Source organism: Prionailurus bengalensis, chromosome B2 (genome assembly GCF_016509475.1).
Source record: "Prionailurus bengalensis isolate Pbe53 chromosome B2, Fcat_Pben_1.1_paternal_pri, whole genome shotgun sequence".
NCBI lineage: Eukaryota > Metazoa > Chordata > Mammalia > Carnivora > Felidae > Prionailurus > Prionailurus bengalensis.
In genome coordinates, this window is record NC_057349.1 from 118,970,695 (window position 1) to 119,110,199 (window position 139,505).

Consider the following 139,505-nt stretch of genomic DNA (forward strand, 5'->3'; position numbering starts at 1 on the left):
CAATACAATTATTGATTGTAGTTATGGTTACAAACATGAGTGTAGAAGGTGACAAGATGAAGCGAAAATATCTTATGCTACAAAAAGCACATAACACTTTCCAGCTTTACCAAGCTATGAATTATTTTTTCATGTTTAATTTTTTTAACAGACACACTGTATATTTGGGAAATGTGAAGACTTTTTTCCAAATGAAATTGTTTAAGACAAAATCTATGAAATATGAGTCACCTGCCAGACTTCCAAGAAACCAATGTTCCTGAGTTTCCTTAACACATGGTGATTCACTCTTCCAGGATGTTCTAGAAGGTGGGTGGCAAAGGAGAAATTAAGGGCAAACATAAAAATTAAACGCCAGAATGTATCTTATTTTACACATGGTATTTCTTGCCTGAATGCATATTCCTGGTATTTTAACCCATTTTGGGGAACAACTTGATATGTTGGTTTTTCATTTCTACTCTATGATCTATGGTAATTCATTTCAAAATTGGAGCTATTAGAAACCATTGGGACCACTGGAGGGCTGAGTAATGAATTTTTTCATGTGTCTGGATGTTCATCTTAAGAAGCTATATTTAGAAGTACTTAACCTTACTTGAAGGATCACTTTATAAAATGTATCACAACCTTTCCTGCCCCTTTAAACAGGCCATTCTGAACATAACCAAGTATTATCCTACAGGCTCTGTTTATTATACAGCAGTACACTCTGCTTTTTGGTCAGCCGTGTGTGTGTGTGTGTGTGTGTGTGTGTGTGTGTGTATGCACGCGCGTGCACTTGCTTTTCACTGTGTTCTCCTCTGCATCCCATGCCCACCATGTTCCATCCCTTGGTTTCAGGTGACTGTTTATCATTTCTTTCTCTGAAGTTAGGTGGCTGCTTAGATGGGCCTTGTCTTCCACTTCTCTCATTTGCATAATGGAGATTACATTATGGGCTGAATTGTGTTCTCCCCCAAATTTATGTGTTGAAGTTCTAACCCCAATACTTCAGAATGTAATTCTACTTGGAAGTAGAGTCTTTGAAAGTATAATCAAGTTAATATGAAGTCATTAGGGTAAGCCTTAATCCTATATGAGTAGGGTCCTTATAAGAAGAGAAAATTTGAACACAGACACTTATAGAGGGAAGATGATGTGAAGACACAGGGAGGAAATGGCCATTTATAAGCCAAGGAGTAAGTCAGAAACAGATCCCTCCCTCACAGCCCTCAGAAGTAGCCAACCCAGCCAAACTCCTTATTGAGGATTTCTAATTTTCAAAACTATGAGAAAATAAATTTCTGTTGATTAAGCCACCCAGTCTGTGGTACTTTGTTATGGCAATCCCAGCAAACTAATACAGATTGATTTGAAAATCATGTAACCAAATTAATGAATACCATGAAAACTAACTATAAATAGGCTTTGAAATAGTCCAGGAATGTATCTTCTGGGAGTAGCTTTTACGAGCTACATAATATGAATATTGGCTGCTCAAATCCTCGTCATTTTATATTGACTTCTTAGATGTTAGCATTCATTCATCCAATTATCTATGCAGTTAATGAATATTGGTTGGACTGTATTAAACCTTGTGAATATAGTTCCAGACATCATGCCAGACATGGCACAGAGAGGTGTTGGTACAGCCCTCAAGGAACTTACAGTCTCAGAGAGGGAGACAGTTGTGTAAAAAACTCATTACAGTAAGTACAACAGGCACATATGATGTTGGTGAGGTTCAAAGGAAGAAGTGATTTATTTTACCTGGAATCTCTATATAGAGATTCTTGAGCACTCAGAAGGGAAAAGAGGGCAATACACTTGGAACATCCTATGGACTGAACTGTGTGTGCCTCAAACTCAGATATTGTAACCCTCACCCCCAGTGTGATGGTATTTGGACATGGGATCTTTGGGAGATCTTTAGATTTAGATGAGGTCATGAAGGTAAGGCCTTTATGATGGGATTGGTGTCTTTATAAAAAGAGATACCAGAGAGCTTGCTCACTCTGTCTCTCCCTACTATGTGAGAATTCAGTGAGAAGGCAACCATGGAAAAGCCAAAGAGTCCTTATCAGAAGTTGACTATGCTAACACCTTGACCTTGGACTTCTAGCCTCCAGAACTGTGAGAATATAAATGTCTATTGTTTAAACCACCATATTGTGTTATGGCAGCCCAAACTGACAAAGATAGGCTGAAAGCATAAAGTGTAAGCAAGGACTCAGAAGGAACTCATGGGCTTAAATATTCAATCATTTATTCATTCATTCATTACTTTACCTGTTCATTTGTTCTATAAATACCAATTGGATACCACCTATGTGTTAAGAACTGTATTAAGCCTGAGGAGTACAGTGGTGAACAAGTTAAGTCTTTGATCTCATAGGACTTATGTTCTGATGAAAAGATACATAATAAACTGATAGCAAATAAGCAAAATTCTGTCAGATTATGAAAGTGTTATCAAGAAAAGAAACAAGAATGAGACGAAGAGTAACCAGGAACTACTATAGATAGTATGCCCAAAGAAGGTTTCTCTGAAGAAGTAACAGTTCACTAAGTTTGGAGAAATGAGAATCAGTCAGCCATATAAAGATCTGAGGGTCAGTGATCTGGGTAGGTGGGTCTGCAAGTTCTAAGACAGAAAACAGCTCCAGGCATTCCAGGACTAAGGCTAGTGTGGTGGGAACACAGTGAATGAGGGGATAGATATGTGAGGAAAATTGGAGAGGTATAGAGTGGCCAGGTCATGGAAGGTTTTGTGTCCCAGGTGAAGATTTGTCCAAAGACAGTCTTGTGGGCAACGGGGAAACTGGACAACATGAAGCTGGAAACACCATAGTAAAATTTTTTGCTCCCTTTGGTGGCAATATTAAAGGTGTGTTTGTAGGGCTGCCAGATAAATTATAGGTTCCCATCAATATTTGAGGTATATTTCCACTAAAATAATATTGTTTTCCTGAAATTCAAATTTAACTGACAATTCGGTATTTTTATTTCCTAAATTTGGCAACTGTAGTTGGAAAACACAAGAGCAAAGTGACTCTTGTGATTGCTCAAAGAGAGATGACAAAGACCTCAAAAAGTTAAAAAAAAAAGCGGGGGGTGGGAGGACTGAATAGAGGAGAAGGCAGGTGGACCTGAATGGATGTGGTAGTTAATAACTCTGGGATACAGAAAGCCAAGGTCTGATTGAAAGGGAGGGAGGAGTATAGAGTGACTTCAAGTTTTCTGACTTGGGTGGATGACAATAGAAATATAAGACAAAGAGAAAATTGTGGGGAAGGAATGGGTTAAGTTTTAGAAGTGCTGAATTTAAAGGGCCAGTGGCCCATTCAGGTGGAAATAAACAGGAGATAATTGGATATACAGAGCACAAAGTGAGGAAGATTCTGGTCAGAGAATTCTGGGCTCCTGATTGGTGAGTCATCAGCATGCTGTGGTCAGTTATGTCTACAAAAATGATCACCCAGGAAGTACTCATTAGAGCGAGAAGGGTTAAGACAAACCCTGTGATAATTTTGATATTTAAAAGACAAGAGATGGGAAGAGGAGCAAAAAGGGAGAGAAGCAACAGAATGTGGTGACACCAACAAAAAGGAAAGTTTAGAAAAGAAAGTAGTAACGTTCCCATTTCAGGTAGTAAGAAGGATCTGCTAACCAGAAAACATCCTTGCTAAGTAACACTATGTTGGATAAAATATGGCAAACATACTTCAAATGTGTAGCTGAATTTGCAAAAAGTAAGAGATATCCCCAGGGCCCATACACAAAGGAATAACTTCACCCCCAGGCGGTGAGCAGCCTCCAGGGAATGTACCAATATTGGTGCTGAGAGCTCAGTTTCCATGAAGGAGCAGGAGATGGGATCTTGTAATTAAAAAAAAAAATTAGAAATAACCTACATATTCATAAAGAGGTAACAGTATAAACAAATGGTAACATGTACTTACAGAAGCCCACTACTAAAATGCAGTTACAATTAACTGACGACATGTATTGTTGCAGATAAGTTTCAAAAGCAATATTGGAGGAATGAAGAGAGTTTCAGAATGATACTTCAGTGTTCCATTTAAAGGAAATTTTAAGAGTACGAAAGATTAGTGTTAACTAATACATATATAAATAATAAAAGATGTAACCCCCATATGATAAGTCATGTTGGTGGTTACCTTCGGTGAGGAAGAGAAAGAAAAGAGGTCAAGGAGAGGCATATGAGAGCTCCTATGGTATTTATAATGTTGTATTCCTTTAATAAAAGGAAAAATTAGGCAAAATGTTAAAATGTTAAGATTTGTCAAACCTAGGTGATTAGTATGGTCCTTGGGGTATGCTTGAAATAATATAATGTTTAATGACTAAAAGGACAATTTGAGATCATATCTGTAAGCTACTGAAACCAGAGAGATTTCAGGATTGCAGAATGTAGGTGCGTGCATGTATGCATTTGTGTGTGTGTGTTTATGTTGAAAGACACTGAGGATGTTTTTATAAGTTTCGTAGAAGGTTCCAGGGCGGTTTCATGCATATGAGTAAACATATGAATAAATGAATTAAAGATGGGCCTTAACTTTCTCTGTCAACTGCAGAGAGAAAAGAAGCCAGAGGGCTTGGGGTGTGAAATTTAAGAATCAATTCTGTGGTCACCTCACACCTGTCAACACAACAAGCAACAAGTGCTGGTCAGGATGTGAGGAAAAAGGAACCCTTTTGCACTGTTGGTGGGAATGCAAACTGATGCAGCCACTGTGGAAGACAGATTGGAGGTTCCTCAAAACTTAAACATGGAACCACCCTATGATCCAGCAATCACACTACTGGGTATTTACCAAAAATATATAAAGACATTAATTCAAAAGGATACATGCATCCCAATATTTTAGTGCATTTACAATAGCCAAACTATAGAAGTAGCCCAAATGTCCGTTGTCCATTGATAGGTGAACGGATAAAGAAGGTGTGTGTGTGTGTGTGTGTGTGTGTAATGGGATATTATTCAGCCATAAAGAAGAATGAAATCTTGCCATTTGCAACAATGTACTTGGAGCTAGACAGTATTACGCTAAGCAAAATAAGTCAATCAGAGAAAGACAAATACCATATGATCTCACTCATCTGTGGAATTTAAGAAACAAAGCAAACAAACAAAGAGGAAAAATGAAAGAGACAAACCAAGATAGAAACTCTTAACTATAGAGAGCAAACTGATGGTTACCAGAGGAAAAGGTGGGTGGGGGCATGGGTGAAATGGGTGATGGGGCTTAAAGAGTACACTTACCATAATTTTTACCATAATGAAAAAAAAAACCCCACAATCAGTTCTGTGGGATATGCAAGAGATTTGCTGACCAAAGGTGAGCAAATACATACATATTATATATATACATCAATGCATGCATGCATACATAAAATGAATAGGTGATCTTGAGTTCTGGGAGATGAATTCATCAGATGGTTGAGTTCAATATACATGAAATAGCATATGTATGAATCTAGATATTTATTTGTCTATCTAATTACCTATGTCTGTTAATATATCAGCATATTTCAGTACATTTTTGCTTGATTTCATGCCTGTTGTAAGGTTTTGGAGGCCAGGAGATATGACGGAGTGGGGAAGTCGTTGGAAGACATCTTCATGTCCTGCCTCTGTTACCACAAATAAATCGCTTAGCCTTTCTAAGCTTCAGCACTTTCCCAAATAGTTGTTTGGGGGGATTCAATAAGATGAAATATGTCATAGGCCTCAGGGAAATTATGGCCTTAGGTAGTCCAATTATGATTTATTAAAGAAAAAAATGGAACCTTCCCTGGAAAAGAAAAAAATTAAATTAATAAATGACCGTTGAAACCAGGGCTGAATCAGGTACAGAGAACATGTTACTATCTAAAACCATTTTAGTTATTTTAGGTATTATGTGGCTTTTTGTGTCCAAATTTCCATTTTCATTGTTTTTACTTTTCCAATAACAGTTAAATGGTGCTTTCTGCTTGACTGGAAAATTGAATATTTGCTACCCTATATATGTGGGAGCAGTTGTGGATGCCTCGGTCTGATTGAAGATGCTCCCCGATGGGCATCATTTCTGTGTGGTTAGACACACAAACTAAATTCTACTCCTGAAACCAATATTACACTATATTTTAACTAACTAGAATTTAAATAGAAGCTTGAAACATTTAGTAAATTAATTAATTAATTAAAAGCAAAATAACTAAATAAATAGACAATTCTTCATCTCTGAAGCATCAGTTTTGACCACCTGCTGCAGACAGGCCTCTACACCAAATGTTGGCTCTTGCTCTGTTTTCTGAACAACACGGCACCCTATGGCAACGCCTTCTCAGAAGGTCCCTCAGAAGGTCCCGGAGGACTCTTCATTGTTCTGGGATGTTCTGGGATGATAGCGGAAGTCTGCTGCTGTCTCATTTTCCAAGTTTGGGATGGGGGCCACAGAATGACAGTCGTTTGCATTCTCTTAGTGAAGGGTAAGAGCCCCCATGGAGAGGCCTCCTGGCAAAACAGAAATGTGACTCTTCTTCCCTCTTCTGGCATCATTTAGGGGCTCGCTGGTTTGCTACGCTAAGGACTTTGGGGCACTTTCAAACATTGTTAGTGAAATTGTTGTCGGATACCATGTTTCTGGAGGAAAGTGTCTCGGAACTGTGTCCTAACACAGTTAGGACCTAACAACTGCGGTGGTTTCAGCTTGAGCAGTTTATTGTCAGATAATTGGCAAGTGCTCAAAAAATGTGTGAGCGATGTTGTGTTGTTGCTTAAAGTAAGGGTGTAAGTAAGGAGCTACCTAAATGTTGAACTGATTAGTAAATGATGGTGGGCTCATATATAGTGATCTATCCAGCAACACAATAAGAAAAAAAGCAAGTTACTAAACCATGTGTAGGATTTAATCCCCTTTTTTTTAAAGAAGTAATTTGGGGGCGCCTGGGTGGTGCAGTCAGTTAAGCGTCCGACTTCAGCCAGGTCACTATCTCACGGTCCGTGAGTTCGAGCCCCGCGTCAGGCTCTGGGCTGATGGCTTGGAGCCTGGAGCCTGTTTCCGATTCTGTGTCTCCCTCTCTCTCTGCCCCTCCCCCGTTCATGCTCTGTCTCTCTCTGTCCCAAAAATAAATAAACGTTGAAAAAAAATTAAAAAAAAAATAAATAAAGAATAATTTATGTTCATACTTAAATAGAAAAAGTTTGGAAGAATCTGCACAAAGGTATTCATGGTAATTATCTCTGCATAGTGGTATTTTGGGTGGTTTTAATTTACCTATTTTTTGTTTATATTTTCTAAATTTTCATCAATGATTGTATACAGAATGCCTAAGAATGAAAAAGGAGAAAAAATATTTCAAAGAGGCATTTCATCAGTTTGGCTAGTTTTTGTCATCAAGTTACTTGGAAAAATCTTTTCTATGAGTTCCAAGAGGGCTCTCGGCTGGGGGGGGGGGGCAGCTTCCCACCACCCTAGAAGGTTCTGTGGCTGAGCCTAAGAAGTAAACTGACAGAGGTAGGTTAACAGGGGAAAAGCATACAAATTTTATTTAATATTTTTATTGTGTACATGTGAGTCTTCAAAAGGAAAATGGTGACCAGAAGAAGCCATTAGGCCCCAAAGTCTACATATCTTTTAAAATAATGAATGACAGGGGCAATTTTTATTATTTAAAAGAAATATATAATAATTAATGATAAATTTTGGAGATGTGATAAGACAAAAGGGTTTGGGCTCAAGATAGTTAATTGTGTGTTAATTGTGGCAGTTAATTTAGTTTGCTTGTATACTAATTTCTGGTCATAAGAATGTTCTCTTCCTGGTGCAGGGATGGCATATTTCTCATGGCATATTTTATGACATGTTTTTACGTACAAAGGCGGAGGGGGGGGCTTCCTGCATCTGCTGTTTCTCAAGGGCCTTCAACTTAAAATAATCAATATGCCAAAGCAACATATCTTGGGTTGGCTTCTTCTGAACCTTTCAGGGCTGTGGCTGGTCTTAGACATGTTATGTTTTTCTTCTGATTCTACTGGTGAGGGCCACATGCCTGTGGGGAAAGTGAAGGCTGATGGCATAAACTTGAGTGCTGAGAAGTCATACAATGAATGTTGACTTCTTCCCACCTCTTCCCCTTCCTCCCTACATAATTCCCAACGGGAAAGAGAATCTTTATTGCACAAGGTCAGAAGTACTTTACTATCTGAGGTCTCAGGAGGGAAAAAGGAGAAAACAGTCCTTATCTTGACCTAGTAATCAATGGTGAGCTCTCTCAACCACAATGGCTCCCTTTTGGTAAGCTAATTATCTTGGTTGAAAGATTATCTTTGGGCTACTCCCAACAGACATGTCTCAGTGATGAAGAGAAGAGTTTGCAGCTTTTGGCCAACAACTCCTAGGGACACTGCCAACAGTTCTGCTCAGGCTGTTTTCAGGCTTTTCTGGCAGATTTCCAAACCCCACAAATCTTGAAAAGTTAAAATAAAAAAGAACAATAAAGAATTAGAGTCTCTCCTCTGTGCTTACATGGCCAGCCTTGACCTCTTCTTCCAGGCTGAGGCTGTGGCCACGGCTGTGGCTGAACCAGCCAAAATAACTGATCTCACACCCAATGTTCACTGTTGTTTTTGCCAGGGACATCTTTTTGGTTCTAGTGGCCAGAGATTCTATATCCCACCAACTTGTTTTCTACCTGGGATTTTTCTTTTCATTAGAATGCTTCAGATTAAATTTAGGCATTTATAGACCCATCCTACGTGGAAGGAACTTGGCTGAGAAAAGCATTTCAGTGCAGCCGTGAAGAACCAGGGCTCCGAGCCCGCATCCCCACCTACCCTACCAGCCAATTGTTTAAGCAAATTTTTAAGCTTCAGTCTCTGCCTTTGTAAAATGGGAATAAAAATGGTACCCACTTCAAGACGTTACTGTGAAAATTAAATTCAGTTGTGTTCTTTGTCAACCTAAAATTGCCAGAAGGCAATAATTAACTTGGGATTATTTATCCCATTAATTAATAATCCCAAACATTCACTTGGGATCAAAGAATCACAATTCAGGGTAAAAGTGTCCCATACTGGGAAGCAAAGTCAGGGTAGTTTTTAAAGACAAAAAGGGAATACTTGTATACATTGTTTACAAGGAATTTGGATTGGTGCTGGTGACAGAAAACTAAATTTGGTTATACATAATTGGTTGCTACGGCTGTCACTAAGCAGAAATCCATTACTGTAGCAAGTTGCATATGTTCAGAGCAGAGTTCCAACCAGAATATTTGCCATTTGGCTCAGTTCAAAAGTTCAGGGTTCCCACTGGAGAAGACATGCATGAGGCCCAGTGTCTAAATGGTCTCCTGACTCCATTTTAACATCCATTAACATAAGTGACTCTCTTTTATTCACCTTTCACACCTGCACTGCTTGGCATATAATAAGTATTTTAAAAAAGTTAACCTGAGCACAGAACAGTTCAGGGGAGCTAAGGATTGACCTGATCTGAGAGGCAGTGGAAAGACATACTGGACGGAGTTTATAACGAGAATCCACCATGTTGGGGAGGTGACCCTCACCCATGTGGAGTCATCTAGGCTGCTATTTCTTTCTGCTCCTAACCCCCAAAACATAGTATTTAAAAGAGTACTACCATTTTATGAAGGTGATGTTTTGGATGTCTGTTTTCCTGAATAGTTCTTAAATTTATGCTTATAGATGTATGCCCATTAACCATAGTACATCTGCGGTGCAGAAATCTCCTGGGAACATTTACCAGAGAAAAAGAATGCTTCTTCTTATGCTGTCTGTCAATTTGCTTGTTAAGGGCACACAGGAAAGCTCAGAATATTTAGGTTATTTGAGAATAGTAGGAAAAAGTGAACTATTAGATACTAAAAATAAAGAAAAGCCATTGAATCTACTTGAACTGATCCCTGCAGCTGGCAGTAGCTCATTGAAAGTCAGTTTCAAATGTGATAGCTTTCAAAGACCCTTTTCATATATTTTCTGACGTCTCCCTGAAAGGATCCCTTTCTTTGTGAGCAACGCTGGTAAAGATGGCCTCTATAAACCAAAATGGATTTGAAGGTAAGCATGGTTCTTGAAGGAATAGAAGCCAGATTAAGAAATGTTTGTTGAACTGGAGAAATCCAACTGACTTTGCCATCCAGGCATACCAATTTTGCTCATTTTCAAAGTGGACATGACATTCTTTTTTTTTTTTAATACTTTTTTTTTAAGTTTATTTATTTGGAGAGAGAGTGTGTGAGTGGAGGAAGGGAAGAGAGAGAAGGAGAGAGAGAAATAGAGTGAGAAAGAGAGAGAGAGCAGAATCACAAGCAGGCTCCACACTGTCAGCACAGAGCCTGATGCTGGGCTCTAACATACAAACTGCGACATGACCTGGGTGGAACTCAAGAGTTGGACGCTTAACCAACTCAGCCACCCAGATGCCCCTGGACACCACATTCTAAAGGTCCAACAGCCCATTTAGGAAATCAGTGAGCAGCTGTGTCTCACTTTTCTATGGGATTGGGCTGCTGTGGCATTTCATGTTGTGTTCCCTGTGTCCTTTCAGCTTGTACAGTCATTTATGATCCCTGGAGTGGTTTCTCCACTTCCATCTGCCCCTAAAGTCAAATACTTTTTTTCTTTTCTGAATCTTCACTGATGTTAACTGCTTGGAAGTTTTGTTTTGTTTTGTTTTGTTTTGTTTTGTTTTGTGAGAAAGAGTGGGGGGTGGAGAGAATGAGAGAGAGAGAGAGAGAGAGAGAGAGAGAGAGAGTCCTATGCAGGCCCCACACCCAGTGTGGAGCCCAATGCAAGCCTCGATTCCACAACCTTGGGATCATGACCTGAGTCAAAATCAAGAGTTGGACACTTAACTGATTGAGCCACCCAGGTGACCCTAGCTGCTTGGAACTTTTGCAAACAATGGGAATCAATTAATACAAAAGCAACAATTCAGAGCCTGGGAAGATGGGACTGGTCATCCAGAAGGGATGTCTTTCAGTGTTCCTCTTGTTCTTGGGGACAGACATTAGGTGCTTGTGTCCCTCAGGGATCAAGCACATAAAGCTAAACATGAGGGTTAAATGAGATAATGCCCCAGAGGAGTGCCCAACTCCAAGGTGGTCCATACTCCTCAACTCCACCCACCTCGCATCACCCTTTCTAGAAGGGAGGCAGCTGTTATGTATTCTTTGAATCTTTTCTCTCAGGGCAAACACCTGTGTGTTTTGTTTTGTTTTGTTTTGTTTTGTTTTCTTTTCTTTTCTTTTCAGTGTTCCTCATGCAATCAGGCCTGTGCACCTCCTCAACATATTTGTATTGTCCTTGACTTAACACTATTTCTTTTCATTTCAATTGTGATACGCGGTACTGAACTCAGTGCTCCGGGGCAGGCCACCTCCACAGAAGGGAGTGGCCTTCATACCCTCTCTGAACATGATTCCTCTCTCCTATCAGACCAAATTGACTTCTTGGTTCACTCATTGTGCCTCTGGTCCGTAACAAGGTGAAGATCCAGCTGTGCTCTGACTACAGCATGGCCTTCATTGACTGGTTACCAAAAACAAACAAATGAACAAACAAAAAATCCATGGTGTTATTTTCCATGAGGGTGGGAATTTCTTTCATTCAGAAGACATTTACTGATGTCACTGGTAGGCATTGGTTTATTTTTGAATAAATAGATGAATGAATCTGTACTTCATGAATTAATTGGTTCCTGTTACTCCCTTGGACTGGTTTTAACACGTGTTTTAAAGCCAAACTATGGCTTGCGCAATTTACTTTAGGGAATTGTAATGACAGCAGCCCTACTGTCATCTTCTGTCCCTCAGCAAGTATATTTCAGTTCCCTTCTCAGAAGGAACTGTCAATAGCTAAGAAATCTTAAGAGCCAACCACTTTAACTTGTGGGGATGAACTGGTTCCGAGTAGTGTCCCTTTCTCTCACAATCTCACATATTCAGATATTTATGCTTCTGTATCCTCTCATTAATGTTTATTCTATTGTTCTTGGTCTGAAGTGTCTTCTTCGTGAAAGAAAACCAAAAAGCAAAATCGAACACATTTCTATTCCTGCTTTCTTTTGGTCATTGGTCAATATTATACTATTTGCTACAAGAAATGAACCTGTCCCTTCTGGTCTTCTAACTTTGTATAGTATTAATGGGGCCATTGTTTATGACTTAAGAAACCTAGGCTTGGACAATTGTGTCTTTCAGCTACTGATACCTCCCAGTAACTAACTGACCTGCTGAAGTTCTCACAGAGAAAGTCAGAAGAGCTTGTGCTATTGATGAGCTTTTGGGTAGTGTCTAGGGTGCCAAAGTGAGCAAATACTTCTGAGCGCTCAAATCTATTTATGGCTTATAGAAGCTTGTTTGAAAAAATATAGCATTTATATGTTTTGTTCACTATTTCCTATGCAAATATTGTGATGATATCAGTGATAACTACATGTATGTCACAATGGGTGCTTCATGTGTAATGCTCACAATGCTACTCTTCATTTTCTTGCCTTGCTTTTTTGTTTGTTTTGGTTTTTGGTTTTTGGTAAGAATAGTGATAATCTCTGTTCTGCATCCTGGGATTATAAAAGAACTCGAGATCTGGAGTTCCATAAACCCTAGTTTGAATTCCAGTTCTTCCATTTATTAGCCATATGACCATAAGAAGTTGTAACCGCCTCTCTTTACAACCTCAGTTTCCTCATCTATGAAGTGGGTGCACTGACAGCATCCTGCAGAGTTGTCATGAGGATCAAGTGAGATGACGTGTGTACCGTGAGCCTGGTTAGAGGATCCTGTGATATCATGAGAGGAGGCCACGTTGTGACTCCGTGCAAATCAGGTTATTGTCATTAAGTGACTTGGCCAAGATCACATAGGAGGGGATGAACACCAAATAGTGTCCAGAGGTTTCCAAATGTCCCCAGACACGCAGCACTCAGGAGCGAGCCAGCAGCTTCTCTGATGGCTTGGATGGAGGGTGGGGAAGAGAAGGGTGGAAGGTAGAAGGTGGGGCTGGAAATGAGGCCGCGTGTCCATGTCTTGCATGCTGACAACAATGATGTTATGGTTACATTTTCACAGTTGGAGTTGCTGAAGCTTCAGAGTGTGTAGTAACTCACGCAAGCTCACCCAGCTAGAACATGCGGAGTTGTAGTAGAATTCAGGTTTGCATACTTGAAGCCTGCACTTCTTCCACTACATTACCCTGCTAACTAACTTCTATTCTTCTATTTGAAAAATATATATTAAATGCCAGACACTGTTCTAAATGCTTAGGATATGTGAATTAAAAAAGGCAAAGCTTCCTGCCCTTATGAATTTTTTTTTTTCGAGACAGAGAGAGAATGCCGGGCGGGGAGGAGGGGGGGAGCAGAAGGAGAGGGAGAGAGAGAAATTTAAGCAGGCTCCAAGCCCAGCACAGAGCCCAACACATGGGGTTTGCTCTCACAACCTGAGAGATCATGACCTGAGCTGAAATCAAGAGTCAGATGCTTAACAAACTGAGCCATCCAGGTGCCCCAAAATTTTAGACTCCAGCAGGAAAGACAAAGAAACAATATAATTTTATATAAAATTTATATACTTGTTTACAGGGGACAGAGAAAAGGAGAACAGAATTAAAGGAGTCTGGAAAGCAGTGGGGCCCAGGACAGGTTGACTTATGAGATGGATGTCATTTGAAAAAAGACTTGAAGGAAGTGAGGGAGTGAGTGAGCCATGCAGATCTCTGAGGAGAGACATTCCAGGCAGGAGGAATTGGGGGAGGAAAGGCTCTAGAAAGGGAATGGTCCCTGGTTAGTCCAGGGACCAACAAGAGATCAGGAGAGTCGAGTATAGGGAGTGAGAGGCAAAGGAACAGGAGAGGAGGTCAGAGTGGAAATAGGCCCCTGTAGGGCTGTGAATTTAATGGGTAGGTAGTGTGGACTGGAACATTTTGAGCGGTGAAGTGACTTAACCCTCAGTGGGGTCACTACATCACCCACATTGAGAATTAACTGTCAGTAGGGAAAATGTAGAATACGGACCATTTAAGAGGTATTTGTAAAAATCCAGGCAAGATTCGATATCACTTATGTTCTGATAATCCAGATCTCAGTGGGAACAGAGGTGGGAGTGGGAAGTGGTCAGATTCTACATGTATTTTGAAGGTAGAGCCACAGATTTGCTGAAGGAGTGGGTAAAAGAATTGAAAGAGAAAGAAAAGTGAAGATGACACCCAGGTTTTGTCCTAAGCAGCTGACAGAATAAACATGGTGTCAACTCAAACAGAAAGTCTGGGGTGAAGACAAGGAGCTTACTTTTGTTGTATTGTGGTTTAGGTGCTGGTTAGATACTGAAATGCAGTTGGGAGTAACCAGGTGGAAACTTCCCAAACAATTTATGTGCATCCTCATGTAGTTTATTGATAAAATTATTTGTCCTATGAATGGTTTGAATAATTGGTAAGTCCTAAACATCTTGCCTTCATCTTCATTTGCTTATAACCATATTTGTTGGTGTGATTCATTGAGCACCGTCATTAGACTCTAAACTGCATGAGGACAGGGATCACCTTTGTTAGTGCTCATTTCTTCTTTATGTTTCCATCGTCTAGCAAATGTGCCTGTGAGGTGGTAGGTGCTCAAGGCAGGTATCAGCCACTCAATTCGTATTTATTAAGTAAATTGATATTTGTTAAAAGAGTGGAATAAAAAAATAAATAAAAGAGTGGATTTTTTTTTCAAGTTTAGAAGAGGGATACTGATTTGAAAATATTTAGAGACAAGAAAAAATTTTTCAAATTTTTTTCCAGTGTTACTACCATGCTGTTTTGCCACAGGTATCCACCAACTTTAATTCAGAATTTAAAAAATGATTTGATCAGAAATTATAGTCTTCTTAAATATGACATTTCAAAAAGTCTGAGGCATCATGACATGTGACTATTAATGTAGCTCGTGAAAAAATAGATATTTATTAAATATATATAAATATGTAAATTTAAACTGTGTATACAGATGTATAAGTTGTGCTCCTCAAGTGAGATGGAATGTCTGAAATGACAATGTGCCCCAAGGAAAAGCATTAATAAGGTTTATAAACATTGCAAAAAAGTAAGTCAGAACTTTTCTAGAATGCCTCAAACTTGTAAAGAGAGACTCACTTAATATAAATGCTATGGATGGCAGTGGAAGGAGAGCAAGGAAATGGTGGGGTGACAGTGGGTGGAATATCTTGATGCAAAAACCATCAGAAGTTTGGATTTTGAGACACTTGGGACTCTGTGCTCCTGAGTGACCCAACCTCAAGGAAAGTAAACCATCATGTGTCCTTGGATTGATTCATCCGTGTCCTCAGTAAAGAGCTTTTCTTGTCTGATCAGACCTCCTCTGTCTGATGTGGTTAAAAAAAGGAATGACCAAGGCCCTTCATGTACATCCTACTTCATTCATTTCTTGGAGATCTTCTGGATTTCTCATCCCGAGATAAGGAAGGGACACACAGAGAGGAACGTGCTGCATGAGCTCCAGAAGAACTGATGGTGTCTAGTTAGTTGATTTCTATGATTTTCCCAAAACACATAATTCTGACTTCTTCAGTTGAAACTGGACACAGATATGGGAAAAGTGAGATAATGTGTCTATATCTATTTTTACAATGTTTTCAGACCAGTTGGCAAGCCTGTACAATCTGAACAAGCCAAGATTTCCTATGGCTTTCTCAACCTAAAGTAGCTCATTCATCAGAGTGTATATCACTCATTCTTCAGAGAAATCCATCAAAGAATAAACTAGATTAACTATCACAGCCAGAGCCAGTGATATCAGTCTGCTTATTTCTTCTTACGGTTTGAATATATTTTACCAGTTCCTCATACCTCCCTCTGCAGAGTAAATGAAAATATGTGCCTTTGGCAGCCACACAAAGCAACGCTGTGCAAATTTTTCAAACTCTAAGCATCATATTTTTAAATATATAAAATGGTTTACTAAGTGAGTACATCAGAAACTTTTTATGGGCTAATACATGTAGAGTTAACACATGCTTATGATAGCATCTGGTACAGATATCATCTGGTACAGAAGTGTTGTAAATAATCGCTTCGAATACAGACAATTTGTATGAAACATCATTGTGGTTATAAATAAAGTAGGGTGGGGTTAGAATCCAGAGTCAATTCACCTTCATTTGCTGTTGAATGCTTCCTACCCTTGGATTCAATCTTGGGATTTTCTTAAAAGTCTTCTCCTCATTAAAAAATTACAATGGCATCTGGGTACTATGAAACATAATACTAAATAGTTTAAAATAGTTCAAAAGATAGCAAGTCTTAACTCACAACTTATTACTAGCTTGTTGAAAAGCAGGCATTTTGAGGCACCTGGGTGGCTCAGTCAGTCAAGCACCCAACTCTTGGTTTCAGCTCAGGTTATGATCCCAGGATCATGGGATTGAACCCCATGTCAGGCTCTGAGCTGACAGTTCAGAGCTTGCTCAGGATTCTCTCTTCCTGCCTCTCCCCTGTTCACACTCTCAAAATGAATAAATAAACATAAAAAGAAGAAGAAGAAAAGCAGGCATTCATTCAGCAGAAAGAAGGACAATGAACTAGGGGCGCCTGGGTGGCTCAGTCGGTTAAGCGTCCGACTTCGGCTCAGGTCATGATCTCACGGTCCGTGAGTTCAAGCCCCGCGTCAGGCTCTGTGCTGACAGCTCAGAGCCTGGAGCCTGTTTCAGACTCTGTGTCTCCCTCTCTCTGACCCTCCCCCGTTCATGCTCTGTCTCTCTCTGTCTCAAAAATAAATAAACGTTAAAAAAAAAAAAGGACAATGAACTCACCTGGGCAGTAGAGATGGACACACCTTGCAACAGGTGACCAATGTGTCCCCTTCAGAATTCATAACTGCCTCTCCCACCTTCTTCAGGTCATTATCTTATCACCACATTCTTACTGTCACAGCTCAGGAATGCCTACATTCCTGATTGTGAATCCTCCCATATACTTTTTCTGCTCTTGACTTAATTGGAAGAAGTCAACAGCAAAAAAAAAAAAAAAAAAAAAAAGAAATCTTTGCAGATTTAGATCTCTGTAGAAACTGAGAGCAAATACAATTCCAAATGAAAACCTGTCAACATAACTGCCATCGAGGGAACAAGGAAATACGTGAGGATCTTGCCTTAAATTGGCAGAGGCTCCAAACAAAGGGCAGAACATCAAGACAGTAAATCCTCTGGCTGCACTTAGATAAAGGTATGAAGTCCCAGAAGATACTCTCTAGGGGGGCCTCCCATGGTGGTAGTTAGTTCAGTGCTTGTGGGACTTGGGGATGGTCAGCGTTATTTCTTACCTCCAAGGCCCAGCCTCCTCCCCTTTTTCACTTCATCTGCTCTCATCTTCCCTCTCCAACTCTGCTGCAGCAACACTGGACCCCTGGGCATTCCTCAGGAAGGCCAGGCAGGCACCAGCCTCAGAGCTGTGCACCTGCCAGGTCCCTATTCCTGCAACACTCCTTCCCCAGATGCCCTTCCTCACCTCCTTCAGGTCTTAGATGACACCTTCTCACTAAGGCCTTCCCTGGCCACTATGCTTAAAATTGTAACCATCCCTCCCTAACACTCCTCTCCTCCTCCCACTTGTTTTTCTCCATAGAACTTACCATTTTCTGATACACTATGTGTTTTATTTACTTATTTTCCTTGTTATTTGCATCCCCCCAGTAAAACATAAGTGTCAGAAAGGCAGGGATTTGTGTCTCTTTCTTCATTGCTACCTTACCAGTGCCAGCCATGTGTGGGGGATAAGCTTGGGAATCCCCCAGTCTTATTCCAATGGGTTGACAAGGCATAAAGAAATACACAATCATAAAATGCTCACACCCAAGTTTGGGTAAACCAGATTGGCACCCCAAGAATGGGGGGGGTGCAACGGTGCCAGAAATAGGAAGGTGCAAAGGCACCCCAAAATAGAGAAGGGTTGCTGAGCCCCCAAAATAGAGATGGAGAGGCAAAGGCCTGAAATAGAAATGGCACAAAGGTGCCCAATACATAGGTATATGAAATAAACAAGATTAGATGTTCAGGGTGGAAGCACCCCAATTCAGTACTAAAGCAGAAAAGCTGCTTTCACAGGAGGATATGGCCATGTTAGGTAAATTGGTGAATTGGACTATGGATTGCTGCCCTGCAGGCAAAGCAGCCCAGAGTGAGATGGTTAACAAAAGAAAAGGTGCCTTATTAACCCTGAGGTTATCTCCCCTGTCTCATCCCTGAGGCTAGCTAAGATAAACAGAGGTACAGCTTCATGTCCCCTGTAAACAACCTTCCTCCCTACTGCCTGGCTCCCAGATTTGGTTTTGATTAACCCAAACCCCTAACCACAAATATCCCAAGACCCCCTTTTCCTCACGTCCACAAGTTAATATTCACAGATTCATTATGTCTTTATGCACGTCCATCGCCATGTTTGTAAGCCTTCTGATCCTAATAAAAACGGGCAAGGACCCTTATTCGGGGCTCTCATCTTTTCGTGGACATTAGCCATCTCTCACTTTCAATACTGCATCCCTCTCTTTTGCTAGACAAGAGAGAAATTTAGACCCTGAGTCTATGACAGCCATGTAATAGGCTCTCAGTATCTTTCTGTCACACACACAGATGGATGTCCATAAAAAATGGGTGGAAGGGCCTTGATGGTGGTAGCAATGGTGGTAGTGAAGGTTAAAGCAGCTCAAGATAGCAAGGTGGACAGATTGAGGGCTGGAGAGGATTTGATAGGCCCTGCTGAGGTTAAACTTATTAACTTATTTTCTTTCTTTCTTTCTTTCTTTCTTTCTTTCTTTCTTTCTTCTTTCTTTCTTTTGAGATAGAGTGAGCCACCCATGCATGCATGAGCAGGGGAGGGGCAGAGGGAGAGGGAGAAAGAGAATCCATGCTGGGCATGGATCCCAGTGTGGGCCCCGATCTCACAATCATGAGATCATTACCTGAGCTGAAATCAAGTATCAGACACTTAACCAACTGAGCTACCCAGGCACCCCAAACCTATTTCTGACCTGCTAGCTCTACATTAGAAGTAGATTAGACCACTGGTGAGGACTTTCAGGCAACTATGTCATTGATACTGATTAAGAGTACAGTTTTCTGGAAACAGGACTCTGAAGAGAACAACCTAGGAACCCAATGGTCAGCAGGGTGGAGCACATCATAGGCTGTTAGGGAGTGGATGGGACAGACCTAGGATGGTGAGGAGCAGAAAGGACACTAGGAAGCAGCAGAAACCAGGGCAACTGGAATATTTTGGGAATACAGAACATGAATTCATACCAAGGCTATACGTGTTCTTAGAGGTTTTCCACACCTGTTTTCTGGAAACCCTTCTCCAGATGTGCCTAGCCACTTATTGTGGATTTTTAAATTCCCTCTTAGCCAAGGGATGTTCCGTCTTGTTCCACTTGCCTCATTAGGTATGAAATCCTGATTTATCCTATTCACTAGTTTCTCCTTCTTTCTTTTATCCAGATAACCTACACTACCTCAAGTGGGGGAATGCTGTCAGGAGTAAGGTTCAATAAAACAAGGTTAGAAAATGAATAAGCTGATTTCAGTGCCTTTTGTGTGCATTTTTATTGTCATAGTCATTTCAGATGCTCCGTGCCCTCATCCTCTCTCTCTTCCTTCCCTATCAGAACCAGCTCCCGGTTGTCATTAACTTTTCTCCACTGAGCTATAAATGCTAGATAAAACATTCTTATCATCCATCTCAACAATACTTGCATTTTGGTAAATAAAGGGTTAATATAGGTAATAAAGCATTAAGCTAATAAAAGCATTCCCAACATAGTTATTGTGTAATTTCAGCATCTTGTGGTTAATGAGGGAATACTGGAACCTGGAGGTTTTGGGTTCTGAAATGAAAGTCTATGCCCGTGAATGCATGTATGAGATACACCCAGCCATGCCCACCACCTTCAGATTGGTGCTTCCTCTGCCTGGTTATCTTTGTGATCCTAGAGAGACTGATCTATACACAATAAGTACTTCATTTTTTTTAATTTATTAAAAATTTTTTAACGTTTATTTATTTTTGACAGAGAGCATGAGCAGAGGAGGAGCAGAGAGAGAAGAAGACACAAAATCCAAAGTAGGCTCCAGACTCCGAGCTGTCAGCAAAGAGCCTGACACAGTGCTCAAACTCATGAACCCTAAGATCACGGCCTGAGCCAAAGTTGGACGCTTAACTGATGGAGCCATGCAGATGCCCCAGTGCTTCATTTCTGATTTTAGATTGTAGAGACCACAAAAATTTTAGACTTTATTCCTCTGGAGTCATCATTGATCAAGAAGGCTAGTCAATTATCGTTGGTTACTCTGTGTGGTAAGACTTCGATCTTTATTTCTCTATAAGAAATCATCGACACAGCAACATGTAAGTGTTAATATTTCCTGATAATTCCATCATATGTTATTTTAACTTTGCTCGTGGGTTTGAGAACTAGTAGTGCGTTCTCATTAGCAGAGCTCTATTCCAGGAGTTGGAAATTAAGAAGCAATAAATCATGAAAAATACTTTCTGGTTGTAGTAATAAGTCTGGCTGTTTCAGCGTATTTTTCTATGTTTATTTAGCAAAAGGCTTAAGTAAGCCCACACTGAATAAATATGGGTCAGGGTTCCCTTCCCTCTCTTCCATTCTACTTCTCTCCAAGGAAATTGGTGTGGAAGAAAATCGCTCTGTCTGAAATGGTGACCCTCTTTGGAACCGGACTCTCATCCAGATCTCCATCAGCTCACTCTCAAGGCATTTAACTCAAGCTTCATACAGAACCCTTGGGCATTACGTTTATAGTTTCTACAGGAAGGCTTATTGAGAAGGAGAAGAGAGAGGGCAAATATGGAACATCGGTGCCCAGGGAGCTGATGGAGGTTGGAATTCTCTTTCTTGCACCCTGGGAAAGTGGTGGTCTCATTGACACTCACTCTCAGTACAGATCTTGGTTCTGGCATGAGAAGTCGGGCAAATTCCCACAAGAAGAAGAAAGGAGGAAAAGGTATGGACAGGATTCAAAGTTTCAAACTCCCTCTTGGAAAACCAAATTAATAATAAATGATTTGAAATTTTAGAATAAAAATTTTTATTTAGTGTTTTAAATATAAAATTGTATCATAATAGTATTTCCCCCCAAATACACAAGCCTCACTGAAAGTCTAATATACTCCACAGAAGATCTTTGGTCTGAAGTATGGGTATTTCACCAGCGGTCCTGGTCACCCTGGGGTTTGGGGCTTGGGAGTCGGGGTTGGGGTGGGGGCTAGAGAAACACTGTAATTTCTTAGTTCTCCTCCTTATAGGGGGTTTACCTTTCTAAACACTCCTGGTATTTTGGTCATATTAGGAGCATGTGGCATACCACCCAAAGAATGGATTTGGCAGTCATTCTGGTGATTTGATTAAAAAAACCCAGCCAACTGGAATAATTCAATTTGATGAGCATATTTTCTTTCTTCCCTTCTAGTTTGCCTGCTGTTTATAAAGTCATGATTCCCTAATTTTTTTAATGATTCCCAAATTTAAAACTTGTGCACAGACTGGTCCTAATACTGGTGGAAAATTTAGAACCTAGGATTCGATGCAAGCCAAGTAATTATTTTTTATGAGCTTAATTATTTTCCATTGTAAGATTTTTCTCTTTGCAGGAGAATCATTTAAAAGTGCTGTTTCTCAAGAATTGAGAGCCCAGAAATAAACCTACGCACATTTGAGCAATTAATCTACGACAAAGCAGACAAGAATACACAATGGGGAAAAGACAGTCTCTTTAATAACTGATGTTGGGAAAACTGGACAGCTACATTCAAAAGAATGAAACTAGATCATTTCCTTACACCATATCCAAATATTGACACAAAAGGGATAAAATACTTGAATGTAAGACCTGAAAACACAAAACTCCTAGAAGAAAATATAGGCTATAAGCTTCTTGATATTGCTCTTAGCGGTATTTTTTCTACCTGCATCCACAGGCAAGGTCAACAAAAGCAAAAATAAACAAATGGGACTACAGCAAACTAAAAAGCTTTACACAGCAAAGGAAACTTTCAACAAGATGAAAAGGCAACCTACTGAATGGGAGAAACTATTTGCAAATCATCTATCGATAATATCCAAAAAATATGAAGAACTCTTATAATTCAAGAGGAAAAAACAACAAATCTAATTCAGAAGATCTGAACAGATGTTTTTCCAAAGAAGGCATGCAAATGACCAACAGGCACATGAAAAGATGCTTAACATTACTAATCATTGGAAAAATGCAAATCAAAACTGCAACAAGATATCACCCCATACCTGTCAGAATGGCTATTATCAAAAAAGCAACAAACAAACAAACAGAAAAGAAATGATAAGTCTTGGTGAAGATGTAAAGAAAAGGAATTCTCATGTACTATTGGTGGGAATGCAAATTGGGCAGCCACTATGGAAAACAGTATGGAGTTTCCTCAAAAAATTAAAAATAGAATTACCATATAACCCAGCAATTCCACTTTTGGGTATTTATCTGAATAAAAACACTAACTTGGAAAGAGGCATACAGCCCTATCTTCATGGCAGCATTATTTATAATAGTCAAGATATGGAAGCCACATGTGTCCATTAATAGATAAGTGGATAAAAAAATGGTACACACACACACACACACACACACACACACACACACACTGGAATATTACTCAACCATAAAAAGAATGAAACATTACCACTTTTGACAACATGGATGGACCTGGAGGATATTATGCTAAGTGAAATATGTAAGATATAGAAAAAGACAAATATACAATTTCACTTAAATGTGGAATCTACAAAACAAAACAAATGAACAAACAAAATAAAACAAAACCCGACTCAGAGTTACAGAGAACAGACTGATGGTTGCCAGAGGAAAGGGCATTTGGGGGTGGGCAAAATGCATTAAGGGAAATCAAGAGGCACAAATTTTCAGTTACAAAATAAAATCATAGGAATGTAATGTCCAGCACAGGGAATATAGGCAATAATATTGTATTAACTCTGTATTGTGGCAGATGGTAACTAGACTTGTTGTGGTGATCATTTTTGTAGTGTATATATATAAATATTGAATTGCTACGTTGAACACCTAAAACTAATATAATATTGTATGCCAATTATACTTCAATAAAAAAGAAAACAAAACAAAGGGCTGTTTCTTTTAGCAGTATGGTATCTTTCAAATACTTCTTTTTACTATTAGCCAAAGAGTAATTTAAAATCAGCAGAACTATTGTATGATATACAAATTACATTATATGCATCATATGATAATAATACATCTTTGGGGAAAAAAAAACCACATGGGATATTGACGATTGGGCAATAGGATCAAGGAACATCCAGAATCTTCCTTATGAAAGGGTATTTGAATATTGCATTTTACCTGGAGCTGATGACGTCTTGGAATAAGAGGTTCAAAGGGAGTGAAAATAGGCCAGGATCGTGTCAAAAAGAAGTGATATTAAGTGGCAAAGAAGTCTTAAGTGATTTTTTTTAGGAATGAAAGTCATTATAGTCAGGAGAGGGGAAAGGGAGGGCAGGTCTGTTTATCTTATCACAGATCTTATAAAAAAGCACTCTGACTTTTATTTTTAAACTCCCATTTTACCTTGAAACAAAGGGTTAGTTTCTTGCATAGAGTTCTGTGTGTTTAGAAATTTACTTTGGATCCTCAGACAGGTCTGTAAATTTACACAATGATCACCTCAGGATAGAAGGTCCTTTGGAGCAATTAAGAAAAACCAGTTTGCCTCCTTTGTGGTTTTTAACCTGAAAAGTTTTTTTTTCAAGGTAAAAACACGTTTTTTGTGTTCCAGTAGTCGTGGTATGAAATTAAAAATGAGCATTAATTTAAAACATAATGTTAACAAGTTATGTTTGCCAATTCTTCGTTTGAAACAAACAAACAAAAAAAAATCCTAGGAAGTTGAGAGTAAACAAACCACTACTCCAAAGTGGCAGGTTCACTCTTTAGGAATAAATGGTTGGCTTCAATTTGTGCCTGCTCCACAGTGACTATAACAGGAACACCATCACCAATTCTAAGGGTCCCTTAAAATTTACAAAGTGCTTTCAACGTCCAGAATCTTAATTATCTTTCAAACAGCCCTTCGAGATGAGCAGAACAGATAGTATTATATTATCCTTATTTTTATAATGTGGAAACCAGGGATGCCTGGGAGGCTCAGTCGGTTGAGTGTCCGACTTCAGCTCAGGTCATGATCTCGTGGTTCAGGAGTTCAAGCCCCGTCCTGGGCTCTGTGCTGACAGCTCAGAGCCTGGAGCCTGCTTCAGATTCTGTGTCTCCCTCTCTCTCTCTCTCTGCCCCTCCCCCACTTGTGCTCAGTCTCTCGTTCTCTCTCTCTCTCTCTGTCTCAAAAATAAATAAAAACATTAAAAAATAAGTTAAAAAAATGTGGAAACCAAAGCAGAAAGAAGTTAGGTAATTTGGCTAGGTCATTCAACCATGAAATAGAGAAACTAGGACTTCCACAAAGGTATTCTGATTACAAAACCTTTTCTCACCACAAAACGATACTTCTTTAACTACCTTAACACATAGTTGCAGATCCTTCAAAATAGTATATTTGGGTGCAGTCCAGTTGGGATCCATGGATATCAGGCACAACCTAATCATGTGCTTCCCTTCCTGCTCTCACTGTCCCTTCTCTTCAAAGAGAATCTTGGCCCTTCAAAAAAGAATCTCCAAGGAAAATATCTGCAACTAATGGAAAAAGTTGTATGAGTAAATACATTTAGGAGGCAGATTTACCAAACACGTTGGAGGCCTAGAAAGAGTATTTTTATATAGGTTTTTATGACGGCCCTGGGATTCCACACAACAGATGGGCAAGTAAGTACTTAGGATGTTTTTAGTACATCACAGAATTGATGTAATGAAAACAATGAAAAAATATGTGAAATATGGATTTTTATTGAACTTATGCAAATAACTATATTGTCAGAAAAATGTAAAAATATTCAGTGCCAAATTTGGAGGGATCAGGTAGGGGGGAAAAAAGATAGATGTTTTATCTTTGCCCTAAGTCACAGAAAGCTTAAGAAAAAAAGAAAAAGCTTTATTTATATCTAGCAAACCAAACATTACAAAATTAGCAATGTTTCGGGGCACGTGAGCAGCTCAGCTGGTTAAGTGTCCGACTCTTGATTTTGGCTCAGGTCATGATCTCGTGGTTTGTGAGATTGAGCGCCACGTCAAGTGCAGATCACTGTCGCCTGCTTGGAACTTTCTCTCTCCCTCTGTCTGACCCTCCCTCCTTCAAAAATAAATAAATAACCTTAAAAAAGTAGCAACGTTTCAAATAAAAAGTCATAAAAATTATAGGCGTTATTCTCAATTCATTCAGTCCCGTGTAATTACCTCTTGTTGATCTTTTATTATGAAGCCAGCAGTGTCTCCACCAAGGGTTCTATAAATTCTTACTTAGTTGAGTGATATTTGAAAGTTATCAGAAATCTGTACTCCGAAGTCCCCGTTAGATTCATGAATTTCTCTGAAGATGAAACACGTTTTCAGGAAGCTTTTGTAAAAAGATCCAAATAAAACGGTAACCATCTATACATAACAAAAGACTTAAAATAGCCATAGTTAAACATCTGATGAGAGTTCATTATAATGCAAAAAAAAAATTAACAAGATCATTTATTTCTGTGACACGTGACATTTTAAGATAATAATAAATGGAATTATGGTTGATAATAGGACATATCACAATTCTAGGAATGTTATATAATTCTTAGAATGCTTATATTATTAACATTCATTTATATCATACAACCTAAGAAAGTTTACCATGGCTTATTTGACAATGCTTCTATGTAATTTAATATATTAAATAAGCCTAATTTGTGTAATATTTCTTTTATAAAAAGAGAGAATAAATCTTTTGAGATATCCCAGGGACCCTGTTAAGATTCTCAACATTTGTTTGAGGTCAAAAGACTTTATTTAGAATTTGATTTGGGGGAAGTTTGTCAAAAATACTGAAAAGGTTTTAAAACACTTGGTGAAATAGGATCATAGGTCACTGTGAAACAATACTTAGTTATCTATTTAACCAAAGTGATAATTATAGACCTTATAGGCAAACATAGATGGTTACATAGTTCTGAGCAAAACTTAGCTCTTTTAATATCAAGAGGGTTTAATTTAGTAATCAAAGACCTGATAACACAGGAAATTGTATTGGAAAAACATAGAATCCTTGTTTTCTAAGCAGATTTCTTTAAAAACATAAAAAAACTTTATTATCTCTTATGAAAAGCATAAATTTATGTGAGAAGCAGACCAATAGTCCAAGCAAATTTATTTGTTCTTTTAACAGATGAAAGAAAACTAAATTCCATTTTGATATAAGTACACTATTGATACTCAAGCTTATTTTTTTTAATGTTTATTTATTTATTTTTGAAAGAGAGAAAGAAAGAAGGCTTGAGCATGGGGGGTGCAGAGAGAGAGAGAGTGAGAGAGAGAATCTCAAGCAGGCTCCTCACTGTCAGCACAGAGCCCCAATGCAGGGCTTGATCTCATGAACTACAAGATCATGACCTGAGCCAAAACCAAGAGTCGGACATTTAACCCACTGAGCCACTCAGGCATCCCTCAAGCTTATCTTTTCAATACTAATAACAACTCAATTCAATCCCGTCCAGCTAAATCACATAAAAATTCTTTCCCCACCATAAACCCTCTACAACTTTCTATGTCCATTTTAGTTTGTCTCTTGTTATCTTTCCCATTCAGAAATAATCAGCTTTATTTTGGGACAAAATTACTTTTTCTCTCTCAACAAAAATGCATCTTTATTCCACATTCAATTGCTTGCTAAAAACATATATCCTACTGTTTTTGCATACAGAGTTATCTCTCTTATTTCTAGTAGTTTTAATCACATATATTAGTTAGAATTCTTAACTGTTAGAAACTTTAATTTCTAGTGAAAATTAAAAAGTAAGCAATTATGAACTGTTATATCAGGATTACTAGATTGGCAAAATTATTAATACACTTCATAGTTTCTAGAAGTATATATCTCCTTATAGCACAATTTATTTAACATAACACAAGATATGTTTACTCATACACCCAAATCTCTTTAGTTTCTTTATTTAAAAAAAAGGTCAAAAGTAGGTAAACCTAGACTTGCTTAGCAATTAATGTTTTGGTATTTTATCTTATTCGGAAATGATCTAGATATTCAATAAGTTCCCATAATTTAATTTAACTTAACAAAATCCTAAGCGCAGAAGTTCTGCAAGTTACCAAATAGATTTGGAAAACTTTTTAAGTACACCTATCATAATGCAATCATTGCTAAAAAGTTCACCTAAAAACTCTTCTGTTTGAAGAAGATGAGTAAGTACTCATCATCATCATCAACATCATTGTTGTTATTATTTAACTCATTTATTCTTTTTTTTTTATTTAAAAAAATTTTTTTTTCAACATTTATTTATTTTTGGGACAGAGAGAGACAGAGCATGAATGGGGGAGGGGCAGAGAGAGAGGGAGACACAGAATCCGAAACAGGCTCCAGGCTCTGAGCCGTCAGCACAGAGCCCGACGCGGGGCTGGAACTCACGGACCGCGAGATCGTGACCTGGCTGAAGTCGGACGCCCAACCGACTGCGCCACCCAGGCGCCCCTTAACTCATTTATTCTTAACAATCATATTTAGACTACTCATGAGAATTTCTTGAGACATTAAAGCAGTTAGTCATTATCTTAGGTTTTTTTCTTGTGGACAAATTTTGTGACAGAGATAACATGCGCTTATTTTAATTTTAGTAAATCTAGGTGGAATAAAAGTATCATATATAATGCTGAGAACTCTAAAGACATGTCTATATTCATTAAGCCAATAAACTTAAACTTGCTTTAATAACAACTGTTTTCCCAAGGCATGTAATTTTGAAGAGCAATAGAGTTAGTTTCTATTACCCTTTTTTGAGAATTGGAAATACTTAATTTATAAGCACTTAATTTTAACCCAATTAAATAGAGCTCTTTTATGAATTAATTTTGGTGATACTGTTCAGAGGTATAAAAATACCACATTTTAATGTACATATTATAGACATACATAGAGGAGAAACATAAATAGAGACCCTATGGCTTTAATTTTAAAATTTTAGTTATGAATCAGGTATAACAATATAAAACTCACTAGGTTATCAATAACATTCGGAATAAGTGTATCCATTCAGATAGCTAAAGCCTTTTACTATTTGCAAAGAAGATTTTTTTTTTTTAGTTTATTTATTTTGAAAGAGAGAGAGAGAGGCGGGGGTGAGAAAACAGATAGAAAGGGAGAGAGAGGGGACACAGAGCCTGATGCAAGTCTCCATCTCATGAAGTGTGAGATCTTGACCTGGGCCAAAATCAAGTTTAATGCTGAACTGACTGAGTCACCCAGGCACCTCTGTGGAGAAGACTTTAAAGATTTGTATTTGTCACTGGAAGTGATCTTCAGGAAGCTGTGATATGGAGTTTGGGCAAGGGAGCCTTTTTAGTATTTGTATTTTTTAAAAGCCCTCTTTCTCTTTTCCCCCTTAGTATCAAGCCTCAGTGGGTTGTATTTCCATTTCAAAGACACGATAAGATTTACAGCCTCAAGGAATAGAGGAAGAATACAAGTGTTCTCTTCAGAGTTTGGGGGTATATTTGCCTATTACTGGAAGTAAGCCTGAAGTAACTACTATTTAAATTTTCATTCTTTTTCTCAGGTACAGAACAATTTTGTTTTCAGTATCTTGGTTTCTTTATAATATCTGCAAATGTCTGAAGGCAAATAGAAAAGGGTCTGAGTGAATTTTGAGCTGCTTTCAGAATTCTGCTTTTGCGTTTCTCAAGTCATTATAAATTAAGAATCATTGATTTTAACTTCTTTTAAAATCTGAGCTTCCACAAGCTGTCTTAAAGAGTTGGGTAGCCTTTGCCCTTAGAATACTTAGAGGTTGATTTGCCCACTCTACCACTTTATTTTGAATTTGCCTTTTTATATCTATTGGAAAATTCCGAGCTAAGATGGAAATCAAAAGATTTCTATGTTCTGCAGTCTAGGGAAGATGAATTTTTTGGGGAGGGCATTTTGGATACCACAAAGGACCTTGCATAGGAAGACCTGAAGCCGGCAAAGTCTGATTATAGAACCCAGCAAAAGGAGCTTGATTGCTCTTACTGGGTATTTGTGCTAAATTTATTTCTGGCCTTTTTATTTAGCATTTACATGAGTAACTTGCAGACTTTGGGCCTAGAGATTAGGCTGGCGTGCTCTCTGTAAATCTTATAGGGAAAAGGAAGTTAAAACAAGCAGCTGAGTGTTTAAGGGATTTTCTGGGGGAGGGTGGAGGGGTTTGAGGTGTTAAGAAAATTTGGGGAGATGAGACCAGATTTTAAGAAGGGGAATTTATGTTGGATGTGGACTTTAATTTTGTTTAAAGTTTATTCTGTTCTTTCATCTTGTTCATGGAGTCCCTAAGGCTGGCCGTCATATTTTTTGTATTGACTTTTTAATTTGGTCTTTCTATAGGTACCAATAAGACAATTGTTTAGGATGATGGCCGTCTAAAATGTAGAAGTTTTTTTTCAATTCAAAGGATCCATTGTATGACCATTGATGAATAGGATCTTGTACTAATATAACTAGTGATTCAAACCGGCAGGCTTTTTGTTTTTGTTTTGTTTTAATGACTCAACCTGTTGGAAAAATGAATAAAGTACTGCACCAAAGATGGCTGATGGGACTAAAACAAGCTCTTGTCTCTCGCTTAGAGACTTCTCTTCCAGGTCCTTCTTGCCCTGTTTGCCATGCGCAGAAAACCCGCCATGGATATGGAAGCTGACAACTGTAAATTGCCCTTCCCACTTGCACTCGAGGCTCAGATCCTTAGAGAAATGGTCTCCTCTGAGCCCGCCGTTGTTAAATAAATCTCCAATCCACCAAGATCTCCAAGTGCCGCTTGGTTTTTCCGCCAGCATTCCAGCCTGGTTCCGTAACAAACCAAGGATGCAAGAGGCATCCCACAAGAGAGTGCAAGAGCTACAACGCTCATAGATCCAGGCAGCTTAAAAGGATGGTGAAGTGAAAATGGTTTTTCTGGTCTCTCATAGGAACATGAGATGCCTCCAGTTGTAGGCCCACTAATCTGTGACATTGGGCAGGTGCTACTAAATGGAGACTTTTGCAGCATCAATGGACAACAAGGCTGAGATGACAAAGGTCCTTATGGACTGGGACCTGTTTTGACCAATTTCCCTGAGAGCTGCACATCCAGACAAAGAGAATGCTGCTTGTAAGTTGGTATCTTGAAATCCCAGTCCATTCAACTGGCCACCAAAGTGGACACTGGTGAGTGCATCTTCTGGATGGTGGAGACCAGAGAGAATATTCTCGTTGGTCATAAAGTCACACTCTCAGGACATAGAACAGGACAAAAGGTAAAGCCTCATTTAGCTTTCACACAGGGGACCCACAGCAAAGTTTGTTGAAAACTGACACTGGTCTGGTAAGAACTGTGAACTCACCAGTCTGTGAGGCTAGCTTGAACAGCAGGGCTTACAAGGTCTATGCCTGTGTTTTGCCCTGTGATTCTTCCTCCTTATAAATGATATAATAGACAGAAACAAAGAGAAATAGTGGCCATGTTTGGGAGGAAAAGGATCAATACAAACTGAGGGTACTCATACAAAATCTTTACCAGAGACATTATATCCAAGGAACTAGTGGGGCACCTGGGTGGCTCAGTCAGTTAAGCATACGACTTTGGCTCAGATCATGATCTCACAGTTCCTGAGTTCGAGCCTGGCATTGGGCTCTGTGCTGACAGCCCAGACCCTGGAGCCTGCTTCGGATTCTGTGTCTCCTCTATCTTTGCCCCTCCCCCACTCACGCTCTGTCTGTCTCTCTCAAAAATAAATAAACATTAAAAAAAAATTATCCAAGGAACTAGTTCCACAAATATTTTCTCCTGATAATCCAAATTTCATAAAAGAGCAAAAGGATTTTCACCACTTACACTTCTGTTGAATTCTGTAGATAGAGATCTGGGAGGCTGACTGGTAAGAATTCTTACTTACTGCTGGTGCTTATCAGAGGCCCTGGGATCTTCCAGTTGTAGCCCCGGAACACATGGTGTCCAGCCAGTGAAGTATCCTGCCCACTGTGCCAAAACTGTTAGGGAAGAGACAGTTTCCCCAACCCCTCTTGGTTCTTTGGACTGGCCTAATACCTAAATTAACATAGCACAGATTAACAGAAGAAAAATAAATTTAATTTTGTATGTACTGAGCCTCATAAGAAAATGATATCCAAAGAAATGACCAAAGGAGGGAGCTTTTATACCTTTTACACAAAGAAACAATAAATTTGTGAAGAAGTGATAAGACAAGGAAACTTAGATTTGTGTGCTAACTGATGAGGAAACTAAGCAGTTTGTTTACAAAGCTTACTTGACTTTGAATTCCCTATCTTTAGCAATGAGGATGTCTCTATATCCTGGTGCAGGGAGGGTGCCTTTCACATGGGACACTCATTTTCTGCTGTCGGAGAGAAAGAGTCAGAGTGTTCTTTTTGTACTGGCTCTTCTCAAGTAAGTTTAATTCTAGAGATACCATTGGCATTAAGCCTTGGCTCAAAAAAAGCAACTTCATGTTTCAGCTGCTCACCAGATGCGTCTGTCACCAACAGATGTTTTCCAGACAATCTCAAACATGGCTTACTTCTAGTGAGCAGAAGAACATGATTGAGTGAAACCTTAAAGTCCTTCTGCCTCTCCTGGGAATTACTTCACTTGTGTTTACAATTGTCAGCAATTGCTAGAGAGGGGGCCTAGGCCTCCAGGTCACGTGGCAGTCTCACCTCTGAGCTGGGAAGCCGATTTCTTCTTTATGCACAAAGGCCCAACATTGTGACCCATGGAGTCCACGTCCTTCTATCTTGAAAGACACGTAATAATCTACTGAAATAAAATTTTGATACCTTTTACGATTTGTGATTTATAAGGCTCAAACATCTCTATTCTGAACAAAATGTAAAAAAAAAAAACCCAGAATAAATCTTTATGTTACATTTTTTTTCTCAGTCAAGCATTCATTCCTATGAAGTGTCTTTGAAAGTTTAACTTCATATGATTGAGGAGAAAAAGCACAAGACATTCAATTTCCTATGACAACCGCCTCTAGGTCACTTGTTGCAATGCCTCAGGACTCAAATTAATTTAAAACAAAAAATATCTTTACTGATCTCCTTCCTTGATATCATTCTGCGACTTGCTTTTTTTCAATCTCCTTTTTGATGTATAACTTTTCTTATTTATGTGACTCCCCTTATTTTCAAAATGCATATTTGATTCTATTTTCAAATGTATATTTTATCTAATTTACTATTTCTCTTCCTATTTTCAGAATGCATATACCCGAATCCCATTTCAAATGTGTATTATTGTCATCATCTTTTTGAAGTTTCTTTTTTTTTCCACTTGTAAATTCAAGTGCCCCCCTGCTATCTGGATCCGAAAAATATTTCTGTCAATGTTGGGAGTATCTTGAATTGTTCTCAGGTATAAAAGGGAACCCATAAAATTGGCAGATAAGAAACTGATATGTGAATGGTCTCCAGTTTATGACCCATGATTCATTTATCTCATTTCTTCCTCTCTACAGATGTTACACAATCAGCAAAGGTCAGTTTTCAAAATCATTGGGTCTGTGGTCTTATTTTTACTTCCTCTCGTTAAACCCTACTTATCTTTCAAAGTTTGGTCCAAGCATCACTTCCTCAGGGAATCCTTCTTTGACCACATCCTACCACTGGATAGGATTCCATCCTAATCCTATAGAATTATTTTCTCCACAGAATAAACATCCAGTTTTGTGCTGACAAAGAAGGAAGAGACAGGCCAACTGTATGGAGCTGGGAGAGAATTTGGCTCTCTAAATACTTCTTAAACAGACTTTTAACCAATTATCCTGTTTTTAAGTCCAACTCCTATGCCCTCTAACAGAGGTAACAGGTGCAGCCCATTCTACATATAAATCTAGTTGCATCTTGGTTGTTTTGCTTCTGGTTTAGGGTTAAACTTTCTTTGGTCTCCTAAAGCAGTTACCAAGGGTCCATCTGTTTTTCCACCCAAAGTTATATATTCTTGGTCATCTCTTCTCCACTTCTCTTTGCCCTTGTGGATTTATGCCTTAAAAAAAAACCATTCTGTTATTTTAGTTTGGTTTGGGAGAAAGAGAAAGAAAATATATATGCTTTGATCCGTCACCATTTCCCAGAAGTCCCTGTTCATATTACTTCATTGTTCAATTTTTAAAAATCAGCTTCATTGAGGCACTTTTTGTAGACAGTGAAATTCTTTGCTTTTAGGTGTGTTGTTTCATGAGTTTTGACATGTGTGTACATGGAGTCATGAACCACCATGATCATGAAATAGAGCATTTCTATCACTCCCAAAAGCCTCCTTGTGCCCATTTATAGTCAACACTGACATGCTTTCTGGCACTATAGTTTTGCTCTTCTAGAATTTCCCATAAAATTGTGTATAATATTATCCTTTTAATGTTTGGAGGACTCATAGTCTTTGTGTCACCTGTTTCAATACGGGGAATCTCTCTTTTTTTTTTTTTTTTCCTGGTAAGCCTAACTAGAGGTTTATAAATCTTATAAACTTTTCAAAGAAACATTTTCGGTGTCATTGGTTTTCTTCCCTTTTTTCTGTTCTCAATTTCATTAATTTCTATTCTTCTCTTCACTATTTGCTTCCCTCAGCTTATCTAAATTTAATTTGTTCATTTCATTCTAAGTCATTGATTGGAAACTTCTTTGCTGATATCAGTTTAAACATCATAAAAATTTCCAGTGTGTATTGATTTAGCTGCTTATAACAAATTTTGATTCATTATGTTTTCATTTTCATTAAATTAAAATTCTTTCCATTTTCTCCTGTGATTTTTTTTTTTGACCCAAGGGTTATTTACAAGTATGCTATTTAAGGGGCACCTGGGTGGCTCAGTCGGTTAAGTGTCCGACTTTGGCATAGGTCATGATCTCGTGGTCCATGAGTTCCAGCCCCACGTCAGGCTCTGTGCTGACAGCTCAGAGCCTGGATCCTGCTTCGGATTCTGTGTCTCCCTCTCTCTCTGCCTCTCCCCTGCTCACAGTCTGTCTCTGTCTCTTTCCAAAATAGACATGAAAAAATTGTTTTAAAAAAGGAGTATGCTACTTAAGTGCCAAATATTTGGGAATGTTTTTATTTTTAGGTTAAATCTGTTGTGTTCAGAGAACATACTTTGTATGATTTCCATCCTCTTAAAAATATTGTGGCTTATCTTATGATCTATATTTTTTTTTTTGTTCCATAAGCACATGAAAAAAAGGTGTATTTGGCTGTTGGGTGGAGTTTTTTATATATATGCCCGCTATGTCATTTTGGTTGATATTGCTATTTAATTCTTCTGTATCTTTACTGATTTTCTATTTGTTCTATCAATTACTGAGAGAAGTCTTGAAATCTTCAAGTATTATTGTAGATTTATTTTTTCAAGTTTATAAGGTTTTGCATGTATACTCTGATTAAGTGCATTCACATTTAGGATTGTTACATTTTCTTGATAAACTGGCCCCTTTATCATAAGAAAATGTCTGATATCCTTGGTAAGTTCTTTGTTTTTTGTTTGTTTTTAAACTTCTTTGTTGAATACTATTATAACATGCTCACATTTTTAAAATGTTTATTTATTTATTTTTGAGAGAGAGAGAGAGAGAGAGAGAGAGAGAGAGAGAGAGAGAGAGAGAACAAGCAGGGGAGGGGCAGAGAGAGGGAAACACAGAATCCAAAGCAGGCTCCAGGCTCTGAGGTGTCAGCCCAGAGCCTGATGTGGGGCTCAAACTCAAAAACCATGAGATTATGACCTGAGCTGAAGTTGGACACTTAACCTACTGAGCCACTAAGTTGCCCCAACTAGCTTTCTTTTGATTAATGTTGCATGGTATATCTTTTTCCATCCTTTTCGTCTATCCTATCTGTCTTTACATTTAAGGTGAGTATCTTATGCATAACATGAAATCAGGTTTTGCGTTTTTATTCAATATGGAAACTAATTAAGGTAGCTTTAATCCATTTAAAAAAGTTTTTTTTTAATTTTTATTTACTTTTGAGAGAGAGAGAGAGAGAGAGAGCGAGAGAGCACACAAGCAGGGGAGGAACAGAGAGAGAAGGAGACACAGAATCTGAAGCAGGCTTTACGTTCCGAGCTGTCAGCAGAGAGCCTGATGCGGGCTCAAACTCGTGAACTTTGAGATCATGACCCGAGCCAAAGTTGGATGCTTAACTGACTGAGCCACCCAGGAGCCCCAGTTTTAGTCCATTTATTATTATTTTTTTTTCAGGGGTAGAATTTAGTGATTCATTACTTACATATAATACCCTGTGCTCACCCCAACAAGTGCCCTTCTTAGTACCTATCTCCCATTTAGCCCATTCCCCCATCCACTTCCCCTCCAGCAACCCTCAGTTTGTTCTCTGTATTTAGAGTATCTTATGGTTTGCCTCGCTGCCTGTTTTTTATCTTACTTTTCCTTCCCTTCCCATACATTCATCAGTTTTATTTTTTTGAATTCCACATATGAGTGACATTATATGGTATTTGGCTTTCTCTGACTGATGTATTTCACTTAACATAATACACTCTAGTTCCATCCACATCGTTGCAAATGGCAAGATTTCGTTCTTTCTGATGGCTGACTAATATTCCATTGTACCTGGATACCACATCTTCTTTATCCGTTCATCAGTCGATAGACATTTGGGTTCTTTCCATAATTTGGCTATTGTTGATAGTGCTGCTATAAACATTAGGGTGCATGTGCCCCTTGGAAACAGGATTTTTGTAGCCTTTGTATAAATACCAAGTAGTACAATTACTGGTTTGTAAGGAGCTCTATTTTTATTTTTATTTTTTGAGGAAAAAATGGCTCAAAAGTTTTTGCAAATGGCTGCAACAGTTTGCATTCCCACCAACAATACCAAAGTGTTCCCCTTTCTCCACATCCTTGCCAACATCTGTCGTTTCCTGAGTTGTTACTTTTAGCCATTCTGACAGGTGTGAGATGGTATCTCATTGTGGTTTTGATTTGGATTTCCCTGATGATGAGCGATGTTGAGCATCTTTTAGTGTGTCTGTTAGCCATCTGGACGTCTTGTTTTTAAGGCTATTGTCAATATAAGTAGATTTAATCTACCATATTATTTATTTTTTATATTCCCATCTTTTGTTTTTTTCCTGTTTCCTCTTTTCCTATTTTTTGGATTAATTTGAATAATTAACTATGATTCTATTTTATCTCCATTATTGGCATGTTAGCTCTTTGTTTTGTTTTATTTTACAAGTAGTTTACTTAAAGTTTGCATTATACATCTTTGAACATGTCATAACTTATCCTCCAATAATTTTGTAACACTTCACCCATAGGGTATGAACTTTATAATGGTAAGTTTCCATTTCATTCTCCCATGTTCCATGTTATTGTTGCCATGTCTTTGACTTCTATGTATGTTATTATTAATTTTGTGGCAGTGAATTCTACTTTAAAGATATTAAGAGAAAAATCCCTGTATTTATCTAAACATTTACAATTTCCCATACTCTTTATGCCTTTGTATAGATTTAAATTTTGGTCTGATACCATTTTCCTTCTTCTGAAGAACTTCCTTTGATATTTTTTTACAGTACAATTCTGCTGGGGATATATTCTTTCAGCTTAGTTTGTCTGAATATGTTTTTATTTTACCTTTGTTTTTCAAAGATATTTTTCACTGGGTAAAGAAATCTAGTTTGACAAGTGTTTTTTCTCTCTTTCCTTTGAAGATGTCTCTCCATATCTTATTGCTGCAAAAGATTCCAAGTCTGTTGTGATTCTTATCTTCCCTCTAACCCCTTCTGCATACAATACAGCTTTAAAAGACTTTTTAAAAGTGTTTATTTATTTATTTTTCACAGACAGAGAGCGTGAGTGGGAGAGGGTCAGAGACAGAGTGGGAGGTAGAGAATCCCAAGCAGTGTGCACTGTCTGCACAAAGCCTGACAAGGGTCTCAAACTCATGAGCCGTGAGGTCAGAGTCATGGCTCACTTGAGCCAGAATCAAGTGTCAGATGCTTAACCAACTGAACAATCCAGGCGCTCCTAAAATTTTTTTTATGCTAGTTTTCAGCAATCTGACTACGATGTGCCTTGATACAGTTTTGTGTGTGTGTGTGTGTGTGTGTGTGTGTGTGTCTGTTCTGCTTGGCATTTGTTCAAATTCTGAAATCTGTGAGTTGATAGATGCCTTAAAAATTGCAAAATTTTGATCCATTTATTCAATTACTTTGTTCCATTATTTCTTCAAATATTTTTTTCCTAAACTCCCGCCCCCACCTCCACCCCCAAAATCTTTTTCTGAAGTTCTAATTACATTTGTGCTCCTCAAATGTCCTTCAGGTCCCTGATGGTTTGTTCATTACTTTTTAGTCATATTTTTTTCTTTGTGTACTTATTTTGGATAGATTATATTGCTGTGTCTTCAACTCCACTGTTCTTTCTATATACTGTTTTTAATATGCTCTTAAATCTATCCAGTGTATTTTTCTTTATAAATATTGCATTTTTCATCTCAAGAAGTTACATTTTTTTAACATCTTTCATTTCTTTCTTCATCATGCTACTGTTTTGCCTGTAACTTCTTTAATATATAAGAATATTTATAATATGTATATAAATGTAATATGTATATAAGTGTATTATATTTATAATATGCTTTGTTATTTCTCCTAAGTCACTACTAAAAAAAAAAAAAGAATTGGGCTGTTTGTTACATTTTATTAACCCCTTATCTGCAGTTCCATCATCCCTGTCATTTCTGGGTCTCTTTCTATTGATTAATTTTTCTCATAGTAAAAATCATATTTTTCAGCCTCTTTAAATGTCTGGAAAGTTTTGACTGGACACTTGATTGACATGGTGTGTTTTATGTTGTCCATTGCTAAATTTTATTGTATTCCTTTAAATTGTGTTGGATTTTGCTTTAACACATAGTTAGTTGGTTACTTGGAATCAAGGCTACTTTTAAGCTTTTGTATGGTGGATCCAGACCAGCTTTGGCTGGGTCTATTTCAACTTCATCGTCAAGGTAATAATCTTCTGAGGAATCTATAGTGACCTGTGTTTTCTAAGGCTTTTCCACTCTGGCCAGTAAGAACACAAATGATCCCCAAAGTCTTTTTTTTCCCCCTAAATGTCATCTGGACATAATTCTGGCCAGATTTTAAATTTTTTTAATGTTTACTTATTTTTGAGACAGATAGACACAGAGCATGAGAGGGGGAGGGGCAGAGAGAGAGAGGGAGACACAGAATCTGAAACAGGCTCCAGGCTCTGAGCTGTCAGCACAGAGTCTGACACGGGGCTCAAACCTAGGAACTGTGAGATCATGACCAGAGCCGAAGTTGGATCCTTAACCGACTGAGCCATCCAGGTAACCCATGATCCCCAAAATCTTAAGGGCACCTCTACAGATGCTCAGAGTAACCCTCTCCCCACTTTCCCTTCTCTCTCTTTTAGTTATTTCCCATTTGATAATTTTTCCCATAGATCATGGCTGTTTTGACTTCTCTGAATATCAATATTTGACGCTTCGATTTAGTGACACCATAGGGTTTGTTTGGATTTGTCTTCCCTGTGGCCTCAAAGTTGCCTTTCGGTTATAAGCTGATCAAATATAAAGATCACTCTGTTTTACTTATATAAAGGATAGCAGTTCTTACCTGCCTGTACTCAGTATGAAAAAAGCGTTTTTAAATGTTTTGTCTAATTTTATTTCATTGGCAATTCAGCGTTTCTTTGAAAATTCTCCTATTATTAGTGAAGACATTGCTTTCAATGTTTTCTTGGCCATATGCTTTTCTATTTCCATTAAGTGGCTATCTTAAAAAAATTGGGTCATTTATCTTTTTTTCTTAAGTACAAAACTTTTTAAATTGTCATTAACTTTAAATAATTATAAATTTCATTGCCTATTAATAAAAATAATACTTTCTCTCTCATATTCATTTATTCTTTCAAAAAATATTTGTTTGAAAGGTCAAGAACTATGAGGTAATTTTTAAAAAATCATCTACATTTTCTTTATATGCATTTGTGAGTTTCTTTTTGTTTTGTTTGTGTATGTGTATGTTTACATTTTATTTTTTGAAAGTTTATTTTGAAATAAAATGTGATATATCCCTTTTTTATTCTGTTTCTCCAATGTTTTCCTTTCAGGTGGCTTAAGGATAGAGACATACAGAACTTCCCTCTGCCCCACTATTCTCCATATTATAAGAATTAAAAACTCTGTCTTACACTAGGCCAGACCTCAGCCTCTGCTGCCCTGGATAATGTCACCAGCACAGTGAGGAAGAGTACATTCTTATTCTTTGGGACCCACAGCTGCAACGTTCTTACCTTCTCCCAAGACTTCAGACTATCCTACAATTATGGCATCTTTGTAACAAATGTTCTTTTCCATGGGTGAGAAGAAAGACCACGTTGTCCTTTGGGTGGGCCCTTTGGATCCCATGCTCATTCATGACCAGCTTTCATGACCATATGGATAGAAAAAAAGGGATGCCCCAGATTGGTGAATTTTAAAAAAGTCAGACCTTTTATATATGCATATCAAATGTGGTTATATACTTGGAGGCATATAAATGGATAATAATTTTGAAAAGAATAATGAGTTTTCATTTTTCTGCCTTCATTTCTTTCTTTCTCTTTCTTTCCCTTCCCTATTTCTTTCTGTCTGTCTTTCTCTTGTGTGAGTGATCTGATTCCTGATCAACTAGAATTATCCACCTGCCTCAGAGCTGGGTGAGGAAGGTAAGGTAGGGATCCTTAGCTTCATTATTCCAAATATACAAAGATACAAAGATAAAGGAATTGTTATTACAATCTTTCATCTAAAAGATATAATTTGAATACTTAGCAAGGCAGTAGTCTTCAAAGCCAGGTGTTGTCAAGAATGAAAAGGGTTTCTAAATTTCTCAAATTTCCACAAACATTTAAGAGTGAGGCCTGAAAGAGTTGAATATTAATTTTGCTTTAAATCATGGGAATACAGAACTTAGAATGTGTATATAAGTCCCTTTTATGCCAGAATGAGAGAAAGTTGACCTTGATGCTACGAAGTGTGGACAGGAGAAGTGAGAGCATTAATGAAAGCCCTCAGTTAGACACTTTTATGATGACTTTACCTTTTATGAGCTGAAATCCTGGATTGAGGTAAGCATTAGCAGGTTATATAGAAAGCATAAAGTACAGATGCTTTTACTCCACTTCCTGATGAGCCCCCTGGAGGAACCATTGACAGAATGCTCCCCTGACTAATATAGTTAGGCAGAATATGAGTAGCACTCTGAGCTCTCTTTGACTTTCCTGTACAAAGGGAACGATTCACAAGTTCCTGCATGCATTTTGGGGATGTGGAAAGTGCTGAGTTGAGAGCCAATGGAGTTATGACATAAACCTTACAGTTAAAGATGAGGTGACCCTAACTCCGAGAGCATAACATGAAGAGCTTGGACCATGCTTGGATGGAAGAAGTGGCTGTAATGAGAAGTATCTGTAGCCCTACCATGGGTTGAGGTAGAGTTTAATCAAATGTAAAGAGTTTCTGAGCTCTGTTGGAGCCAAGAAAACAAGTCAGACATTTACCAACCGCATTTCAGAAGACACAAGTGAATGTGCCCAGAGGCTAGATCAGACCTGACACTGCCCACATAAGATCAGCAAGAGTCTAAAGACAAACCTCCAAAGAAGCAAGCCAATGCAAGCCTCTTCCACACTACTTAATAAGCGCTCTTTCTGTCCAACCCCTGCCAACAAACACCCTGGGGAGCAGAGGTATGGGAGCAAACAGAAAGAAGGGGCACAATTATCCCCCAAACACTGAGTTACTCCAAAGATACTGAAAGGGACTGAGAGAATATGCACCACGATCACCTCAATCCCTAGTTATCCTGTGAGATGAAGGCTTAGAAGGCAAGATCATTTAATATATGCTGTGCATCTGAATACTAACATATACGTTTGTGTCTTTTCTACACATATTTCCTAACATATCAAGAGGCTTCTAAAGAGCATGCATAATGCCCACAATCTTTTAGTAGCAATTTGTTACCTTGTATGGAACTGCCCATGGAGACCTCACAATGCTTAGAGAGTTCCAATAGTAAATAAAGCTCTGAAGAGGTTGTAGGGGATGTTTGTTGTTTGGCTATCTAGCATCCAATTGTCTTTCTTCTGGAACAACATTATATATTGGGGCATCAGTCCCTTCACACCTTAACTCAGCTCAACAAACATTCAACTTTTTTTTAATGTTTATTTATTCTTGAAGGGGGGGGCAATGAATTGGAGAGGGGCAGAGAGAGAGGGAGACACAGAATCTGAAGCAGGCTCCAGGCCCTGAGCTGTCAGCACAGAGCCTGACATGGGGTTTGAACCTAGGAACTGTGAGATCATGACTCACAGTCAGGTACTCAAGTCAGGTACTCAACCAACTGAGCCACCCAGGCACCCCCACATTGGACTTTTTATATATTACCCCCATCACTGAGCTACCCCAAAGAAATATAAAGGGATTGAGATACTGCGATTTAGTCTCTATGGAGTGGACATGGGCACAGATAGGGAATTCCTAGGCTGGGGTTATAATGAAAACTGAAGGAGAACTTCAATGCTTTCTTTGCAGGCTTACTTGGCATACTCAGGATAGAGTGCAAATTGAGAGCCTACGCATCAACGAATCTTTCAGGTACATTTTGTTGGCTTCCGTGGCATCTTTAAAAATATTGACTCAGTTGCCAATATTTAAAATCTTAAATAAATATCAAAATTTCCAGCATTAATTAAAAAATCTGAAACGGATTTCCAGCTATGTCAGTGTAAAAGGATTTGCATATTCTCTCTACAAAATAGAAGTATAAAAATGGACAGATCTCTCAATAACAATAATTTCAGGGTTCTGTAAGTTGACCGATGGCAGACAAGTGGAGAAATATTTATTCTTGAAAAACTGCTAGGGCTGTGGATAAGAACAGTGAGAATTTGAGGCTTTCAGCCACCAGAGGGGTGGACTTACTTTGGTGGGGTAGTGGTGAGGTATGAAAATGGCAAAGGTAGAAAACAGCAGGACAAATCTGTAGCTATAAGTCCAGGGGAGTATTAAAAAAGGTCAGAAAAAAATAATCAGAATCCAGAGTTGCTACAACACATTACCTGACAGCTCAGTTTTCAACCCAAAATTATAATACATGCACAGAAACAAGAAAAAGTGATTCATATTCAAGGGGGAAAAAATCTGTGTGTGTGTGTGTGTGTGTGTGTGTGTGTGTGTGTGTGTGCATGTACTCTGTTCTCTTAATTTCTCTAAAAATACATAAGGTTTAAAATAATAACACTGCATCATTGGCTTTATAACACATATAGACTAACATTAAGAGCAAAAGAAAAGGATGAGGAAAGGAAGATGTATTACAGAAAAAAAACAAAACACTGTATTTTCCCAGAATTAAGTCCATATTAATCTGAAGCAGGTGGTAAGTTAAAGAGTCATGTTATATAGAGTAACTGCTAAGAAAAACTCCTTTTGTTTTTTAACATTTATTTACTTTTGAGACAAAGAGAGACAGGGCATGAACAGGGGAGGGTCAGAGAGAGAGAGGGAGACACAGAATCTGAAACAGGCTCCAGGCTCTGAGCTGTCAGCACAGAGCCTGACACGGGGCTCGAACTCACAGACCATGAGATCATGACATGAGCCGAAGTCAGACACTTACCCGACTGAGCCACCCAGGCACCCCGAAAAACTCCTTTAAAAAAGCTGAAATATAACAGAGGAATTAGCCCAGTATAATAATAAAAAAAAATAACACAAATGTAAACAAGTGAAGGAAGAGCAGAGGGGGGAAAAAGACATGAGGCACTTAGAAAGCAAATAGCAAAGTGGCAGACGTGAATTCAGATTGTTGGCACCTTGAGGTTTTGCTGGACATGAGGTATGAGAGATGACGGAAGTGGCAGAGATTGCGGCCAACCGGAAAGTGAAGGAGTGGGCTGGACAGCAGCTCCCTCTAGACGGGGTACGTGTTTTCCATCTTTCCACAGTGTCTATTACTCTCAGTTACAGTTTACACTTCACTCAATTTTCTGTCTGCTTGATGACAAACCATGGCTCCTCCACCCCTGAGGGGCAAGCATCCCTTCCGGACCCCACAGGCTCTCCTTTTATAGATGCATTTTCAATGGCAGCTCTCAAACCTTTCCAGGAATTAAGTGTAACTCATGCATTATTTTTTAAACATTTTCAAATGTTTATTCATTTTTGAGAGAGAGAGAGAAAGAGAGAGAGAGTGAATGGGGGAGAGACAGAGAGAGAGGGAAACACAGAATCTGAAGCAGGCTCCAGGATCTGAGCTGTCAGCCCAGAGCCTGACGCAGGGCTGGAACTCAGGGACCGAGAGATCATGACCTGGACTGAGGTCAGACACTTAAGAAACTGAGCCACCCAGGTGCCCCTAAATCATGCATTATTTATGTGAAAATTAAATTGCTTTATTCTGTTAGGGATGTCAGTTGAGTGATTTAAATATGGAAAGGATACACTTATTTTTTTATTATTTTTTATTTTTTTATATTTTGAGACAGCATGAGTGGAGGAGGGGCAAAGAGAGAGTGAGAGAGCGGGGGACAGAGGATCCGAAGCTGGCTCTATGCTGACAGCAGAGAGCCCCATGTAGGGCTCAAACTCATGAACCACGAGATCATGACCTGAACCAAAGTCAGATACTTAACCAACTGAGCCACCCAGGCAGCCCTAAACATGGAAAGAATACATTTAAACTTTTATGCAAGTTGGGGAAATATTAACATTTTGTTGGCATTTGGAAATCATGGTGTAGTTTTATGGTATTATTTGTAATACCAGTTTATAAATGAGGAAGCCAAGACTCAGAGGTCCTGCAATCTACCTGGACAAGGTCACATAGTTATGCAAGCTTCTCCCAGAGAGTGTATTTTTGTGCTTACAAAAAAGAAAGAGAAAGGATGTCATACAAAATCTTAATAATAAGTTAACACTATGGCAAACATTTTTTTCCAAGTCTTACAAAGATGAAAGAGCCATGTAGTTTTCTAGACTGGGCTAGATGTCTTTGGTGTTTCACTGGAGAATTGGAGAAAGCTGGAGAAGGTGTGGGGCAGCTGGTAAAAGAATTACTCTACAGCATATTTCCGTTTCTAAAAGCCAAGAAGAGCTGTTCCTCAATGTTGAGAAGTCACAGTTCAAACATAGATAAGTCAGTTTTATCTGGTGTTTTGGTCTTATCTGTGTCTCAAGTTTCAGGCAGCAAGGGAGAAACATTTACATATGTCTGTAGAGTAAAACTTAAGGAATCTCATAAAATCTTAAACTCTCATCTTTACTGTTATACTAGAGTCTTCAATCATTAAAGCAAAGTGGTTTAGGACCAAAGATGAAACATTCAATACTATTTTTTTAAGTTTATATATTTATTTTGAGAGAGAGAGAGAGAGGGAGAGAGAGAGAGAACGAACCAGCCGGGGAGGGGCAGGGGCAGGGGGCACAGGATCCAAAATGGGCCCAGAGAGCTCCATGCAGGGCTTGAACTCACAAACCGTGAGCTCATGACCTGAGACATTTAATCGACTGAGCCACCTAGGGGCCCCGAGACATTCGTATTAACCTTGCCCTAACCAAGAAAGTTGTGTTGCAGATTTATGTTTCGTGGTTCTGTTGTACTTAGGAGTGTAAAGCCGTCTCTCAGACTATTTGGAATATAAACAAGACTGAGGCAACTCTTCGCTACAGGCATCGTGATGTCTGGAGCTAAATAATCTGAGTGGCATACTTGATCCATTCTTATTCCTTTGATTTCACAATTTCAGTTAGAACTTTTATAGTTACCCATAGATGTTCTGACCGGCACAGGAGAGGCCTGAGCAATGTCAGAGGCCACATCCTGGTGGCCTGTTTGCCGGGCCCACCCTGCAGATGTGTTACATTTTGTTTGGCCTTTCAAGTGTTTAAAGAAATTGTTTTTCTGAGTTTTGTAGACAAAATTTTGCAATCTGGAGAACTCACACAAACATCTAAATTTCCTGTTTCTCTTGAGAAATCTATCTGGCCACAATGGGCACACAATCCTGCTGAGTAAATGCCTCACCCCTATAACAGGGTACACGGTTCACCCACAGTGGGGCTGCCCCTCTTATTTAGGGCATTTGAGTTTGTGACTGCAGACTATGCTGATGGTTCCTATGGGCGAAGCCTTCAAAGTGATGCTACAGTGAAGACACTGATTCCCTGTGTTTTGTTAGGTTCAAAGCCACTTTGGACGTCTCTGTTGAGTTTCTTTCAGATTTGATACTCATTTGACCGGTCTCCGTGGCACAGATCTTTGTCCTTGAATCTGATTTTTGGAAGCAGTTAAAGGAAAATTTGGAGCCAAGTTTGGGGTAAAAAATATGTGTGAGTATGAAATAGTGAAAACCTGTTTCTCTTGGGTGGTTTGTAAAGCTGACTCAAAGGTAATTAAAAAAAAAAAAGAGCTCAATGTTTTGAGGGATGGCTTTTACTTCTTCCAGATGTCAGTTACCTTCCCACTAAACTTTCAAAATATCCTATTTGTGACTCTATGATGCACATATGACTTGGGTTTTATATTATTTTGTTTATTTTCTTTACCTACTTCGACCAGACTGAGAGCTATTTGAGAAATATGTACTTTTATTCATCTTCGATATGGTATATATAGTTGGAGGTGAAAAGATTGAGTTGAAAAATTCATTATTGAATGAATGAATGAATGAATGAGTCTATATAAACAGAAAGCACCCTAAATTGACCATCTTAATGTTTATTTATTTTTGAGAAAGGGAATTTGAGCAGAGGAGGGTCAGAAAGAGAGAGAGAGAGAGAGAGAGGGAGGGAGAGAGAGAGAGAGAGAGAGAGAGAGAGAGAGACAGAATCTGAAGTAGGCTCCAGGCTCTGAGCTGTCAGCACAGAGCCCCAGGGGCCCAACTCAGGAGATCAAGGCCTGAGCTGAAGTCTGACTCAACCCAGGGAGCCACCCAGGCGCCCCCTAAATTGACTACTTTAAAGGGAACAACACATACTTTATATCTATTAAATATCCATGAATTGCCTACATTCGTGTAACCAAAGTGGATTGAAAATGGATTGGTTTTTTACTGTATAACTTTCTTTGGTCACTGAACTCAGTCCCTGGCATTGCAAGGCAGTTGAAAGTCACCGGTTTCACCTTGACAGAGAAGAATCACTTCGCTACACACGTGTGGTTTTTCCAACTGATGAGCCAGGAAATGTAAAAGTTGTAGAATCAAAGGCGAATCAAAACCCATCAAGAATTATAGCCCACCGTTCGTGTCCTGGTTCAAAAATAAGGTTTCAAAGTATTTTAGACTGTGTTAAAATGTTCAATATTGCTAACCAAGCATCAGGGTCAATTTCAGAATAAGGCAGCATGGGCATTTTGAAACCTTCAACACAGAAAGTCTAAAGGAACTAGTAAGTAAATATATTAAAGCCGGATCAGCGATAAAAACCCAGAAACAGCACAACACCGTGAAAAACTAAGTATCCATTATATATGAGCACTTTTGTTAACTAGACATGTTAAGGTTGGCTATTCCTGTCTCAGAGTAGAGTCGTAGTGGGTAGCGGGGCTTTGAGGGAATCCTCGCTCGCTTCTACGCAGGAGAAAAAGGTGGCCCTGTCCCACCCTCGACCCTCCAGCCGATTTGCACGTCCACGTAGAAACACAGGTCGGCCCGACTCCACTCCCCCGGCGTTAAGAAGCGGCACCAGCCCGGGCTGCATCCTTCTCCTCCTCCCGCTCTATTTTGGGGCCCCATGATCTCATGCCCTCTGCAGACCACATTCGGCAATTCCAGTCCAGGGCGATTGCTGCAAGTGTTCGGAGGGTGCCCGGGGCGCGGCGAGGGGAAAGCTCTGGGGGAAGTTAAAGACGCGCCCACGTAAAGGACCCAAAATAACCGACACGCAGAGTGCCCGAAATCAGACAGGAAGCCAAATAATCCGGGGCGTTGAGTTGCTTTCCCCTCACTTCTAGCGCGGGGCGGCGGGCGCGGCGCCAAGGGTCTGGCGGCGAGGGGCGGGCGCGGCGGCGGGCGGGGCGGGGCCGGCGCGGAGCCTATTAAAGGCGCAGCGAGGCGGCGGGGCCGAAGCGCCGGGGGCCACGATGGAGCGCGGCGGCTGCTCGGGGGGCGGGAGCAGCGGCGGCGAGGGCGGCCGCGGTTCCCGGGAGGGCCCGGCGGGGAACGGCCACGACCCGAGCCACGGCCGCGCGGCCCAGGCACCCGGGGAAGGGCAGGCGGCCGCGTCCTTACTGGCCCCCATGGACCTGGGGGAGGAGCCGCTGGAGAAGGCGGCGCACGCCCGCACGGCCAAGGACCCCAACACCTACAAGGTGCTCTCGCTGGTAGGTCCGCGGCCCGGCGCCCGGGAGGGCGGGGAGGGCGGGGAGGGCGGCGCCCGGCTCCTCCGCTCCGTGCGCGGTCAGCACCCGGGGCCCGGAGAGAGGCAGCGTTTCTGCCGCTCCTCTTCGCCTGCACGCGCTCCGCACTGTTCTCCTTACCCCGGGGGAGTAGGTCACGTTCACGTGTGCCACCGATGCTTCTAAGGGCCTGCTTAGGAAATCACAGTGTTCATAGTGTGATCTTTGGAGATACCACCTCGCCCCCCACCCCTCCCCATGAGAGTACGAAGTTTTTAGAAGGGAAAAATGACCAGTCCGCCAGCCCGAAAGTTGTGGGTCTTAGGAAGGACCAACTTTTTTTTTTTTTTTTTTTTTGCGACTGCAGTATTGATGACTTTCTTTGCATTAACTAATTTCACTTGAAAAGATTTAACAGAGCTCTTCAAGTTTTGTCAGGAACTTTAGGAAAAACCTTTTCTTTTGGCTCTGCTCAGGAATTTCCTTGCAGCTGTTCAGAAATTCATCAATATTCATGTTATGCGAACGTGAAGAAACGTTTACCATTCTTTGTCTACTCTTTTAACCGTAGGTTACACGGTTTTTGTTGCTAACAAAAGTAGCCATTATTCCTCTGCTATTTGTTAGGACAGTTGCAAGATCCACAGTCACTTTTATAAAGTGTTGGGGGAGGGGGTGGGAATTCATTCTAGATGGATGGTAGGAAGTGCTGGATGGAGTCAGAGCCTGGGTTCCTGGTTTAGTTAGTAGTTGCTAAGGCCTTGTATAACTCTCCCAAACCTCAGTTTCTTATTTGGTACAATGAGGACATCGTCTTCATTGCCCACTGCATAGAATTATTGTGGGGATCCAATGGGAACAACGTCTGTGGGGAAGTAAATGGAAACTTGCAAGGAGCCATAATTTTTATTGTATCATGTGGAAGTAACATTATCACTTGCTATGATTGAACAATGCTGTGTAGAGAATATCTTTTCTGATATATGAAATCTACTTTCCTTTCATAAGCATTTCCATTTTCGCTATGTTTTAGGTTTCATGGAGAGGTTATAATGCTTTGAGGAACCAACATTCCTAAAAAGATGGTGTCATATGCTTAGTACTTAGAAGTTAAGCCTAAGATTGGAAGGGTTGCAAACCACATAATGTTTGTATCTCAACGTATATTTTTGCATCATATATCACTGTTGGAGTCTAGAACACGTGTTATTGATGAGAACCTAGGTTTTATCTATTGAGTCACCTTTTTTCTTTCTGTTAATGTGAGACTTTTGTTTCTAGAACATGATCACGTAAATGATTTAGTGTCACTATTTTCACGTGTTTAACCCACTACAGGTTATCCAATAATTGTACATTGAATCTGTGCATGAGTCTAATGTGAAATCATTTCTAAATGCCTGTAGTCCTGAAAGGTTGCTAAATTGCCAATTGCTATATTCAGTTTTTAAATCTTTCCTACTCATTTACTTATAGATCCATAAAAGGTATAAGCAAAGTCCTATTTTTGAAACCTGCATTTCAGTCTATGACACGTGCAATCAGCTAAACAGCATTCCATTGTGCTCTGATGGTGCACCTCTAGGGATTGGACATGGAAATGTCTTAGGTCTTCCATAAGTAGTACAATCATGAATGTCACTTACCCCATTAGGCGGGGTCTTTTGCTGTAACACATATTGAATTGGCAGAGAATTCTTACCTCATGACTTTCGATGAAATACTGTGGGACATTAAATATACACCTAAACTCATTGCTGTATTTTTGAAATCTTAATTAGTAACTAAAGTGTATGTGAAACCTTTTACCCATTCTTCTTTCTCTTCCCTACTTCAGTACCCTTCTTTCCCCCCACTCCCTCCTCCCTGAGCTTGCCCAAATGATACACTTCCAAAGGGAAAAGTCTCCAAAAGGATTTTGACAGTTGACATCAAAGAGTTCTGGAACATGTCTTCTAGACAGGAGCTGCACTTATGGGTTCCTTTTTTCCAGTTGAACATCACACTTTTCATAAACTTGGGGAAATGGACTAGTTGCATCTGGTGTTGGGATTACTAGAGGCCAATCACTGATATGGTCCTCAGCCTCATGGTTTTTATCTAGCAGGATAATCACAAGAGCTGCCTTCCAGAGAATAATCAGTGGCAACTCTTGCATTTTTCTGAACATACTTCGGCTAAGCTTAAATGATGCAGTAAAGAAGGAAAGATCCGGGGCGCCTGGGTGGCGCAGTCGGTTAAGCGTCCGACTTCAGCCAGGTCACGATCTCGCGGTCCGGGAGTTCAAGCCCCGCGTCAGGCTCTGGGCTGATGGCTCAGAGCCTGGAGCCTGTTTCCGATTCTGTGTCTCCCTCTCTCTCTGCCCCTCGCCCGTTCATGCTCTGTCTCTCTCTGTCCCAAAAATAAAATAAACGTTGAAAAAAAAAATTAAAAAAAAAAAAGAAGGAAAGATCCTGCTCTACCCTCCCTTCTCTTTAAGTATGGTGTTTGATCCCAGGGAAAGAATTGCAGTCTCTGGTGGCTTTTGGCCCTGGGCCCTGGAAAGGCACTGAGCCAGACTGCGGAAAACTAAGAGGGCAAATACAAGTATTATTCTCTATATGCTTCAGTAGATATGTTAAATACTGAATGCCTTTCCCTGGTTCCAAATTAAATTTTGAACTGAAATTTTGACTTCAACTGAGGTCGACTTGAAGATTTGAAAAAAAATTCTTCTTGTTCCTGGTATTTTAAAGAGCAGAAAACTTTCTTTAAAAAAAAAATTATTTATTGTGAGGGGGGAGGGGCAGGGAGAGATTGGGGAGGAGGGAGAGAGAATCCCAAGCAGGCTCCACACTGTCTGCACAGAGCCTGACACAGGGCTCAATCTCACAAACCATGAGGTCATGACCTGAGCAGAAATCAAGAGCCGATGCTTAACTGACTGAGTCACCGAGGCACCCCAAGGGCAGAAAACTTTCAGCCACAGTGCAGTACATTTTTCCATTCTCCAGTGAGTTCCTCTACAGCATTACTTTGTGTTTGTGACCTTCTGCTGTGCTTATGAATAATACATACACCTGCGTATGTGTACAGGGCTATATGTGTGGGTGGTAGTTATGGGGGACTACTTTCACCTTTCAGTGAAAGAGTTCTTTGTAAGTGGCCGTGGTTGCCCTTGTTTATCAGAAGTTTGGGCATGAAAATTATTACTTTGGTTAGCTTTTCTCCCCTTTTTACAACACATTGTCTTGTCTCTAAAGTACAATGTGGAGAACAATCAAGATGGTTCTCTGCTCTTAATCATATTTGGACTTGGCATTATTCTTTGGTTTGTAAAATTTAACATCCAGCCAGCCATGGTTTTGCATATTTCAATGTGATCAGAGCATCTTAGAGGTCAAAGAAGGCTCCTGTTTGCCTCTTATGGTTTTTGTTTCACACGTTGTGATAAAATGCATCACAGATTTCTAGCAGCCAAGTAAGATGGTTGTGTTTACTACTGGACCTAAGAAGGTGCCTTACACTCAATGTTGGCTTTTGGTTGAATGAGTGAATGCGCTTCATTTTTGCTTAGACCAAGTGACACTTTACCTTGGCAAAGGGCAAGATGGGAAGACAGAATATACAACCACAGACCCACATGACCAATTGAAGGTCAGGAGTCTCAGGAATCTAAATATAGATGCACTAGTAGGTAGGGCGCTTGGGTATAAATTCAGGGATAAGATCAAAACTGGAATATCATTCCATTAGGGCGTTGGGAGATGGAAGAGGCAGTGAATGAGCTATGAACAAGTTTCCAGCCAAGGCCAACCTTAGGACAGGCCAGACAAGGCCTCTGTGATCACTTGCACTCAGACTCAGGATCTCACTACTGGGCATTCTCTCAGGTTCAAATGACCCAAGTGTGGCCATCTGACATGCATAAGGTAGGTCATCCTGCAGGTACAAAAGAAAGTCTACTTCACTTGTATCGAGGCCTCTTCTGTTTTGGTGACTTTGCTATCATACCCCAAATTCAGTCTTTGTGGCTTTTGTGGGGTATTGTTTTCTCCAGCATTGCTTTCTATTACTTCCTTTCTTCTGCTTTGAGTCATATTCTGGTCTCTCTCTGTCACCATTGATACGTCACCTATTTTCACTCCATGGATACACAGCCATCCTTTGAACATTTTCTTTTTTCCCACCTATTCCACTTGTTCAGTTAACTCTGGACACTCAGTGTTGCTGTCCCCCACCCCCATTATTTCCTAATCATGATTCTGAAGACAATCCCTAGTGGCTGTGTTAAGAGACCTTATACATTGTGTATAATACAGAACTGGGGACCATTGGCTCATAATATTTATAGAAATTCTTACCGTCTTCTCATCTTCCTCCAGCTAGCTTTTTTCTCAGATACTAATATTAAAGGTAAATGAAAATGGTTTTATATTTGGTTTGAGTTTGATAAATTCCACTGCAAAGTATCTGTGTGACTTGTAACTCAGAGCAAATGTATTTCATCTGTGTTTATGGGCTTTTTGGACAAGCTAGAGAACTTAATTATGATTCATAATGGGGGGGGTAGGGAGAGAGACATTTCATGTTTCAAACAACTTAGGAACAAATAAGCTTTTGGAATACAACTTGGAATTAGAGAACTACCTTGGTTAAAATAAACATGCCTTTATCTACCATGAAACCTTTTAGCAAACGAGTTCAAGGCAGAGCATAGATTACTCTTTTAAGCCTAACAAGAACTGATATTCAGAACACTGACTCAGAATAAAAATCCTTTGACATCAAATCAAATCTAAGTGATGTATTTACCACGGAAAGAAAATATAATAATATATTTGAAAGGGCTTTTCTAAAGTGACCAGAATGTCCAGCTAAATATTAACTAGAACACTCTGTTTCCTGAGTATTTTAGTTATCTGAGGTTTAATTATAAGAATTAAGATAACATCTATAATAATCTTTATTTTATCCTCGCTCACTTTTAGATGTTAGAATAAGATTTGATGGAAATGTAGGTGGTAAAAGTTTATCATTCACAAAGCACTTTGCAGTTTTAGAAAACATTTTCCCAGATCCTCAACACGTCAGCAACTCTGAAACAGTAAAGTATGGTGACAATTAATCCTACTTGATAGATTAGGAAACTGAGGCTCACAGGCATGCAGTCAGGTTTCTCAAACAGCAGAGTGCTTAGGAAACAGCCCAAAACTGTTAAGGACAACAGATTGCTGGGCTCCAATCCCAGTGGTTATGGTTCAGAAAGCTTGAAATTGTTATGGACTAAATGTCTGTGTCCTTCCCACATTTATATGGTGAAGTCATAAGCCCCCAATATAATGATATTTGGAAGTAGGGTCTTTGGGAGTTGATTAGACTCAGATGAGGTTGTGAGGGTAGGCTGTCATGATGGGATTAGTATCTGTACAGGAAGGGGAAGAGAGAGGAGAGCTGAGCCGGCTCCCTCCCTTCCTTCCTTCCCCCATGCCCATCTGACACTGAGGAAAGGTCCTGTGAAGACACAGTGAAAAAAAGAAGCCAGAAAGAAGAGAGTCTTCACCAGAAAGCAGTTTGGCTAGCATCCTGATCTTGGACTTGCCAGCCTCTAGAACTGTGAGAAATTTCTGTTAAATTACCCAGTCTATGACATTTTGTTACAGCAGTTTGAGTGGCACTAAGATAGGAATGGACCCAAAGAATCTTGCATAATTATGACATGTACCTTAAGTTATTCAGGTGTAGTTGGTGTATTTACTCTATTTCTAGAAAGAGTAGGTTAAATTTATAGGCGAAAGTCATCTGCCATCTGTAAGTAGAAAACTATGCAAGGACTCTTAACTACAGATTTTTATTCTGTATTAATGGCAAATGGCATCCCATTCATATGCCTTTTTATCAGTGTGATGTCAATAGTCACATGTTATTCTGAACTTCCAATGTATACAAATTTTGAGGAAAACGATTTTCATCTTCTTAATTTGAGTTTCCTTATTTATTTATTTATTTATTTATTTATTTTAGTTTATTTGTTTTGGGAGAGAGAGAGCATGAGAGTGGCAGAGAGAGAGAGAGGGAGAGAGGGACAGAGAGAGAGAGAGAGAGAGAGAGAGAGAGAGGGAGAGGGAGAGAAAGAGAGAGAGAAAATCCCAAGCAGGCTCTACACTGTCAGTGTAGAGGGAGATATGGGGCGGGAACTCAAGCCGTGAGCTGAAATCAAGAATCGGATGCTTAACCTACTGAGCCACCCAGGCACCCTTGAGTTTCCTTTTTAATACATTTTTAAATGTACCAGAATAGGAAAATAGAGTCATGATAGAAGGGAGTAAATTTTCACAAGCATGTCTCATTTGTGGATCGATCGTTTTCTCCCCATATCATAGGATTTTACACAGATTTAAGGTGGCAAACATTCTATCACAGGCATGGTCTGAGATCCTCAAAGAGCATTCTAGCTTGGTTTTCAGGAAGTATTTCAGAGAAAGTAGCTTGTTTCTAAAGCTGATTTCTTTCCCTTGAAACGCTTTTTGACATTAGTAAGCGTCTGGGGCCTACGGTCTGTCGTGGAGAGAGAAATGGAAAGCAACTCAAGTAGTTTTTTATGATGCTGTTGTGCAGCAAAAGAAAATGCAGCCGTCGTTATGACATTTTTCCAGATAGAGTCTCTGTTGCTCCAGAGTACCTTTATTTTGAATAGATATGTTTCTAAGCAAAAGACAACACAAGTAGAACAAAGTTTCAAGAGCCCACATCCACATAGTTTAAACCGCAGCCCTCAACCTGCAGTGGGTGGGTCCCAGGGTGGCCAGGGGGCCATGGATTGCAAACGATTTTAGCAACAGTAGTCAGATGTCACCTGCCCTTTGCACTGTGCTGACCTTGACACTGAGGGCATGAAAGCAGTGGCGGGGACCACTGCTGTCGCCTTAGCAGGGATCAAGGCAATGAGTCGCACCAGCAGCTGCCGGTAGCCCTGCACTTGCGACTAAAGCACGAAGAAGTCAGTTTCACTTAAAAGAATGTACTGGATGAGGCGGTAAAAATGTCCTTGATGAAGCAGATTTTATTAAAGCTCAACCATAAACTACCTACCTTTTTAATAGGTGGGAAATTGGAAGTACGCACTGCCGCGTCTGAAGTGCTTTTGTTTTCTGGAGGGGAAACTCTGTGATTGAGTTGTGAGCTGGACTGGTTGCTTTTTTTTTTTTTTTTTTTCCTGGAACACCAGTTTTCATTTTTATTTGAAAGAATGGCTGACACGCACTGGTTATTCGGATTTAGTATTTGGCCCACATTGTCTCAAAATGAATAATGTTAGCTTGTCACTTCAAGGAAAACAAATTAAGGTACCTGTTGCCTATAGTAAAAATCCAGTCTTTTCAGTAAAAATCAGAATTTTGGGCAACTTGTACCTGTTACTGTATGATTGGTAGCTTCCCAACTTTTAAAGACTTTTCTGAAGAAATTGATGGAGATAGTAAGGAGTTCGACTTTTTTTTCCCATAAGGTATGATGACTTGTGTCAACATTTGAAAGAACTACGTAACTCAGTGAACCAGTATTTTCCAAGGGACCAATGGATGATTTACAAAACTAGGAATGGGTGTAAGTTTCATTCAAAGGGCAAGAGAGATTAATGGATTTTAATGTAACAGTATTGAACGTTCGTTAATATTGTTTCAAGTTTGTGTCCTGAATACGTGGTCATTTTTCTTGTGGTTATTGAGAAGCTTTAGTGTGACTGAATTTTTTATTTTTCCTTACTCAGGAGACATTCACATCCTTGCTACTCAAGGTGTGGTCTGCAGACCTCAGCCTCACCTCCTTGGCACCTGTACAAAATGCAGAATTTTGGGCCCCACCCCCCCAGACCTTCCAAACCAGAATCTCTGTTTTTGCAGATCCCCAGGGATTGGTCTACACGTTCAAGTTTGAGGAGCAGCACTCCTTAAGGATCATGAACTGGTAGAGAAGGCACACCAGCCTGAATTTCTTGAGCTGGGGCTGCTAATTAGCCTTTGTTCTTCCACAGACCTCATACATGATGCTACGATTAAAAAAAAAAAAATCCTGACTGTTCCTTAAAGACCTCAACTGTGTTGGCTTTGGGTTGAAATGGCGCTGCTGCTGGTTGCATTTGGCCCCTTTCTTTCCTTGGACCTCAGCGGCGCCTTGCTTAAAGGTGCCCATTCATTGCTCTCGTTGCGTGTACAGGACATGACATACACTGTCTCTTCCCTCCCATCACGTGTGCACTTTCCATGTAGCAGGAGCTGACCTGCGCTCTCATTTGTTTCTTGTGCTTTAACTGCCTTTTCCTCACTCTGTCCTGGCTTGTCCTTTAATTGCTCTTTATTGCTCTCAGCTGTGCCAGCTTCTGCCTTTGCTGTGACCTGATAATATTTGGATGTTCCTTCCAATTCAAACATCCATCTGAATACCCAGCAGGTTTCACTTTTACATCACACCATCAACAGAACTCTTCAGTTCAGACTTTCCACTGCCAGTACCTTCTCAACGATCAACAATATACTTGACACAAAACCAAAACAAAGAAATCTTGGACCAGGGCATTTTCAGGTGGCATTGAGTCAGGTGAAGTGTCCTTGGTGCAGAGTTTATTTCATAATATTTCATCATCCAAACACATAGGCTTCCTATAGAGAGCCATCCAGCATCACTTAGATTAGAATCTCCTGGAAACTAGGAAACAGGTGAATGGAGTCTATTCAGGTGGGAAGGGTGTGGGTTAGGAGCGTTATGAATAGACCATGTTGTTCTTGTCTCTCTTTGAATTAACCAAAGAAATAAGTACAGAACAACTCTACATGTACACTAAAATACCTTACCGATCAGCTCAAAAGAAGTAAATGTGAGGAATGTTGCCATATAAAAGTATTTATACATTTGTCATCTCTTGGAAAGTGTTTTTTGGTAAAAAAAAAAAATGTTTACTTACTTTGAGAGAGAGAGAGAGGTTGTGGGGGAGGGGTGGAGAAAGAGGGTGACGGAGAATCCCAAGCAGGCTCCATGCTGTTAGCACAGAGCCAAATGCAGGGCTCAAACTCAAACCGTGAGATCATGACCTGAGCTGCAGTCAAGAGTCAGACGCCTAACTGACTGAGCCACTCAGGCACCCCAGGTCTGGAAACTTTTAAAGGAAAAGGGGACATTGATTTTTCTGGGATGACTCAAGCAAGTTTTAAGAGACAGGGGTCATGTAAAGAGCCTGAAACTTGGAGTTATAGGAAGTAGTTGCTGTGTGACCTTTGAACATTTGCTCTGCTTCTCTGACTTTCAGTTTCTTTGACCATGATACAAGGGGTTTGGAGTAGGTGGCTTTCTTCTAGGTCTAAAATCTTTGTATAGAGAGCTTATAATTTTCCCCATGTTATAAAAATACTACATGTTACAGGTAATGTAAAGTTCAGAAAATGTGAAAAAGTGCAAGAAAATAAAGATTGCATTCTTTTTATCTGCTATTAATCTTTTTTTTTTAACCTCAGGATTTTTCCATGTGTGCATTTCACTTCCTTTTCTAACAAAAATGAGATCACCTTACAGATACTGCTCCATTTCTTTTCATTTGTATTCTACCACGAGATTTTGTCAGTGCTAGACAGTTTTTCAGCCTTTCAAGAATAGGATTTCAAGACTTTTATTTTACTAGTTCATGGGGTAAACTTTGGAGGCGTCTCTACTCATACCTTAGTCCCCAGTAATCAAAACAAATTTTTTTAGAACACATTTTTTGTTTTATTCGTTCATTCATTCATCCATTCAGATTTTTTTTAGAACACAGTTTTTGTTTTTGTTTTATTCATCGCTCAGCTTTACCTCCACTGCTCAGGCTTCTTTCTTATGGTTCAGTTGTTAGTTTTCCTAAACATAATACACGAGGGGAAGTGTGTGCCCCTAAACTCCTCCTTCTTTTTGCCTGTTTCTCGCTGCTTGAGTACCAGTGTTACCACTTGGGGACTGGGCGTGTCAGCTTCATCCAGTCACAGCGGTCCTGGAGGTCTGTGATGTATATGTGTGGCCATGGGTCAGGCAGTATTTGTCAAGCACTTAAAGTGGACCTTTGTGCATGGTAAGAGCTCTGGAGGTATTTGGCGAATTTACACATGCCTTAATGGAGTTGACTCTTCGTCAAACTCGATGCGAGGCACTTTTTCTCCTTTGATTGGCAAAGTTGTACGATGTAAGAGGCAGCACACGTGATGGCTGGTAAGTCCGGTCTGGGACCCACCTGTTAGGGGGACTCTGTGTCCCTTCTGTAAGATGGGACATGTGTATGTTATATGCCTAATTTGGATTCAGGTGTTTGAAGACTCAGCTTGTTTTCAACTTCTGTTTTTATGCTACTGGGCCAGTTGAGAGAGTCAGACAGGGTCTCAAGATGCCTGCCCCCCGGTGTCCCAGCTCTGCTGAAACATACCTTCTATTATCGTCGGCTCAGATTTGTACTGTTTTCCAAATACACTTTGTGTTAATGATTTCTGTTTTCTACCCCAGGAATGATTTTTTTTTTTCTTTTACGGGAAACATTTTTTGTTTTACGGGAAACATTCCTTAGCTGCTCTTTGTCTCAATATCCCCTGTCCCTGAAGGTCTCAGTTGCTACTTCATCATAGAGAGGTCATGGAGCTTAGTGGTTACGGGCCAGACTGCTGGGATTGAAACCTGTCTTTCCAGTAAGTACTGTGTGCCCTTGGGCAAGTCCTTTAACTTCTCTGTGCCCCAGTTTCCTCATCTGTAAAATGGGGATAATAACAGTAGCTAGCTACCCCAGAGGTTTGTTTTAAGGGTTAAATGAATTAACATATGTACACTAATGAGTAAAGTACCTGAGACAGTATAGATGCTAGATTAGGGTTTATTGTTATTGCTGAGGTTGATAACCTACTAAACAAATATTTAGAGTTCCTACTGTGTGAGCAATCTTGTGTAAGAAGCTGGGGGCTAAATGGAGGCTAGGGGAAGGGAAAGACTTCCTCCCTGTTCTCATGGTCCACCCCCACAGGACCAGAGAGAGTATCAAAGAATCCCACAAGACTGTCTCATGTTGACGCAGTGATATGTGCTGTCTAGAAGCTAGGGGGTGCCCTGAGGGAGAGTCCTGAGGGGGAGGGGACCTAGTCACAGAGGTCGAAGGTGTCCTGGGGGAAGTGACCGGTGAGCCAAGAGGATTCTGCTGTACACAGGCCCTGGGATAGCCAGGAGTAGTGTCCATTCCCGAATTGGAAGGAGACCAGGGTAGGTGGTGTGCACCGGTGTGTGATGGGTGATGAGGCTGGAAAGGGGGTCTAGGGTCAGGTCCAGGCTGGGCCTTGCAGACAGACTATTGGACAGATTTTGCTTTTTAAGAGCAATTGGAAATCACTGAAGTGTTTTCCTGTCTGTTTTTGTTTCTATTTTCATTCTTAATGACAAAATCTGATTTACGTTTTGGAAAGACCATTTTAGTTTCAATGGGAGGAACAAATTAAAAAGGATGGCAGCTGAGGAAAGTTTGCTTTTACTCTCTTTTTACTTGGCTGTTTCATAACTGCTTTCTCTTTTCCTGCTAGATGTAAGTTCCGCATGTAGCTATTTAAGTTAAAATTTATATCAACTAAAGTCCTATGAAATAAAAAGGAACTCAGGTTTTCAGTCACATCAGCCACTTTTCAAGTGCCCAGCGGTGAAGCTACCAAAGGGGGCAATTCAGGCAAATGCCACAGTAGCGTCTTAAAAACTTCTGTGCTAGGACTTGAGGGTTGTAATATTACAGGTTTTGTTGTTGGGTTTTGTTTGTTTGTTTGTTTGTTTTGTTTTTACTTTTATAGTTCTTCCAGCAAGTAATAATGAATATGTATATGGAACAGATGTTCTTTGTTCAAGAAACATTTGTTAGAACAAAATAAATTTCTCAAAAGGCTTAATTTTGTGATTGTTCATACAAATGTAATTTTAAGATTTTTTTTCCCCAAATGAATGAGTGTAATGAAGTTGACTTAAGCCTAAATATACACATTAAAAGGTGACACATTTCTAAAATTATGTTCCCTCCTAAATTATAAGCCCTTGTATTCCCTTATAATTTTTAAGTTCTGTCTTTAAGTCTCCACTGTAATTGTGACCGAGTAACTACTGTGTCTCTACTGAAAATAAGTGGTCGTTTGTTATCTCCCTGTTATCCCGTTTTCTGTCCTTGGGGAGAATTACCAGGAATCCTCTGGATAGTTTTTTTTTTTTTTTTTTTTTTTGCTGTTTATTTCCCTCCGGGCCCATCTTTCAAGAATAAATGATCTTCTGACCATTATGTTCCAAAATTTATTTTGGAAAAAACACAGGAACAAATCACACAAACGTAACTGAGCACAATGTCCTGTCTCCACCTTTTGTGTTTTATCTCTGATCTACCATCTGTGAAGGCAAGATACCTGCCTAGGCAAGAAAAACAGTGTACGTTGGATAAAATCCATAGTTCCTTACCTTTTAGTCCATCTGTTTTGTCCGCAGCCTGAGGGTATGTCTTATACCATAAAGGAGCTGCTTTTCCCTCTTTTTTCTGTCTCATGAGCTTAACAGACTTAAATTTTTTTTGTCCTAAAATCATTTACGAGTACTTTTATTTAATGACTCCTATCTGTCTTGATCATAGCTTCAAAAGAAACACCATTTTCAGGATTCTTTTGGCAGACATTTTTTTTTCTTGAAATCCAACTGAAGCAAGATCTAATTAAAAATATGTATTTTTGTATCTAGGAGATTGAGAATGAAAAACAAATGAATCTTCAAAATGGAAAGTTCTTTGCCCATATTCATTTTAGTTTAGATTATGCCTTTAGATTATGCCTTCGTGTGTGTGTGTGTGTGTGTGTGTGTGTGTGTGTGTGTGTGACAGAGAGAGAGAGAGAGAGAGAGAGAGAGAGAGGGAGAGAGAGAGAGATCACTTGCTCTATTCACCAGGGTCCAATCACAAAAAGGCCATACTTGGTAATTTAATTAAGAGAATTTAGTATAAGAAACAAGTCAGAAAGGTGTTGGGAGGACTGGACTGAAAGCCAGACTGGATAGTGTGGCAATGAGGCGGCCACATGAAGGGGAGCTGGAAGGAACTGCCACCCCCTGGAGGGCAGGAGGGGCAAAGGGAGAAGGTGGTGCAGCCAGAGCCCGGATGATTAACCGCTTGCATTAGTCTGGTGCATTTGTCACAGCTAAAGAACCAATATGGGTATAGCCTTTTGGACTAGAGTCCTTGCTCTATTTGCATCTCCTTAGTTTTTCCCTGATGTCCTTTTCTGTTTGCTGTTCCCCTATCCCATCCAGGAGCACCACGTTACGTTTCGTTGTCTCATCTCTGTAGCTTCCTCGTGGCTGTGTTTCTCAGACTTCCTTGTTTTTGATGCCTCTGACAGTTTTGAGGAGTGCTAGTCATGTATTTTGTGGAATGTCCTGCAATTGCGGTTTGTCCGACGGTTTTCTCATGAGTAGAGTGGGAACGTTCACTTTGGGGAGGCAGACCACTGAGCTAGTGTTTTTCAGCGTTCTTCGCTGTAGAGATAGTCTTTTTTTGTACTTGTCCATCCTGTACTCTTTGAAAGCCCAGCCCACACTTACAGAGTAGAGTATGTTCTACTTCGAAGGTGGTTCATCTACATAAATTATTCAGAATTCTGTACTGGAGATTGGTCTGTTCTTATTTATACAGTCATTTATATCAATTTGAACTCATTGATATTTATTTTATGCTTTATATCCAAAAATATGTTATTTGTACTTTTGCTCAAATTGTTCCAGCTTTGACCATTGGGAGTTGGGGCCTGTGTCCCTTTGACACACCCCCATCACTCTGTGTGTGTGTGTGTGTGTGTGTAACACTTCCTTTACTTTCTGTACTACAAGAGGATTCAGACTTTCAGGCTCATCTTGTCCTATTTTTTCCCCCTAAACATTTACTAATATTCTTAATACTATAAACTAGTGAGTATAACCCAGTCTACTTTTCCACTTGAAAGTTAGAAGTGGACTTGCATAAATGTTTGCGCCTAAATTCTCTGTGCATCTAGCAAAGGGAGTAAAGTACTCATCACATCGCTCACATCCCCGTATCACTGTGTGGAGTATTTTTCAGGCATTTCCCTTCGTCCAGTGAAGTGCTGAGGAACCAGGTCATTACCCTGAATGAAGCTGGCCATTTGTGTATTTAAGCAGAGTCAACTCTTCCATTGCTTCATTGATCATTTTACCTCGGGAATGATTTAGGCACAAAATCTGGGAGACGTGTGTCCTCTCCTATGGTCAGAGAGGCATACTGGTTGGTACTACCAACTTGATTGATAAATTCATCCCTGTCCAGCATCTGGTCATCAGTTGTGCAGATTCAAAACCCTCTTATGGTATTTGATGAATCAGGAATTTGGAAAAAGCTTGGCCGGGCAGGTGCGGCTCAGGGTCTGTCATGTGGTTGCAGTCAGATGGTGGCTGGAGTTGCAGCAGCATGGAGTGGGGCATCTGCTCCACTGGCCAGGCATCCTGCTGGCCAGGCACCCTGCTCCCATGGAGGGACCTCTGCCTGTGGTCTGTATGTATGCATGGGATAGTTTGGACATACGACATGATAGCCTCAGAGTAGACTGCGTACATGGGGGCTGAAGGCTTTAAGAGGAAACACACTGGTGATGGATTTACCTAATTTCAAAATAATTGATCAGTGTTTTCTATTGTTTGGGTCTACCATAATGTATTGTATTTATTTAGTTGTTTATTAACAGAAATTTTAGGTTCTTCGCATATTTTTTTGCTGTTATAAATAATGCTGCAATAAAATATCTCTGTATGCATATCCTTATACGCTTATGTGAAAACTTCTAGCAGATGAATTATTAAATTTGGAATGGCAGGAGTGGCGATTCTGTACATTTTGAATTTAGGTAGATTAATCTAAGTGACCTTTTGGAAAGGAACATATGTTTTTATGAAGATAGTGGGAAAGTGCCTGTCTCTTTTTACATCCTTGCCAACACTTGTAGTTACTAATCTGTTTAATGATTCTCAATTTCATTGGCTAAGAAAGGGACTCTGATTTATAGTTCTTTGATTTTTAATGAAGGTGAATGTCGTATTTTTATTAGCTGTTTCTCTTTTTTGCCTAGACTAGTTTATTACTTTTGGTATTTTAAAACCGTGGGTTGTCTTTTCCTACTTGGTTTTTATGCACTCATTATCTATCATCGACATTAACCTTCTGTTGTGTGTTGAAAATGTTTTATCCTAGTTCCCCCACTCCAGTTTTTCTTGTGGTTGATGTTCTTTTTCTTTGGCATTACAGACATTTCTTATTTTTATGGATCAAATACGTTAACTTCTCCATTCTAATTTTTGGAGTTTGTGCCATCCTTGTGATGGTGTTCACCACCCTAAAATTATAAACATTTTGCCCATGGTTTTCTTCTAGTGATTTCACATTAAACCTTTAAATATTTACTCCATCAGTCATTTTATTTCGTTAGAAGGCAAGAGATAGAAATCCAGTTTACTAAACATGCTCCTGAAGATCTTTTCTCAATTGCTTTTCTTAAGAAACCAAAGTAAGTCAGATTACATAAAGAAAAGCCACAAAAATGTAGTTTGCTAAGTGAAGGTAAACAACAGTTAAATAAGCCATCAGACCAAGAAGAGAGTGTTGATATTTAATAATTCTGTCATCACTGGTGGGCATGATCCTTGTGTGGGTGTAAACAGAAGCCCTCATGGCAGGAAGCTGCATCTGAGGAGTTGCCCTCCAGCCTTTTGAAGAGCAACCCCTGCTTTGTTTTGAGGTGTTTTCTGTTCCTGAAAACCTTGTTCATTAGGTGCTTACCTCTCAAGATTCCGTGAGGGCGTACAGGTCGTGGAGTGAAGGTTGCCATCCGAGCTAAATCTCTATTGAAACCATCACTTTTTACTACTGAAACAGCCACCAAATGCACCAAATGACTGTTTTACCCTTGACCTTTAACTTCAGAGAGAAATGGTCTGTGAGAGCAATTGGTGAGATCTTAGAGAAGTGATTTGCTGGATATTCTTCCCTTTGAAGTGCTTGGTACTTTTTGAAACAAAAATAAACGGACAAGTTTTTCTTTTTATTGTATCTCTGTGAGATGATGGCTTTTAGCCAAACCGTGGTGATCATTTCACAATATATGTCAATCAAACCATCGTCCTGTGTGTCTTAAACGTATACCGTGATGTATGTCAGTTATTTCTCAAACTGAAAAAAAAAATAAATGAACATAGTAGGAAGGGACACTTGAGAATTCAGCTCTCTGGAGGCCTTGCAGCATCCCAGGAAAAATTGTAACTATGGAGGATATGCTCAGGTGAGTTTCTGATCCCCTTTCTGCTTTGCCTGCAGAAGTAAGGCTCCAGGGGTGGTGTTTCCAGTTCTTTTTATGATAACAGGCCTAATAGTTATTCCACTGGCCTGTGTTCAGCCAAGAATTTTTTTTTTCTTTTTCAAATTTTTATTTAAATTCCACTTAGTTAACATACAGTTTAATATTAGTTTCAGGTGTAGAATTTAGTGATTCATCACTTACATATAATACCCAGTGCTCATCACAGGTGCCCTCCTTAATCCCCATCACCCATTTAACCCATCCCCCCCCCACCTCGCTTCCGACAACCCATAGTTTGTTCTTTATAGTTAAGAGCCTGTTTTATGGATTGCCTTTCTTTTTCTTCTATGTTCATCTGTTGGGTTTCTTAAATTCCGTATATGAGTAAAATCATTATGGTATATGTCTTTCTCTGACTTATTTTGCTTAGCATAATACTCTCTAGCTCCATCCAAGTTGTTGCAAACCTTTTTATGGTCGAGTAATATTCTACTGTGTGTGTGTGTATATGTGTGTATGTATATGCTGCTGTAAACATTGGGACCATGTGTCCTTTCAAATCAGTGTTTTTGTATCCTTTTGGTAAATGCCTCGTAGAGCAATTGCTGGATCATAGGGTAGTTCTATTTTTAACTTTTTGAGGAACCTCCATACTATGTTCCAGAGTCAGCCAAGAATCTCTTTTTTTGTTGATGTTTTTTGTTTTAATGTTTGTTCATTCTTTGAGAGAGAGACAGCGTGGATGGTGGAGGGGCAGAGAAAGAGGGAGACACAAAATCTAAAACAGGCTCCAGGCTCCAAGCTGTCAGCACAGAGCCCAATGCGGAGCTTGAACCCATGAACCATGAGATCATGATGTGAGCCGAAGTCGGTTGCTCAACTGACTGAGCCACCTAGGTGGCCCAAGAATTTTAATACATTTACATATACGGAGTAATACTCCTTAAGAGGGGAGGGTATAGGAGATGGGGTCAGGAGTGATCCAAATAAAGGTAGGATCAATTGTCAGAGAGAAGTAGATTCTTAGGTATTTTAGGTTTATCAGGCACCATAGAAAATATTCCATCCCAATGTGGGGACTATAGATGATGTGGCTTCCTTGGTATCACAAAACTCCAAATGTAATGCACATCCTTATTTGAAAATAAAGGCATGAGAGTTATTGCTCTTTTTGTGATTAGGGCCACAATTTTGCCATACTTATATCTTTAATTGAAAACAGTTATGATTTTAATGATTTCCTCATGGTTTATGGCAAAGTACTAACATTGTTTCTGTTTTCTTAAGCAAGCCTTTTAATTTGATATTTTATTTTAATCTGCCCTAAAAAGATTATTTTTCAATGATCATCACCAGCCCTATTGGCTATTAATATGAGCTTTCTTTGAGACTTTTCTAAAAATGCTTGCTTAATGAGGACAGATATGTCATGGAAAATCAGGGAATTGTTGAAATGACTATTTGCTTAAGTATTAAAGATGCCAAAAGCTCTTTTCTGGACTACTAATTCTAGTTAAGGGAAGAATCTCATTGTTTTATCAGCCCAAGAGACTAGTTCAACCAAATGTGAAATTTGTTTATTCAACATAATTGTTTTGAACTGCATATTCTTTTATCAGCAGTGCCCAACATATTTATGTTAGACTGGGGGCATTGTCTTCTCCATCTTTCCTATACATACTATGAGACCTGAATGTTATAAAATATCTATTTGCTATTTTCTTTCTTTCTCACCTAGGAAAATGTTAAATACCCAGAGCCCCGGAGTGACAAATGGTAGCATTTAAGAGAGCCAGTATTTAAAATAGTAATAATTTAAGGATTTCTGTTTTGTGTCCTACTACACTGCTCTACCTCCTTCTGACTTTATTTCTCTCTCTCTCTCTCTCTTTTAAAGATACTAGAAAAAGAACCTAAATCTTCCAAAGAAGAGTGTGTGGTTTTTCATTGTGAATATACTTCCCCTTACTCACAACAAGAATCTACTTTGATAAAGTCTGTTAAACTAAGCCTGCTCTTGATTTCCCCTACTTACTAAATATGAGAAGTGTTTGCCATTTAAAAAAATGTAACAGATTCATAGCACGATTTCTGACAAATTAGAAGCAAGTACTGTTTGAAATGGTGGCATACATTCAGCAATTCTGTTAATCAGTTTTGTAAAAAAATGTGTTGATGATGGAGTTTTAGAAGGTCAAGCAAAATTTCTGTGATATGTCTTCAAAGATTGTTTTTGTGGACTCCTGTCTTAATACCTCTCACTTTATTTATTTTTTTAAACTTTTTTTTTTTTAACGTTTATTTATTTTTGCGACAGAGAGAGACAGAGCATGAACGGGGGAGGGGCAGAGAGAGAGGGAGACACAGAATCGGAAACAGGCTCCAGGCTCTGAGCCATCAGCCCAGAGCCTGACGGGGGCTCGAACTCACGGACCGCGAGATTGTGACCTGGCTGAAGTCGGACGCTTAACCGACTGCGCCACCCAGGCGCCCCTATACCCCTCACTTTAAAATTGATATTTCCCCCTTTATGTTTGTGGAAAGTGCTGTACTGGTATCCATGGAGCAGATTTATTTATTAATTTATTTATATTTATATTTGTTTATATTTATATTTATATTATTTATATTTATATTTATATTTATTTATTTAAATCCACAGTACTAGGAATGTCTCTGAGGGACAGTGCTGTGGCTTATGATCTTAGCTTGCTTGTAATAGAGTGTTCCTAGAAGTGCTTTAGCAGCTGGGTTTGAGCAGGAAGTAGTAACAAGTTGTGCCTCATATGCGGGGATCTTTGTAGATGCAAAGGAACCACAATAGTGTCCCCTCTGTTGGGTTGTCATTAGTCTTCCGATTGGTCCTTCTAGTTACTCTTCGAAGCAGTGGTTTGATAACAATTGGTTTTGTCCACCAAGACCCTAGGGATTTTTTGGGTTTTTGTTGTTGTGTGTGTGTGTGTGGTTCAATAAATTGCTAGTTATTCCTGAAAGCTTCATAAAATGACTGTTCTATTTCTCTTTTGTTCTAGCACCTGCTCCTCATTCTGTCCTTGTAGTCGTGCACCTATACTAGCTATAAGATGATAAATATTACTATAATGATTTCTGCGACTGTTAATTGAGACCTATTAATGAGATAATAAAAATATCACTGTTTCCATAAGTGCCAAAATTGACCTAATTGTGAGGATAAAGGACATTCTACTTAAGACAGTTATCATATTAGATGTCCCCTGATACAGTAAAGGCAAGCATTAATATTTCTTAAACTAATTTGATGAGCTTGACCATTGGTAAGAGAGACAGAAATATAAAAGGTGTATTTCTGGAACATATCATAAATCAGAAATAAAGTTTGGAAGTCATTCTTTAAAGGAGCTGTGCATGCTTATATATCTTATATGCTATGAATTATGTTCTAAATATATTACATTTGTATTATGTTATATGTAGTTAGAACAATCTGTGAAGGACCTAGCTGCTGTGTAATTTATGGTATATTTCCCATAAATAAAGATATATGCAAGTTGATCTCACTTTATCTACCTCAAGTTGTGAAGGTGGTCTCAAACTTGAAGTTTCTCTAATGTTTTTTGGCAGGAGCAAATATAAATTCTATCTGGAGGAAAACACTTTTTTTTTTTTTTTTAATTTTTTTCAATGTTTATTTATTTTTGGGACAGAGAGAGACAGAGCATGAACGGGGGAGGGGCAGAGAGACAGGGAGACACAGAATCGGAAACAGGCTCCAGGCTCTGAGCCATCAGCCCAGAGCCTGACGCGGGGCTCGAACTCACGGACCGCGAGATCGTGACCTGGCTGAAGTCGGACGCTTAACCGACTGCGCCACCCAGGCGCCCCAAAAACACTTTTATCCTAGGCTTTAAAAACTCCTGAAAATCTTTAACGTCAATAAACAGAACACAGTTAAAAACAACCAGGCACACGGAGGAAAATGGCACCGTGAGCAAAAGCCAGCAGGAATACCACACAGCAGAAGCAGACAAGCAGTGACTTCAGATGGTAGTGTTATCAGACACAGGTTATAAAAGCCTTGACTATTTTTGAAGAAAATATGGAAGAAATAATATTGAATTGGAAGAAGGGTAATTTCTTGTCATCTTTCTTTTTGTGATATATATCAGATAATGTCTTCTGGACTGTCTTCCAGCTTACAATTCTGTTTTTCACCGTGTCCCTTTTGATGTGAAGCCTCATCACTGAATTAATTTATTTTTTTATTTCTAGACATTATATAAACATTTTATTTTTTAATGTTTATTCATTTTGAGAGACAGAGAATGAGTGAAAGAAAGAGTGTGAGTGGGGCTGGGGCAGAGAGAGAGAGAGAGACACAGAATCCAAAGCAGACTCTAAGCTCTGACCTGTCAGCACAGAGCCTGATGCAGGGCTTAAACCCATGAACCATGAGATCATGACCTGAGCTAATGTCAGATGCTCAGCCGATGAGCCACCCAGGCGCCCCTATTTCTAGAAATTTTATTTGGTTTTTTAAAGACTTTCTAGGTCACTTTTTGTAGTTTAATATTTTCCTGTTAATATTATCCATTTTTTCCTTTTATTTTGAATACTATCTGAAGAGATGGCAATTTTCTAGAACGGATGAAAGACACCAATCCTCAGATTTAAGTAGCACATTGAATCTTAAGCAGAATAAATTATATATATATATATATATACATACATATATGTATATATATATATATATATAGTCAACAAATGACAGAATAACATTGCAGAATGCAAAAGTAAAAGTAAGCATTTTTAAAGGTATTAAAAAAAGACCTATTTCCTTCAAAAGTACAATAGACTGACAGCTGAATTCTCAATAGCAATGATTAAAAGCATTAGATAGTGTAATGACATCTTCCCTGTGCTGAAAGAAAATAATTGCCAAATTGCAATTATATATCCAGAAAAGAAATGCCTTTCAAGAATGAGAACAAAATAAAGACACGTATAAACTAACAAATACTGAGAGAATCTGCCATCAGGAAAATTCCAAAAGATATATTTTAGGTAGAAGAAAATGGGTTCTAGACGACTCCAGATGAAAGGTGCAAAGGAAAATGCATTAAAATGCATAAGGTCATAAATATTTGGATAAATCTAAATGAACTTATAAAACAACAATGACTTAAGGGGTTTAAAAATGAGAATAAAAGTAATATTAAAAGAGAAAAAAGTCTATAAAGCTATAACCTAAGTGTCTATATCTATAACTTACTAAAAGAAAAACAGAGTAAAATTAAACCTAGGCTACAAAAGGAAAGAAAAAAATAAAGACAAGACCAAAAATCAGTAAAACAAAAAATAAACATATCAAAGAGAAGATTGACAAAGCAAAGAGTAGATTCTTTAAAATAGAGTATTATTTCTGGTGAGCCTAATTAAGCCAAGAAAGAAAGAAGGCACATTATATCAGGGAGGAACGAAGGATCACAAATACAAAATGTACAAACACTGAAAAAATAACAAAGGGCTACTATAAATCACTTTATACTAATGTATTTGAAAATGTAGGTGAAGTAAAAAATTCCAAGAAGAAATACAACTTACCAAAACCGACTCAAGAAAAAAATTAGAGCATCTAGATAATTCTATAAACCCATGAAGGGATTGAACCAGAAATTAATAAGCTTACCACACAGATCTTTCTAGGCCCACAGAGCTTTACCGGTGAGTTCTACTAAACCTCTAAAGAAAAACTAACTCCAATCTTATACATCTTTATTGTTTTGTTTTATTTTGTTTTGTTTTGTTTTTTAAATGAAGTTGGCATAGCTTTTCCTTTAAGGTCTTTTTGTCATTGGTGTTCTGGAATTTGAAAATCATGTAAGTATGAGCCTTCTTTGATATATCATCTTGGATATTTGACATTAGGACTTTTGGATTTGAGGATTTGCACAAATCTTGAATCCCACTGAGAATACTAATTATATGTTTGTTTTTTTTTTTATACAAAAAAAAATGTGCATGCTTATATATCTTATATGCTATGAATGCTTCCTCTCCCTTTTTTTTCCTTTGTGTTGATATTACACTTTTTGTTTATCTTATATTGTAGGCTTACCTCAGATGAGTGGTGAATCATGGCTGTTGACTGATATTTAAGAATGAGGGAGGGGTGCCTGGGTGGCTCAGTTGGTTAAGCATGAGACTTCGGCTCAGGTCATGATTTCACAGTCTGTGAGTTCAAGCCCGGTGTCGGGCTCTGTGCTGTCAGTTCAGAGCCTGGAGCCTGCTTCGGATTCTGTGTCTCCCTGTCTCTCTGCCCCTACCCCACTCACTCTCTGTCTCTCAAAATATAAATAAACATTAAAAAAATTAAAAAAGAAAGAATGAGGGATATTTAAGAATGAGGTTGAATGCAACGCCTGGTGATTCAGTCGGTTAAGCATCTGACTCTTGATTTTAGCTCACGTCATGATCTCCCGGTTCATGGGTTCAAGCCCCACATCAGGCCCTGCGCTGGTGGTGCTGAGCCTGCTTGGGATCTTGGGATTCCTTCCCTTTCTCTCTCTGCCCCTCCTCTGCTAGCTCTCACTGTCTCTTAAAAAAAAAAAAAAAAAAAAAAAAAAAAAGGTTGAATGGAATCAGAATTTGTTGATTGGAGTTTGCTTAGAGTATGTAGGCAGGGAGGAGTTGCCTTTTATGCTGAAAGATCCCTAAAATGCCAAAATGGGAAATCTTTACTCTGGGTCACTAATACCCATCTACTAGCCCCCTTAGTTCTCCTGCATATGGGTTCACTGTGGAAACTTTGGAAAATAAAGGTAAGTACCAAGAAGGAAAAAAAAAAATCACATGAGCCCATCAGGCAGATATAAGACTATTTATAAAAAATATACATGTATAGCAGAAAATTAGGACTAGACTGCCATTTTATTTTATAATTTATAGTTTATAGTCAATAATGTGTCTTTCCCCATGCTATTAAATTTCTTCTATGTCATCATTATTGGCTGTATAGTATTCAATTACATAAGTATTTCATATTTAGCCATTTTCAATTGCTGGAGATTGCGTATGTGTCTATTTTTTTTCTTGTAAGTAATGCTACATGTAAATATTTGCAATACATATTTATAGATAATTTTTTATCTTAAACTGCAAGAAGTGTAATTTTTGAGTCAAACAATATGAATATTTTAAGGTGTTTCAGAATTTTTCTATAGCTTCTTATTCCCACAGCGTTTGAATCAGTCTAAGCATACTTTGTTACATGTGCAAACGTGGATCTGAAGTATTCTTTAATATGCAGATTGGTGTTTATATGGGTCCCTTTTTCTTTTTTATAAAATTTTTTTTTTCAACGTTTATTTATTTTTGGGACAGAGAGAGACAGAGCATGAACGGGCAAGGGGCAGAGAGAGAGGGAGACACAGAATCGGAAACAGGCTCCAGGCTCTAAGCCATCAGCCCAGAGCCTGACGCGGGGCTCGAACTCACGGACCTGTGAGATCGTGACCTGGCTGAAGTCGGACGCTTAACCGACTGCGCCATATATGGGTCCCTTTTTCATTAGCATGGTTTGGAGAGCTGTTGTATAGATATAACTCAAATTACTGCTACCACCATCCCCTACAAAATACTACTTTGCCTTTTTTCTGTTTCGGTTGCATCCTTTGGATAGGGTTCTTTTTAACCACTGCATGGTCTTCAACAACTGTTGAAAACAGATTACTGCAGAATTAGAAACAACAACAAAAAAGAAAGAAGAAGGAGAAGGAGAAGAAGAAGAAGAAGAAGAAGAAGAAGAAGAAGAAGAAGAAGAAAGCGTTAATATAGTAATTTATGGCATTTCTTTTAACAGCATATAAAAAAGAATACCCTGTAGTTTACTTAACCATTGGTTATATTGTGGCTGTGTTAGAATCTATAGGGGGCTCTTAGTGAGTTGTTCCTAGTAGGAACGGTCATTTATTGCGCACCTCTGTGCCCCCGTCACCAATCCGGACACTTTCTGTACATTATGCTCAAAGCTTGTGCCCACTTTGTAAGGTAGGTATTATCACCGTTAGAAATGTTTCTAATGTTTAAAACATTAGAAATGTTTTAAAAATGAGGTTTAGTTCGGATATGAAGCATTCCCTTATCACACGTTTCGTGGTTGTCTAGAAGTCACTGGAATGTAAGCTCTATGTAAGCACTGAAATCATTTTGTTCACTGGTGTATTCCCAGCATTAGTTCAGTCTTGACATGTAGGCTCTCAAGAAATGTTTGTTGAATGCTGACAAAAATGAATTGAGAGAGGTGGGATTTGAACCCTAGCCATTCTGAACCTGAAACTCTACCAGGAAGAAGCCAGCTTCTTCAGAGGTTTAATATTTTACTCAGAGATTGAGTTTGGTTTGCCCCAAAGTGATAGACTTGTTCAGTGCTTGGTGTCTTTTTTCCTCATTTTCATTTGATCATTTATATAAATTACATAAAATATCACTGCCATTTGGGAAAACCTTCAATTAAGTCAAACATAACTAAAATGATAGAGAGGGTATAAGGGCCAAGCAAAAGTGAGAACTCTTTCCTTAAAAAGTTATTTAATCCACTCAAGCAGTTGTTCTAACGTGTACTTTAAACTTTGTAATACTTAAAAGCTCTTCAAGAGTACGGCATTTCCTTTGAACCTCCCTTTGAATCTCCTGTGGAAGTTTCTGAGTATCTAATCCTCATCTTCTGGGGAAAAAAAAGAAATCCCTGCAGACTCAGCACTGTGTCGATCTGAGTTTTTACAGAGTTGTTTTCAGAAGGCACGCAGCTTTGGCCAGAGGCCAGAGGAGTGATAGGCAGTGTGGTCAGCTAATTCATCTTCATCGGATAGGCGTTTATATGACACCTGTCACATTTGAATACCAAATCCAGCAGTATACCGTTTCCTAAAAAAAGGTTTTCATGGCTACGTATTGTAGGCATCCTTTATATAAAGCAGATATGAAGGTACTTAAACTGGCTGACTTTGTGAAGTCATATGAAGAAAAGGGGGAGGATTATGGTTTCCCCCAAATTATGTTTAATGAAGTCACAGTTTGCTGATTTTCAGCTCAACAGTTATTTGTCGAATGTCTGCAATGTGCTAGGCACCATGCTAGACATGGAAAATAGAGAAATAAGTAAATCACCTCCCCTGGAACTCACAGTCTGGTCAGCGACATAGATCTCCTAGAACATGGTGAGGGCCGTAGTGGTTGGGATGAGGAAAGACGGAGGAGGACAGAGCGTCTCCTGAGAAAGGAGAGGCAGGTAAGACCAAGCGCTCATTTCACTCTTGGACTCATACCAGAGCTTTCCATAATGTTGCCAAAGACTCTTTTTAGAATTTGTAAATCCAGGGACACCTGGGTGGCTCAGTCGGTTAAGTGTCCGACTCTTGGTTTCTACTCAGGTCATGATCTCACAGTTGGTAAGTTTGAGCCTTGCATTGAGCTCCGTGCTGATAGCGCAGATTGGGGTTCTCTCTCTCCCCTCCTCTGTTTGCCCCTCCCCCCCGCTCGCTCTCACTGTCTCTCTCTCAAAAGAGAGAAACTTAAAAAAAAAAAAAAGAATTTGTAAATCCAGTCATGTCAGTTTCATATTTTAATGCCCCAGCAGCTCCCTGCTGACTGCTCCCAAGACACAGCCCTCTTTCAGGCACTCCCCTCTCCCCCTATTGCCCCACTGCTTACAGCCTGACTGCCTAAATTCGGATCTTGCCCCTGCCACTGGTCAGCAATCTGCAGCTCCATTTTCTTAAACCGGGTTAATCTCAGTAATCTGTGTCATAATGTGAAGATTAAACGATTTGATGCAAAACTCTGAGAAAAGTGCCTAGCACGTAGTACTGTAGAAGCCATGCTTATTGTTGTTACCACTCTCCTCCTTTCTCCCAGACCGCGGTGGTTTTCTGTACCTCCCTGCCTTTGTACAAAGTGCCATTGCATGGATTGTCACTACCCCGTGATTTAATTCTTAGGCTGCTTCTCACCATTTCCTGTCTTTGTCATTAACAAATTCTAAAGTCATCACCCTGATTGGATGGTAAACTCTGAGATTAGGGATTTCACCACAAATTCTTTTTTTTTTTTGTTTTATTTTTGGACCCCTCCCTCCTCCTCAGAATTTAAGTACAGTGCATATTGCAGACACTCAAACATTTGTTTATTGACTGAAGGGGAAATCCCTTTGTCTCCAAATCTGTCTTTGTGAAGTTCTTTTAATCACCATTCTTTCCTTTTTTTCTCTCCACTGTGCTATTAGCGTGTTAACATTTTTTAAAAATGTTTTATTTATTTCTGAGAGAGACAGACAGAGCGTGAGTGGGGGAGGAGTAGAGAGAGAGGGAGACCTAGAATCTGAAGCAGGCTCCAGACTCTGAGCTGTCAGAACAGAGCCCGACACAGGGCTTGAACTCGTGAACCATGAGATCATGACCTGAGACAAAGTCAGACTCTTAACCTACTGAGCCACCCAGGCCCTCCAGCATGTTAAAATTTTTTTACATATATCTGCTGTAGCTCCATTGTAATCATTAATTTTCATGCCCTCCACCACCCTCCCCCCCCCCCCCCGCCCCCGCCCCCAGCTTCATTTCTCTGTCAGGGTGTGAGTTGCTTTCATTTGTCTCTCTGGCCTTTAGCAAAGGGTCTGTGTAAGTAGGCACTCATATTTAAATGAATGCTCAATAAAGAATAATACATGTTGTATTAATACGTTTTAGGGAATCTGTGAGAAAAAAAAATGGAGTGATTTCTTTATATCTATTTCTTTTGGTTCATTAAATGTCCAAGAAAGGCCAAACGATTTAGGTACTCTAAACAAGCAGGAAACTCCCAAATCAATAGTCTTCTAACGTAGAGGCAAAATATTCTGCCAATTTACTTGTATGTCTGGTGGCTCTATGTGGTCTAAGGTAAAATGTCTCATCTTTAGTTTCTAAGAGAGTATCAAAATATGAAAACTACCTAAATTGTTATAGAGGTAAAAAATGAATAGTGGATTTTGACATTGCTGTTTTAATCTACTTTGAGAAGAAATTAAAATTGAATTAGATTTCACAGCTCTGAAATGTCCTACTAAAAACTATCCTGAGTGGGAGTTGGGTAACACAGTAGTAGGTGATGTAAGTTTCATCTTTTATAGGCGTGATTATAGATGAGAATTGATTGTTCCTCTTGTCATACTTCTGTTTCATTTCCATGCTCTGCATTATCTTATAAAAGTTAAATCTAGGGGCGCCTGGGTGGCTTGGTCGGTTAAGCATCCGACTTCGGCTCAGGTCATGATCTCACGGTCCATGAGTTCGAGCCCCGCGTCGGGCTCTGTGCTGACAGCTCAGAGCCTGGAGCCTGTTTCAGATTCTGTGTCTCCCTCTCTCTCTGCTCCTCCCCTGTTCATGCTCTGTCTCTCTCTGTCTCAAAAATAAAATAAACGTTAAAAAAATTTTAAAAAGAAATAAAATAAAAGTTAAATCTAAGTAACATTTTTTTAGCAATGAAGAGGTAATAAAAAAAAAAATAATCATGCCCCTGTTGCAGTTTAATGAGAGGAGAGACCTATATATACTGGGTGTGTTTTAAACGCATGCTTACGATTTAAAAGACATTTTTTCCCAATGTTTACTTATTTATTTTGAGAGAGAGACACAGAGCATGAGCGGGGGAGGGGCAGAGAGAGAGGGAGACACAGAATCTGAAGCAGGCTCCAGGCCCTGAGCTGTCAGCACAGAGCCCAATGCGGGGCTTGAACTCTCAAACCATGAGATCATGACCTGAGCCAAAGTCGGATGCTTGACCCACTGAGCCACCCAGGGTACCCCCGCGTGCTTATGATTTAAATGCTTGCTTACCACCAAATCTTCCCATAGTTTTCATCAAGGTGAGACTTAATTGTAACAGAACTGTTGGCAAGTTCTTTTTTATATTTGGGAAGGACAGTACAGTTGTGGGTAATACAGCTCCATGACTGAATTTCTTACAGCAGTGAGGGAGTATGTCTTTTAAGGCAATACATTTCTGAATGTAAACAAGTTCTCTCACTGTGATTTGTATTTGTTGGTGTAAACTTAACTCTGATTACTAGTGCAAGTACTTGGACTTTTGGGCCATCTTGCTTCCAAGGAGTGTTTTCTGCCGATTTCAGGTTTCTCCCTTTGGTTTCACCTCCATTCCAAACTGTCCCACTTCAGAGCGCTCAGACTCTGAAATTGCTTTCAGGCTCGTAACTTCCATCCCTCCTCCTTCCTTGCTCCCTCCCTGGTTCCCATTTCCACATGCACCGGATCCCCTGTCTTCTCCCAGTTCTCGAACCTCCACGTGCACATGGTCTCAACCCTGTTCAGCCTTTGCAGCCACCTTTTGACTTTATCAGCTTTTCTGCTCTGTTTCCCCTGCTTCCCATCCCCCATGCCATGTTATCTTTTTGTCCCATCTCCCTATTCCCAGCCCTGGAATTCCAGGCCACTTGGTCCATTATAATCCACGTATTGGGGTTCAGCTGGGCTCCCAGAGCTTGAAGGCCTTTATGCTTTTGTTGACTCTGTCTCCCTTGTTACCACATATTTGCAGCCATCCCCACTTAGGATGTCCTGCACCCCCTCCTTACTACAGAGCCCAAGGTAGACTTCTTCACTCTCTGGAGATATTCTTACTTGCCCAAGGAGATTGAGGGGGTGCCTCCTCAGCTTCTGGCTTCTTCTGACTCTATCTCAGTTTTGTTGCTGTTATCGTTGTCTTTATCTTCCTCTCTGACTTCTGACATGCCTATCTCTGAGGCTGACCTCCTGAGATTGTGTTGATGAAACTGACTTTTTAAGCCAGTTTCTTAACGTGATGAACGTGGGTTATAGTTCTTGTTTTTTTGTTTGTTTTCATGTCTGTTCATTGTGGATACAAGCGGTTTTGAAATGAGCATCTTTGGACAGCTGTATTGCCCACTTGTACGAGTACAGGCAGCCCAGGTTTGCAGGACTCTGGCATGCTCAGTTTCGGTCACCACAGTTTAATTAAATAACACCCGTCCCCAAACAACATGGTTCAAATTTCAGTTCCAAGATTTATTAACTGGGGGGAGTTGCGTAGAGTGCAGCCTTTGCTGCTAGCTTTTTCAGTCCCCAGATCACTGCGTACATAACACATGCGTATGGTGGTCAGTGACCAATGTGGCTCCTTTTAAAGCCTGTCAGTGATTGGTTACTGTCTGCTTCTGTTGCTCAGCAGCTCACAGACAGCAGGGCAAGTGGTGGGTTGCTTCTGTGTCTCCTGGTGGTGAACATACGTGACAGTTTATAAAATGGATAATTGAAAGAGAATTGGCCGATAAAGATGCAAACTAAGTAAAGTGATAATGCCAGAAGTGAAATTCAGTTCAAAAGTAAATGGGGTTATGGAAGGAAAAGCAAACTGCGGGAATGTTCACACTGCCTCTGTTCAGCGGCCTCCAGCTCTGCGGCCAGAGGAACTCGGGGATGGCGAGGTTATCCCCCTGGTGAGGAGTGTGGTTGTGATGAAAAGGATGCAGATGTCCCAGAGGAAATGACACTGGCACAAGAATTCATATTAATCGAACTCCTGCAGATACGTGACGATATTGAAAGTGCAAAGGTTACAACGTGGGGAACTGATCTAAGCTTGCGAAGGAATGTGGTGGTCTGTGAAGGCACGGAAAAGTTTCTCACTATGGAGTGTAAGTAATGTGACGAGAAGAAGAGAAAGACTGTTCAGACTATTCTTGATAAGTTTATTACTAAGAAAACTTTAACCCTCCATGTTTTAAATTACAGTGTAGGAAATACAGATGAGGTTTGCAATTTTTTCATTTCCTTGTATGTTTATAATTGACCGTAAGAGTTCTTAATGTTTTTGATAGAAACGTAAAAATTATCTCTCATGGAGCGCCTGGGTGGCTCAGGTGGTTAAGCCTCTGACTCTTGATATCGGCTCAGATCATGATCTCACAGTTCCTGAGTTTGAGCCCCATGTCCGGCTCTGTGCTGACAGTGCAGGGCCTGCTTGGGATTCTCTGTCTCTCTCTCTCTCTCTCTCTCTCTCTCTCTGCCCCCGCCCCCACTTGCACTCTTGCTCTCTCTCAAAATAAATAAGCATTAATTTTTTTTTAAATTACCTTTCATATGTTTATGTTAGTTTATACCTCAAAAGGTTTAGGAGAACCCCTTAGTGTTCTGGTACTTTGTTCGATTTGTCATTATTTGCATATTTGTTCGAGCTTTTCCTCGGATGACTCTCTATTTGAATGGACGTGTGTACGCTTAGGTTTTTTTTATTTCCTTAAAAAAAGGTTTCACCTAGACCCAGTTGTGTTTGAGACCCACTTCACTCTTGCTTTCCCTTCCCTTACCCCATTTTCTTCTGCAATAAGTTAGACCTGCTGATTCAATTTACTTAGGGTTTACTTTCTCTTTAGTTTTTACAGTCACTTGACATTAGGCACCTTGAGGACAAAGGTCGTGTCTGTTTTTTTACTGAGTATTCAGTACCTAAGCCTGGGGACTGGTATATATGGTCAGTACTTGATATGTTTTATTTGAGGGAGTGAGTTCCTAAAAGCCTGCACCCAACACCCACCCTGCCCCATTCACCCATTTCTCTTGTGGAGCCTTCTCTGATCTCCCTGTCCCCAACCACCCCAACCTTTCTCCTTCTTTAAACAACTGTGTAACTGCAGGTGCCTCCTAGAGCCTGCCAAATATGAGCCATTTATGCTGTTATTTTTACCCTTGCCCACACAAATAGCAGCTCCCTGAGGTATGTCTTTCCTGTGCATAACATAGTCATTACACATAGTTGGTACTGAGTGTGTATTTTGTTGGATTTTCCTGCAAAGTGAGATTCCAGAGAGCTGTCAAGGAAACTCCATCCCACTAAAAAAATTAAGGGTTGTTCTACGAATCTACGTATTCCACCCGCCCTTTCTTTTCTAATTCTCAAACAAAAATTCTGTCTGGTGTATGTACTTATTTTAAAATCAAAGGCCACAAGAGTGGGGAATTGAGAAAGTGGCAAAATGTTAGAGCTGGAAAGATTTTTAGAGATCCATATAGTCTCACCCTTTAATTTTATAGGTGAATAATTTGATGTCTGGAACACTTAAGTGATCTTCCCCAAATCACACAACTAGTTTGTGGTAACATTTGGGGCCACAGTGCAGTTGCCTAACCCTGTCCAGTGCCCGTTCCCATAGACTGCCATGGGGCATACGAGAATATTGTTCAGGTTTGTGTAGTTGACCTGTTCAGAGAGGCAGCTAATATTCTCATATTGCGTTTTGTGGATTAGCAAGTAGGAAATTGAATCTGTAAATTGATTTTCCTCTCTCCATCCCTTAATTATTTCAAGTTCTCTGACTAGATTCATTTGCATTAACTGGGAAATTCTGGAAACATTCGTCCTGGATGGCACAGATTTGTTTGCTGACATGTAAGCAAACTTTTTCTTGAAGTATAACATACATGCTGAAAAGTGCACAAGGCGTAGGCGTGGGGTTTGAATTTTCACAAAGCACGCACATCCACGTGACCTGTACCCACAGCAGGAGACAGAGCGGCCCCAGCACGTTGAGAAACATTTGAAGAACTAGAAGGGTTTTGAAGCTATATAATTTTCTTTTTTCTCCCCGCAGGTATTGTCAGTCTGTGTGTTAACAACAATCCTTGGTTGTATATTTGGGCTGAAACCAAGCTGTGCCAAAGAAGGTAATTACTACAGTATAAATACTGTGTGTGTGTGTGTGTGTGCGTGCACACATGGGTGTGTGTGGCTACTTAGTCCTCTTCAGAATGTGACTGAGAAAAGTGTCCTGTCCTAATCTGTGGGTACTCCATAGTTATTGCAAATGTGATAATGGTTTGAGTCTTCTTAAAACTCTTTTATTATTTTAGCCATGTAATGTTTTATTTAGTTGTAAAACTTCATCCTAAAACAATGAGGAGGGGCTATCACCAAAAAATCAACCAAAGAACAAACCCCCAAAACAACAAAAAATAAATTAAGAGCAGTGAAACATACAAGCCAACATGGCCTAAATGTTTTGGTGCTGCACCCTGGAGCCCTTCTCCCTGGACTCTCTCCAGGAACTCTGAGGACACTTTTTTTTTTTTTTTTTTTCCCAAGGAGTTAGTTGCTGAAGCAGCCTGGAAAGATTACTTGGTAACCAGTTAGCATCGCTGGGCAACCAGAAATTTATCGTTATGTGCCCTAACAGCTTTTAAAATTACGAGCATTTGTGGTTTCAAAGCTATAGTGAAATGACAGTTTTAGGCTTCTACATATTTTTTTTCTTTATATTGAGTGCAGAAATCTATCCAGCATTGATGAGATTACTGTAACTAACAAAACTCTGAATCATAGTACATTGCAGTAGTCCTTATTTTGGCTCTGAGGTAGGTTTCTCCCCCATGTGAAATCACTGATGGTCTTCCTAGGGAATTCAGTTTAAAAAAATTTTTTTTAATGTTTTTATTTCTTTTTGAGCCAGAGAGAGACAAAGCATGAGCAGGGGAGGAGCAGAGAGAGGGGGAGACACAGAATCTGAAGTGGGCTCCAGGCTCTGAGCTGTCAACACAGAGCCTGATGCGAGGCTCGAACTCACGGAGTGTGAGATCATGACCTGAGCTGAAGTTGGATGCTCAACCAACTGAGCCACCCAGGCGCCCCGGGAATTCAGTTTTGAAAATTGAAAAATTATTTTCCTGTTCAACTCTTCTGTGATTGTAATATTGGTCATTTAAACAAGTGTACTGATTTTTAAGTTTTCACTTATTGCTTAAATTAAATGTAGTAATTAAATGTAGTAATTTCATGTGTTTGGTCAGCCGTCTATCCAGAGCAAAAGTGTCTTAAGTTTAACAAGATGAAATAGCTACAGACTTTAATGTTCATCTAGGCATAGGTATGAAGTAGTTTAGTTTGAGTTTAAACTTTGAGTTTAGTTGAACACATAAAAATAAAACTGAAGGTTTAAAAAAAGTAATTTTAATCTAAACCTAACATAGTATGCGCAGTATTTTACAAACTACTAGGTGCTTAATAATGAGCCTCAAGTAGTAGCTATTATTCTAACAGCTTTCCCTGGCCCTGCCCAGGTCAGGAATGTTAGTATTCCTGACCTTAGAAATTACTGTTGTCATTTCATGTCTTTAAAATTGCCAATTTTCCCAGTGTCATGAGGGTTAAATTCTATGGCAGTGTCTTCTTGGGTTAGGAGATCCCTAAAGTCAGGAGCTAGCATTCTTCTTTTTTTTTTTTTTTTTTTCTGTTGGACTTTCATTATTTTACAAGTGGGTTTTTTTTTTTTTCCTCACCATCCTGATGTTTTAGTAATCTGATGAGAACCTAGCTTTTTCCAGGTATATAGTAAATACAACATAAAATTATTGTATTTAATTAAAAGTTTTCCTTCCATATCCGCCATTTATCCATTTAACAAAAACTTACTGGTACCAGCTATAGTCAAGCATCTTGCTGGGCACTAGGGATGCGGTGTGCTGGGTACAATGCAGGTGTGGACTTTGCTCTCAAGAAGTTGGTAGTCCAGGGATGATGCCTGAATGGCTCAGTTGGTTAAGCGTCTGACTCTTGATTTCAGTTTAGGTCATGATCTCACAGTTTGTGGGTTTGAGCCCCACATCTGGCTCTGTGCTGACAGTGCTGAGCCTGCTTGGGGTTCTCTCTCTCTCTCTCTCTCTCTCTCTCTCTGCCCTAACCCTGCTTGCACTCTCTCTCTCTCTCTAAATGAATGAATGAATGAATGAATGAATGAATGGAAGTTGGTAGTTCAGTGTGAGACTGGGATATTAACCAAATATTCTAGTTCAAATGGAATTAGTGACTGAGGGGAAGGACAAGGTTTTACAAAAGCTTAAACAAAGGAAATTGGACCTTGACTGGGGAGTGTAGGAACCAGATCTGAAGGTGAAATGCGTACTTTAGGTGATGGTGGGAGGGACAGTCCTGCAGAATGTCCTGCATAAGCACATTACTTCTTTGATACACCCAGAGTGAGAGTACGGTGGGGCAGGTATTCTTTCTCCTCCTGAAATATTCAGATAATCACTTTTAAAGTCTTTTCTCGCAGTTTGGAATTTTAGAGAATGTTATATAAGCATAAAACTTTCAGAACAAGTCCTCCTTATTCAGAGGGGTGCCTGGGTGGCTCAGTCTGTTAAGCGTCTGACTCGATTTCTGCTCAGGTCATGATCTCATGATTCCTGAGTTTGAGACGTGCATTAAACTCTGCTGACAATGTGGAGCCTGCTTGGGATTCTCTCTCCCTCTCTCTGCCCCTCCTCTGCTCGCTCTCTCGCTCTCATTGTCTCTCAAAATAAATAAATAAACTTAAAAAAAAATAAAAAGAACAAGTCCTTATTCTGACTTTTCTTTACCATGCCATAAGTATTGAAGTCTTATCAGACCTGGTAAGGTTCGTAATAAATTTTAAAACTTCTTTTTTTCCCCCCTATGACAAGAGATAGAATTTTCTTTTTGTGCCACTTTCTATGTGTATTTGTGAAAAGATTCTTGGGTAACTTCATTACCCCATCTGTATTTTCTAAGGTAGGATTTGAATCTAACTTATGTATACTAGTTGATGTTTGCTTCTTGATTCTGTGATTAGAAACTTCTAACTCATTATTCGATATTTTCAGTTAAAAGTTGCAAAGGTCGCTGTTTTGAGAGAACATTTGGAAACTGCCGCTGCGATGTTGCTTGTGTTGACCTTGGAAACTGCTGTCTGGATTACCAGGAGACGTGTATAGAACCAGGTAAATAAAAATACGCAGGGGAAAAGATGATGTCATGGGCACTAGTCAAAGATCAAAAAAAAAAAAAAGTTCTGCATCTTTTAGAAATGTGATTTATTGAACTCACTTGAGGCTTTTTTTTAAAAAATTGGCCTTTGCATTTCCTTAGAGAAGAAATTTCATGTATTTTGCCTTTGTTAAACACTTTATGGATAGCAAAACTGTGCTTGTGTTTAACGTATGCCGAGAGCCTGCGTGATCGAACTTGCACTTACACTTCAAAAAGTCTTCTTGAAGCATACGAGTACTTTCAGTGTGGGCTCGCTAAAGCAAGAGTTCTTAGACATCCACTTCTTTTTACTGAAGTGTAGCTGGCACAGAATGTCACGTTCGTTCCAGGTGTACTTAGAAACCTGCTTAACACTTTGAGATAAAACCGTCAGAATGTGTATATTTTCTGTTCCATTCGGGTTTGTCTACATAGGACATGTTTCCTATTTAAGTGGGAGTAAGCCAGTTTCAGATTAAATGTTGAGAACCCTGAAAATGGCTGGTGGAGAAAGCCAAGATCTGTATGTGAATTGTATAATAACCATGTTTGCCCATGTTTTCAAATGATGAAGTTCTGTTTTCTTTAGTGAAACAATAACAGCTGTTGCTTGCATGCTTTCTGTCTGTTAGTTCAGGTCGACCGCTGTGGTGGCAGATTCTGTGAGTAACTGAGTTATGAAATAGTTCGTTGTCCCTCCTGGATCGTGCTCCAGAAGAGAACAGTTCTGTGTCTACTTCGGATGTGTTAAATTGGGACCATAACACGTCTTTTGTTGTTATTTGTTTCTAGAACACATATGGACTTGCAGCAAGTTCAGGTGTGGTGAGAAAAGATTGCCCAGAAGCCTTTGCTCCTGTTCGGATGACTGCAGGGACAAGGGTGACTGCTGTGTCAACTATAGCTCTGTGTGCCGAGGTCAGGTTCCCATGCACCCATCGGGCTCTGCAGCAGCCCGACATCCTTCTAGGTGTTAGCTGGGTTTTGCACAGGTGTCATTTTTTACATTAGGAGTCATATTTGTTGACCAACTGTCTTAGCTGAAAAAATACTTAAAAAACATCTTATTAGAGTAAAATTCAAATAAAGAAAGTATGTAATAAATCTCGTACTCATCAGTCGTTTAAGAATCACTATTTACACATGGCACATCTTGTTCTGTCTATAGTAGTTCACTCTCCTGCTGCCACCCCTTCATGTTATTTTGATATTAGCTACATTTTTTAAATTTTTTTTTTATTTTTAAAACAAAATTTATTTTAATGTTTATTTATTTTTGAGACAGAGACAGACAGCATGAATGGGGGAAGGTCAGAGAGAGAGGGAGACACAGAATCGAAGCAGGCTCCAGGCTCTGAGTTGTCAGCACAGAGCCTGATGCGGGGCTTGAACCCACAGACCGTGAGATCGTGACCTGAGCTGAAGTCGGACGCTCAACCGACTGAGCCACCCAGGCGCCCCGATATTAGCTACGTTTTTAATGCTGCTTTGTGGAAAGATCACTTTTTGTAGTCCTGGCTATCTTTACGTTCCAGGTTCCCTCGTAATGTAAATGAGGGCAATGTATGCCATGTGTTGAAGGAGTAGATGTGAAATTACTGCCCAAGGTTACATAGGGTATTATGTAAACTGATGCTATTGTGAGGTTTCATCCAGTTGCAGGGTTCTTTGAAACTGATAAGAGGAACTAAGACATCAAGGATTTAATACTAGAAGATGTTAGTGGATAAAAGGAGGGTTGTAAATGTTGGCTGAAAATATGAACAACTTGAAAATGGAAAAGATGCCTTTAAGTTCTCACAGATACAGTCACATGTTTGAGTCTTGCATTTAGTTTTCCGTTCATTGTTTTTCTTCCTGATATCAACTGGCGGTTATTTTGAAACACAAAAACTTACTGTATTTATTGTATTTCCCTAGAACCATGACCCATATTACGTATATATGTGTTAACATGTTTTGTTTTTGGAATCTGTCCTAAGATGTCTCACAGCATCACAGTTATTGTCACTATTCAATATGTTCACTTTGTTTTATTTCTTGAAAATATTTTAGGAGAGAAGAGTTGGGTAGAAGAAACATGTGAGAACATTAATGAGCCAAAGTGTCCAGCAGGGTAAGATGATATTCTGAGATACTATTTTGTTAAGGTACTATTTTTTTTTTCTCTTTCCAAATTGAAAAGATAAAAGTAATAATTAGTCATTGGTTCATTAAATGTTATTTTTAGTCAGGCCCTGTGGTGGGCACTTGTGGCATACGGTTGATTATGGAATGTTCCCCACTCTGGAAGCTAATGGAAAAAAGAGAGGCCACGACTATTTAGTCTTTAGTATTCATGAGGGTCGCTGGAAGTGTGTTGTCTTTCTCCTTAAGAAGAAAGGCCCTTTACTTAGTTTTGAGAATCAAACCTGTAGCAAGTTACTTTACAGCTTCCTTTTTATTTTTTATATTTTGGTTCACTTATAAATTCGGGGGATAAGCAATGTGTCTGTGAGAGAATGTTGCATAAGTTTTATAATTCATCTTTGTTCTTTTTGTCCTTGAAGTATTTTGCCCAGTACCTTGTGTATACTAGGCCATCAAAAAATCTTGTGTGGAATTCAAAGGGGGAGATTTTGTGAAGATGTAACGTAAATTTTCTTTGCTCCACTTGAGAGCTACTATTTCATATAATTTGACTTATTCATCTTCAGAAACATATTTTTACCTTTTTAAAGTAATGAGTTTTTTCCCAAACCATTCAACATTTTAAAGCTGTACGTTAGCTTATTTTGTTTGTGTATATAATTTAGTTTTGCTTTATAAGATGGGCGTTTTTTTTTTCTTTTGGATGAAACAGTACTTTTTTTTTGTTTTGTTTAAAAGAACAGTAATAGCAGCAGCAAAAACTAAACCCAAACCAAAAAATTCCAACAGAAGAGACTTTTTTCAAAGGGTGCTCTCCTGTGCCTTGAGCTGTCTTTTAAGTTCAAGATATCTTGGAAAATTTAGACTTAGTGAATTTTTAATCTTTCTTTTCCTTCTACATATTGATCATTACTTTTCAGTTGTAATGTTGATCCTTGTAGTGGATATGTAACTCTTCCTTTCTTTACAATAAGATCATAAGTTAGAACATGTATTATTCTACTGGAAGTTATACCAGTTTATTTACCTGATGGCACAATAAACTGTTTATGTTTTATGTTGATTGAATACAAATAATTTTATACAGTGATGGACTATTGAGACCCTAGGCATTGGTTCTGGAATCTTCCAACTGAGCTATGATGCAAATACTAGTTAGTGGAAATCACATACCAATATATATATTTTTTTCTTCTTCCTTTTGTGTTTGCATGTGAGAGTAAGCTGAGGAGGAGGTAGAATTGAAAAAGGCAAGAAGAGTTTAGCATTTGCTCTCAAATTTTAAATTACTGAGTAAGCTTTAAGTGGAAAGTTTTTTTACAGTTATCCTGCAGTGTTCAACTCCCTACAGTCTCCCAATTATCATTAGAAGTTCAAAATTTCTGAACCATGCCCATTTTGGTTTGGCCATGTAACAGTTTTCCATAGTTATTCACTTTGACTGAGCACATCATTGTACGTGTTTTTTTTTTTTTTTTGCCTCCTTTGGATTAGTGCACCACATACATCGTGTGTGTGTGTGTGTGTGTGTGCACATGCATGCACACGCACATGCTCTCATTGTTCATTTCTAGCTTTGGATCATTTGTTGTTTATTTATTTAAATGTAGTAAATACATCTCAAACTCCTCAGCTAAATAGTAACATCTTTCAAATACAGTAAACTTAAAAACCAAATGTTATGGGGGCGCCTGGGTGGCTCAGTCGGTTGAGCGTCTGACTTCGGCTCAGGTCGTGATTTCGCTGTCTGTGAGTTTGAGCCCCGCATCGGACTCTGTGCCGACAGCTCAGAGCCTGCAGCCTGTTTCAGATTCTGTGTCTCCCTCTCTCTCTGACCCTCCCCTGTTCATGCTCTGTCTCTCTCTGTCTCAAAAAAAAAAAAAAAAAAGGAATAAACGTTAGAAAAAAAATTTTAAAAACCACAAATATTATGTATAATTTTTGTGATATGGGGTACCATCTATTAGATTCATGTAGACAATATCAAAAGGTGGTTGTTCAGGAAAAATCTTAATGGAAATAAAAACATAATTTAGAAAATGCTGTTGCTAACATTTATTCTCCTGGAGATTGGGAAAATATTATTACATTTTAGTAGCATTTGGTCCAGCTTTTGGAATAGCAGGAACCATGAATGATGTTCTCCATATGGTGGCTCAAAATGGTGTAAATGCTTGAAAATACTATTAGACGATATATGTGTGTATGTATATATATATGTGTGTGTGTGTGTGTGTGTGTGTGTGTGTGTGTGTATGACATATATATATAGTGAAATATAAAAGCATATATATGAATATAAATGTAATATCTCCTTTGTAAGAATGCTTGTTGAACTTGTTAATTTACTTTAGATTACATACTGACCTCAGTGAAAAATTTTCATTTTTCATTTTTCCCTGTGCCAGGGAAAAATCTTCATGGGATGTGTATCCTCCTTCTGCTTCTTTTTTTTTTTTTTTTTTAAAGTTTTTTTTTTAAACATTTATTTATTTTTGAGACAGAGACAAAGCATGAATGGGGGAGGGGCAGAGAGAGAGGGAGACACAGAATCGGAAGCAGCCTCCGGGCTCCGGGCCGTCAGCCCAGAGCCCGACACGGGGCTCGAACTCACGGACCGCGAGATCGTGACCTGAGCTGAAGTTGGACGCTTAACCGACTGAGCCACCCAGGCGCCCCCTCCTTCTGCTTCTTTAAACATTGTTTTTCTTCTTTCTCATTACCCAGGTTTGAAGCGCCTCCTACCCTCTTATTTTCTTTGGATGGCTTCAGGGCAGAATATTTACACACTTGGGGTGGCCTTCTTCCTGTTATTAGCAGACTAAGTAAGTAACTTCGGAGTTCACTGTTGAGGTGTCACAGTTTCAGTGAGATAGACTAGGGAGGCAGTCTTTTTTTGGAAAAATACTGGTAGAATGTGTTTTACCAAACCTCTCTATGGCAAAGTAGTTGAACCTGATGATAAGGAACTAGTCTTCAATATTGCAATTACTTTGAAGCTGCCTTTTAAATACTTCTAAGATAATAGTTATACACACACACACACACACACACACACACACACACGTGCGTACAGCATGTGTATATATACAGTTATATATAAATATATACACACGCATATAAATATGTATGTATTAGAATTTTGGATTCCTTTTGTGGAAAAATCATTTAATAATTATTACATCATAAAATAGGATTTCAAAAACTGAAGGTATTTCTGATATGCTTCTAGTACTGTAGACATTGAATATTTGCTAGTTATCCTATAGTACCATGTAGCATCCTTCCAATTTCTTTGCTTCACTCAAGGCCTTAATTGGATGATTATTCTGTAATCAGAATTGATTACAATTGATGCAATAGTAGAATAGTTTGCAATTATTGATGCAATAGTAGAATAGTATTTTCTTAATATTAATGCCAGAGTTTTAAATCACATTAACCCCCAGTTATATGGGTATTACTTGTATCATCGTTACTGAAAAAGGAAAAAAAAATAGTTTATGGGTATAAAAATTAGAGAACTTTGCTCATTATCAGTGATCAATAATTAAGTAGTTCCAGTGGAACGCTAAACTGAAATGGAAGTAAATACAACTATGTTGGAGTTCTGAATTGTAAAATATTATTTATTACGCTTGAGTGTATGAGATTAGTTTAAACATTAAAATCACTCTCAGTAAATACATGTGCACATTTATTATACTTCTTTTATGACAAACCAAAATAATTTGGGAGTATCTTTTTAAAATTTCAGTTTTTCTAAATGTTTATTTATTTTGAGAGAGAGAGAGAGAGAGAGAGGGAGAGAAAGGAGAGTGTGAGCAGGGGAGGGGCAGAGAGAGAGGGAGACACAGAATCTGAAGCAGGCTCCACGCTCTGAGCTGTCAGCACAGAGCCTGATGCGGGGCTTGAACTCATGGACTGCGAGATCATGACCTGAGCCAAAGTGGGATGCTTAACTGACTGAGCCACCCAGGTGCCCAAAATTTCAGTTTTTAATTTCTACCTAAAAGAAAATCGTTTTTGTAAATAATTATTTGACTTGGAAAAAAAAAGTCTTTAGCAAAAAGCATGCAAGAGCAGGGAAGGCTTTATTCTTACCTGTTAGGCCCATGATGGGCTTTGAAGCTTGAATCTGGCCCTTTGTTGCCATTAAAAGGAAAGTTTGTTTCAGTGGCACCAAACATTGCATCCTGAGTTCAGAATTAAATAGCTGTAGCTACCTGTATGTGACGTTTAAAAGAAATCAGTACACCATTTGCCTAAGCCCCAGCTTTGGATAATTGAGGAACATACTCTGTAATTCTGCACTGTTTGGAAGGCATTGAGATAGACACATGCCAACCTGAGGGGCATTTTTTTGGCAATGACTTATTGAGATGCTAGAATCATTAGGTTTATGTATTTTTTTTTTTTTTAATAGTAGAGGCGGGAGAAAAGGAGCGTGACACCAGGGCTAAATCTGGAACAGTCTGACTTCTGTGCTTTTCTCTAACTTGAAGCCAGAAGATGCCTTTTTGTCTTTAGAGCAGTGTTGAGTATGTCCAGACTGAGCTGATTCTGGATTTTCAGACTGAGACACTGCCACCCCAGCTACTGCTTCACCGTTGTTTTAATTTTGCAGATTTTGCTACTCGTGCAGTTTGTTTTTTCTCTCCTTTATTTTCTAATCAGTGATTCATCACTTACATATGACGCCCAGTGCTCATGCCAACAAGTGCCCTCCCTTCATGTCCATCACCCATTTAGCCCATCCCTTCACCCAACACCCCTCCAACAACCCTCAGTTTGTTCTCTGTATTTAAGAGTTTCTTATGGTTTGCCTCCCTCTCTGTTTTTATTTTATTTTTCCTTCTCTTCCCCTGTGGGCATCTGTTGAGTTTCTCAAATTCCACATATGAGTGAAATCATAGGATGCACTTTGCTTTTTTTAAATTATCTCTTGTAATTTAGGTATGTGACCACCAAATAATATCAGACAAAGATCTAGTAGGCATCATTATTACAAATGGTCTACCCGGAACTTAATGTTTTTGATAAGTATGGGATAATTATTTCATAGACTTAATTATTTTGTTTAATATTTATCTGAGGAAAACTAACTTGGACACTGAATTTGAATCTGCAGTGTTGCTTTATAATTAACCCTAAATTTTCATATGGTTATAAATCCCTCCTGGGTTAGTTTTTTTTAATACTATTTAGACTTACTTCGTACCAAAGCTAGATGAATTAAACAGATTATTGATTGCATTTAACAACAATCTTTGATTTTTTTCCCTTATAGAAAACTGTGGAACATATACCAGAAACATGAGACCAGTATATCCAACAAAAACTTTTCCCAATCACTACAGCATTGTCACTGTAAGCTCCACATTTCAATTTTTATATGTTCACAGAAGTGAGATGTAAATGTTACATTTTTCGAGGGAATAATTAGACATCAGATCAGAAAAGAATAACTTTTTTCCAAAATGTAGTTAAGCAAGGAAACCTAGGTTTTGGTCTTTGCCTCTGCCACCAACTAGGTGTAGTTCGGGGAGGATCCCTTTCATTCTGGTCTCAATTTTTCCATCTTGAAAAGAGGTGACTGAAGACTCTAAGAACTGAGTTCTTGGTTTCCTTTCAGCTTTAAGATTCTCCAATTTTTGTGTCTTGTTTCTTCTTATGGTTTTGTAGCTTGCTTTGTTGGTACAAATCTGTCCTACACTCATGGATTCTCAACCTGTTCCAGTCATCTTGATGTGTGAATTTAAGCAAGCCACTTTGCCTGACTCTAGATAGGATTACAGCCCTGTTTTTGTTTCAAAGTTTGCCAATTTAATTGGAGTCCAAGAGAAAAGTCAAATTCATTAGGTGTTAGGGTTCAAGCCAGAAAATGAATTCTTTAGCTTGTATTAATGCAAGCTCTTCTCAGACTGAACCAAAACATAGTTTGTTCTACAGAAATTCCTTACTCAGCAATGCAGTGGGAAAATAGGGCACTTTTTTAGAAATTGAGGAAGCTGCCTATTAATATAGGCCCTTATCCATAGCATTCCTACTTACTTTCTCCTGTTAAATAAAGTACAAATACTATATAAAATCTTGAGTGGTTGGTTGTATTTTAAAAATCCCAAAGTTTTGTTCTTCCCTCCTTAACTCTGCCGAGTTCCCTGTAGCTTCAGTTACATGTTTCTCTTTGATGATTTTGTTTTGTGATTTTATTTAACATGAAAACAAAAAATACCTCACAACTTGCATAAAACCTGTTTTTATATTTTTTAGGGACTTTATCCAGAATCCCATGGCATAATTGACAATAAAATATATGATCCCAAGATGAATGCTTACTTTGCACTTAAAAGTAAAGAGAAATTTAATCCTGAGTGGTACAAAGGAGAACCAGTGAGTTGTTTGTTTGTTTTGGCTACTAAGATTTTTTTTTTTTAATTCTCTTCTATTTCAATCAGAGTAAACTACCAGATTCTCTGGAGCTTTTAATAACCTACTTCATTTATTGTGTCGTGGCCATCCTTTTGTAAATGGAGACAGATGCTGATCATCCTGAACACAGCTTGTATCATTGCGTAATGAGAGTAGTTTATTTCATAACTGGGTTTGGGTAATTCTGAACCATTTTTCTTTTGTGCTTCATTCCACCTTCTATACACTAGGAGTATATAGAAGTCGTCGGGGCAATCTTTTGATCCACATAACACTAATGGTTTCTGAAGGAGGTAAACTTTGACTTCATTTGCACTGGCTAACACAAAGATTCTTTCTGGCCATGATTTAGATGTGTTTCTTTGTATTTTTCAGAAATTTCCACAAAAATCCCATGGGGTCTTTTTAGATAGTCTTGATATTCTTCTTAGAAGGAAAAAGAGCATGATGGGTAATTTACAGGGTATAAATTCAAATTTTAGTGCTGACACTTAAAGCTATGTGACTTTGGGCAAATTATTCTTTCTCTGCCTCCATTTTCTCATGTTTATACTGTAGATAATACTGTTAACCTTATGGGGTTATTGTGAGGATTATCTAAATTAATAATTGGGATGCTTAGGGGGATGCTATTTAGAACTGAAATTGGCAATAAGTGCTTAATAAATGTTAGTTACATAACAAAAATGTCAGCAAATTAAGCACATGTATATTTGGGGTTTTTTTCTTCTTTCCAGGGGAAACCCCATTAAGTAGGGGTGTGGCTCTGAAAGTTGCAGAGATTTCTGAAAACGGACTGTCTATATTTTTTAGGTTAATTTAAGTTCTAATTATTTCATTTTGCTGCTGTTCAGAGTCATATTAAGTGATTATTTTATAGTCTCACTGCTGGAGCTCATTAACCTCAAACATAGTCTAGCACTTGAGAGAAATACACTGATGTTACATGAGTGTATACTTTGCTAAGAAGTGAACAGTTGTGTAATTTTCTGACTTGCCTTCATTCTCTTCTCCAGATTTGGATCACCGCTAAATATCAAGGCCTGAAAAGTGGTACATTTTTCTGGCCAGGATCAGACGTGGAAATTAATGGAATTTTCCCAGACATCTATAAAATATATAATAAGTAGGTATAGATGCACTTTTTCAGAATTGCTAATTTATTTATTTTTTAATCTCAGCTTCTCCTTTTTATCAAGTTCTAAGTTCTAGCATTTGCATAGTGCGTTAGCTGAAAAATGAGAATGGCCAGAATAAGAACTCTATCTCAGATAGCTTTTAGGTGGAGGGTAGGTGAGTTTTGAAGGGATGGATGGACAGTGAAACTAGACAAAGTTTTTTCTGGAGGTTTTCTAGAAAGTGCTGGTTACATGTTGCAGTTTGCATTCAGATCTTTGGGCAGGAATAAAAAATGAAGTCATAGTGACTGACTCCAACTCTTTAAGAGTCACGAGCAAATGAGTTCTCCATCAGGTACCTTTTGTGAAATGTATGGTGGACACATGGGTTATTCATGTGGTAGCAATTGCTATTCTCAGATACAGGCATAATATCATCAGGTAGATGTCAGAAGCACATTTTTATTTTTTATTTTTTATTTTATTTTATTTTTTTCAACGTTTATTTATTTTTGGGACAGAGAGAGACAGAGCATGAACGGGGGAGGGGCAGAGAGAGAGGGAGACACAGAATCGGAAACAGGCTCCAGGCTCTGAGCCATCAGCCCAGAGCCCGACGCGGGGCTCGAACTCACGGACCGCGAATCGTGACCTGGCTGAAGTCGGACACTTAACCGACTGCGCCACCCAGGCGCCCCCAGAAGCACATTTTTAAACCTAGTTGCAGCTTTCATTGGGATGCTTATGGGGACACCATTTAGAACTGTAATTGGCAATAAATGCTTAATAAATATTAGTTACATAACAAAAATGTCAGCAAATTAAACACTTGCCTTCATTCTCTTCCCCAGATGGAAGCTTCCCCAATGTGAGCCTTAACTTTTGGTCCTTTATTGGGAAAACAAGTTAGAGTTTTCAAATAAAACTTTTACATTGTTTCAAACACAATTAATGCATGTAATTGCTTTAGTCTTTCAGTGTGCTTGTCAATAAGAAACACACTGATATTTTAAACTCAAACGATGTCACAGACTATTTAATTTTGTTTATCCTTAATTTTAGTTCAGTACCATTTGAAGAAAGGATTTTAGCTGTTCTTAAGTGGTTGCAGCTTCCTAAAGATGAAAGGTATGTAGATGACTAATTTGTATGGTAACTACTCCTTTGTTTTATAGATATCACAGAATATTTAAAAATAAGCAGCAAGAAAACTTTGCAGTTGGCTCTGGCATTTTATATCCAAATAAACTCTTTAGGGAGCTCTTATGGCTACCATTTTGAAGAACTCCAAATCTGCAAATTATTTCTCAGAAAGATTAGAAATGTTACCCCAGTGTTGTAGACTTTTTAATCACTATCAATTGTTAAATTATTGTTTCCATTCTGTTCTACAATGTGTTTATAAAATATTACATTTTGATGCTGTTTGATTTAGACCACACTTTTACACTCTGTATTTAGAAGAACCAGATTCTTCAGGTCATTCATATGGACCAGTCAGCAGTGAGGTAAGTACCTTTTTATCAGTGATTACTTCATGAAACCTGGTGTCATGTAACTAAACCTGCTTTGAAGCAGGTTTCTAGACCATTCTAGCAAGATTCCATGATTCTGGGAAGAGTAGTAAGCACAGTTTTAACTAAACCAAAGGATGCACTCTAGTAAAAATAACAGTAGTCTTTTCTATACTTTCCACACTGCTCAGTTGAACTGATGGTAAATTAAATTCCATATTCTCATTTCCAAAGCCTTTATCCACTACATTTATCCCTACATTGGCTTAAAAACTAAGGGTCTTTGGAAGTTTTGTAAATGGGTAAGACTTCAATTTTCTTTTTTTTTTCTTTCTTTCTTTTTTTTTTTTAAATCTTGACTTATTTTATTCTGTGTTTGAGAAACAAGAGTGTGGATAGCAAAGGTTCAGGTAGCCAGGGTTCTGGCCTGTCCATAGACTGGTTTCTTTTTTTTCTTTTTTTTTTTAGTTCTTGTTTTGATGTTTATTTGTTTATTTATTTATTTATTTTGAGAGAGAGAGGCAGAGTACGAACAAGGGAGGGGGGCAGAGAGAGGGAGACACTGAATCCGAAGCAGGCTCCACGCTCTGAGCCGTCAGCACAGAGCCCAACGTGGGGCTTGAACTCACGAACTGTGAGATCATGACCTGAGCCGAAGTTGGACGCTTAACTGACTGAGCCACCCAGGCACCCCTAAGTTTTGTTTTTTTTTTCTTCTTAATTCAAGTTAGTTAACATACAGTGTAGTCTTGGCTTCAGAGGTAGAACCCAGTGATTCCTCTCTTACATATGGCATCCAGTGCTCAATTTTCTATGTAAATAGAGGAGAATTAGTCAAATAACACAAGAAGCCTACTATGATCTCTCCACCTTAGGAGATCTAGCTCTGACCTCTGAGATCATGCTTACAACAGAGCTTGGGCATTAAAGAATAGGAGATTTTGTCAACACTATAGAAAATTTCAAATAACCATGGTTTTATTGAACAGTTACTAGGAAGTTAGAGATGGGGAAATGGCTCATGTACTAAGGCTGTCAACATGAGATCTTACGTGACCTGACACCCTTTTAGGAACTTAGCCCAACCCTGGCTAGGTTTGTAATCGGTATAGTGCTTTGAAAGATCAAATACTGCTTTCAGTTTTTGTGCGGCCATAGAATTTTTATATCTTGGAGCAGAGGAAGCATTGGAACAGAAAACGATTTGAGCTTCTTTCCTTGTACTTCTAAGCTGACTTCCCTTATGCCGTATATTTTATCTGTGACCCAAGATCTGAAAAGAAACAGGGAGTAAGGATCTAGGAATATTGGTGGTCATGGTGAAAGGAAGAAGAGGTATAGCCAGGGTCCCTAATCTCAGAATCCTTGTTATCTTTTCCCCCATATGACTGTAAGAGATAAAAGACTAGGAATAGGCTAGAATTTCACCCTAGTCTGCATAGTTTGTGAGCCTCAAAGTCTCTTTAGCACAGAGTCCAGACCAGAGCCTACCATAACATGTCTATTAGCTCCTAACACCTCCAGCAGCTCTAATATAGTTAGTAATTCCATGTGCCCTTGCTTTGCTCTTTAGAGGTGGGGTAAGGAAGACACATGGTCAATAAGGTGACTGGGTCATAATTGGTGACAGGGAAAAGTTTTGTGTCAGTGTTATCTTGGTTTGACAATTGACCAGATGCTAGTGTAATTTTTATTCTTTCACTAAATTCACTGACACAACTCATGTCTAGGTCAGTCTGGCTACAAGGAAGTCTGAGGATCATTTTGCAATTGTTTGGTTATCAGCTCATATAAATTATGAAATCGGTGCTGCCTTTTCTAATTTCACTGAAGATTTTCCAAAGGACTATTTTTGTGATTCATCTTCATTCAAGATTGAGCCCCTTGCTTTTTGTATCATAGTCACCAGCTTGTAAACTCTGTTAAATTCTAAAATTACTGGCACATCAAAACCCACTTGATTTTAATACTTAAAAACTCCAACTTGCATTACTTGGGTGGCTTTGAATGAAAGACCATATTGAAGGAGGTTGTTTCATTATTACAGTGGAATAAATTGACTATAGAGATAAGACTGATTTGATACATTACAGAAAGCACATGTAGAGCTGCAAAGAATTTTCCTGGTTTTGCAAGGAGAGCCGAAAAGAGAAATGTCAAAAGCAAGTTACTAAAACTATTTGCTAGTCTGTCCTCGTGATAGATGTGTGCAAAATACATGCAGTTTGCAAGGAAATAATGGGTTCCTAGGAGTTCTAATTTAAAACATTTTTGTCAATGTTTATTTATTTTTGAGAGAGAGACACACACACAGAGTGTGAGTGGGGATGGGCAGAGAGAGGGAGACACAGAATCGGAAGCAGGCTCCAAGCTCTGAGCTGTCCACACAGAGTCCGATATGGGGCTCGAACCTACGAACCGTGAGATCATGACCTGAGCCAAAGTTGGAGGCTTAACTGACTGAGCCACCCAGGCACACCCTAGGAGTTCTAGTTTTAAAAATCAAACATAATGAACTATAAAATATTTCATGAATAATTTTAACATTTTTGGCAATTTAGACGATCAGGTCGGCTAGTGACATTTCCAGTACTTAGGATTGAGCATGTACGGGATTTGGGCCCTTCTTTTTATTAATGGGCATTGTCTTACCTGGCTTGTCTTAGCCTAATGCAAATCATATGTAGTTCATCATAGTAGCTGCATCCACTGAACTTTTCCTTTATGAACAGAGAGAGCTTTACATAGAAATAGCCGTTAATATGGAATCCATCACATGAAATTGCTTCCCTTTCTTAGGTCATCAGAGCTTTGCAGAGGGTTGACAACATGGTTGGCATGCTGATGGACGGTCTAAAGGAGCTGAACTTGCATCAGTGCCTGAACCTCATCCTTGTTTCAGATCATGGTAACCTGAATTTTCATCATTTACCCTTCAGGTTAAATGGTGCCCCAAAAAAGGGTTCCTTGACTGGTTATTGTTTCATTATTTCTTCTGATTGTTATAGCTAATTCTTTTTTTTTTTTAATGTAGTTTGTTGTGGAAAATGTTTAGGAAAAAATTATATAAAATGATAATGCACCCATTTCCTGATTTGAGGAAGGTTTGTACCAGGAATTTTGAAAAGTTAAAAAAATTTTTTAATGTTTAATTTTGGTAAATGTAGTGTAATAATTTTAGATTTAATACATTATTATGTACGTCTTCTATTTAGCATAAAAATCTGATTTTAGAAGCAGTATGTATTAATTTTAGCACTATGTTAATTTCACTTTTTACTTATTTGGCCTTTAGAACATGTTTGTGTAACAGCCTTGAGAGTGCAGAGGCAATGAATGTACAAGAAAATAGAAAACACGCCCTTTTCGTTTTTTTTTTCTTGTTGTTATTGTTTGTGTCAGAAATAATTGCTAAAAGCTATTTCTAGAAATAGCTGTAAGAAGTTTTGTTCCAAAGAAAATGCAGTTCTGGAATGAGACTGAGAATTTTATAATACCAGTTACTATTCTAGGTGATCTTATGAAAACAACTAAGCTTTGCTATTTGGTCTGAAGCTGTGATATTCCTCCTCACCTACCTAAATTAGAAGAAACAATAAAATAATTGTGGATGAAGGGGAAAAGATTTTTTTTAAGTGAAATGGTGGATACAGCTGAAGTTCTGTGTCTTACCTACTAGATGTTTAACTCACATGAGCACTGAGCACATATTTGTTGAATTAAATTCTGGAAGTGAAGGAAATTCTCTTCTATGTGTGAAATTCTTTATTGAAGTTGTAACATATTTGGGAATTTTTTCTCCTAGGCATGGAACAAGGCAGTTGCAAGAAATATGTGTATCTGAATAAATATTTGGGAGATGTTAAAAATATTAAAATTGTATATGGACCTGCCGCTCGCTTGAGACCCTCTGATGTCCCGGATAAGTACTTTTCATGTAAGTATATATGGACGCTAACTTTGAATGTGATTACATTCTGAATACATTCCTCTAAATTATTGTATCTCCACACTAAAGTGCATCAAGTTAATTTCCTTTGCATGATTAAATCTCCAATGCAGGTCTTCTGCACCCAAAGGGATTTTATTCAAGACATAGATCTAACCACTTATTTTTGTTTTTTGTTGCTAAGCATATTATGTGTGTGTGGTCAGTACATTTTTATGTCGTAGTGTGTGTTTTACTTGTATTGGGTTCGAGATTACTTGTACTAAAAATAAAAACAAAAACAAAAAACAAAACAAAACTTAAAAGAAGAGTTCATCTGCATTTATTCAAGTTTCATTAATGACATTCCATTGAAATAACTTAGAGCTCTTATAAAATAATATTCTGTCACAAGGAGGAATGCAGGAAATTCTGTAATTCTTAGAATTCCATAAACAGCTGGTTTCTGTCCTCAGAAATGACTTTCTTTTACCATTCTAAAACACAGTGAGAATGTGTTTTGTAAACAGAGAAGAAGAAATTTCAATTCTGTGTTGACCACATGTGCAACCCAAATTGCCAAGGAAGTTTTTTAAATGTTAATTCTTTTGCAAGTCAAGTGCATTTCCTAACTGTTTGCACCTCTGTTATAGCCTGCTTAAAAGTCGTATACAATTGTTATAAAACCTGTTATAAAACCATATAGGCGGAGGCAGTGCCCAGAGATGTTTAGTATGGGATGACTAAGCTTTAACTTTCTCTCATTAGGCCTCTGTTTCCCAAATCAAGGCAAAAATATCTATATTTATTTATCAATATACATACATGAAATATATATACAAAACATTTATTGTATCTGAAATTTTGTTTCAAACTTTTATAAAGTATGGCTAGAAGAATCTTTGGAAATCTAGACATATATTGATTTGTAGCACAGAAGACACTAAGTAAATCTGTGTGGTCTTGCTATGCAAATTCAGTTACAAAACTATCTACTTGCTCTCTCTTCTACGTTCTCCAGTGTCCTTTTTATTTGGAAATTCTGGAGTTACCAAATATCAAAATATATAAAATAAAAAGTAACGGTTTCCTTAAATCTCCCTAATTCACACCTCATTTCCTCTCTCTAGAGATTAAACACTGTTAGGCTTGGAATGTCTTCCCAGATATCTGCTATGCGTATATAAAACACTATTTTTTTTTTAATTTTTACACATGAAATCATACTAGATCTAGATGCATGGTCATATTTATGGATGGCCAGGTGAATGGACACACATATGGATGAACAGATGGATGGATAGATAGATACTCTTTAACTTGTCTCTTCATTTAACAGTATGACATGATTTCACAGGCATGGGTGGTTCCTAAAGATCTGTCTCATTCCTACCAACCACTGATATATAATGGTTTAAATAAGCTGTTTGGAACCTGCTTTGATATTTAGATACAGAGTTTGAGTCTGACATTCAACATTTTTGTTTTATTTTTATTTCTAATTGTAGCATAACATCCATGATTAATTCTTATCTTTGTCCCCCTTCAGTTGATTATGAAGACCTTGCCAGAAATCTGTCCGTGAGTGTATTTATTTTTCCATTATTTACTTATTGTTAGTTTTAATATATATTTAGAAAAAAAGTTCAGTATCTGTTCTTGGGATTTTTTAGCATTAGAATTTTTGAGCTATGTGGGCCAACATTTAAATGCCCTATAATTTTTAAAGATTTTTAAGGACACACCCCAATAAACCAGCATTGAAAGTTTTTAAGAATTCATTTATTGTCATCAATTAATTTTTATAACAGTAAAGAAATAATTGGAAAAAATAGAAGGGAAAAAGTCTATAGCTATCTCAGCATAGGTACTGTTGGCATTGTTATATATTTCCTGCCAATCCTTTTATGCCCATTTAAAAAATAAATTCTTGACTTGGTGATGAGTTATCTATAGTATTTTTTTTTTACTTGATATGTTTTATTTATTTATTTATTAAAGTTTATTTATTTGTTTTGAGAGAGAGAGAGCACACAAGCAGTGGAGGGACAGAGAGAGGGAGAGAGAGAATCCCAAGCAGTCTCTGCACAGTGTGAATGGGGCTCCAGCTCACAAAACTGTGAGATCATGACCTGAGCCGAAACCAAGAGTCAGACACTTAACTGACTGAGCCACCCAGGGGCCCCGAAGTGTTTTAAATATTGAAGAAAATGATTACCATTGCAGTTATAAGAATGTTTGGAAATGGTATCATCGATAGTAACCCAAATATTAATGAATGGCATAGTCTAAGAATTTTAGTTTTTTTTTTTTATGTAGCAATTATGATTTCCTGTAAAAAATACGAATATTGAATCGCTGGGAATAGAGGGACTCCGTTATTTTTGCATCTGTGACTTACTGAGCAGACTGGTAAAATTTTTAACAGAAAAAAAAATCTTACAGAATTAGAATACAGTCTCAAGAGAAGTTTACACCTAAGAAAATATCAAAATAAGAGTTTTTCTTTACCTTCTGTAATATCAGTGCCGGGAGCCAAACCAGCACTTCAAACCTTACCTCAAGCATTTCTTACCGAAGCGTTTGCACTTTGCCAAAAACGACAGGATTGAGCCCTTGACATTCTATTTGGATCCTCAGTGGCAACTTGCATTGTAAGTTCTGATGGTTTCCAGGTAAACCTCACCTGATATGTTAGTCATTCAGTGTAACCATTGGGCCCTTTTCAACAGTGTTGTATGAAAACTGTGCACAGATGATTCTCTTCACTCTGTCCTGGGGCTTCTCAACCCGGGATTGACCTTTTGGGGTCAGACCATTCTTTGTTGTGGAGGGCTGTCCTGTGCATTGTGGGATGTTTGAAAGCATCCCTGGCTTCTACCCACTAGATGAAAAAGCACCCTTTCCATAGTTGAGCCAACCAAAAATGTCCGCAGACATTGCTATAGGTTCCCTGGGGGGGGCCATCCACCCCCAGCTGGGAGCCACTCCTCTGCCCACATCCATATTGATTATTTATGTTCCACGTTGGTGTTACCACTTGCTGCTCTTATCTCTTCTGCACATTACAGTTATCCTAATAATACCTTCAGATCCAGCGAATAATTGGTAAAACCTCTTTACGATAATGAGCAATTGCTTTCTTCATTTTACAAAGTTGTTTTTTCAGCTCAGTTTATTGATGTGTTGGAGAATTATTTGGATGGTTAATATTGTTAATATCTCAAAACCTGATAATTAACTCTTTGGATGGTTGCCGGGAAGCCAGGGACAATAAATACCCCTGTCAAACAAAACCTAAGCAGTGAACCAGGATTCACTTTAAGAGTTTCACTGTCTCTACTTTTACTAGAGGGCTGTGCTTTTCGTGTTTGGAAGAAAAACATTGAAAGAAGGGATGGTCCTTGCCTTCATGGGAGAACCAATATTTTACGAACATCTATATTCCAAAGATTGCTTTAGGCTAAGCCATTTAATTTGTACAGACAACCCAATACAACAAGACTGAAACGAAGATAAGATAACTACATGGCCAGTGTCACAGCTAGCAAATAGCATAGTCAGGGTTCAAAACTAGTTTTGTGTCAGTGCTAGTGGCTTTTTTCCTCTATGCCATCCTGCATTTATGGTTGATTTGTCTGCAAAATAAAAGATAAGGGTGGCCTCTTACTGCTTTGCAAAGCCAGGTGGTTTTGTTTACCGTTTTTTGGTTTGTTTAACAAAATAGTTACTTATTCTTGATTAACAGAAATAATGTGACTTTAAATTTTGCACTATGAATAGACTTCACATCATTAATTCATACTATGTCAAAATTAGGAATCCTGCAGAAAGGAAGCATTGTGGAATTGGATTCCATGGTTCTGACAATATATTTTCAAATATGCAAGTAAGTAAATCTGATATACTTAAAAAAATAGTAGTTTGTATCTGAAGAAAAACTAATATACAAAGTTTAGATTTATTTATTTATGTATTTATTTATTTATTTAAATATGAAATTTATTGTCACGTTGGTTTCCATACAACACCCAGTGCTCGGTCGAAGAGGACGACCTTCCCCGATAGAGGAGGACCATTCTTTGGTCAAGGGTATACGAGTAGCTGCGCTCCCCTGCTAGAACCTCCAAACAAGCTCTCAAAGTTTAGATTTAGAAGCACGGATTGTGCTTACATGTCTTGGATGAGAATTAATGAAGCATATGATTGCATATAGTCATTTTATTTTGAGCATGGTATTAATAGAATTTGTTAAAATATTCATGTTTCAGGCATGTATGATGTATTATATGACTTATACCTCATACTAAATTTCTAATAATCATTTTGCATATGTTTGTGTTCCGTTAAGAATATTGCTTTCACAGTAAATGAAAGCTGGTGATTTAAGAGGAGAAAAGATATCATACTTGTTCTAAATGAAGGTAATGCCTTACATTCATCTAGCAATTTAAAAGTTCAAAATATACGCACAACAGTTATTTAATTTGATCCCTACAGCACTGTGTAGGGTGGGCAGAGTGACATTTATATCCCATTTCACAGTTGAGAAACAATTTCATCATCTGTTCTCTTCTGACTGTCAAGTCAGGAATCACAGTAAAGCTGAGAGAAGTATCCTACATGTCCTTAGATTACATGTGCAACAGGGGTTAACACCATATCCTATGAAGCCTGTGGGCACGGTATTTTCCTGATATCTTAACATAACCAGTTTATATATGTACAATATGGATAATATAAAATAATTTTTTTCACCAGCTGCATACATAGCTGATATGAACTGATAAATTGTTAACTTTTCTGGCCAATCTAGGCTCTCTTTATCGGCTATGGACCTGGCTTCAAGCACAGCATCGAAGTTGACTCTTTTGAAAGTATTGAAGTCTATAATTTAATGTGTGGTAAGTGTGAACAGGCTTCTTTCATTTCTTCTGAAAACAGAGCTGGAATAGGATTATGAAAAGTAAGTCACACGGTGGGCATCTCTGTAGAGATGATGATGATGTGAGACAGATCACATTTTTACCTTTCACCTTCCTGACCCAGAGTCATTGAAAAAAATATGTGGATCATTGCCATCTGATTACTGGTGTCTCTTCCACGGGTTTGCACACAGGTAAACTGCAATACCCCGAGCTGTGAGGTCTATACATCCCGAATGCCTAGCAGTTTGCCAGGCCTTCGGCTTAATGATACGACGATTGACTCAGGCGTCAGGTGGAAGCCAGGGGAAAGAGTTTGGAGTCTGTGAAGGGAACACAAAAGAGGCAGAACCTCTGGTAGCAATAATAGTTGAATGGATGACGATGTCACAGTTGTAGAAATGGAGGAGGACCCATTAGATATATTACTGACTTACTCTGTACTTTCTTAATTAATACCTTTATGGTTGGATATTATGTTTTAAGTATTACTTCCTTTTTCTGATAATGATACTAGACATTTGCAAAACCTTAAATATGTCCTGAGTATGATTCTTTCATTGGGGGCCTATACACTCAAATGAATTAATATATACTAAAGCACTTAAAACAGTGCCAGGCATATCCTAAGTGCTTTACTGTTTAAGTGTTTGCTATTGTTATTATCAAGAGCATGAGTTTTGTTTTATTTTATTTAAAAAAAAATTTTTTTTAACGTTTATTTATTTTTGGGACAGAGAGAGACAGAGCATGAACAGGGGAGGGGCAGATAGAGAGGGAGACACAGAATTGGAAGCAGTCTCCAGGCTCTGAGCCATCAGCCCAGAGCCCGAGGCGGGGCTCGAACTCACGGACCGCGAGATCGTGACCTGAGCTGAAGTCGGATGCTCAACCAACTGAGCCACCCAGGCGCCCCAAGAGCAGGAGTTTTAGACTCAGACAAAGCTGGTTTTGAAGCATAGGTCTTACTACATTAGTAGCTTTGAGGCCTTGAGCAAAGCACTGTGATTATTCATCTACCAAATGTTGACAATAACTTATTAAATTGTTTTGAGGATTAATTAAGAAAAATATATTGGCACAGTGATTGGCATTAGTATGCAATGGTGGTAACTATAGTTATTATACACTTTAAACTTCAGAAGTTTCATTAGAGACATACAGCAGAATATCAGTAATTCCATTAAGAATAGCATAGTCATGTGCTTGCTTCGGCAGCATATATACTAAAAAAAACCAATAGCATAGTCATAAATGCTCTCAAATTCAAGAGAGTTTTATAGTTTTATTTTAGGTAGAGAGTGAAGAAGCCTTACATACATTTAGTTCTAAAAAGATAAAAATAGTGTAAGTCTACCATTTATTTGATTTTGAAACCTCAAGGTAACCATTTACCATTCTTGGCATTATGCAGACTTACTGAATTTGTCACCTGCTCCTAATAATGGAACTCACGGAAGTCTTAACCACCTTCTAAAGAATCCTGTTTACACCCCAACGCATCCCAAAGAAGCCCACCCCCTGGCACAGTGCCCCTTCACAAGAACGCCCAGACATAACCTTGACTGTTCATGTGATCCCTCCGTAAGTATTGACAAAGAGTGTAGCCCAGTTTGTGTGATTCTGCAGCACCCTCTGCATAGCATGTGCTATAGAAACACTTCATGATCAAATTAAAATGTATAAGTGAGCATAAATATATATTTATGTTTAATTCCAAGTAAGCACGCACGTGCAGCCCTTTTATTATTTATTTTTCCTCTTCCTGGTTTTTGCATTTTCACATACTTTTTAATTTTTATTTATTTATTTTTGAGAGAGAGAGAAAGTGCAGGCGGGGGAGGGGCAGAGAGGAAGGGAGACGGAGAATCCGAAGCAGGCTCCACACTGTCAATGCACAGCCTGTCATAGCACTCAAACCCACGAACCGTGAGATGTGACCTGAGCTGAAGTCGGATGCTTAACTTTGCCCAGGCAGCCCTCACTTCTGTTTTTATCCCTTGGTGCTGTGACTTGACTTGGGTGCAGGTTGGGAGAAGTCCAGCTAAGTTCTGGAGCATCCTGAATCATGGAATCTGTGCTACTGTCCTAGCAGTGAGGTCTTGATTATAAACCAGTCACAGTATTCTTTTCCTAAAATATATCTCAGTTTATTTTAAAGTATTTTTTAATGTTTATTTATTTTGAGAGAGAGAGAGTGAACTGGGGAGGGGAGAGAGAGAGTTCCAAGCAGGCCCTGCACTGACAATGCAGGGTTCAATCTAGGAACCTGTGAGATTATGACTTGAACCAAAATCAAGAGTCCAATGTTTAACTGACTGAGCCACCCAGGCACCCCTCCGTTCATCTTAAATTTAGAGGCAAAATAACATTTTTTGGCAAGAAATGGATATATGGCACTTTACTTTTTAAGTTTATTTATTTTGAGAGAGACAGAAACAGTGCAAATGGGGGAGGGGCAGAGAGAGAGAAAGAATCCCAAGCAAGCTTCAAGTTGTCAATGCAGAGCCTGATGCAGGGCTCGGTCTCATGAACCATGAGATCATGACCTGAGCCAAAACCAAGAGTCAGACACTTAATGGACTGAGCCACCAGGCGCCCTGGCACTGTTTTCTTTTTACTCCTATCTTAATATATAGTTTTAAGAAGATAAAAATTTGTGATAACAAGTGAACAAAATTGATAGTGTCCATGAAGATAGAGATTTGGGGAACAGTTGATTTTATGCCTTCCATTTTGTTTTAGGCTCGTAGAAAGACTGTCAGAGTAGGGATAAAAATTATAAAACAGCAATTCTTATTTTTCATTGATGGTGTTGTGCTTATGTAACAATTTTGTCTTCTTGCGGCTGTCATCCGAATTTTTATCTTCTTCATCAAAAAAAATAACTTTCACTTGTACAAGATGGTTTTATCATTGTCCCACGATGGAACAATGAGGCTGTAGAAATTGTTACAAAATTAAAACACATCTCAAAACAAACAAACAAAAAAACATGTCTCTCATCGCTTAAAATAGTATTATTAACTTTTAGGTTTTGCCGGTTGTGGATTTTGAGATACAGTTGAATTTGACTGTGGCAGAAGGTAAGGAAGGCATCCTTACTCTTGAGCTCGGAATGTGGAAACAGCCTTTTTCTCAACAGTGTCAACCACAGAGAACTGGTCTGGGGACATTAGCTGAGAATAGCCAGTAACATAAAGATAGTAGGGGAGGACGACCTGATGAAACATGGCAATGTCCTTGCTCAACAGTCTAGACTGCTAGTCATAAGGAAGGAAAGGATAGTTACAGCACATCATGCATTTAGTGGAAGCTGAATAACTCTTTATGAACAGAGTTGAGGTGGTTTGAGATTTTGGAGATTTTTATAAGTTTATAAGAAACCCTCAGATTTCCATTGAAAATACTGTTAAATTTCTATCTCACCTGGGTCTTAGTTAATTACAGGAGAGTATAAGTTGATTGAGTTATCTAAAGTTATTTTTTCATGATTTTTTTTTTTTTTTTGAGAGAGAGTGTAAGCTGGGAGAGGCAGAGAAAGAGAATGAGAATCTTAATTAGGCTCCATGCTGGGCATAGACTTTGGGGCTCCATGCAGGGTTAGATCCCATGACCTGAGCCAAAATCAAGAGTCAGACGCCTAACTGAGTAAGCCATCCCGGTGCCCCTCTTCATAACTTTTGAGTGAAAATTAAGCATATTTAATACACAGACAACTGAGAACATTTGTCAGCTGGGACTTGGATGCTCAGTGTCACTTTGATATGATCTCTGATACACTTTGATGTAGTCTCTGATCCCTAAGTTACTTGGCTCAGTTTTTTCCTTCTGGAATAAAAAGGTGAAGTCTACATTATTCCCAAATTGAATTTGCCTATATAAAATCTCTGTACATGTTTAGAGAAATCTTTGATGGCCCATGGTGACAAAGCATAGTGAAAGATGACACTTTTGGAATTGAGTAGATCTGTGTTTGAATATGAGCTTAGGAACTGTATGTCCATTGGAAAAGTATTTACTCCCTGTAAACTGCTGTATTCTCATCTGTACAATGGACATATAACCTTAATTCATAGGACTATTTAAGAATTCAATTAGACGATGTCTACAAAGGACTCTACAAAGCACTTGATGCTTGGAAAAAGCGCAGTAAACAGTATATATACTATCACTGTTTCATTCAGCTTTATCTCATAATTTCAGTTCTGAATTTTTGTTTTCCAAGCACATACATCATCCTCAAATGTTTCTTTCTGGAGATTTGCTCTAAAGAATAAGTCATTAAAGTAATGTTAAAGAATTTTAGTAATATTATTTAAGACCTATTTGCTGAAATTTCTAGCAATTTCACAGTGTCCCCTTGTGAGATCTTGATATTACACTGATCTCTCAGAATTTTCATAGGCAAAAACTGTGGTGAATCCCTTTTGTTTTCTAAATCATTTATGGTTCTGCTCTTTGTAATTAGTTTGTGGTTTTTTTTTTGTAGTAAAAAATAATTTTTCAATAGAGTCTTAAGGAGAGGAAAGAATTAGATGAATGTTATCATTATATATTATCATATAGTTCACAGTAAGTTTGTTTGAACGGTGGTTTCATTTTTCCCCTATGACCCAAGAGAAGGTTATTAAGCGTGGCACTGTACCCTTTGGAAGACCCAGAATTCTCCAGAGGGACAGCACAGTTTGCCTTCTTTACCAGCACCGGTTTGTGAGTGCTTACAGCCATGACATCCTGATGCCCCTTTGGACATCCTACACTGTCGACAGAAATGCAAGTATTGGTCACCCCTCTAGCTACGTGTGATTATTTCATTAATTATCATTAAGCAGAACATTAAAAGCATGGTTAATTTGGGCCAAACTAATCTTGGCTTCATAATCAGTTCCTAAATTAGGAGATCACTGAATTGGGAGTTGCAGGAATTAAGTTCTGATTCTAGCTCTGTGACTTTGAGACTCCGAGCAAATTTCTTCTTCTGGGAAATGAGGAATGTTCATGAAAGTGTCTCCCTTGCCTTGTGTTTGTTTGTTTGTTTTCATGTTTTATGATTCTAACTTATGTAATCAGTTTTGCAGTCAGTCACAAGTATTCGTCTCTAAATGCATAGATGTATGAGTATAAGGACTTTCCTTGGCTGTACTCACCTTAGGGGGTCCTCACTGATGGGGAAGGCCATTAAAACTCAGTAATTTTTCAGTGTGTAACACCTATGGGAAGATCCTCAAATCAAACTACAGAGAGGCTGGGGATCCCGTCCACCTCCCAGACCACAGGAAGCCCTTGAAAGGAGTTGTGGGTAGGCGTGGTATGGAATATCCCAGAATAAGACTGCCATTCCCCCTCATCCCTGTCCCCTGGCTGCTGTAGTAGAAAGAGAAGCAGAAGATAGGGCTTGAAAGAGAGAAGGGGGGAGGGAACGAGATTTAGATTTTGATCAAATTAAAGTTTTAAACTTGTCTGACCAAATTTTCAAAGACCAAATGCCTGGCAAGCTACAGGAAGCCCTTAAGGGACAGAAAGGGGATTTGAGAGAGCTTAGTTGAGTCTAGCAGTTGGATTTAAAAAATAAAACTATTGTTAATACTCACTGAGAAAGGTAAATAAAAAAGGTAGGGATGTGTGCATGTATATATGTAATGTCTATGTTACAAAAATATGTATATATTACACACCCCCACATATTCTCATATTTACATAAAGTTTCAGCCATAAATTTGTTCTAATTTTGACGACTATCTTCAAACACTACGAACATGTTTTGTACTTGACTTTGTAATATATAGGAGTCTAGCCAGTATTGTGTAGGTCCCCATCAGATTTATTGTTTAATGCCTTAATTACGGTGTTCTTTGCTTTGGTTTGAATGTTCTGTTTTGTAATACAATCAAAGCAGCATAAATTCAGTCATCAGTGCTCCCGAGGTTTTCATGCTGCATTGTTAATTCAGTGGCTCCCCCAAGCACCAGCTTTCAAGTCTATGCAGTTGTCTTTGGAAGATAGGCTCAGGTCCCCCCAGCATATAGGCCCATATTGAACCCAGCATAATAGGCCAATATTTGCACATATGACAAATGACTAATATCCTTAATAGTATAAAGAGTTGTTGCCTTTCAGTTAGAAAAAAGATGAATACACTGTTAGAAAAATGGGAAAATGGAGTAGGACCTAAAGGGACAAGTAGGGTGTTGTTCACAGACCTTGTAGGGTGTGGTTCACCCTCAACTCTTCATAAAGCCGTCTTCTTTTCTTTTATATGCCTGATACCTCATGGCTCTTTACATTTTGTTTTTCAGGACAGTTTCTCTACAGAAGACTTTTCCAACTGTCTCCACCAGGATCTTCGAATTTCCCTCAATCCTGTCCATAAGTGTTCATTTTATAAAAATAATGCTGAACTGAGTTACGGGTTCCTCTACCCACCACGTAAGTTTCTTCCTCCCTGACCTGCCCTTTCCCTGGTCTTCTTCTCTCTTCCTTCTCCTTTTCTTTCTTTTGGGGCAATGGACACCATCTTTTTATTGTTGATCATCACGAATGAGAAGTATAACTCTTAGGGGAAAATTTCTAAAGCATCTAAAACTTGAATTTTACAAAACCTTTAGCTTTTGTTTGGAGGGTAGTTGATTTAGTGCAGACACTGTAGATAGGACATTCTTCATTTTTTCTACCTTTCTTTGACACAGAATTTGAGAAAACTTGAGTCAGAAGGATACAGCAGGGGTCTTAGGAGGGAGATATCATTTTGTTTGTTAAAAAGAAAAATAATTTGTCAAAGAATTAGAAATAGGCAGAGCCCAAGTGTGCTTGCCCTTTACGGGGACAGAGCCACTAGGGAAGATTTTTCTCTCCCTCTCTTTTTTTTTTTTTTTTTTTTTTTTTTGAGGTTAAGTGTTCTCTTTTTAATGTGGCAAATTTGTATGTTAATGAGAAGACATTTTGAGGCTGGCCTTAAAAGGCAAAAATCAGAAGTCTCCAGGTGCTTAAATACTTTCAGTATCCAGTCCAGTCCCCAGAATAAGTGTCTGAAGTCAGAACTTGGCTATTGCTTTATGAAAATAGAGCAGATCCAAGCTGAAAATCCATACAAAGAAGCCTTGTACAGCATTTCGAGGCAGACGTCCTGTGATGTTTTTTTAGGGCAGTAGGTGTTGTTCTGAAGCCAGATATCCTCTTTTTTCCTTTCACTGTAAAAGAGTTGAAGGAAAGAAGATTGTCCACACAATACATCGTAGTTGAAATAAGGCAAATAAGGTAAAAATTGAACACGTTTATTTTGGGGCTCTTATTAAGCTTTTGTTTCTTTGCTAAATTCATCTTGAGGAAGAAAACACTTAAATATTTTCCTTTTTTTTAAGGGACTTGACCAAGCACATTGCCCTTTCCCTTGACCCAGTACCTGGGAAACTTTTATGGGTTTAAGGTGATAGCTAATTTTTAAAAATGCTACTCCCATGAAAAAGTATAATGTCTAATGCTACTCATGAAGAATGAAATAGTTGTCTTTTTTATTTTTATTTTTTTGTAGAACTAAATAAAGGTTCAAGTCAACTATATTCTGAAGCATTGCTTAATACTAACATAGTGCCAATGTACCAGAGTTTTCAAGGTAAAAAATTTTAACCCTATATTTCATAATCTCAATGAATTTCTGTGTATTATAGGTATAATTTATATTAATAAGGTTGACCCTCTAAATTAAATGACTCTCTGATATATTCTTATCGGTTTAACTTGGACAACACCAATACACAAAAATTCTACAACTATTAAAATCATGATATATTCCAACACCATTTATTCTACTCTGTATTCAAATCTCTATAAATGACATTTTTTGGTGGAAAAAGTATGTAGTCTTCTTGGAAAGTTATCCAGTTAATATAATCTACAACATTTACATAAACTTTCAGTATGTTTCCTTCTTTAACTTTTGGAAGTTCTTGATAATTGCTTTTGATCTTAAAATGTATGGATTTTACATTACTATTAATTATCGCAGCATTTGGCTCTTACAGGGATAAATATAAATTTATACTTCAAGTGGCATATAGGATTTCACAATATAGAGCATACAGGAGATTTTGACTCCAATTTACATGTAGAGTACTTGTGACTATTTCAAAAGGAATGTTCAGATATTAACAATAAATCTGAATAACCTGCCTCGTTTACTGATGTTCATGGTTTTTTATGCTTTGTGGTGGTCTGTGATCACAAATTCATGGTGATGCACATGATCAGTCATGTCCAAAATAGTCTTGAATTCAACATTTGTTTATTAGTTCTGCCAAAGGCCAAAGTTGAGCAATGGATTTTTGGCCTCACATTAACCCTGAAGCCAAATTTGACTTTGTCTCTGATTACTACAGATGCTGATTTCAAATGAGGTTGTTGAGTTTTTGTAACACAACAGCATGGCACCTTATTCTTTTGAAACTGCACTGACTTCCTTCTTGTTTCAGTTATATGGCACTATTTTCATGGCACCCTACTGCACAGGTATGCAGAAGAAAGAAATGGTGTCAATGTTGTCAGTGGCCCTGTGTTTGACTCTGATTATGATGGATGCTATGATTCCTCAGAGACCCTGAAGCAGTAAGACATATTTCATTTCCTCTTAAAAACAGCTGTCAAGTGGGATTACCATCCAGTTGAGTCACCAGAGCCTTTTCTGTCTGATAGTATTCATATTGATGTACGTGACATTTCCGATTACACTGAGAGCCCCTTGAAATACCTGATTAATTTTGATGTTTTGCTCAGTGTTCAGTAAAATGTTTTTTGGAGGAAAGAAGGAGTGTTTCTCTCCCACGCAGCTTAGATAAGTAATTCTTGAGCTCAGATTAAGCACTGAACTCACTGTATGTTAAGAAGGTAACATCCATGTTTAAAATCTCTATGTGTGGCTGATTGTTAAAATACTGTCTTAATTAACATACTGCTGGCTAGAAGATGAACACGTGCTGTGGCTAGAGGCATCCTGAAAGAACCAACAGGGTTATAAATCTATAGTGTCCAAGCTTAGGCCTTGAGTGAATGTCACAGCTTTTACCCAACTTTGGTTAGAGGGAGATGGAGTGACCATCTTGAAAAAAAAAAAACCAACAGTGGTTTTTTATAAAGGAGGTGGGGAGAACATTTTATTTTTTTTTTCATTTTTATTTTTTTTAATTCACATCCAAATTAGTTAGCATATAGTGTAACAATGATTTCAGGAGTAGATTCCTTAGCGCCCCTTAAGCATTTAGCCCATCCCCCCTCCCACAATTCCTCCAGGAACCCTCTGTTTATTCTGCATATTTAAGAGTCTCTTCTGTTTTGTCCCCCTCCCTGTTTTGATGTTATTTTTGTTTCCCTTCCCTTATGTTCATCTGTTTTGTCTCTTAAAGTCCTCATATGAGTGAAGTCATATGATTTTTGTCTTTCTCTGACTAATGTCACTTAGCATAATACCCTCCAGTTCCATCCACGTAGTTGCAAATGGCGAGATTTCATTCTTTTTGATTGCCGACTAATACTCCATTGTATGTCTATATATACCACATCTTCTTTATCCATTCATCCATCGATGGACATTTGGGCTCTTTCCATACTTTGGCTATTGTTGATAGTGCTGCTATAAACATGGGGTTGCATGTGTCCCTTCGAAATAGCACACCTGGATCCCTCCATTTGATCTTTCTTAAAAAAATAACATGAGTTTTGGAAGCAATTTTGCTATTAAGGCTCCAGGATAAAGAAATTGAAACATCTGCTGAGATTCACCTCTTCCCTGAGCACCGTTCTTCCAGGCAGGCTCGGAAATTACTCTTCACACACATATATCTGTAGCACATTAGTTTGTAAAATGACAGGGGTTTTTTGTTTGTTTGTTTGTTTGTTTTAAACTATATCCCTTGAGGAATAAGGGTCCTAACATAACTGCCTCAGAGGTCACAGCAGTAGAATGGGTAAAGAAGGGAACTTTATACATTTTGCATTCTACCAGAGCTCTCTGTTTTAATCCATCTTCTATATTATGGCTCCACAGAAGACTAAAATTGAAAACAATGCTCCCACTACCTTAAATTTTGAAAGATGCTGAAAAACAAACAAACCTAGCTTTGAGCCCCAAGGAAATAGAATTACGATGAGGTAAAGGTGTTACTTGGGACCTCTTCGAGAATATACTACAGTTTAAAAGAAGTTATTGGGATGGGAAAGGAAATGCCTTTAAAACAAAGAAGAGTCACAGCTTACATCAAAATGTAAAAACATATGACTTGTCTGGAGGGGATGGAACAGAAAAAAATCCCAAACTAGTTTCCTCTCTGTCTACTATCTGCGCAGTTGCATAGGGTTGAAAATACTTATCAATAATGCTTTAGAATTTTGGCTGTAGGTATTCGAGAATGATACATATTTTTTTTCTTTAGCATCTCCATTCCAATGTGTTAAGGTAGAAGCAAAAAAAAAATCCAAAGTTCAATAAATTCTTATAGAAAACAAAAAGTATTTAGTGTATGTTTATCTGAGTGTCTTCTAATTCATTGTCTCAATCTGGCAGGATATGTTGAGGTATCACAATTACTAACTTCATACTAACATTTAATTATTTGCATTGTATTTTTAGATGCATTGCATTAAAATTATACTTTCCTGAAGTATTCATTAAAAAGAAGATAGTTATTTCTTTCTTAAAGTGAATATTGCCTTATCTTACAGAAACAGCAGACGCATCCGTAATCGAGAAATTCTGATCCCGACTCACTTCTTCATTGTGCTAACAAGTTGTAAAAACACATTCCAGACTCCCTCACAGTGTGGAGATTTAGACACCTTAGCTTTCATTTTGCCTCACAGGACTGACAACAGTGAGAGCTGTGTGGTAAGTAGCCTTTGTTAGCTTACCTGACACGTTGAAAATACAGAGATAAATATATTGTTGTATTGTATCTAACATTACTCTGGGCAAAAACGGAACTTGAATATGCATATACTTTGAAAGGATGCACTTCACATGAACTTTGCAGGATGGTTTTAAATCTGATGCTCTGAGATGACCTATCTCTGGAGAAGGCCACCCTTGTCTGTTAAAAACACAAACCAGGGTGCCTGTGTGGCTCAGTCAGTTGAGCGTCTGACTTTGGCTCAGGTCATGATCTCATGGTTTGTGAGATCGAGCCCCACGTTGGGCTCTCTGTTAGCTCAGAGCCTGCTCGGGAACCTCTGCCCCCTCTGTCTTTGCCCTCCCCCCTCCCGCCCCATGCTCACGTGTGTATGTGCTGTGTGTCTCTCTCTCAAAAAAAATTTTTTTAAAACACAATAAAACATCAAAATGTAAAAACATACGAATGCCTTCATATGGCATAGCCACTAAATTCTAGGTTTATTTGAGCTATGAATTTATTCTTGTTCCCAAACTGGATTTATAATTCCCAGAGTGTTAACATTGTTATAAATTAGTCTTAAAGTTGTAGTTCTCTAGTATTCCAGATTAATTTTCTGTATACGACTTTATTATAAAATTCATGTTTGTCTTTAATTATCTTTTCTTATTCTATGGTCATTCAGCATTTAGAAATAATTGTTTTATGTTACCTTATTTGCTCAGAATTTAAAATACCTAAACTCGTATTTGAACATCAAGACTCCATTAAAATTTTAGGAATTTTAAAGTTTTTCCTTATGGTCAGCCAGATTTTTTTTGGTTTTTTTTCAGAGCACTTCCCAGATTTCCCAGTAGATTTTTTTTTTTCACTTTTTTTTTTGTCCATTGAACTTATACACTCTAAGTTTGGATCTAAGTTGGCAACAAGATGTGGCTTTCTTACCAGCCTCATTTGAATGGGTGGTGGATATCTGGAGTCCTGTGGTCAAAAGGATGAGTCTGAGCTCAGCAGGAGAGAGTGCTATGATTGCTTATTCACTCCTCCCTTTATTTATTCATGTATCCCTTCTTGGATCCAGCCATTCTTTTCTTTAATAACTAGGTGTTGCCAGGGACTCTTAGTACAGAGAACACAGCAGTGAACAAAACAGATTGTGGTTTCTCCTGTGGGCCCCGGAGTGGAAAATAGGGATGTATTGCCCTCCTTGATCTAGGAGTCTATGTATCATTCATTAAGAATTAATGAAGACATTTCACTCTTTAATTGTTTCCCTGATAAACTTTGAGATTGATCAGTTCTCATAGAAGATATTTCTCATTAAGTTATTTTTCCTTATTCTTCAGAATTAAGTACAGAAGAGCAGGATTTTACCTTTTTTACCTATGCCCAACAGGCATCTAAGTGTGCTAACTGTTCAATGTTCAACACTGTATGAGTATTCCCTTGTTCATTGATTTCTTTTTTCCCAAGAGATTAAATGATCACTAAAGGTATCAGTTAGTGTTCTGCAGAAAATAAGAGGACCATGTACAGTGACTTGAGCAAGTCCTCGTGTAATGGGCCATCCAGAGGTAGACAGTCTTGGGTCAGCAGCACCATTAGGGACCCAGACCTTTCCTGTGTTCCTTTGCTGCTATTATTAGCATGTAGCATATGTGGGCTGAAGATGGTTTCTACTTCTCTAGACATCATGTCTGAATTCTGGGCCCTTTCCCCCCAAAAGAAGGCAGCAACAGACTTACACTTACATTTCATGACCAAAATAATGTCAGGTGTCATGAGTTAGGCACCGAGTTCCTTTCCTATCTCTATCATTCCAAAAGCTCTTATACAAACATTTTATCAAATTCTATAATAGCAATGTGCCTTGAAGACACTAACTATTGGACTTGAACCAGAGAGAGGATTATTTGAAGGTATATCACCCATACTTACTGATTCCTTCTGTTTCGTCTCTGAAGTAGTGACTAAGGATCAACAGGATATTGGCCTGAGAAAACAGATGTCTTACATGTACTTTGCATCTATTCCTGTGTATGTTGGGACAGATGAAAAATATCTACTGGCCAAGTAATGCACTGAGTCAGGGCTATTCCTTTGAGGGCCAGAGTGAAGATTGCTGCAGAGAAAAACTGAGTGGGGCAGCAATTAGTACTGGGTATAGTGATGATTGGAGGCTGATGGGAAAATGGAAACTATTGATCCATTCCCTTTTTATATGAAAAGTCTATATTTATCCTTTCCAACTAATAGTGTCCCAAGGGTACAGGGATCTTTATTGAAGGATGTCTTTAAAGTACGATCATAGGGGCTCAGTCAGCTAAGTGTCTGACTCTTGATTTCCGTTCAGGTCATGATGTCATGGTTAACGAGTTCGAGCCCCACATCAGGCTCTGTGCTGACAGCACGGAGCTTGCGTGGGATCCTCCGTCTTCCCTGCTCCCTGCCTCTCCCTCACTCTCTGTCCCTCTCTCCAAAAATAAATAACGTTAAAAAAAAATAAAGTACAATTATAGACCACCAATCAGTGGATACTTTCTTCACCTGACCCTCTCCAGGAGCCAGATGCAGAAAAATGGTACTTATGCATGAATGTATGATTTCTATCTCTGTTACCTGCCTCAGCTACCACTTCTGCTTCCATGTGCCAGAGCACATGCCTTTACTTCTTGTCTGATCTCATGTTAGCTGAGACTTCGCTACCAAACCAGATGAAATTGTGTTTCACCACTTCCCCCAACGCTCTCTTCATTGCAACTGTGTAGATAACGGGTTCTGATAAGAGCTGGTGTTTTTATAGTGTGCACACATCATTACATTTGATCCCCAAAAACAACCTTATAAGGAGGGTGCAGGTAAGAGAATCGGGATTCAGATGCTAACCAACTTGCCTCAGTTTACGTGGTATGAAAATGATGGAACCAGGACTTGAACCCAACTTTCTTGCTACTAATTCCCACATTCTTTCGGCCATGCCACATTGCTTCTGTTTTCCGGCATTTTTTTTTAACCTCACACTGATCCAGTCTCTTGCACCAATGCAATATATGAGCATCTATTCCAGGTGTACTTTCCTTTCCCCAGATTTGAGACATCTAATTAAACAAGCGTGCATAGTATATGTTAGATAGTGAGCTACTCAAGAGCAGGGATTGTACCTAACAAATCTTGTGGCCTCTGCCACCTGGGAGCCAAAGTGCCATAGCTGATTGAAATGGGAAGACAAAGTGCTTGTAGAGAAAGTGAACGGACTGTTCTCCAGTGACTGTTTGTTTTACATTTCCCACCTTCGTAGCATGGGAAGCAGGACTCCTCGTGGGTTGAAGAGTTACTGAAGTTACACAGAGCTCGGATCGCAGATGTCGAACACATCACTGGACTCAGCTTCTATCAAGAGAGAAAAGAGCCAATCTCAGACATTTTAAAGTTGAAAACACAGTTGCCAACTTTTAACGAAGAAGACTGATATTTTTTATTCCAAAAAACACATCATAACTGTTTTTGAAAGAACCTTCTATTTTATACAGCCCTCTGTTCACGCTGTCACGTTGTTTGGAAACTGTCGACCAGAGTTAGAGCTGAGAATCCTCTGTGATACGACCGTCTCAGGGAACCCTGTGGCCTCGGCCTGGCAGTAGGAAAATGTTCTTCTTGAGTCTCGCACATGTTTGAATGTGTCAGAATCGTTCCGATTTGGGAAATAAAGACAGACCATACCTAAAACTGCTCTTCTATATTCTCTTAAGGGCAGAAGTAGCTGTGAACGTTGTCTGGACACCAGACATTTGAATCTTCCTTTCGTTAATAAACTTCTGTGGAACTGGCAAACAGGGCGCTAATGGATAGGATTGGAATAATCCGTGTTGCAGCATTAGTATTTTCGTAAGAATTTAGAAGTGATTCCGGATTCTTTTTAACTTGGAGTTCTATTCATCTGAGTTTTAACCAAAAAATTCAGTGGAAGTAAAAATATCTCTGAGGCCCTCTTTCTGTCTTTTCTGTATACCCTTTCAAAAGCCAAACTATGCAGTCCTGTGGGTTTTTGTTTTTAATTGTGATTTAGCAATTTCAGATTTAATGTCTTTAGCAAGTTTAACTTGAGGCAACATCTGTGAATTATCTAGCATATCGACCTGCTATAAAATTTTACCCTACATTTGTATTTTAAAAAAAGAAAGATGTTCCCATCCTGCTCACTGGTAATTAACATAGGTTGAAAATAGCTCTAAAGTAGTTGTTTTAGACTGTTAAAAATGTCTTGATGAAACTTCAGAGAGCTTGTCAATACATGCAAGGTGACATTTTTCATCAAGGTGGTAGGAACATTTTCCTCTGTGCATAAAAATGACCCCACCAGTAGCAGAATCATGCTGAATTGTTCATTTTGAAGTTCCCTAGATTTGAAGAGAATGTGTAGCCATTGCTTTATATCTTCTTGGTGGTCATGATAAATGAACTTGATCCACTATATAGACTATACCTGTTAGTCCCGGCCTGTGGACCTCCAAAGGTTACTTTCATTTTTGGCTACGTGGGTTTGATTTAGGTGTTACATTAGTACACCACAATTTTTATTTGTCGTTCATATGATGATCATTCTTCAACAGACTATGGACCACAAAATCCTTTAGATAATACAATTTATATCTCAAAATTATTTAATAATTTGGAAGATGTCATTGATTTTTGTATTAGTCCCATTGGCCTGGAGCGTTTGTACATTGTATTGTTTTGTTTATTTTTTTTTTCTTCCAGTCTGTCTTCTCTCTGTTGTTCCGTTTGGGTCATTTCTATTGTTCTAAGTTCACTGATTATTTTCTCTCTCTAATCCATTTTGTTGTTGAGCCCATCCATTGATGTTTGTATTTCAGTTACTGTTTTTGTTTTTGTTTCTAAAATTTCCATTTGGTTCTTCTTCATATCTTTTATTTCTCTGCTGAGAATTTGTATTTTTTTTTTTTGGCTGAGACTTTGTATTTTCTCACGTATTCCATGCATATTCATAATATTCACTGAAGCATTTCTGTGATGGCTGCTGTAGAATTCTTTCAAATAATGCCAGCATCTGCATCATCTCAGATGTCGGCATCTTTTGTCTTTTTTTCATTGAAAAAGATTTTCCTGGTTCTTGGCATGATGGATGATTCTTGATGAAAACCTGAATACTTTAGGTATTATGTGGCTAGGGATCTTAGTCAAACCTTCTGTTTTAGCTGACTTTCTCTGGCATCAGCCTAGCGAGGGCACGGGGGCCTAGTGTGGGAATGAAGGACACTGTCTAGTTATTTCCAGGTGTAGCTACAAGTCCAGGTTTTCCATTCAGCTGCCATTGACACTAGGGGCGAGATGGGACCCTTGTCACTGCTGGGCAGGGTGGGAGTGCAGCCCCCCACTGGGTCACCATTGATGCCTCCCTGGCTGGGATGTGTAGGGTGTCTTGTCACTGCTCCCACGTCGTGTCCACTGACACTATTGGCAGGAAAGCTGGGAAGACTTTATTATGACCAGGTGGGGGTGAAATGACCAGTTCCCTGCTCAGCCTTCTCAGAAATCACCCTGTCAGGGGAGTGAGGGCACTTCATTATAGCCTGCCAAGAGTGGAAGTCTAGGCTCCCCGCATGGCCTTTGCTGGTGTGGGTGGGGCCGTGGCATTTTCTGTGGGGTTTGCTGGAGTGGTACAACTACTGTTCTCTCTCTTGCTAGGCTGCTTGTCTTCTAGTCCTTTGGCTAGAGAGCAGGGCTTTCTTAGGACTTCTTTTTGGCTGCTCTGTTGGCATTTATAGGTTGGGAACTCTTCAGTTCCAAGTCTGGGACATTTGAGCAAAAGAGCAAACTCAGGAGAACTTATCACAGTTTTGTTCCTTGGGTTCCAAGATCCCTAGCCTGCCTGCCTTGTCTCCACCTTTCAGAATCTTCCTATTTTTGTTTTATGTATATCTAAGCTTTTTATCTGCACTTAGCAGAAGGATATATACTTCTTTGTAGAAGTGTCTCGTTGATTTTTATATATTCTTCAAAATACATGCAGACACATGATTGCCTCTATGTAAAGCATTCTAGCAGATCTTAATTAAATGGGTAGGTGTCTCTTGCCTTTGCCAGTCACCAGGAATATGAAGAATGACAAGTTATAATCCTTACAGTTTGGGGGAGGGAGAGAAGGCAGCAGAAGTGTATGTGATTCCTAAGGGGGGGGCAGTAGATTTTTTAATGGAGCCACGGGCAGGGTGCTAGGGAGGACAAAGAACACACTGGGTGGGACTTGACAGGTCTCAGCAGTAACTTCCTAGATGTGGTGGCATTGGGCTAGAACTTGAAGATGAATTGGAGCTCTTCAGGTGAACAGGCAAGGAAAGGACATTCTAACATCCCTTGGATAGATGTGTTTTTGGCATTTTCCCATTTACCACTACTTTTGATATTTTCTACAGGTGTTGCTATGACCAACTTATGATTTACAACTTTTATTTTTCCTACACTGTTATTATAATCTCCTGTTCTTAAAAGTCAGAGTGGGGGCGCCTGGGTGGCGCAGTCGGTTAAGCGTCCGACTTCAGCCAGGTCACGATCTCGCGGTCCGGGAGTTCGAGCCCCGCGTCAGGCTCTGGGCTGATGGCTCAGAGCCTGGAGCCTGTTTCCGATTCTGTGTCTCCCTGTCTCTCTGCCCCTCCCCCGTTCATGCTCTGTCTCTCTCTGTCCCAAAAATAAATTACCGTTGGAAAAAAAAAAAATTAAAAAAAAAAAAAGTCAGAGTGTTAGTGAATGCTATGCTGACTCTTTAAAGGGCATCCACCTCTGTTCCTATTAGTTTTTTGTTTTTTCAGTTGCTCTTATGCAGTATTCTTATTCTTATCTTGAAAGAGATCTCTCCTCTTACTATTTCATCAGTTGAAAACATGTGACTGGCCTACTTCCCCAGTTTGAATGGTAAATTCACATGACTATATTTGAAAATGTCTGTACCCTACTGTGTACAATAAAGGCTATTCTTGGCTTTTCATATGCAAAGCAAAACCTTTACTTATCCCTAACTTTATTGCCCTGCCTCTGATCAGTACTTCCTTAATGAGGTAAATAACTTCCATATAAGATTTCATAGCTAAGTCAGCTCATTCATGGCAGAGCAAACAACCAGGTGGAACTTAAAAATATTTCCAAGTTTCAGAGAAAAGAGGCCAAACCTTAGGGGGAAGAAGGCAAGTGTTCAGGTCCCAGGAGGGCAGGTCAACGTTAGGCTAGTTGGTCTAGTCCTGTTTTAGACCAAATTGGAGCTAAGACCACCTACTTCCCCAGGAGAGGCTGTTACCCCCTGACCTTTACTTTTTTCTGTCGTTAGCTACAGTAGCTGTACTGCCTTGACCTGTGGGTACGTGCTTATCTATAATAGGAAAAGGCATTTGAACTTTGAAACTAAATGTGGTGATTACACTTCATGCTGAAACCTATCACAGGAATTTGGTGTGTGGGTGCTTTCGTAAGCATTAAGTAAAATTTTAACATGGCTACAGTCCAAGGATGTTTTCCTTGTTTTTTGGCAGTCTCAATATTATCAGGGAGAGGGAAGAATCTACAGAATATAAGTCTCTAAACTAAGAAATGTGGATTTACCAATAAAAGTTGTATATACAGAAGCTTGGCTGCTTATGTCTGTGTGTGTGTTGTGTGTGTGTGTGTGTGTGTGTGTGTGTGTGTGTGTGTGTTTGGAGGGTGGGGGCAGGGAATGGGTGGTGATGTTTTCCCAGGGATGATACTGAGTACAGGGGTTGTAGACAATTAACCACAGCTGTATTACTGGAAGGAGAAAAAAGTTCCAAAGTTCATTTCAAATTCACAGAGTAAACATCAGCTTCTGACCTATATTCTTGTTTTTGTATTTTAATTATTTCCAATCATACTTCCAGGTGAAAACAAGACAGGCATGTATAAATTTCTTTCCAGTATATAGAATTGTCTGAAACCAGAGGGAAAGCATCCAAATTGTAACTTCCATAGATTTTTTTCGACGTGAAATTTTTGTACTTATCCTTTCCATTCTACATAAATAACAATTGAAGGAAAAATAAAGATTTTACTAGAAATGATAGCCATGGAAGAAACTAGAGATACGTAAAATGTGTTTTAGTCTTCTAGAAATGAAAGAAACTCTGGAAGAGGATTTATCTTCATAAGAAGTCAAAAGGAAACAACAGAAAAGATGCACCTTTCATTCCACCCCAGTGTCATTGTTTTAATGTTTATTTTTGAGAGAGAGTGTGTGAGTGAGGGGCAGAGAGAGAAGGAGAGAGAGAGAGAGAGAGAGAGAGAGAGAGAGAGAGAGAGAATCCCAAGCAGGCTCCATGCTGTCACTGCTGAGCCTGATGTGGGGCTCAAATCCATGAACCCATGAGATCATGACCCAACCTGAAATCAAGAGTCAGACATTTAACAGACTCAGCCACCCAGGTGCCCCCACAATGTCATCATTATAAATTTAACTTCATGCTTGCCCATAAATCCTCAACTCAGGGGGCAGGATTTTAATAAAAATAACACATTCACTTTTAAAACTCTTGTAGGATTTCTGGGTGCCTGGGTGGCTCAGTCAGTTAAGCATCTGACTTTGGCTCAGGTCATGATCTTGTGGTTCATGGGTTCAGGCTTCATGTAGGGGTCTGTGCTCAGAACTCAGAGCCTGGACCCTGCATTGGATTCTGTGTCTCCCTCTCTGCCCCTCCCATGCTCGCATTCTCTCTCTCTCTCAAAAATAAACATTAAAAAAAACCAGAAAATAAAGGTAATAAGTCTTTAAAAAAAAACTCTTGTAGGATTTCATTACATATCAAATTCAGATCTCATAATTAGTATACACTTCAGCCTTCACAGAATTGAGATACAAAGCAATATAATAAATATCCAGGAAATGAGGTTTTTCTATCTCTTGATAATTTTGCCCTAGGGCTTCCAGGTACTTTTTACTATCAAAATGTTTTATGCCAATGCCTAGATAACATTGTGCTGAATATAATACAAAGATAGTGAAACAAAGATCTCAGGACTGAAAGTTCATAAGTTAATAGAGACTGGAAATGATTTTAAATAAATGAGACCAAAATTTCCTCAGTTCAATGAATAGATCTCATTGATCGAATGTTTATCATTTAAAAAAATCTCAGATAAAACCTATAATTTTGAATCTTCCATCATAACCCATTCTAGACCTTGACACAATTTCACTGTTTTGAAGAGTCACTCACTTTTATGAAAGTCCGAACAGAAAGAGTGGTTGATCTGTGAGGCCTTTGTGCCCTTGCGTGTTTTTCAGATCCCACCCCTGTTTAACTCAATAGAACACTTTAACACATTCCACTAGATTAGATTCAATTAGATCAAGACTGACAACAGATTTCAAAGCTGTGTTTACTCTGTGTCAAGGAAATAGGCATTAGGGCTAAATCTGGGGAACAAGACAGATGGGATACCTCCCCCTTGGTGCTTACTTAGCAACAGTCCATCTTGATTTCAAGATCTCGCCCAAGGCCTGTATCCTTTTGACACCAGTCTTCTCTGTACCCCTAAGCATGGTCATGTGATCTGTGGTCAGACCCTCCCAGACCTTGTAGGTGACAGAGCACAGGCCCTCAGGCGAGTCATTGTTGGTAATTGCAACCAGCTGTGTGCGTGATGCATTTTATTGCCCTATAATCTGTATACAATGTTGTTAGATGGCCTTGCAACGTCCTAAGACGTTGTACTCAGCCCCTGATGCTAGATCCAAATGCATGGCTTGCTAATGGTGGATGGTCTGTGACCATAAAAGGGAATAGTTTCAGGGTGGGGTGGTTAGTGGTGTGTGAAGATTGTTAGCTTCCATGTGGGGCTTCCAGGAACCTGGGAGTATCTTATCCTAAAGAGAACACATTCCACAAACCTCATAAGAAAATTAAAAAGTCCCAAGAAGCTGTATTAGCTGAGCATTTCCTAGCCTGTGATCTTCTGTTAAACTTGCTAAGGCTGTACCCTTTGAGTTTTTTCCCCGAAACTGTAACTTCGGTGAGATTTATGTCAAGAGTGCACTGTTCCACAAGGAATACAACTCAATCCTGTGGGATTTTCCCCTGGTTGTTGTAACTCCCATTTAACATTAAGCAGATATTTTTTTAAATTGATATATTTCTTCTCATGTATTGTCTCCAAAATCATCTGTCACGGAGAACAGAAAAACTCTTTACAGCCGCTGTTTCTAGTACGGTGCCTGGCACATAGTAGTTGGTCAATTAAAAAAAAATGTCCAGATGAATGAAACTCAATAAGATGATCCTACTAAAACATCCATTTAAGATAGCTCAGGAATCACAGGTTACAGAAATGTAGCTAGAAGACAATCACATTGACATTAATTATTCTTTGCCTCCCCACCTTTTTTAAGTGCTAGATGGTATTTTCAATGGGGTATTTTTAAAAAGCAGGGCATCTATAGATATCTTCCTAGTACACAAGGCAGAATTTTAAAAATATTATAACACAAATATAAAAATACAATAAATATACAATAAAAAATTCCTTTCAAGGGCCATTCACAGTTTTCATTCACCACATCCTACGTCAACTATCATGCCTGGTGAACTTTTCAGAGTTTTGACATCTCCAATGAAAAACCTCTCTACAAAGCATATGGTGTATCTCCGGCAACAAACTGCTGTCATAAACATTCACTGACAAAGGTAGAGAAGCACAGGAGCATCTGTTCGTTCTCACTTCCATCAACTTCAGGTAACACTTCTGCTGTGAGGAAAAGCATATCAGCCTGGAAGAAAATAAGTAGGCGGTAGCAACCATGCCGGAGCTTCTAGAACAAATATTTCAGGCAACTTCACTTTACTAAAAAGGAGAGACCTACCCCTTCTTACTATCTTTGAAATTCCGGGCAACAGAATTTAGCACTGGCTGAGATAGTCATGAACTAAGTATTAGTGATGTGAAATCATCTCTCTCCCTCATGGAAGGTTGACAGTAAACAAATTAAATATTTATATACCCTATGAATCAGTCACATTATTATGATAACAAAGACATCTGCGAAACTAGATCAAATATGATGACAATTATAAGAATAGCTACCCTTGGGGCGCCTGGGCGGCTGTGGGTTTAGCGACCGACTTCAGCTTAGGTCATGATCTCACGGTTCATGGGTTCGAGACCCGCGTTGGGCTCTGTGCTAATGGCTCAGAGCCTGGAGCCTGTTTCGGAATCTGTGTCTTCCTCACTTTTTGCCCCTCCCCCACTCGCACTCTGTCTCTCTCTCAAAAATAAATAAACATTAAAAAAAAAATAGATACTCTTCACTGGGTACGTATTTAGTTCCAGACATTGTGCTAAATGATTGACATATATTTTCTCAATTATTTTCTCAACAATTCTGTAATGTGAAACTACTAACCTTTACCCTGGCTAGTAGGTTATCCCTGGCAGGGATCCGAGCCCAGGTCTTGCTAAAACTCATCTATTTAAACAGCATGTCACATTGCCTCCTTGAAAAGCACACTGAAAATGTTCAAATTCATCAAAGTCTATCCCATCAGCAGTTGAATCCCAAGCCAGTTCTTGAATTAATATTCAAGCGTATTAATAGCTTGAAATACCATCATTTAAAACAAAGCACTTATAAACAAAATAAAGGGGTGCTTGGGTGGCTCAGTTGGTTAAGCGTCCAACTCTTGATTTCAGCTTAGGTAATGCTGTCATGGTTTGTGGGATAGAGCCCTACACTGGACTCTGTGCTGACAGTGTGGACCCTGCTTGGGATTCTCTCTCTCTCTCTCTCTCTCTCTCTCTCTCTCTCTCTCTTCCCTTTCTCTCTCTGCTCCTCCCCTGCTCTTTCTCTCAAAATAAACAAAAACATTAAAAAAAAAAACAAAATAAAAAATGTTAACTCTCCACTGAAAAACTGGCAAAAGTCTGGAATAAAACATTCATAGGAAAGAACTGTAAAAAAACAAATTCACCAGCATGTTTTAGCTCAAAAATTAAATGCAAATGACATTTTTGTGTTTACCACGTGGGAAAGTTTTAAAAGGCGCAGACCCCCTGTGTTGCAAAGTTAATCGGCAGTGCTGGGGTTTGGGGTGGTCCTCCCTTTCTTGTTCCCCTGTAAGTCATTACTTTCATAATCTGGAAAAAAAAGACACTAGTAAAATTTGTTTAGACAAAAAAATACTCTTCAATCATAAAGTATTTGAAGTGTCTTCACCCTTATCTATTTATGTGGTGATGCACATCCAAACAGCAGAAAAGGTCCCAGTACCTAAGGATATCGCTTAGGTGTTGATTAAGCGGTGAGTGATCCTCCCTCATTTCATTGCTCGTCGCCGTGGTGATGTCAACACAGTTCAAAAGGCCCACTGGGACTTGAATTCCACCATACTACACAAAACCTTTGTCTTTGGTCATCTTCCTTTCCCTTCCAAGCTTCTGGTGTTCACACCTGCCCACCTTCCTTCCAGTCCCTCACGGAGAAAGTGTGATTCTTTTGTTTTTTCAGAGCTGAGTTCTCATTTCCTCCCAGGCTCTGTTTTCTTCGTTATTGACCTTTCTTTCTCATGCACACTTCTGTGATTCCCATCTCTCTGCTGCTGCCGTCTCTCTGCTTTGAGTAGGTACTTGTCCTTCCGTTTCCCAACGGCGTCCACCCTGTTTTGTCTGTCCCTCGAGCTCTCACCGTGAGACCGGACAAATAGGTGCCTGGTTTACATCTCCTCGCTTTATTTCCTTGTTAACTTCTCCCGTTTTTTGAAACTCTGGTGAGTTGGTTAATGACCGCTCCCCTCGCCCCCCTTCCCATAACCTCTCTTTTTTTAAAAAAGAACAATGATTTCCTAATTGACAGATTTCATTTTTATTTTGGAAATGACAAAATGTGCTGCAAATTATAAGGAGGGAAATAACCATCATCCCACGCAGCCTCTCACTGTTAACATCCCAGCTCCTTTATTAGCTTCTTGATTATTGCATTAATCTTTCTTGAATATATTTTCAATCACTGCTACTGTCTCAAACATCCCTCTGTGCCCCTGATTCGAGTTTTCAGCATGTTTGTTCTCTTCTTTACTATTTGTAAGTTATTATTTTTGTATTATTATTTCTTTGGGCCTGCCATCCCCTCTTTTGAAATCTCCTTTTATGGTTTTACCCTATCTTCTTTGAGATTGTTTTTATTTATTGGATTCATGCGTCTGTTTTCTTCTTCTTGTTTGACCTATGTTGTCTTCTAGGTGAAACTGATGGAATGACTTTTCCTTCCTTCCCTCTCACTCTGCCTCCTTCCTTCCTCTCTTCCTCTTCCCCATGCACCTTCCTCCTTTTCTAGCCCATAGTATATTTGCTGAGTTTAATGCCATTTCTTTTCATCTTACTCCTGTTTGACATTCCATTTTACTCTGAGATGGAGTAGGTAACCATCTTCCAATTGTATCTGAGAGTCGTTTGGTTTTTTTCCTTTAAATTACAGTTTCAGGGAGGAATATTTTGCTTCCTGTCCACTGTTTTTAAAGCCCAAGGGTAGAGTAGTGGTGGGAGAAAAGACAGTTTGAGATTGTCTTAGACTTTCTATGATATTTGGGCTCCTTCCCTCTTCCGAGATTGTGCCTTGTACAAATGTTCACATCATCTGGAGTGTAAACAATTCCAGTGTTGGACACTCATGGACTTTGGTTCATTTCCTCAATTTAGTTCATGCCCAGGAGATTTCACAACTCTGTCAACCCTTTTTTCTCTTTCCCTGTTTTACTTGTAGTTTCCATTACATTTGCCAGTTCACCACTATAGTAGATTGTTTGTTCTTTTTGTCCTGCATGCTTCTCTGCAGTGTGACTTTGTTCCTCCAACGCACAAAAGCCTTGTGACTTGCTCTGACCATTAGAATGTGGCCAAAGTGACTTTTTTTCACTTATGAGGTTGTCCGTAAGGGTCCTTACACCCTATGCTTTGGGCTCTGAAAGTTCTCCTACCACCAGGTAAGGAAGCCAGGGCTAACCCGCTGAGTGATGAGAGACTGTGTAGAAGAGAGGCTCAGCCCACAGCCGGCTCCAAGGCCCTGTAAGAGAGGGTAAGGCCATTTATGCCCTCCAGGACTAATGGAGCTGCCTGAAGGCTGCAGTGAAAGGTGTGAGTGGCCCTAATGAGACCACCAGAAGAACCACTCAGCTGAGCACAGCCAGAACCATGAGAAATATTGAATCATTCTTTTAAGCTACTATGTCTTGGAATGTTTTTAGGCAACAATACATAATTGCAACCTGAGTAATACTAAGTGCTACTTGAAAGATGTGGCATTGGCTTTGGCATCAGGCAGTGGGCAGAGGCTGGAAAATGGGAGAGTGACATACTGTTGAAGGCAGAGGAAAAGAGGACTACCTTTACGATATGCTGTATAATGTTTGGATCCTTCAAAAATCTATCTCCAGTTGTTTATGAAGGCAGCAAGGCTGAGTTAAAAGTTGAGATCCAAGTCATTCGTGTGTGTGTATGTACTGATTCATATTTAAAAGGTCAGGTTGATGCATACCATGTTTGTGGCGGAACTATTCACAATAGCCAAGAGGCGGAAGCAACTTAAATGTACATTGACAGTTGGATGGATAAGCAAAATATTGTATACGCATACAGGTAAATATTATTCAGCCTTAAAAATGAAGGAAAATCTATCACGGGCAACAATACAGATGAACCTTGAGGACATGGGGCCGAGTGAAATAAGCCAGACAAAAAGCCAATCTTGTACAGTTCCATTAATATGTGGTATCTAAAGGAGTCAAACGGATAGGAGAGGATGGAGAGGGGAAGGCTATGAGAGCAGTCTAGGTAGAGAGCTTCAACTTGGCAAGATGGAACATTCACAGCAAAATGAATATATTTACCATTGTAGAACTTTACACCTAAAAATGGCTAAGATGGCAAGTGTTATGCTATATGTTTTTTATTTTTACCAGAATTTAAAGAAAAATTGAGAAGGGAGAGGACATGGTGACAGATTAGATAGTAAGTCTTGATTACACATGGGGAATTTGCAGGTTTATGAATATGCTTCACAGCAATAATAAATATAACAGTAGTAAAAATAACAAAAACAGTCATCACTTTAGAAACATCTTTAGCTCTATAAATGTAGGCATTGGATAAAATCAAACATACCATAGCCACAAATACAGGTTTCCCCCACTCTCTGAAAGTAGAGCAGTCCTGTGAACCTTTTTCTAAGTAGAAATGGCATAAAGTAAAGAAGCAATTACCATTAACTTCTGGGGGAATTTTTTTGAGCATTCCCAGACTGATACCTTAGGACACATCTTGCTAACAGAAGCACAAACTAAACTGAGAGAAAGCACAGATGTTCACAGACACAGTTCAAAGCTATGGGATCTTGGTGCTGAAATGCTGAGTGCAGTTCTGGGGCCAGGGGCCTGACGGGGTCACTCTCGAGACTGGTGCCTGCTGCCTGGGTCAAGGCTGCAAACACTGCAAAGCAAGTGCTGAACGCTATTTTTGCTCTTCGACATTTTTGTAAAAACAAAAACCCTCTTCGCATTTCTTTCGGTTCGCGAAAACAGGTACTAATGTAGGTTGGTTGGTTTGTTGTAAAAGCAAGGAGGCGTAACGTGCACATCGGAAAAACAGGGGTAACTGTTGAGTAGTTTGGATGCCAACTCTAAACTGAGGAGTAGTTCTCCCCCTGCTGGTCATCTTGGAATTGTTCGGTTTTAGGAAAAACCGGGACTGCTGGAGTGAGAACATGCCCCGTAAGATTCTGCTGTCATTAAAATGTGGACAAAAAACAAACAAAACAAAACAAGACAAAAAAAACACAAAACACACACACACACAAAATAAATAAATTTAAAAAAATTAAAAAAATAAAATGTGGACAACAGATGAACATAGGGGAAGGGAAGGAAAAATAAGATTAAAACAGAGAGAGGCAAGTCATAAAAAACTCTTAAATACAGAGAACAAACTGAGGGTTGCTGGAGGGGAGGTGGGTGGAGGGATGAGCTAAATGGGTGTTGGATATTAAGGAGGGCACTTGGGATGAGCACTGGGTGTCCTACGTAAGAGATGAATCACTGGGTTCTACTCCTGAAGCCAAGACTACACTGTATGTTAACTAACCTGAATATAAATACATAAATTGAAAAATATGTAGACATTTTCATTCACCAAAATATTTCCTGTAAACTCTCATAGCCATTATCTGCAAGTATGCACTCATTCATTCTTCCATTTATTAAAATTAACATCCAGTTTATTTGGATATAGCTCATTGACTGACCCATATATAATCTTAACAGTGTCAGGAACTGTACTAAACACTGAGGTTTCAAAAGGTGACATTGGTGCGGACCTGGGTGTGACATTTAATGGAATAATATACACATGTGAATCATTAAATCAAATGCAGTATAGAGTTATGAGTTGATTGTCACTCATGTACTAGAGTATAATAATTGGGGCATAAATAAGGCAGTAAAGCAATTCAGCAGAACTATAATTAGTTAATTGAATTCTTGCCCTTGGAATTCATTAATAAGAGGTAATCTGGTCATATACAGGTACACAGATATATTAATTGTCAATAAGCATTTTTTTTCTAGTTGGATTTTTTGAAGTAGCTTTTTATTTTGAAATAATTATAATTGACCCTTGAACAATGTGGGGATTAGGGGTACCAACTCCAGTGTTGTAAAAAATCCTCATATAACTTTTGACTCCCCAAAACTTACCTACAAAAAGGCTACTATTGCCCAGAAGCCTTACCAATAGCATGAACAGTTAATACATATCTTATATATTACACATATTATATACACTGTATTCTTACAATAAAGTAAGCAAGAGAAGAGAGGATGTTACTAATAAAATCATAAGGAAGAGAAAATACACTTACAGTATAGTATAGTTTTATACTGCAAAACTTTACTTTTATAGCATAGTTAAAAAAAATTTTTTTAACATTTATTTGTTGTTGAGGGACACAGAGCATGGGCAAGAGAGGGGCAGAGAGAGAGGGAGACACAGAATCCAAAGCAGGCTCCTGGCTCTGAGCTGTCAGCACAGAGCCCGGCGCGGGACTCGAACCCACGAACCGTGAAATCATGACCTGAGCCGAAGTTGGACGCTCAACCGACTGAGCCACCCAGGCACCCCAAGGCAGGCTAGCATAATTTTATCCATACTATAAGGTTATGTCATCTGTTTACGAGATAAATCGTCAGTACGTCAGTAAAACATAAATACAGTTTTATATGATACAAAACATGGTAGATGCTACACATATTACTAACACTAGAAATAAAAAATGAAAATTCATATTTATTTATAGGTATAATGATTCATGCATTGATAAGAATCAGCAATATGCTTACTTTATAGCAGTCTAGTACAATCAACATGATTGCTTCACGTAGCAGTCTAGTACAATCAACATGATTGCTTCATGTACAATCAACATGATTGCTTCATGAATGGTCCTTATAAAATTTTATAGCATACAATATTACAGTCGTGTTTATAACACAGCATTAGAAACATTGTTACAGTCTTTATAAAAATCACTTACGTGTGATGATAGAATGATACCCTGTTCCTCCAGTTATGAGAGAAGCATACAATATGGTACTATAATTCTCTAGAAGCAAAGCTATAAACAGTAACAAAACTAACATCTTATTAATTTTATGTTAAAAGTTACTCACCTTACACCTGTGTAAGGATAGGCTGTCCACTTCCATGTAAGTCTTGCAGACAGTATTCTACACAATGAATACTTAGGCGATAAGACTGATGACACAAAAATGTCTCATACAGTTCTTGCCATAGATATTTTCACGTGAAGACATTCACACACACGACAGATAAGTTGATGAACTCTATAGCGTGATGATTATGTACTATTGTTAAGTGGAAGTGGATCATCGTAAAGGAGGAAGGGGGGGTGGTCTTGCTTTCTCAGGGGCGGCAGAGTCAGAAGAGAAGGAGGAGGTGGGAGGGGAGCAGGAGAGACAAACAGTTGGTGTAACTTTACACAACTATATCGTAATTTCTGTCAGACATTTTTGGTACACTCCTTGGGATTTTTTATGTAGGCAATTATACCGTCTGCAAATGAAGACAGTTTATTTCTCCCTTTCCAACCTATCATCATTTCATTTCCTTTTCTGCTTGTTTTATTTCACTGACTGGAACTTACAGTATCATGTTAAATAGCAGTGGTGAGTGGAATTTTTACCTTGTTCCCAATTCTACCAGGGAAACGTCTTTCACCCTGAACAGTGATGTTAGCTGTAGTTGTGTGTGTGTGTGTGTGTGTGTGTGTGTGTGTGGCAAATGTTGGTAGTTTCTCTTAATAGACATGTAAATGTTTAATTTATCCATTATTCTAAAGTGCAAGAAATGCCATTTTATTTAATTTTTCTCAAATTAAATCTGAACATCAGTTGCTACATTTATGATGAGTATTCATTGTTTTGTATAAAAACAGGAAGTTTTAAAATAAAAGTTAGAAAAAAAGAATAAATGATACAAAAAACTTGCACTCCTAGTAAAATTTTATAGTCATCGTATGGATATATTCATAAAAAATTTTAAATTTCACCTTGCAGTAATTATGTGAAAAGCAGTGATCACATTCATAGTTAGCTAACCAATTAATTTGAAATACCTTTTGTGTCATCTTTTGGGTGCTTGATTTTCTTTTCATGATGAAGTTCTTATCCTTATGCATTATAGAAAATAAAGTAAGTCAGCAACTTACTGGCCTTAGTTGGCCTTGCAATTATGTTTATGTAGAATTGATAAGGTTTTTTTTTTTGACATAATGACTTTGACGAAAAAAGACTCATCTTATTGATAGAATAAAGTGGATAATATGAACTTTTAAAAATACTATTAGATCTCAGAGATATATCACCACAGGTATCTTCAGTTTAGGAAGTACTAGGGGCATATGGACTAAATATACAGATGACATAGGAACTCCCTGGGAACCATGGCCTGTTTGAGTATTCATCGAGAGCACTGAACACGAAGAGGAACTATTTACAGGAGCATCATATGTAAGAAGCTCCTTTCCTTGTATCTTGAAAGGTCCCTGAAGTCTGGGCAAATCAGCAGAAATCTTCACCAGGCATGTAGAAGCTCTGGGAACAGCCATCAATGGCTGAAGATGCCACTGGTTATGTTTCTCTGAACTGCATGGACCATCTTTCTTCAATTGGCTTTTACTTTAACAATAACAATGACACCAGGGCCATACAAATAGCCCAGAAGTTGTAGCTTATGCAGATACTTGAGATAATTTGAACTTGAGTGCTGCACCTCTTCACCCAGCAGGTGGCAGTAAGTGATTACGGAAAACACGGTAAAAGACATCAGTGTAAAGGACCTAGGAACCAGGGCTATTTGGAAAGGTCATTCCAAGAGCATATTGGACATGATGCTAATATGAAGTTAGTGTTGAATTTGAATATAACCTGCCATACTGTTTCATTTGGACCCTCTAAACTGGTGAAGTGATACTTGCTGTTTAAGCATAAAGCAGATTAACAACAGAGCTGCTTTCTTTGAATAGAGGCACGAAACCCAGAGCTTAACTTCTCAGTGCCACGTTCCCCAAATATAGCAGACCTCTGAGACTTTGAAGACCTTGCTTTGACTCAGCTTCTCACAGGAACAAGAGACTTGTAATTCTTACTGGTCACCTTCATCTAGGTGTCTGCCAATCATTTCAAATTCAACTTGTTCCAGCTAGGCCGTAGTTTACTGGATCCAGCCTCTAGGGGCTCAAGAGAGCCAACTGATAATTTGTCAGAGATTTTGCAAGCTGGTGGACTTTGAGATCGGCTATCATGGAAGCATTTACAGTAGAAAGTTTCTATTGTTGCACACCAGGACCTTCCACCTCTTCCAGCTGGTTGTTAAATATTCACCAGTATTCCACTGATGCAAGCACAGTTACTTTGTCCCTTAGCAATATCTCTTCTTCTGCTCACATGTCCTGTCAATTCCCAAACCTCTGATTATCTCACTCTGCAAAGCCCAGTTCAAATTCACCTAATATTTGTGACCAACCAATGTTTTCCAAGAATATTCAATGGAGAAAAGGCAGTCTTTTCAATAAATAGTGCTGGGAAAATTGGATATTCACATATAAAAAAAAATGAAATGACCCCTATTTTATACCACTCACAAAAATAAATTTAAAAGGAATCAAAAACTTACATGTAAAAACTTACCTTAAATTCCAAGAAGAAAATACAAGAAAAAAGCTTCTTGACAGGTCTTGGCAATGATTTTTTGGATAAGACACCTAGAGCACAAAGCAACAAAAGCAAAAATAAACAAGTGAACTATGTCAAACTAAAAAGCTTCTGCACAGCAAAAGAAACGATCAGTAAAATAAAATGACAACCTACATAATAGGAAAAACTATTTGCAAACCATATATCTGATAAAGGATTAATAGCCAAAATATATAAGGAACTCACAAAACTTAACAGCAATAATAATAATAATAATTCAATTTTAAAATGGGCAAAGGATCTGAGTAGACATTTTTCCCAAAGAAGACATTCGACAGATACATGAAAAGGTGCGCAACATCACTAAGCATCAGGGAAATGCAAATCAAAGCGACAGAAAACACAAAACCTTACACTGTTAGAATGGCTATCATCAAAAAGACAAGATAACAAGCGTTGGAAAGTGTAGAGAAAAAGGAAGTGTAAGACAGTACAGCCATCATGGAAAACAGTATGGAGTTTCCTCAAAGAATTAAAAATAGACTATCATATGATCCTTTGGGTATATATTCAAAGGAAATGAAATCACTGTCTCAAAGAGATATCTGCATCCCCATGTTTACTGCAGTATGATTTACAATAGCCAAGACATGGAAACAACCTAAGTGTTCATTGATGGGTAAATGGATAAAGAAAAAAATACACACACACACACACACACACACACACACACACAGTAAAACCTTGGCTTTTGAGCATAATTCATTCTGGAAACATGCTTGTAATCCAAAGTACTTGTATATCAAAGCAAATTTCAAGAACTATTGGCTCAGTTGTGATCATGTGACATTCAGCATCATGTACTACTTTGTATCACAAGACATCATTGGTTTATCAAGTTAAAATTTATTAGAAATGTTTGCTCATCTTGCAAAACACTCTCAGAACAAGTTACTTGTAATCCAGGGTTTTACTGTATATGCAATGGAATATTTTTCAACCATAAAAAAAGAAACAAAACTTGCCATTTGCAACAACGTGGATGGACGGTATTATGCTGAGTGAGATAAATCATACAGAGAAAGACAAGTACTGTATAATCTCACTTGTATGTGAAATCTAAAAACAAAAAGCAACAACAAAAAAACCCCTTAACTTCTAGAAACAGAGAACAGATTGGTAGGGGTAGGGAGTGAAGGTGGTCAAAATGTAAAAGCGAAAGCCAAATTCACCTCCTCTCGCAGTGACACGGAACCTCTGGCTTCCTGAGGCACTTTGTTCATTACGGGTTAAAATAGCCTCGTATAATGTGTGTTTCTCAAGAGTCTAGTGACTAGGCAGTAGGCTGTGAGTTCCTAGAGGGGACTTTGAGGACTGTGCCTGAGACACTGGTGGTAACCTCAGTGGCTATGGTAGAACTTGGCACATAGCAGATACTAAGATGGTTGTGGTTTGGGTCATCACCACAAAATAACTTTGTACTCCTTTTACATTCACCTCTGACCCCATCCAACTTACTAACATTATTTTTTGCTCCTCATCTTTATTCGTCCTGTTTAATTTGTTACATTTTACTCACACCGAGGCCCTTGGAGTGCCCATAGCCAACCTCCCATCTTCTCCATCGTTGAGTCTGCTTTTCCGTGCCTCCGTGGAGTGTCCTTCCCCATTTCCTTCAGGCTCTTGCTCAAATGCCACTTTTTTCCATGGAGCTTTTCCCTCCTTACCCTTTCGATTCTACCACTCTAAGTTATCTGATCTCTCAACAGCAAGAGTCTTGACATCGGTCCACTAACTCCTAAAATTCTGTTAAAATGGGAAACTGAACTAATCCGCTGTGGTTGGCTAGACCGCAAAGAGGAATGCTGGAGGTCATGAGGAATATTCTGAGACTTGCCAAAGTCACTCCCTTGTCCAGACCAAACAGTGCGAATGATGGATAGAGATTTCGGATGTGGGGCACGATGAACGGGAGGAGGGCCGAGTTCTGTCTATTTAAAGTGGCTGCCTGTTTGGCAACCTTCCCTTGGAGGCGCAAGGGCTGTTTGTGCTCTCATCCATATCAAAGGTGCCCTTAACACCCCACCGTCCAGGTCTGTTAGCCTTCCTCATAAAACCATGTTTGGAGAGATATCTCTGGGGAGGGAATTTGGGTTTGAAATGGGAAGAAAGCAAGCCTGAAACTTAATTAGGAAACAAGAGATAGATCAAGGGGGAAAAATCAACAATTCTGAAGTGGAAAATATCTTGAGGAGTAAAAATAGTGGCTTTTACGTGGCATCTGAGGCAGTTCTGCTGCTAACCCTTTCATTGGCTGACTTCCTGTGCCCCACTGGGACTGTTCTCTGAGGGCTGATTGCTGCTTTTGATGCTTCTAACCAGCTGGTGTCACCCCTCAGGTCCTGGATTCTACGATTCCAGAAAGATAGGTCTTTGAGCAAAGAGTTAAAGAAGCTTTGTTTCGGGAAAGCTGATCTATCAATCACTTACCAAAACTTTGTTGAACACCTGCTATGTGCCAAGAATAGTGACAGGTGCTGGGGGAGGGGAAGGATGCAAAAATAATTTTTATTTTTTGGATGCTCTGGATAGAGTGAATGGTTCTGGTTTGTCTGGGAAGACGACGTAAAGACTGAAGGGATTGCCTATGTTAAAAATGAGTCAGTCTTCTGACTTGGAACTCTGCCCACTCCTCTTCTTCAATTCAATTTTGCACCCTTTTATTAAAGTTGATGTGCTAAGTACTTTAATAGGCCCAAGGGATACACACTTGAATGAAATATTGTCCATTTTTCTCCAGGAAGCTCATTGCCTAGTGCCGGAGACAGATTCATAAACTTCTAACCTTAGTCCCTAAAATATTATAATCAACAGGTGTACAAAATGTAGTGGGAACACACAGGAGGGAGTAAGTTGAGGAAGGACTTAATATTTCACTGCTACTCCTTTCTCTTTGAGTCACAGACGTTTTCATCACTGTTTGACAGGTCCTGGCATCCCTCATCAGAGAGATAAAATAAACAAAAACTTCCAATTGTAAGAGAACACTATGGATGACAATTAGGCTTTTCCACTGAGCCTGGACTTGGCCTCAGAATCCTCTCAACACAGAGCTCAGGGGAGCAACGCGCTGCCGTTACCATTTGCAGAGTAGAGACCTATTTCTCGCTGCCGCTCTGTCCCAAAATGATGTTCTGCTCCTCTTTTCTGTGAATTCTTAGGGGTCTAAAATTCCTACTTTTGTGCCCTAACATTCCCTCATGAGAGATTACTTTCATACATGTTTTATAGTTTTGAATTGTGAATTCATCTGTATCTATGGAAATTCTCCACAGCCTGGTTTGGGAATATGCATCTCCAAGAAGGTTTCCACTTTGCTTTAGTTGGGCACGCTGGAAATATTAGCATTTTAGAACTAACTTTATATTAATGTCCTAACTTGGGGGTTCCCAGACCACATAAATAGTGTTATTTCAAACCTCAAACTGCTCGTGGGAAGGCCCACAGCTACAAATGCCAGGAGAGATTATTTCCTATTCAGCAGACCAACTTTTCCCTCCTGTGCTAGTTTTTTGTTTGTTTCTTTGTTGTTTGTTGTTTGGTTTTTTTGCCTTCCCCCAAGTCACCCTTCTAAGCGTGCTGGCTTTGGGGGGTGGGAAGAGCATAAGGTAGTGGTCTTATTTTCATCTCTACCTCCTGGGATCAGGGCTTCATAGTCTGTGCTCATGTAGTCGCTAAGACCCCAGACTTCTGGAAACCCTCTCCCCTTCCAAGGTAGCGTCTGTGTTATTTTGCACTCATAGCTTTAGTTTTTAAATTCTGATTATTTGAAGTCCCTATAGGATTCCCTTTTTTCTAGAGAGTTCGACAACGCGTTTTAAAGAATGTTGCTTATATTTTATCCAGCATTTCTAGCTTTGCAGTGGGAGAATGTTCATGTTATCCTCCACTGTCCAAAGCCAGAGATCTTTCCAGCAAATCCTTAATACCAAGTATCATTCAAGTACTCCTGAGCATCCTTCGGCACACAGGACAACAGGGGGTACTTGTGACCGCTGCTCCTTACCTGACTATCGGCATCTCTCCAGGTCTAGGTACGGAACACGGAGTCCTGCTGATTCTCCCCATAGCAGAAACAAACAATATACTTCAGGCATGAGCCAAGTCACCAATGTTTAGTGACAAATATAGTCACTTTTCTTTATTTTTCTGTGTAATCACTTGAAATCCAAACGCCTTTATTGAAAGAGTCCAGTGTCTCTCTCTTGAGGCCTCACTCTCTCCAACAAATCACTCAAGAACTCCTAGGGATTATTTAGTACAAAGGGAGGCAGTCCTCTTCCAAGCGCCGGACAGAGCAAACTGTTCTGTCCCTCAGCACAGCTATTGTCAGTCATGGTCACATGGTGTCACTGTTGAACATGGGTCCTGCTGGGCCCAGAGCCAGTTCTTGACTGCTACAATTTCTTCTTTGCTGGTACCCTCATTTGGACAGAGAGGTTACAGCTCTTTTAGTTCACTCCCAGATTTTCAGCAACTGTTTTCTAAAGCTGTGACAGAATAGGGCCTTTGAGCCTCAGCCAAGCACTGTGCCAAACCGGCTCCTTCTCACCCAGATTCGCCCTCCCTGCTGCTTTGCAGTAGTGTTTAGACTGCATTTATTTTTCCAAGGATATTAAGCTGTCCATTCTTTTCATTTTCAATACTAATATAAATAGTAAGTGTCACTGATGTAGGGCCTTACCATTTCAGAATTCATTGACACTCAAAACCCACTCTCTGCAGGCAGCCCAGAAGTCCAGAGAGGGCACGTGACTTTCCTAAGAGAATTCTACAAATAAATAGAAAAACTGGAACTCCCCTTGTCCTTGTACTGTGTCTTTCAGGCTAACTCTTGCCACCCAGGTGAAAACCAAATATCTCCTGTAAATCTACACACATCATTGCCTATGAGGCTGCTGTGAGGCTGCTCTACAGTGTCTGGATTCTAGTAGATTCTCAACGTGTGGTCCCTAGACCAGGAGTATTTAGCATCACCAGGGAACATGTTAGAAATGCCATTCTCTGGGGCGCCTGGGTGGCTTAGTCGGTTGGGCGGCCGACTTCGGCTCAGGTCATGATCTCGCGGTCCGTGAGTTCGAGCCCCGCACCGGGCTCTGTGCTGACAGCTCAGAGCCTGGTGCCTGTTTCGGATTCTGTCTCCCTCTCTCTGACCCTCCCCCATTCATGCTCTGTCTCTCTATCTCAAAAATAAATAAACGTTAAAAAAAAATTTTTAAAGAAATGCCATTCTCAGATCCCACCCCAGACCTCCTGAGTCAAAACCTCTGAAGGTGGGGACCAGCAATCTTTGTTTTAACAAGGCCTGCAGGGATTCTGATGATCACCAAAGTAGGAGAAACCTTTATTAGAACACTTCACTGGCTGGGGCACCTGGGTGGCTCCGTGGGTTAAACATTCAGCTTCAGCTCAGGTCATGATCTCACTGTTTGTGAGTTTGAGCCTCGCATCAGGCTTTCTG

The 139,505-nt window shown here is 38.9% G+C and overlaps 1 protein-coding gene across 1 annotated transcript; it reads left to right on the forward strand.

Moving 5' to 3' along the window:
* Nucleotides 1-47,378: 47,378 nt before the first annotated feature.
* On the forward strand, nt 47,379-121,348 carry ENPP1 (ectonucleotide pyrophosphatase/phosphodiesterase 1). Its single transcript, XM_043592386.1, has 26 exons — nt 47,379-47,628; nt 79,624-79,696; nt 82,649-82,765; nt 83,586-83,711; nt 84,849-84,909; nt 87,651-87,748; nt 90,214-90,293; nt 91,197-91,316; nt 92,372-92,481; nt 93,536-93,601; nt 93,909-93,981; nt 96,787-96,895; nt 97,793-97,924; nt 99,465-99,496; nt 100,442-100,569; nt 101,735-101,804; nt 102,732-102,819; nt 104,255-104,424; nt 105,875-105,926; nt 107,462-107,616; nt 109,140-109,269; nt 110,372-110,452; nt 111,309-111,441; nt 113,551-113,713; nt 117,013-120,229; nt 120,471-121,348. The coding sequence occupies exons 1-25, from the start codon at nt 47,389-47,391 to the stop codon at nt 117,181-117,183; spliced, it is 2,778 nt and encodes a 925-aa protein (XP_043448321.1). The 5' UTR covers nt 47,379-47,388; the 3' UTR covers nt 117,184-120,229; nt 120,471-121,348.
* Nucleotides 121,349-139,505: the final 18,157 nt, after the last annotated feature.

What these genes read in the sequence shown, in the direction of transcription:
- ENPP1 (XM_043592386.1), top strand. Translation starts at nt 47,389, where the DNA reads ATGGAGCGCGGCGGCTGCTCGGGGGGCGGGAGCAGCGGCGGCGAGGGC. An exon ending in ACCAAGCTGTGCCAAAGAAG is followed by an intron (nt 79,697 to 82,648) that starts GTAATTACTACA and finishes CGATATTTTCAG; the next exon opens with TTAAAAGTTGCAAAGGTCGC. An exon ending in CCTCAGTGGCAACTTGCATT is followed by an intron (nt 100,570 to 101,734) that starts GTAAGTTCTGAT and finishes TGTCAAAATTAG; the next exon opens with GAATCCTGCAGAAAGGAAGC.